The sequence below is a fragment of the Podarcis cretensis genome (assembly GCF_951804945.1).
Source record: "Podarcis cretensis genome assembly, chromosome: 14".
Taxonomy (NCBI): domain Eukaryota; kingdom Metazoa; phylum Chordata; class Lepidosauria; order Squamata; family Lacertidae; genus Podarcis; species Podarcis cretensis.
In genome coordinates, this window is record NC_137183.1 from 37,711,193 (window position 1) to 37,855,371 (window position 144,179).

The window sequence follows — 144,179 nt, forward strand, 5'->3', positions numbered from 1 at the left end:
CCTCACATAAATACTGGCTTGCTAACCTATTTCAAACATGGTTTGTGGTTCAGAGTTGCTGGCTTGATCACAGATCATTGCTGCATTTGAATGCAAGGTTCGATCGTGGTTCAGTGGAAGTGGAAGCCACCTGGGCATTAGGTGTCATGTAATTTAATTTATGGTTTTGATGAACTCATGAACCTATGTAAGTTATATGGTCAAAGTAGGACTTCAATGGTGCCATCCTGTATATGTCTGTTCATTTCAGTGGGACCAACATCTTTGCAGGTATGTATAGGGTTACAGCCTGAGATGGATCTTAAAGACTGCAGTAGCATAGTACGCAGGGCCAAGTTGCTTTCTTTTGTACAAAGATTTCTCCTAACAAGACTTCTCCTGTCAAGCCTTGGTAGCATTTAATAGCACACCCCCACTGCATAGATTAAAGCTTTCAATCATATAATGCATCTGGTTTCAACAACTGAAGAAACATTTGTAGCTATGGAGCTGATTTAATGGCTGCTTCTTCTGCGACCAGGTGAAACAGTGAAGGTGTGTCATAAAGGACAGGAGCAAAAAACTCCAGAAGTTGAGATTTCTAGCTTATGAAATCCCTGTAGAGACGGTGTAGGGTAGGGAACCAGTTTTCTAATGCAGGCTGTATTCTGGCTGATAGTCACACCAGAGCTAAAAGTGTACAGGCTGCCACTTTTTCTTTCTAACACCTTCTTTTCTCTCTACCTCTCTTTTCAAGGGACAGTTCACTCTTGTCAGAGATCTGAACTGATCACTTGCTGAGGGCTTTTCCTCCCCACCATTTCCCCCCATTCTTGCCAGTTTTTTGGTCACTTGCAGAGAGCTTCTTCCCCACCATCAGTCCATCCGTTTTGGCTCTTCCCTCTATTTTACTCCCTTGCTTCTCTCCTCCAGGCTTCCTCCACCTGCATGAAATTAGGCCAAGGGCTGAATGTAATCCTTGAGCTGCAGGGGGGAACCCCTGCTAAATAGCATGGCCATGGATGGTTTTATTTCCTCCTCCTCCTCTTTGTGCATGTGTGTGTGCATGTGTGGGAGCTGCTTAAATTGTTGCCGGGTAGCTAATGAGCCAAACCATGCCAGCCCACACACACTTTCGTTAACAGCACACTAAAATAAGAAAATCCCTGCACAGTTGGCTAATAAACTGGAAAATATGAGGTGCCCTGATGTCCCTCATTGGAATAATGTTAATTGGCTTAGTAGAGCACAGGCTTCTACAGTATTTATTTATTTTGTTGTTGAAATTATGTATTGGGTTCTGTTTAATCACTGGCGGCTTGCTTAGCTTTCAGAATGAACTTCCAGCTTCTAAATTGGTAGCAAAAGTGTTTTTCTATAGGTGTTAATAAGAATTTCCTTTTTTGTTTTATTGCAAGTTGGTTCAGATAGGAATAGAAATATAGGAAGCCGCTGTATACCGAGTCAGACCATTGGTCTGCCGAGCTCAGTATTACCTACTCTGACTGGCAGCAGGGTTTTTGAGCGGGAGTTTCTCCCAACCCTCTCCTTAGTCATCACGGACTGAACCTGGGATTCTCTACCATTGAGCTATGGTCCTTCCTCAGAAACACAACATAAGCAGGAACAGTCCTGCTTAGTATCAGATGCAGTCCTCAGGCTCTTAGCTTGAGGAAATCTGAAAGCTTTATTCAAGTAATCAGAACAAGGTCTCAGCATTAGCTCAAAGTACAGGATACAGGATTCATAAGGCTTCATCAGACCTCTAGGTTGAATGACAAAGCGATAGCCAAGACCTCCTGCTCTACTTTCTAAAGAGAAGGCAGGATCCGTCATTCATGTGGTTCTCATTCCAAGCAAGGAAACTGAGAGTGTTTTCTTATTTTCATATGTGCTGTACGTCCATGATCCAATCTGATTTGGACACTGCCCTAGAATTATTTTTGCAGTGTCTCTTTGCAGTCACTTGTAACAGTTCTGGTTAACTTGTGGCTGGTGAGTTGGTGCTCGTAGAAGTTTCAGGAGCCTTTTATTTACCTCTTCTGTGCTTGAGAGCTTGCTGTTTTTTATGTTTGAAACAAAAGTTTTAACTCAACTGACCTTGGTGCTGATCAGCTTTTGAATACAAAACACTTCACTTTTGTGATTCTGTCTGTGTTGAAGATGATTGCCACTCCTCCAGAATGTTTGTGAAATGTAAGTGTTGTTAATGCAGTTTTGACAATCCCGCCCCTCTTGAGAATATAGTATCCAGTTCCTCAGAGAATCCTTAAGTGCTACTAGCAATGGGCAGGGCATCTAAGGGTGTGTGTGCTTTGAAGTTCTCCAGTTCAGCTTCCTCTGGTCTTTCAAGCTATCACCTAAAAATTCTTATTGCAATTGCAGTTAACTTTATCGTCTAAAAAATATTCTCCCTACCATTCACCATGGATCACTGTGAGGATTACAACATTAATATATTGCTTTAATAATGTTGTAATCGGCAATATATTACAAATAAAACTATCATGTAAAAACTGAACATTATTAACAGTAAATACAAACAGACCTAAAAACAGCAGTGCAGCTAAAATAGTAAGTAAATCAGGTTAGAAGCCATTAGGTGTCTGAGCAAACATAAATGTTTTCACCTAGTTCATAAAAGCCATTAAGTCAGCAGTAGTTGAATGGATGTCAGGAGGGAGTTCCATTGATGAGGTGACACCACCAAAAAGGCCCTATCCCTGGTAAGCACCCACCTCATCTCAGAAGGTGGGGCATTCCTCAGAGGTTTCAATAGCAGACTTACTTAGGAGTAGGTGGGCCTTCAGTTTTGGGATTTTTAAACTGGAACCACCATTTATGAATTATGTCCTCATAAAGGGCATTGTAGTAACCTAACCTGGATGTCATCAGAGCATGGATGACTGTGCCCATATGAGTTCAGGGTACTTCTGTCCCTTGGTTAATGTTGCAAACCTTTCTTGCTCGCTTGAACAGAGCAACCATCACCTCTTCTTAAAACCTGACTATTTCAGTGGGCCTTTTCATGGACTGCCTTAGTGAAAATGTTTGTTGGCGTGTTCTGGAAATTAAACCCAAGGAACTAGGCCATTTGCTCTGGGAATCATGTTCCTTGGGAATATTGGGAACTGTCAGATTAATTCTGCAATTGACTGGACATGACTCTCCACTGAAAGCATCTGCTACCTGATTTTTCCAACTAGGGATGCCTGGGAGATTGAACTTGGGAACTTCTGCGTGTAAAGCAGGTGCTCTACCACTGAGATTTGGTCCTTCTCTGTATTCTCTGAAACATGTGGAGGCAGACTGCTGTTGCTCAGTCAGTAGTGAAGGAAAGGCATTCTGCACATGCAAACGGGTCATTCCACATCAGTTCAATGTGGTTGTAATGGGGTTTGGGGTTGCTTGTGCGTAAGGCGCAAACTGCTCCAAGCTGAGTAGTTTGGTTAAAACTTTCCCCTGGCTGGACAGTCAGTACTCCGTGACTGTCTCAATCACTGGCAGAATCCGTCAGTGGGCATTTCCTGAATTTCTTCCAACATAAAAGTTCCTTGACACCAAGTCGTCGCCTAGCTTCCCTGCGCGGAAGCTTTCTGCGCAGAGTGGGCGTCCCAAGGGGAGGTCCTGTGCTCTCCCCGCTGGTCTCGCTGGAACAGTCCCAGAGCCTTTCCTCCGAAGCTCCCTCAGTCCCCTCTTTCTCCCAGGTGTCACGTCTGTTTCCTTCCCCAGCGGAAGCTCTCCCTCTCTCCTTGCTGCTTCCCTCTCCAGCATCATTGGGGAGCCTTACCACCACCCTTGGCTCCAATGGCAGTTCCCTGACAGTGGTCATGCCACCCACCATCTCGGATTTTGATGAAACTTGGTGTACACCCTTCCCTTATGGTTGAAATAAATTTTACACAGAGCTCACGATATAGCCAATTTTCATAGTTTTAAATACCCCCAAACTGAAAAAAAAGACTGCACTTTTGAAAACAACAACCTGTAATAACCAATATTATTTTAAGATGAACAACTTTGTTTCATTAATTTTTTCTATTACAGCTAAGGATTGTAGGGAGGTTGTACCCAGTAGCCATTTTTTCCCCAAGATGTCCAAAAAACTTAAAATTTTGTTAGAAGACATAGGTAAAGGTAAAGGTACCCCTGCCGGTACGGGCCAGTCGTGACCGACTCTAGGGTTGCGCGTTCATCTCGCTCAAGAGGCCGGGAGCCGGTGCCGTCCGAAGACACTTCCGGGTCACGTGGCCAGCGTGACGAAGCTGCAACTGGCGAGCCAGCACCAGTGCCGCACACGGAAACGCCATTTACCTTCCTGCTATAAAGCGGTACCTATTTATCTACTTGCACTTAGAGGTGCTTTCGAACTGCTAGGTGGGCAGGAGCTGGGACCGAACGACGGGAGCTCACCCCGCCATGGGGATTTGAACCGCCGACCTTACGATCAGCAAGTCCTAGGCACTGAGGTTTTACCCACAGCGCCACCCGCGTCCCTAGAAGACATAAGATACCCATAAATTTTATTCTTTGTTGAGAAAGAGCACGTCTTTGCAATAATTTTCACCATCAAAAACTTTTGATTCCATTGTGCCATCACACTGAAAATTTAGGTTTTCTAAACCTCATTTTTCCACCAAAAAAACTACATTTATACAATTTTTTTTGCATTTATAAAATCTTTTGAGTGCTGGTGTATTTTCCCCTGAAATCCTCATCATGTTATTGAGCTCTCTGTTAAATTTCAAAGAGATCTGATCATTGGTTATGGAGAAAAAAATTAAAATGCACACAAGACTGAGGATCACATGAGGGACAGAAACACAGATTTCACCTAACTTTGAAGTGCTATAAAATTAAAACCATTTGAGATAGAGGGGGGAAATTTAAGGGGGTTTCTTTCAACCGTAAGGGAAAGGTGTACACCATGTTTCATCAAAATCTGAGACGGTGGGTGGCAAAACCCTTGTTTTTTGCATTGATTTGATGTGGAATGACCCAAATGGAAAGTTAGTATGTGTTCCAGGAATTGGAACAGTGATGCAACTGCACTTGGAACATTGTGTAGTATATATTGTAAAGGATATTGCAGAGTTGGAAAAAATTCAGAAAAGGGGAGCCAAAATGATCAAGGGGGTAGAGCATCTCCCCTGTGAGGAAAGGTTACAGCATTTGGGGCTTTTTATTTTAGAGATAAGGTGAGTAAAATATGACATTATAAAGCTGTATAGAATTGTGTATGACATGGAGAACTTGGATAGAGGGAAATTTTTCTCCCTCTCTCATAACTCTAGTATTTGTGGACACCCAACGAAAAAGAATGTTGGAAGATTCAGGTTGGACAAAATAAAGTATTTATTAATTAAAGGGTTGAATTTGTTCCCACAAGATGCAGTCATGGCCAGTAGCTTGGATGGCTTTAAAAGAGGATAAGGCTATGTTCTACCTCCAATGTCGAGGAAGTATGCTTCCGAGTACCAGATGCTGGAAATTGCAGGAGGGGAAAGTGCTGTTTTACTCAGATCCTATTTGCAGGCTTCCCATAGGCTTCGGGGTGGCCAGTGGTCTGATCCAGCAACGTTTTTCTTATTCTCTTATGTTCTTGATTGGCTTTGGTACCGAAAGGGCACACTCAGGGCAAGCCCTTGTGGTGCCTGGTCCCTAAGGTAGAAAAGATGGGTACCCTTGGACAGTAAGGGATTGGGCAAAGTATTTACTTGGCTCATCCTACTGCTTTTGCCTCTGCAAATACAGACTCCCAGCTTTGGCTAACAACTGCCCTGGACAAAGCTGGGTGATTAGGTTTAGGGGCTGAATGCAGCTGCTTTAGACCAGTGGGATGCCCCACCCCCTTGGCATGCATTGTGAAAGGCACACTCGTCTCTCTCTACTTGGGAACATCTCGTCTTGGAGGCTACTGGATAAGCAAACTCTGTGATCTATTTACCTCACAGGTGCTCTTAATCAGTACCGGTGTAGAGAAGAGTCGAATAAGACCTGCCGTACTGCCTGCTTGTTACCGCTTTGATTCGTAATCAGTGATGAGTGTGTGGTAACAGAGACAAAAGGGCTGGCTGCTGCTTCCGCCTTGGTCTGAAGAGGGGACTTCAGTGGCAGCAATCAAGTGTGTTCCTCTTGTGGATGCTCTTTTGGGTCTAGGAAATAAGAAGAGCCCCTTGCATGGATGGGACTGGAGAGCTTCCCTATCTGTCTCCTTTCTCCTAATCTGTTGTAAGTGCTTGTGTGGGGGAAGGAAAGGAGGGAGGAAATGGTTCAGAGAATAGGAAGGAGTAAATTGCTTCATAATAGATCAGTTTATTTGTTCTAGAAATGCTCTTGCAGGCATAATTAACTTTAACACTTGAAACGTAGTAATTATGCGTTAAAACCACAAAAGGAAGCAAAATAGGTGCTTAACTATTTGTTTCTATTAGTTAAATCCCCTATTTGTCTTTTTCCATTGTTGCAGCATTGGGTCTCCCAAATTAGATTAACTCAAGCAGTGATGTATTTAGTTATATGGGGAGGGTTGGTCCTCCCCACACCCTAATGCAGAGATATTCTTTAGATGTGTTTATGTGTCTGTTTTCTGCAGTTCCCATTATTGCTTGTTAAATACTTAGCAAATCTTATTTTTGCCACTTCATGTCTTTGTGTGGCCTCCCCTCTGGTCCCCATGAATTTTGCAAGCCACTGAACCCAATACTTTGAATAATGCTCAGCACTGTTCTAGGTGTTTTTCATCTTCACAGCCCTGTGCAAACAATAAATCAACACAAAAACTGCAGTGAGACAGGCATATAATTACTTAGAACCTATATTACCTGTTGGTTTTCTTTTGGCAGAGGGTAGATTGCGATTAAAACATCACCAGCATGCACACACAGCCCTAGGCTTTTGTTCTCAAGCAGGTACAGGTTCTTTATACTTCAGAAACGATGGGGGAAGCCAATTATTATTGCGGCTTCAGTGTGCAAAGAACTTTATAGTTCTTATCTCTGTGTGTATTCTGTTCAATAGGAAGTTGACTTGTTCCCAATTTATTGATGAGGAATGGGAGCGGAAAGAATGAGTTGGTGTGTAGACGTAATGTGGCTTTTTCTTATACATGGCTAAGGTCTTGGGCTGTGGGGTTGCATGTACCCTTTCCCCCCTGTCTCATCTCTCAACCTTCACAATGGTTAGAATTTCCAGAAAACTTGTTTTTAGTAATACCTAGCACTGATTGTGGTTTGCTGTTACTGGAATTTTTAACCAGCTTCAAAACCTGGTTTTATATCTTGATTAAGTGTAAATATCAGTTAGCACTGATTATAAAGCTGGTAATAAAAGCTGCCAATCTTTAACCATGGTTAAGATTGGTGAGATCTTTCCTATGAGAGGGAGCATGTAAAGGGCAGATTCTACTGAGGGTCTTCAGCAGCTCTGTGACTTGTGAAAGGCCACCTCTGTGGGCCCGTGACTGAGCTTGACCTGTTTTTTCCTGAGCCTAACACAGGAGCCACACTAATTTTCACTTAGTGTGGTTCTGGTCTTCTGCCCAGACCATTTTTAGTTAAAGGCAGTAAATGGTGCATCCAGTCACTCTTCTTTTGCTAGCTAAACATTGTAAATAGGGTTGTTTGCCTTAACCAATTGAATCAGTTATGGGCAATCTCAATACAGTCCACTGTATAGGTGTGTTTGAAAGTATGGAAGAAGTGTGACAATCTTATTGAACAAGATTTATGAGTTAGAAGGAAAACCCAGTAATAAATTTACCATGATTAAGGCTGGCATATTCCGCTCTAGTCCTGGGTTAGGCAAGCAATGTTTAAAGTTTAAAATGTGAAGTTTGCTTCCCTGGTGAATTATACTAGTCTTTGTGTGTCTACACACATCCTTAAAAGTGTAAAGTGTGACTATGGCAAACATGTCCTATAGTACACTTCTCAGGGAAATGAGGTTAGCTGTGACTTCACGTTCCATGGCAAATCTTGGTTTTCTCCAGCTTAATGTGTGAAATGACCTTGGGTATATGTTTTGATTGAGCAAACATTTAATTGTTTCCCTGTTTGCTTCACCACTTTACACAACAGCCAGAGTCAGTGTGGAGCAGTAGGTTAACTGTTGGTTTTGAACTGGGCTCAGATACTACTTCTTCAGTTTTTAAACTTGCTCTCTGTAATCTTGGCCCTGTCTCTCAGCCTAGCCAACCTTGCATTGTGGTTGTGAGGATCAATGGGGGCAAATCCGTGGTTTTGCCACTCTGAGCTCCTTGGGGAAAGGTCAGGATATAAATGTGGGAAGAAATCAATGAGCCAGAAAAGCATAGTGTTTCAGTATCAGTTCTGCAGGCAAGTGGTTTCTCCCACCACCACCACCACTACTTTTTCTTCTCTAGTCTCTCTCTGGGACCTGTAAAACCATGTTGTGAGTCAAAGTAGACCTTAGAAATTTTAAGTTCTTTTGACCTCTGTTTCTTGCCCTTGGAGGCAAGAGTGAGATTCCTCCAGTGAGACTGTATTTTTTATTTAATCATCTCCAACACTTTTGCAGACTTAGTGGTCTATTATAACAAAGTTTGGGAAACCTCTGGACAGTGTAACTCTCACACCTGGAATTTCTGTGCATTATGCTTTTGACTAGGTGAAGCAGATTTCCTGGAGCACATGGCCTGGAAAGTAGTCCTGTATTACTGAACGGTATTTGAGACTTGCAGCTTAGCTGGGTTATCCTGTACCTATTTATAGATCTGTTCTTCCTGAACCCAGCTCTCATCTCTTTGCAGAGCTTTTCTCAGCAATGTTAAAGCAGGCTTCTTGTTCCCCTTCTGTCCTGCAGTACACTCGCATGCTCAGCAATGGATTCATACTTCCTTTTTAAGGGAAAGAAATCCGCAGCAATGCATTTTGTTACTTGCATAGTTGCTGGTCTGGCAGGCAGTGTATTTCTCAGTTAGCCAAATCTGCAGCGCTTCAGTGGGTGCTTATCTTTTATGTACAGCAAGATGGGTGCATTTCTTGGTCTTTCTAGCTCAGGTAAGAGTGCTGAGGGATTTGTGAAAGTGTTGGTTTTGAATTATTTTTGTATGGTATAGCACTAGAAAGGCTTAACCATTGTTTGAGCCACCACCTCTTGCTTGTTGTTGGTGGAAGTTGGGTTTCCACACACTATATCCTTTTTATTATTTTGAGAGTCAGGAGGAAAAACTCATTTTAGTCCCTGGTATATTTTTGTCCATGGTTGCCCTGCCAACCAGTAGGGTACATAAATTTCTTAATGGGGTTCCATGGTGGTGGTGGGGTAGAATATGTGAAGGCAAACTGGTGTATCAGGACTTCTTAAAGTGTTGACCCTATCAGGGGAGGTGTTGGGAGTCAGAATCAAGTGTAGGTCAGCAATAAAAAATACTCTGTCAGTGCAGTTAACTTTTTTTTCCTCAAAGAAAACGAAACAAAACAAAACAGGAATAGTGATCCCAGCAATTCTTCCCCACAGGTCTTGCTCCAATGAGGTGATTGTGAGGACTGAAGTTCCCCAGCTTCCTACCACTCTCTAAGACTCATCCTCCTCCAGAGTCTTTCCTAAGCAGTTGCAAACTTCATCTGCACACAACCAGTCTCTGCTCTTCAATTTTCTTGCTTGTTATAGGAGACCTGGGTGGGGGGAGGAGTTGGTCGCAGCAGAAGGGTGAGACTACCTGGACTCTTCAGCAGCCCGTCTCAACCTGCCTCTTTGCCCCCTCGTCTCCAGTTCCTCTTCAGCCTCAGAGTCTGAACTGCTCCCTGCCACAGCCTCTTCCTGCTCACTAAACCTCTTCTCCCTCTGACCACTCATCATCATCAGCTGGTGCCTCCCACCTCTCCTCTGCATCCAGCCAGTCTATGACTAGAGGTGACATTTGGACATCTCTTCAGGAATCAAAAGACTTGGGTTGGCACTGTCTTCATCTTTTAGTGCCTTGGGACAAAAAGTAATAATTTTGAAACATCAATTCATTATCAGTAGTGCCTTTGTGGGAGAACTCTTTTTCCTCCATGTGGTAACAGGATTCTAAGGGAGTGCTGTAGCTTCCAAGTGCTCATTCACAAAAAAGGGCTAATAATTTTTATCCAGTGTATGGAATAACAAAAAACCCAAGCTCATTGTTCTCTTCCTTTTTGTAATGAAATGTGTAAAATACGTCCTTTCCTGTGCAACAGGAAAAGGAAAAGAGAGTCGTGCTCTCACACTTTGTGTCCTTGTTTGCTTACTATGCTTATATTTAGCCTTTCCTCTAAGAAACTCAAGGTTCTCCTTCCTTGCCCCATTTTATCCTGTTTTTCCTCACAACATTCCTGGTTACTGTTAGCCTCTCTTTAGATTTATTAACTAATTAATTAAAATTTTAAGTTGCTTTTAATTTTGAAAAACAACCCCCACTCAAGTCATATATTGCTATACACATGGAAATGTTGGAAGTGTTGTCATGCTCTGCAGTTTGTGTGGTTGCTTGTTGGCGATCATGCCAGCTGCAGCATGAGAAACAGCCGACAGGCTGTGAAGCTCCTCTTCTATTAAACTTGCTTGCAGTGAGGTTTAATGGAGAGAGGAGAGGTGCTGCACACCAATGGTTTATCAAGCTACTGTATGGAGTACCTCCCCTCTCCATTGAACACGCCTGTGTCAAGGTTTAAAGTAGCAGGGAAGACCCTTTGCACCTCTTGCTTCCTTTAACAGGGGATGGACTTGGGGCATGCTGTGGAAGGACAGTCAATAATAATAATAATAATAATAATTATTATTATTATTATTATTTTTATTTATACCCCGCCCTCCCCAGCCAAGGCCGGGCTCAGAGCGGCTTACAAGCAATAATAAAAACAAGTTACATGATTACAACTTAAAAACAAAATTAAAAATACAACATTAAAATATTGAAACATTAAAATATTAAAATATTAAAATGTAGCCTCATCGCAGGAGGAGAAGGAAAAGAAAAAAGAAAGAGAGGGAGGAAATCAAATTGGCTCCAAGCCAAAGGCCAGGTGGAACAACTCTGTCTTACAGGCCCTGCGGAAAGAAATCAGATCCTGCAGGGCCCTGGTCTCATGAGGCAGAGCGTTCCACCAGACCAGAGCCAGAGCTGAAAAGGCCCTGGCTCTGGTTGAAGCCAATCTAACTTCCTTAGGGCCTGGGACCACTAGGGTGTTGTTATTTATGGACCTTGAGGCTCTCCATGGGGCATACCGGGAGAGGCGGTCCCGTAGGTACGAGGGTCCTAGGCCGTGAAGGGCTTTAAAGGTCAAAAGCAGCACCTTAAATCTGATCCTGTACTCCACCGGGAGCCAGTGCAGCTTGAAAAGCACTGGGTGAATATGCTCCCATGGCAGAGACCCCGTGAGGAGCCTCACTGCAGCATTCTGCACCCACTGGAGTTTCTGGGACAGCTTCAAGGGCAGCCCCGCGTAGAGCGAATTACAGTAGTCAAGCCTGGAGATGACCGTCGCATGGATCACTGTGGCCAGGTCGGGGCGGGAAAGGTAAGGGACCAACTGCTTGATGCGGCGAAGGTGGAAAAATGTCGCCTTGGCTGTTGCTGTAACTTGCGCCTCCATGGAAAGGGAGGCGCCAAGGATTACACCCAAACTCTTAACGGAAGGCAATGGCACTAATTGGGCCCCCGCAAGAGAAGGGAGTTGGTCCCTCATCCCCATGCCATCCCGACCTAGCCATAGGACCTCTGTCTTCGAAGCATTTAGTTTCAATTGGCTCCCACGAAACCATCCAGCCACAGCTTCCAAGCATCTGGTCAGTGTGTTCAGGGCCGAGTCAGTGTGGCCATCCATCAGCAGATGGAGCTGAGTGTCATCAGCATATTGATGACAACCCAGCCAAAGCTCAGGATAATCTGGGCAAGGGGGCGCATAAAGATGTTAAAAAGCATTGGGGAGAGGATTGCGCCCTGCGGCACTCCACACACCAAGGAGTGGCGCGACGACATCAAGAGAGTGGGTGAGTTTTAAGGGGAGGAGATTTGGTCAAGTGTGGGGGAAGCGCAAAGGGGTAGGTAGGCAGGTGGATGAGCAGGGGTGGTAGCCACTAGTAAAAAATATAGTGATGAAATAAGTCGGGAGAATAGAGGTTGAGAGAGCTATAGCTTTATCTGTTGGGTACGCAGGTATTAGATCCAGCGCCCTGGTGGCAAGATGTTGTGACTCATTTCCCAGGCCCATATTTGCCCATGAGCTCCATCTGCTGGCAGTAGAAATGGAAGGAGCAGATATTGCCATGTGCATGCTGGGAGGGAAGTAGCCTGGAGGGTAAAGATTTCTGGCAGCCTCATCGTATTATAAGCTGTTGTGAACAGTAAAGAAAAACAACTTGTTTTTAAATGAAGCCCATTTAATGCACACAATTGTGGTGTCAGCCATCTATCGGACTGGCACTTGTTATATGGACTGAAGAGTGGGAATTACTATATACCAAGTTCCCTTTGGGAACAGCCTTGGCATTGAAAATCTTCCATGTGAGCAGCTTTATATCAACCCCTTTCATTGCAAAGAATCTCTATTGCTTGAACATTTCTCTTATTTATAGCTCATTTCTTACCACAGCTCATTTCTGCCTCTCTCTCCAAATCCTGGTGGGTAACTGAATAAGCCCAACAGTGGCATTTTTTCTTCTCTTCCTCATTTCTTTATTTTTACTGTACTAATTGTTGGCTTGCTCTTTTCCCTTCCAACACAAATCTTGACACTAAAGGTTTTCTCCCCCACCCCCACATAAGAAAAGGCACCTGCCTTTTCTCACATACCTATTTAATCCCTGATGCTGCCCTTATTTTCAGAAAGTTTGACTAACTAAGGTGTGAGTCAGGAAAATGGAAGCAATGTGGGCCTGCTTGAAATACTTACCTATGTGGCTAAGCTAGATGGTTGGTGGCAGTGTTAGACATTAGCCAGGCACCAGGCATGTTTTGCTACTGGTGCGGGTCCAATTGTGAACATGTGGAGAGCTCTGGATGCCTGGTTGGCGACTGACATCTCCATCTGGCAGGCCTCTCCAGCTTTCTTAAGCAGATAATCAGGAGAGCTTATTTATTGCATTTATCTCCAACCTTTTTCCTCCAAGGAGTACATGGTTCACCCCATTCCTCAGTTAATCTCTACAACGACCCTGTGAGGTAGGTTAAGAGGCTGTGACTGACCCAAGGTCACCCAGTGAGCTTCGTGACTCAATAGGTGTTTGAACCCTGATCTCCCAGGTCCTATTCTGACACACTAACCACTACACCACGCTGGCTTCATAGAGTACTTCTGCTGTGGGGCAGCTCTATAAATTACCGTACTTTTCGCTCTATAAGATGCACTAGACCACAAGACGCACCTAGTTTTTGGAGGAGGAAAACAAGAAAAAAAATATTCTGAATCTCAGAAGCCAGAACAGCAAGAGGGATCACTGCGCAGTGAAAGCAGCAATCCCTCTTGCTGTTCTGGCTTCTGGGATAGCTGTGCAGCCTGCATTTGCTCCATGAGACGCACACACATTTCCCCTTTTTGGGAGGGAAAAAGTAAGTCTTATAGAGCAAAAAATACAGTAAGTAGGTAAATAAATATGAGGGAAGCAAAATGTCACTTAGAGAAGGGTCTGAAATATTTTTCTTGAAGCTTGAATTTGTTTTCTTCTGGATTGTTTTATTTGGTAATTTAATGTGTTGTAAGCCACTTGGAGGGACGCAGGTGGCGCTGTGGGTTAAAGCCTCAGCGCCTAGGACTTGCCGATCGAAAGGTCGGCAGTTCGAATCCCTGCGGCGGGGTGCGCTCCCGCTGCTCGGTCCCAGCGCCTGCCAACCTAGCAGTTCGAAAGCACCTCCGGGTGCAAGTAGATAAATAGGGACCGCTTACCAGCGGGAAGGTAAACGGCGTTTCCGTGTGCGGCTCTGGCTCGCCAGAGCAGCGATGTCACGCTGGCCACGTGACCCGGAAGTGTCTCCGGACAACGCTGGCCCCTGGCCTCTTAAGTGAGATGGGCGCACAACCCCAGAGTCTGTCAAGACTGGCCCGTACGGGCAGGGGTACCTTTACCTTTACCTTTAAACCACTTGGAGATTTTTCCTTTAAAATATAAAGCAGTATAGAAATTAACAACAGCAACAAATTTCACTGGAAAAAGATGCCCACACATTCTGTTGCAGCAACCATAACCTCATTTTAAGGTGCCATTTGGCGATTAGCTTATATATCTTGAGTTTCTAACACTGGTTGGTGGCAAACCTGGGTACAGGAATTTGGGCTGCTGCTGCTGCAGCAGCAAAGCAAGTAGTGTGTATGTTGATGCCACCAAATTTCCAAGTGGCCATGGAGGAGTAGTAACACTGAACTTCAGTGGTGACTGCTAGAGGTTTGAGAAGCCACTGAATCTGCTGAAGGTTTTCTGCACTTTTCCAACTCCTTTCAGCTTCCAGCCTGACTCTTAAATACATTTGCAAATTTGAGATGGTTAAAGTGAATCCAGATGTTTTTGTCCTGCCTGATAGCCATGATCCAGCCGAACTGGTCCATACAACTCTTGGAAGGGAAGGAAGGAAGCAGCAGATGGAGTGCACTCTCTTCCATGATGCTGTTGTGCTTCCTTCCATCCATCCATGGTGGGGAAAGGACAGGTCAAACCATTATTTTTTTCAGCATGGTCAAGCTTCAGCTTCCATTTGGGTCTACTCATGAGCAACAAGCTCATCCTGCCTTTAGGGCAGCCTTTCTCAACCTGTAGGTCCCCAGATGTTGTTGAACTACAACTCCCATCACCCCTAGCTAGCAAGGCCAGAGCTCAGGGATGATGGGACTTGAAGTCCAACAACATCTGGGGACCCACAGGTTGAGAACCGCTGCTTTAGGGGAATATGTGCTGCATAGGATGAGTGGTGTAGCAGGCATGAATTAATGAGATTGAGTCTTGCTATATGCATGTGCATTTTACAGCTATATAGAATCACAGAATCATACAGTTGGAAGGTCCACAAGGATTATCTAGTCTAACCCCCTGCAATGCAGGAATCTTTCGCTCAGCTTGGGACTTGAACCCATGGCTCTGAGATTAAGAGTCTCATGCTCTACCAACTTAGCTATCCCTCAGGGCATATGCATGATCACAAGATGTTGGAGAAAGACCATTCTACTCATTATCCATCATATGTGAGACATTTTGTTAGTTCTAAGTGCAGGCCCTTTACTGATTGCAATATTTTTATAAATGCTACCAGAAAATTGGCATTTGGTTCCCCATATTACTTAATACAAGAGCACCAGACCTCCTTATATTTGCATTGGCTACCCCAGTGGTTTTCAAACTTTTTTCTTTCAGGAAACATTTTCCAAATTGTCTTGGTCTGCTGAGGAACCACAGTACATTTACCCCTGAGTGTTTCAGAGGATTCTGGGAGTGGGGTGGATTTTTGTTTCTTTTAGGAAGTGTTTTCCATTCACACTGGCTAGGCTTGCTAAGGGCCATGTGAGTTTCCCCACCATTTCCTTGCTACTGTGCTGTTTTACAGGAAGGTTTGTCTGCTGTTACTGACCTTCCCACTGAGTTTCCCCCGTATACATCTAAGAAATCTCAGGTTTCCCCAGAAAACAGTTTGAAAACCACTGGGCTACCCTGTTTCCACATGCAAACAGAAGAAAGAATGGTTAAATTGGCCAACAGAACTTGGGAATAGGCCCTTTATTTTATGTAGCCACAGTAGCATCTTCGATTCTCTTCTTCTGACTCCTCACACATTTAAGTTTCTATAGGCTGGCTTTCTTTGAATCAGGTGTGTCATGTTGGTAGGCTAGGGTACCACCTCTGTTATTAACAGGCTTTTAGAAATGTCACTTCATTGGTTTAAATCATACCTTACTTCTCTCTCTCTCTCTCTCTCTCTCTCTCTCTCTCTCCTCTCCCTTTCCTCTTGTTTTGTGTTCTTCTTTTTCTTTTTTCAATCAGCACCAGCTTTCCTTTCTCCAGTGTTGGGAACTTTTACGCCAGTCCATGCTGCAACTCCTCACCCTTGCGGGCCGACTGCTCATGCCTCTGGCTTGGACCTAACCTATAAATCTTGGCCCAGCCAGGGTTGAGGGGAGCTATGGGCAGCTCAGCCTCATCGCTGGCCGCCGAGACGGAGTCGGACCATGGTTTCACTGGCCCAACCTACCCAGGGCACCTGGCTGCAAGTTGGTATAGGAGTAGCCACAGTGGCCCTGTATGGGAAAGTGCCCTTATAACACGGCAGCATCAGCACGTGAATCACCGGGCACGAAGGTAAGAGAAAGAGCTTGATCTCATACCTCTCAGCTCGGTTTGAAACCTAGGATTGTATACTTTGGGGTCTGGTAGGCTCTAGCCATAGTCCAGTTGAAGCCACACCAAAATTTCCACTAACTTCATCTTAGCTAGCTTTCAATAATTGCCATAGTTGTATCAACAAGAAGCAAAACCTATCTTTTGTTCATTGACCAATATCCATGATGTCATTCCCCCCCAAAGCAAAAATAAATAAATCCTTTTAACATTGAGATGGTGGGGCAACTGAATTAATAATGTCACACCCTCAACTTGCTGCTTTCACAGACACAAAAACTGCAAGTTGTGTGGAGCGTTTTGACACCTACCCTCCAGTACTGAAGTAGTCATTAGCTGAAATCTTAGTTAAGCCTAGCCTGAAGGGGAATTTATCCACATCAATCAAGTCAATTTTTCAGTTCATGGCCAGGGAACTAATTCTTGCCTCCTAGGTTTCAGATCCCCATTTTCTAACGCAAACAACCCAGACTCCAGCCACTGACCTGAGGGACCCTGGGTTGGAGAACACCTTCTCCAGGTCTAATTTGGATAATGCCACCTGTCATAGCCAAGGCTAACAGAATTTATCTTCAAATTGGAAAGGATACACTTAGAAGGTCCCCATAAACCATTAATATCTAGAAGTGTTGTTTTCATGACAAATGTCCCTGAGAAGGCAGAACTGTGGAGAGTAAACTCTCAAGATTTTACCCCTTGTGAAACCTACTAATCAAACCGCTGGCTAATAATAATTAAAAAATGCTTGTTCACCTCATCACTCCCTCCAGTGAAGGTTTGCCTTCATGGTTAGGGACTTTTTTTTTTAGGTTGAGAGGTATGTCGAAAGCATCTAACAGTGTGCTGCCCGGGGAGCCTTGGCTGTTGAAAGCTGCCGTGTTGTGTGTGCTAAGAATATTGGAGCCTCTGATTAATGCTTGCTTTTTATAGCTTTTCTTCCTGCTTGTTGAATGACTGTGTGTCTTCCTTAGCCTGTATGGAGACTGCCATCTGTTTAAAAACAGCAGCTTGCTTCTGTCCCTGAGTTGCTTGTGTTGAAAAACATTTGCTTTGTGCTGTGTGCCTCATGCCTGTTGCTTGTGGCCTCTTGCCTGTTGGTGCAAACTCCAAGGATTTTGCTGCTTGCATCTTCTCTAGAACAGGCTTGGAGGAGTGTCTGTGGCAAATTACCGGTAATCCCACAGTTTTGCACTTTACAGCTTGGTCTTGAATTTCCTGCCAGTGTTTCAGTGGTTGCAACTCTGGCATGTTTTGTGTCATGTAACCAGCATGTTGGTAATATTAAGAGGAAGTTTTGTATAACTGCTGCTAGTTCCCTATTATGTGCCTTTTGTATTGCTTTCCCTTTTGACTGAGCTTTTAAAACTTCCTGTGATGAAGAGGAAGAAGCAGGACACAGATGAAGTGACAAGTCCTACAGAAATACACTTTTGAATACTGAGAACTGAGGTGGGGATAGCATGGATTTTAGGTTATAGCCAACAGGGTAGCAAACAGCAATAAGTTTTAGCAAGAATCCAGGAGTTTTGTCCTCTGTTTTTACAACCACTTCAGATTCCATGAGTTGCTTCTGCTAGCAATTCCAAATACTGAGTTTTGCGTGCTTAAAAACCTTTGTGCTGACGTAGGGCATTGTGGGACACTTCAGTTTTGATTTGACAGTTGGTGAAAGCTGCCTATAAATGCATCTAAGACTAGTTTACTTGTGGGTGAGGTGTTTAGCACAACTGCTGGGGAGAGAAAAAGCTGCTTTGTCTGAGTATTGTATCAAAGCAGAACTATTGATGTAACATGAATTTTGCATGCTGTAACATGAATTTTGCATGCATCTTACCTGCACAAGTTAAGGCCAACTATCACAGGGAGGTTTAATTGATTCTTAGCCTTCATGGTGGCTTGCTTGTTCATTTATTATGATTTGATCTTGCCCTTCTTTGAAGGAGTTCAGTATCATGGTGGACACAGTGTACAGTACTGTTTCCATAGAGAACCAGTGTGATGGTGTGGCTTGAGTGTCAATATAAGAGCATGGAGACCCAGGTTTAGTTACCAACTCTGCCATAAAGCTCACTGTGTGAATCTGGAATAGTCCATGTCTGAACCTACTTCATACTGTAGCTGAGAAAATCAATAAGTCATGGGGGGGAAATGGTTTCTCTCCTCATTGTTTGAAAATATGACATCTATTTGTTCCTTGTCTTTAGTACTAGTTGGACTACACAAATTCCTTGTGAGGCAGAAAACCGAAGTAAGGAGAAAGACAATAGGCTTTATATTTGCAAGGCTGGAGATCAGTTTTAGGGGGCAATAGGTGCGGAGTCATTAGAAGTCAGTTTGGGCACTATTAGCTTGTAGTTCGAAGTTAAGTACTCATCTTCCAAAGTTAAGTTCCATATTCAGGTGGTAGAATATCATTTTTCAATTGATGGTGTACATGTTTTAAATAAAAATGATAAATAATTGGGTGAGTTCAGTTTGCATTTCAAGGCAGCTGAGATGGTGGTTATGGAGTACTTCTTTATGGCTTGATCAAGATCTACAGTGGTACCTCTGGTTACATACTTAATTCGTTCCGGAGGTCCATTCTTAACCTGAAGCACCAATTTAGCTAATGAGGCCTCCCGCTGCCACCGCACGATTTCTGTTCTCATCCTGAAGCAAAGTTCTTAACCCAAGGTAATATTTCTGGGTTAGCGGAGTCTGTAACCTGAAGTGTATGTAACCTGAAGTGTATGTAACCCGAGGTACCACTGTATAAGCAATGACTCAAGTTTTTAAAAACCAAGCAGAAGCAGTTTTCCTTTCAACTTTTGTTAACCTGGCTTTTGAATTAATACTGTGCAGACAGTCTGAAGTCGGAGATATACTTGGCTATTCCTGTGAATCTCTTATGATTCAGGGCACCCCCAGGAGTTATTCTGCAAGTCTAAAAAAGACGTTTCTAATCATTGTTTTTCCAAGGATTCATTAGACCAGTGTTGTGCAGTGATTTCCTGGCAGAGCTTGATAAGGGAGAAGATATTCTCCATTTTGTGTTTGACTAGGATAATGCAGATGGCCTTTAAACAGTTGGGAGGCACCTTGCTTCAGCACAGAGACTGCACTGGAAGCCAATCATGAGCCAGGGGGCAATAGCTAATTTGCATACTTATTGCTACATCATTTGCATGGATGTGGCATTATCCTTGGCCCCTCTGTTGGGGCACTGTGTTGCTCAGCTGATACGGCTCATCCAAAACATGGACTGAGACTAGAAGTGCTTGCTAAAAGATGTTTTCCTGTAGACAGAATACTGTCTATTTAACTTAGTCTACGGTAGAAGATGCCTCTTATTCATTGCAGTGTTTTCCTGTCACAAGTCTGAGGCACTCTGAGCAGCATATGTGGTGTTATATCTCTCCCCTTTTAGACTTAGGTGGAAATGCCCAAGCTCCACCTTTAAATGGTTTTGTTTGAAATTCTGCATGCAGGCAAAAAGAGGTCTCTTTCAGAAAATAATGTCTTGGAATATGTGGGTGTATATTTAATCCCCTATCTCAAGAACAGACTCTCTCAGTAGGCTGTGGACTCTCCTTCATTGGAGGTTTTTAAGCAGAGGTTGGCAGGCCATCTGTCATGGATGCTTTAGTTGAGATTCCTGCATTGCAGGGCGTTAGAATGGATGACCCTCGGAATTCTTTCTGACTCTACAATTCTACGATTCTATGAAAATGAGGGGATGCCCATACTGAGGGGTTGTGGTGGTCTTAAGTGATGATTTACCACTGGTTCCTGTGAGCTGTAGTACTCCTGCTATGACACCAGGTTGCTTTTGGCTGTCTCTGTTGGCTAGTGGAGTCTTCATGTCAAAGAGAATTGCAAGACTCTTCAAATATTTTCTTGGCTGTTTGCTTTGATACCATTATGAATGTTAAATGTAAACATTGGCGAAGTGGAATCTCTTTAGTGTTCCGACATCTCTTGGTGTGGGGCAGTGATTCCCACATTGTATGCCAAAGTTCATTGGTATGCCATGAGAAGACTGAAGAGCACATGGAACAAACTAAGACATCATGTTGGATGCAGCCACCACTGGGCCCCTCAAGGTGAGGAGCCTCTGTGCAGCACTGGTTTCCCTGATGCAGCCTGTGGGCATGTGAGCATCCCAGATGAATCAGTGTTGCCTGGAAAGCATGGTGCCATGCTGAACCTGACAGACAGGACAAGGGGAGAGGGCAGCATGCCAAGAGAGCAAGTATTATTAGCCAAGCTATTCTGCTATTGCAAGGAAGATTCCTGCCCATTGGTCTGCAGAATCATCAAAGAAGATAGACACTCTGCTTCCACAATACTTCTTTTCTTTTCTTTTCTTTTCTTTTCTTTTCTTTTCTTTTCTTTTCTTTTCTTTTCTTTTCTTTTTGGAGTAAGATATGCCTCCAGTTTTAATTCAGAAAGAACCAAGCACCTGTGCACCAGGTATCAAATTAAGTAGAATAGTCTTCCTGTTGAGTCAGAAGTCGTGCCTTTCTTGTACTCCCATTCTGAAACTGATATGTTCACACATGAAATACTTGAATTGCCTACTGAAAAATCTCATTAAATAGATGTAAAATAAATCATCACCAGAGTCAAACAATGCAATGAACTTGGTCACCTATTGTGTCCTCCCCGTTTTTTAACCTTTAGTAGCCTTAGTCTTAAAACTTCTGGAGCCATAAGAGCCATAAACTGTTAAAAAAAAATGGTTGTTCTCATTCTGCTCTGCCCTATTTTAAAAAGCTCTTCCGTTGGTGAGAGGGACTATTTCCATGTTTTTCATTTCAGCCACCTTAGCTCTGGTACTCTTCATGCATGGCTAAATATCTGGCTTCTATAAAGGTGCTTTGCCTATATCTTAATTCTCTCTGAGCAAATTGTTTTGCACCTTCGTCTGACTTTTAATCTGTTTATTTTAAATAGCATGAAGCCAGGTACATGCTCTAAGTCGGGTAGGGCCCTTGTGGAACCCATCAGGAGTATGTGTTTCCCTCCCTTCCCCTAAAAACTTTGGAGTACTCAAGTGAATCTGCATATGGGCAATGCCAGGCAAGATGTAAGCATGCGCAGGGGGATTTTGCAAATCCCTTGGGATGTGCTGTAATTGCCAAATGGCTTCTGCATCTCCCTGCAAAGAACTGGATGAACCCGGGGGACAGAGAGTGATTTGAATCAAATTTGACATAGTATGTACCCAGGCTGTGCTGAGTAATCCTGCAATTTTTGATGCTCCAAATGAAAAAACAAAAAACAAAACAAGTCTTAGGATCTAGCACTAAGATCACATGGAGCACTGAACAGGTCTAGAAAGTCTCACTTTAGCCCACCATGAACATGTAGTGTAATGTGTCACGCCCTAACAGTGTAACCTTTATCTGTACATTGTAGGAGAAGATAGGCAAACTATTTGTTAGGAAAGTATTTCTGCTGTTATTGTCCTCCTCAACAAGGAGTCTTGGAAAGCTTCTAAGAAATTCCAGCATGCATTTCAATGGAGAATAATACAGTCGTACCTTGGAAACTGAATGGAATCCAGTCCGTTCAACTTCCAAAACGCTCGAAAACCAAAGTGCGGCTTCTGATTTGCTGCAGGAAGCTCCTGCATCCAATCGGAAGCTGCAGAAGCCCCATCAGACGTTCGGCTTCCAAAAATAGTTCACAAACAAGAACGCTCGCTTCCAGGTTTGCGGCATTCAGGAGCCAAAACGTTCAAGAACTAAGGTGTTCGAAAACTAAAGTACGATTGTAATAATAATAATAATAATAGTCAACAAACCATTGCTTTCATCTGTGAATCACAGCAGTGTCAATTACATGGTTGGTTGGCCTCTTGATCAGCAATCTTTACTCTTTAAAGCTGTCAAGTTTCTTTGAAATTGATAAAACTTGGTGGTGGCCCTCAATACTTGAACAAACCTGAGACTTCGAGGCTTCACAGAGTTCCTACACAATAAACTGTTCTTATCTCTCAGTAATCTTCTGAAATAGGTATCTAAAAGTGTGGAAAATGAGATTAAGAGTGGGTACCAGTGTGGTGTAATGTAGAGGTTGGAATGCCACACTATGACCAAGAAAGTTCCAGGTACAAATCCTGGCAGAGCTGTGAAGCTCACTGGGGTCAGTAAATACCTCTTGGTCTCAAGCCAGTCTTCTACACCCTGGTGCTCTCCTGGTGACTTTAGACTACAGCTCCCATCAACCTCAGCCAGAATGGCAAATGGGGCAGGGTGTTGTATTCTATCAGTATCTGGAGGGCATCGGGTTGGAGAAATCTAGTCTCAGCTACCCCACAGGGTTACTATGTTGATAATGTAGAGGAGATGGGATGATGAGAACTATTTATGCTGTCTTGAGCTCCTTAGAAGAAGGTTAAAAATACAATGATCTTCATCTTTCCTGAGGCTTTGTTGGGGCAGCAGTCTGAGGTGGCCTAGGAACCTGGGGCCATGAGGCAGCTCAGTACAAGTCCATGAGCAATCAGGACCAGAAAAAGCAATCCAGGAAGTAGCACCATAGAGCAAGCTGGGAGTCAGGGTCAGAGAGAGATACTAGAACTAAGCAGAACCCTCCAAAAAGGTCTGGTAGGACTGGAATCACTTGCAAGTGTATTGCATAACTATATTTGACATTTGAGCTTATCACATTGTTCCTTGCTGTCAACTTTGGTAAATGCGGCTAATTTTCAGCTTAAATGGACATTTGACAACGTGTTTCTTGTTGCCATGGGTACTCTGTTGCTCAGAGAGCTGGAAAGTGAACCAGGCACATGTGGAAACCCAGTATTTGAGAGATAGCAGTTTGGCCATCCAGTATGCAAGATGTGGGTGTCTGAAGCCAATGAGTGATGCGCTTCTGCTTAATTTTAATCATTGGCTTTAAAAGTTTCCAGTTCTTGAGAATGTGGCTATTTTTAACATAAAGCTGGGGAAGTTTCCTGAAGAGAAAGTGCTAATGATAAGGCTCACAGGGATAGTCAGAGGTAACATGTGTTAGTGACTGATGTAGGCTTGATAGTCTTGGAAAACAGAAAGTTGCAGTTCTGTCCACTGATAGGAGAATATTGTAGGAACTGATACCTTCTGAATTGGCACTGAGCATGTTTACACAGCTTTTATTTAGAGGTACTGCTCCAGTGCATTTGAATTTTCCACCTGCTTTACATATCTAATATAATTCAGGCCTTTCTGTGTGTTTCCTTGATTGCTTCTCTGATGTATGCATGTTTACAAACTGCTGAGTAAGAGAAAAGGTTAGTACTTTGCACTCTGCTTATTAGAGGGGAGAGCTAGAGCATCTGCACGCTATGTTCCTGGGTTGAAGCAAAATCATAGTGTTTGCCTAGGGGTTGGGGTGAGATTTTAGTTGCCAGAGCTATCTCATATCAAGTTGTCTTGAGGGAAATAAGACTAGTCTGAAGTCAGACAGAGCATGACACCCTTTTTGCTCAGGCCAGTGATCCAGAGTGACCTTGAACTTTTATCAGTGACTAAACCTACTGGCTTCCCTATAGTTTCTTCATTTCGTCACTGCTGGGTAGGTGGGTGGCTTGTAGGCTGACTCCCCATCTGACTTTTATCAGTCTTCAGATTCATTATAAGCTTTGAACCCTGAAACTAATCCCCCCCCCCAGCTTCTTTTTTTCTTGGTCCATCCCCTTTGATGCACAGAGGATAACCTGGACTAGGAGACTCCATTCCCCTACTGGTTCTCCCATGTCAGATGTAATGGCTATTTCTGGCTCCTCAGATACAGAAGATTCACTCTGGGGTAGCTCTCTTCATCCCCATGCCATAAGACTCAACGGGTGCAGAGCAAGGCAACAGTACTTAAAGACAGGGATGGGGAACCTGTGGCCCCTGATATTTGGGGCTCCAGCTCCCATCAAACCCAGTTAGCATGGCCAAGGATGATGGAAGTTGTAGTCTAGCAATGTCTGGAGGGCCTCAGATTCCCCATCTGTGCTTTAGCTCTTCAGGTGAAATGCGGTCAACTACTCTGGGCCCAGCTCGGTCCCAGCGCCTGCCAACCTAGCAGTTCGAAAGCACCTCCGGGTGCAAGTAGATAAATAGGGACCGCTTACCAGCGGGAAGGTAAACGGCGTTTCCGTGTGCGGCTCTGGCTCGCCAGAGCAGCGATGTCACGCTGGCCACGTGACCCGGAAGTGTCTCCAGACAGCGCTGGCCCCTGGCCTCTTAAGTGAGATGGGCGCACAACCCCAGAGTCTGTCAAGACTGGCCCGTACGGGCAGGGGTACCTTTACCTTTTACCTTTACTCTGGGCCTATACTACCCCATATATCCCATAACGCAGCCATAGCCCACTTTCATGGGAGGTATACAACAAAAAAGACCTCTTCCTAGGACATTTTCTATGTTCCTTGTTATGTATTCCACAGCACTGTGCCGGGATTATGAGAAGCTGCCATATCTGCATACTATATGGCTTCCAATTTAAGTGCTTTAGCCGCAGTAGACTTCACAATTTCAGCAGCAGTACTTTTATTAGAATATGATTTAGGTAGTGTTAGAAGGAGGCAGCAGTTGTTTTGAGCATCCTTGGAGACAGTGCAGGTTGTCCTGTATTTGAAGGAGCGCCTTAGCTTTCTTTGCTTTTTCTTTCTCTTTGCGAGTAGTGATATGTGTTTCATTGTTGCTCTGTGTGTCTTTTTACAGGCCTCAGAGCTTGTGCATCTTTAATGCTGAAGGCCAAAAGGGACTAAGATATACATGAAGGTCAAGGATTCTGTGCCAAATTCTCATTATAGCTTTTTCCAAGGACTCTTTTTGTAGGTTTTTTAAACAGCACCAGCAGCCTCAGCTTATATAGTGCATTACATCTGCGAAATTCTGCATGGTATGCAAGATGCATAACTGACTTAGTCAGTAATGAAAGCCTAAGTAAAAGGGGCATCTGTTATAGAACTGGCTCTGCCTGTTCAAACTGTTTCTGCAAGCATTCAGACCACACCAAGTTCTTTGGGCATGACCATTTACCACAGGATTAAAGTAAAATTAATTTTCTGTTCTTAAGTCATACAGGCTTGGGTGGCCTGATTGCTCTGAGACTCAAGGAGGTCTCTGACCAAGGTAGTTAATTGGATTGCAAGCACCCTAATTTGGCCCAGTGAAAGATTCCATCTTTTATCTCTTTTGCACCTCGTGTGCTAAAGCAGAAGCAATGTCCCAGTTGGTTTACATAATTATCTCTGTACCCTAATCCAAAAGCTTCACTTGTATAATTTTATGCTTGCAACAACCCTGTTGGTTAGGCTGCAGGCTCATATACACAAATGAGATTCAGAGAGTGTTTTCTCAGGTTCCAGAATGCTTATGCTTGCTGACTTTTCTCACATTATCTGCAGGTAGCTGTAATTTCTCTGTGGAGTTTTGAATCCTATCCAGTAGAGATGATCCTGCTGCTGTTTTCATGACCCCTTATCCCAAGTGTAGGGAACACCCACCCACCCCAGATGTTGCTAAACTGCAACTCCCATCGGCCCCAGCAAGCATGGCCAGGGATGATGAGAGTTGTGTTTCAGCCAAAGATTCCTTGCACCTGCCATGTCCAGGGAGGATGAGGAGGGCTCCAGGTTTTTACTCTTGCCAAGGATGTCTGACTCTCCCCAACTCCAACTTCAGGAAACAGTTACTGCAGGATAACTGATCCTGTATGTAGCACCTGGGGGCTGGTTCACACACTTAACACACGTGGAGGATTGGGGTAGCTGAACTTGTGAGCATAGTCAAAAGGAAGTACTTTTTCACACAATGCATTCCCTTTGCTACCAAAAGAGGCAGCGATATCCCCCAACTTGGGAGGGCTTTAAAAGAGGATTACCTAAATTCATGTAGGATAAGGGTAACAGTGGCTACTAACTCTAATAGCTTTGTTCTGCCTACGTTGTTTGACTCAGTATGCTTCCGAATACCAGTTGTTGTAGCAAGAGTTCCTTTCCTTCTAGTAAGCATGATTGGTCACTACAATCTGTTCCCACCCAACCCATATGTGCCAAGAAGTGCTCTCAGCATGTGAGCTGCCCTCTGTCAACATTCTCCCATCCCTTCCTACTTGGGCTAATCAGAGTGGGGCGTTAGGCAGCAGTGGCTAGTATGCTGGGCATGGCCTAGCAATGAAAGGCTCTGGGAAGTGGGGAGGTTGTGACAGGCTCAGGTGCTCAGCATCTCTCTGCTAAGACTATAGAGTGAGACGGTAAGGAAGAAAGAAAGTGGCTACAATTTGGGAGGCCACAGAAGTGGATTGATAGAGATGGGGAAGTGAAAGCAGCAGTGGGGGATTGTTGCTGCAAAATGAGGAGGGAAGGGGGGGGTCTTCCATGTGATGATTTAGAAATGCTTCGTGATTATTTGACTGGCCAGATTACAAAAATGTTTTGATCCCCTGGTGTCCATCCCCTAGTACTTTCTTAGTGTGTGTCTGCTATGTACTTTGAGGGCATGTCTCCCCTTTACTTTGTGTAAGCAAACTCTTTTTTAGAATAAGGGATAGTAGCCATCCCTTCTTACATTGGATGCTTGACACCATCTGAATTCTGATTAACTTCAGTTAGATTTTAATGGGCAAGTAGCCTCATGCCCCCTTCCTTGGTGCTAATTCATATGCTCCTGATGAACAGAGAAAGCAAGTTGTTGTCAAGCCAAACCCACAGGCAGCGATGCTCTTCCTGTCTTCTTTTAGTGAGAGGTTGATGGGCTCCATGGAGATCGTCTTCAGTCTTGCCTGAGGGCGCGCTTTCCATGCAATGTGGCCTGGGGGTTAGTGGAGACAAATTAGAGAGCTCCTCATTCGCAAAAGCTTTCTGAATCCTCATGCTCTCTGAAGGGAATAAGAGAAGGAAGTGAAAAATGCAGGCAATGATGACACTATAATGCTGCTTACTGTTAGCCTCTTTAGATTTTTATATTCAATTTCCATCAGTTTCCCGTGGGCTAGAAAATGTATTTTGCATTCCTAGGCGCCAGCAGTCCATTTGGCTGGGTGAGTGGGGGGGGGGGCAGCATCATGTTTCTTGGCCGTGGGTGTCTGGGATTTCCCCATCTTTTCCTCCTTTGCATAGACCCTACAATTCCCGCTCCCTGGCTTTCAAGTATAAAATCGCTTTATGGAGAGGTGCCCCAGAGGAGCTAACCCCCCTTTTAAAAATATTGGCAATATCCCATCTGTGTTTTCTATACACAGCCATATGTAACTCGTGTAGCTGGTAGAACTAGGCCAGCTTCAGTGCCTGACTTGTATGCTGCAGTCCCTCTGCCAGCAAAATAAATGCTTCTCATTTAGCTGGCACTGGATCAAGCAACTAAAGAGAAGTCCTTATTAACTACTCTGGAAAAATAAGCCTCTTTCATTTGCATCACAGGCTTTTAGTGTTCCAAGTGAACATAACACACATCCAGATAGCCTCTGCATCCATGCTTAGGGCCCTATTGAAGTCTTTGTAGAGCAGAGAACAAGCTGACAGTTTACCTGGATCCCAAACACCTGCCTGATCCCAAGCAGAGAAGCTGCTGCTCTTCTGTATTGATGTATGGTACAGCTTCTCAGCTGCAGTACTGCGGCTGTCTGGCCATGCTGAGACCTCTGTAGCTCCCACTAGCTAAACCTCCTTATTAGTTGCCACCAGATTGTGCAAGGTGCAATAATTCAGTACAAACAAACACAACATCTGCTCGCAAAACAGTCATAACCTGTGGCTAACAAAATAGGCAATGCAACTTGTCACTGTGCATTGATTGGGAATTTCTGTTGGACTTGTGGAGCTCCCCCCACCCCCAGTTAATAGCTCTCTGCAAGATGCAAAACTGCACTAATAACTGGTTTTTGTATTTGTCTGTAGGGATAGTCAGGACTGAAAGTACATTGATTTGAAGCAAATAATGTTTTCGACATGAAGGGGTATAAAGCAGCCCTGGAACATATAAGGCTTGATTGTTATAAGGCTTAAGGGAGCTGCCTTGGCACTAAGTGGAACTATGGTCAAAGAAGATAGTTTTCCATGTTTCCCTTGACAATAATGTTGGCAAAGTCCATGAATATCTGGTTCAGAATGGTCATGTACACAGCTTGTAATGTTTAGAGGCACTACAGATCAAAGTCTTCCCCCCAAGAAGCTTTTCTCTAGCTCTGAATGTCAAAATGTGATGCTTCAAATGCCCAGTCAGCTTTCGGTCTGAACAGGCTGCTTTGTAGGAGGTGCATGTGCAAAAGTGTGTTCAGTGTGAGAGAATCTTTCATTCAACAGCTAAGCAAATTGTGCAGAAATTGAAAGTGGGTTGTTTGCACAGGTCTGCCTGAGCTGCGATTAGTACCCAAGACATTGACAAAAAGAATTAATGTCATTTTGACGGGTGGTTGAAAATGATAAGACAATACAATAATGTGCAGCAAACGTTATGAGCTGCGAGAGAACTCTCAGAGAAAGGTGGCCTTTTTCAAAAGAGTCATCTGAAAAAGCTCATAAATAATTCTGAGCTGGTTCGAAATTGAGTGAAAGGGGTGGTGGTTTAGCCATTACTGGTCTCCCTGTATGCAAAACGAGGCATAATCTGACTGCTGACAAAGAACCCAGACACACCTAGCCTTTTCTAATAAAAATAACAAATATTAAAAGCAAATATATAAACACAGGCTTAGTGGTTATGGTGATATTTGTGAAACATGTAGGGTTTACCGGTACTTGTCAAAGGCCCCATGTTCAGAGTGAGGAACCTTTTGGTTGCAACCCACAATTCATTTCCTGAGCTGAAACACTTCCACTTGCTCAACATAACTTCGCCCCTCTCTCCTTTCTTTGTGCCTCCCCCCCAAAAAAAAATCTCCTCTGAGGGTTATGCAAACTTCTGGAACAGATTGGGGGGCTGGGTGTGGGAGGAGAGGAAGTTTTGTGTGGGTGGAAGTTGTTCCACCCTCCCACATAGCTCCTGTTGCTATTTTCCTCTCCTGGGGGAAGGGCTGTAACTCATTGGTAGAGCAAATGCAGAAGATCCCAGGTTCAGTCCCTGGCATCTTCATGTAGAGCTGGGAAAGACTCTTGTCTGAGACACTAGAGAGTCACTGTCAGTTGGTATAGACTGTACTAAGCTGGAGGGACTAGTGATCTGACTTGCTTATGAGGCAGCTTCCTATGCTGCTGCTGCTGCTGCCACTTCACCATACCTGGTAACGATTAAAAAAAATCAACACCAATCATGAGTTTAGAATAAGCACATCTGTATGCTGGTGAAGTACATGTGAAACATACAGGCCTGTATATAGAGCTTCTTGGAACAGTGAATCAAATCTGTCTTGTATAATCTTCATTTTACTGCTCTTCATACCCAAGGGCCCAATTTTACTTTAATAACAAGCTCTCCATAATTTATATACTCTCTTCGGCTTTATAAAAATGTGGGCAAAAGAACTAGCACAGAATTTGCATAGTTTAGCCTTAATTTTCATTGTGTGGCCATGATTTTTGATACTGAAGTCATGGTTTACTTCTCATGGGAGTGGGTGCATTTCTTGTGTAGCCAAATGTCTGCCTTGCCTTGAAATCTGTTTGCCTTGGGACTGTCAAGAGGCAAGGACTCCTTTGCATGGGGGAAACAAAATGATTCCCTCAACCCTGAAACTTGAGTTTCCGGGAATGCATTTGGGAATCAGGGGCTCTTGCGCTCCCATATATCTATAGGTATATAGTCAATATAGGCACAGAGTTAAATTTTTTAACATTTTCTAATGGTGGTGTGCCTCGTGATTTTTTTCATGACACAAGTGTGCCTTTGCCCAAAAAAAGGTTGAAAAACACTGGTGTAGTGTATATTACAGTACTTGAGCAGATTATCAAAAACTGCAGAAACCTGCTCCACTGCTATTGATTTATTGGATAGTAATAAAATAAATATGAGTACAAATGTAAAATTTTGTATTGCTGACATTCTTAGGCATAGTTCTGTTCAGATGGACTTTAGGGCTGTAGTAGTGAGAAGAGCAGGCTTCAAAGACTGTAAATCAATGACATGATACCTTGCCAGAGGTAATATCTGTATTTTAAAAGATTGCATTAATAATGTTTCTTGGACTGCAGTGGTAAGGTGCTGGTAAGATCTCATTTGGAGTAAAGCTCCCACCACCTTCACATTTGGGGGGCACCAGCATTGAATAGGGATATTGGAAGCTTTGAAGCAAAGGAGACGTACAAAAATAGTAAAGGTAAAGGGACCCCTGACCATTAGGTCCAGTCGTGGCCGACTCTGGAGTTGCAGCGCTCATCTCGCTTTATTGGCCGAGGGAGCCAGCGTACAGCTTCCAGGTCATGTGGCCAGCATGACTAAGCCGCTTCTGGCGAACCAGAGCAGCGCACGGAAACGCCGTTTACCTTCCCGCCAGAGTGGTACCTGTTTATCTACTTGCACTTTGACGTGCTTTCGAACTGCTAGGTTGGCAGGAGCAGGGACCAAGCAACGGGAGCTCACCCCGTTGCGGGGATTCGAAACAAAGATAGTAGCACAGTCTAAAAGTCACCCATACCAAGCAAAGTATACTACTTTTAGCACACACAAAAATACAGAAGGGAAACGTGTTGATTTTCACATTTTGTTGTTAAAAGGTAAGACGTGAGAGAGCCATTATTTACCCATATCTACTAGAATAGCAACACTGGATTTAAACTGTAGACATGTAGATTTTAAGTTAAACGTTAGGGAAGCCTTTCCAAATATAAAAAGAACCGCCTGTTTATTCATTCTGTTATTGAAGGGATTTCTTTCCCACTCTTCAGCTTTAACAAGCCCTCAAGGTGGCTTATAAGAGCAATAAAAACAAATAAAATAGAATTAATTAAAACAGGCAATAAAAATGCAAATGAGAAGCACCAGCAACCAGGAATTGCAAATGCTATTAAAAACATGGGCAAACTGGATGGACCTATCCTGGTGTCTGAATGATGGCAATGTCAGTACTAGGAGAAATTTCCTAGGGAGGGAATTCTACAACTGGCATGCCATAGCAGAAAAAGCCCTCTCTGCTGCTCTTGCAACTTGTTCCACCTCTTGAGGGAGGTACTTGGAGAAGGACCTCAAATTAAGGTTTTAATTGAGAGACAGCTCCATGTAGGAGAAGGCTGTTCTTAAGGATTTATGGATTTTGTTTATGCTGAAGTTTTGAAAGTGTGGATGGGCAAATATCAAGTCAAGAATGGCTTAGCTATAGGATAGCCCATTTTAAAGTAGCAGCATAGACAAAGGTACCTTGGGGTGGGGGGTGGGGGCTTTTAAGTTCCTAGATATTGTGATTCTTGTCCTTCCTGCTTCCCTGTATGCTGTGTTCACCCGTAGGCTGGCACTTTCCATGATAGGGTAGCAAGGTCACAGTGGATGACAGCACCCATCTGTCTAGCAAAGCTTTAAGTCTTTTGTTGGCTCTCCATCTGTGACCTGTAGGCCTACAGCATCTCATCACTTGGTCTCCCCCGCCCCCCGTTCCAAGCACATGTACTGGCTTGTGCCAAGATTACAAAAGATTTGTTTGCAAGAGGCTGTGCCTGCAACCAGAGTTGTAGCCTGCATTTAATCCTTACCACTACTGTATTGCTGACCTTGTCTGTGTTCTGCACATGGGGAAAGGTTAATTATGTGCTTAATGGCTGTGGTGGGGAAAGAATTAGAGAAAGTTGTGAGTGGTCTAGGCATTCTCCAAAGCACATTTGTTGGAGAATTCATAAACAGCTGCAGAACAGTTCTCCCAGCTGATGGCTGGAGATGCATCTGTCTGAGGAAGGGCATATAAAGTGTGAAGGGAGTTGATAAGAAAGGGAGTCTACTTGTCTGTTATCAAGGGGTTCACCTATTGCCAGAATCATCATACTTCTCAGTGTAGAATGCCAGCTGTCTGGATAATGGGCAGCAAGTGGATGGTTTGTGTCTATAATGCTGCATTATTTGGGGGGAGAACCTTTTGGAGATTTGTGAGCAGTGGGGGGAATTGACTCATCTGCCCATCGTTTGGGCACCTCAAGCTGTCCACACAGCTTGGCCAGAGCAGCATTTGCAATTCTGAACTGAATTTCCTTTTCTCCTTGCTCAGCTTGCAGTTTGAACATCCCTTAACTTAGGCAGTTTTTTTTACATTCTTGTGCTGGCTCTTAAAGTATCTGATAACGATGCTATTCCTGGAGCTGCTGCGAAGGGATATTTTGCTGGCACTGGGGAGGGCATAAGCTGCTACTCAGAGGCTATACATAAGCCTCTCTAAGAAATGAAGGTAGGCAGGAGGAAGGTAAACAAAATAATTTTGTTACATAGTGTTCAAACTGGAGAGAAGAAAACCCCATGAAGAGAGCAATAAAGAGTGCCACTCTGAATAAAATTGTCCTAACCTTGTAGGGCACGGATCGCTATCCAGGTGCCCTAGACTCTGAGCATTTTCTTTCTTTTCTTTCTTTCTTTTTAAAAGTAATTGTTCAGCCCTCTTCAAAAGAAGGTTATGGGACAAAATGTGCAGATATCTTCTAAACAATTTCTTTGAAATCATTGGGGTTTTCCTAGTACTGAGGAATACTCTGTTATTAGACAGCCACAGCCTCTCTGTGTTTGTGTGTGTATAGGAGAGGGATGTGGTGTCTTATCTCCACAACCAGTACCAACAGGACCTAGGTGACTTCCCATGGTAAGATTACCAGGGGTGGTTGCCTCTCTTAATTTTGTGTTCTCCTACACTTCCCAGGACAATCATTTTGTGTTATGCTATGCCCCTTCCATGGTAGCCATCTTGTGACTGATGCCCCCAGCGCACTCTCAAAATTCAAAATGTGCCCACTAGTCTAAAAAGGCCCCTCTTGCAGGACTTTCCTGGAACATCCTGGCTGTTGATTTGCTCCAGAGTCAATCAAAGTGTGTAAACCTATCTTACCTGTTAGGACAACAGTTCATGATGGGTGTTTACATATCTGAACAGAAGTAGCATGGTGGGTGGAAATGGTGTTACAACTTTCTGTTCACATGTTGTGTATTTGAGAGTATTTTAAACAGATTACTCCCTTGATCCAATATGCACATCTCTTCCTCAGTCAGGATGGTTAACATGAAAGACAGCAAATGCAATGTAGTGGTTAGACTAGAGTGTGCAGGCCTTGGTTCAAATCCCCAGTCAGTTATGGAACTTAGGGGGCAACCAGGGGTGGGGGAGAATGGGAGACTACCTTAAGCTCTTTAGAAGAAAGGCAGAATATAAATGTAATAAATAATAAAAATATATGTTCCTTTAACTCATCCCCCTTCGTTCCACAACCATTTGTAATGTGGATTTGAATGGACATTTCTCATTACAGGTGGGAAAATCAGAGGGTTGTGATGGTTGTAGTTACTCTGCATTTTAAAAGCCACTGGCAAAATTGTGTGATCTTGGGTGGGTGGGCCTATCTGCCACATACAGCTTTCACTCTGTCATGATATTGATGCCTGTAGATCATAAACTGATGATCCTAGTGCTGGCTTGGAATGGGCCGGGGGTGGGGGGAGAGTGATCTTAGTTCAAGGGCCTCTAGTTCAAGTAGCTCCTGGCTGACAGACACTGGCTCAGGCTGGTGTTGGAGCCAGAGTCTGGGTTCAGCACCACCGTGGCTTATGCTGCTGGCCTGCTGATTCCTCCTCCTCTGTGTGCCCTGGTCATGACACTACCCAGACATGAATACGCCCAGCCTCTTTGCCATGGCAGAGGCAAGGCAGCTTCCAAAGTGAGAGACAAGTGCGTGCTGAGCTTTGGAGGCTGAAGTGCAGCGGTTGGCTGTACTCTTGAGATGTATGTAGCGGAGGTGTGAGTGATCCAAGCAGACAGCTCTGCTGACCCATTTCCCCCTCTGCTCTTCCTCTTGACTTTATTTACTAGTGCTACAGATTGCAGTGTAGACCCCAGCTGAATAACAATCTAGGCAGCCAGTCACTGGCAAAAAAACCCTTCATTCTTTACAAGCCAGGGCTTACCGCGCTAGGTTTGGCAAATGGATAACTAGATTCTTCAGGGAACCAGACATCTGTACCGGCTGCCTGTTTTGTGGGTGCTTCAACTTGGGAAAGGTCTTGCCTGAACTAGCTCCATCACACCCAGAATTCTAGACTCTTTTCCCAGAAGCCTTCTTCATATGCACATTTGAGCCTGGTTTATATGTTATACTCACCATTTGGAAAGTAGCCACGTGTAAGTCAGGCTCTGAAAGCTGAGGATTCTGTGTTATCCCAGATGCAAGCAAAGAGGACCATAGAGCCATTGATTGCTTTTCTCCATCTGCTGTTTATCTCAGGCTATCCTATCTCTCCCTTAATGACTAATTGCCCCTAGGTGTTGAAGTGGGGCAGAGCAAAGATAATTAGCTGCTTTTTGCCATATTAATCAGAAATATAGGAGTTCCTAATGTGTAATTGCATTTGGTCTGAAACTGGAAAACCTAGAGTGACACATTGCTCAAGTCCTTATTTGTACTTCCTGTCTTAAATTGAACTGGTTTTCCACACTAGCTTTTGCTGCAAAACAGGTTGGATTTTCACTACACAGATGCTGAGATTTGGAATGGCTCCACTTTGTGCCTGTATAGAAGCTCCAATGAGCTTTCAAGCTGCCTCTCTTAATTTTTCTATGTCTAGGAAAGACCCTGGTCCCAAACAGCTTGTCAGTCAGTGTGGACAGTACTGAGCTAAATGGATCAATGGTCTGATTCTGTGCAGGGGAAGGGCTTGGGAGAAGTTACAGCTTGCTTTCTGCTTTATTTGGTTGGCATAAAAGTATTGTGCTACTATTCCTTTCAAACTTTGGGTGCTGCAAGAAGCTGGCTAGCTTATTGTGGCTTGAGTTTTCATAGGGAGGGTTGGAATATATCCAAAACTTCCAGTAGGACATTTGCAAATCAAAGCCCCTTGGCTCAAAGCCACTGTCCGCAGTGCTAAAATATGCTTGGAGGTTGATTCTAGCCCATTGAACACATGGAGGCACTGAAGCAGTTCAGTGTTCTGCTCTTTGAGAACTCTCTTCCCTTAATTGCACTAATAAACCATATGTCAGGGTTGCTTAAAAAATAAATAAATAAGAGAGAGGCTGCTTAGGAAGCTAGGAAACTTCACTGCCTGTGGAAAATGAGCTATCAGAGGAGTTTGGGGGGGCAGTGGGGGAGCAACTTTAAAGCATTCTTTGTGAATTATGGATTTCAGACTTCTGCTCTTCCGCTTGGAGCTGTTCTGAAGTGTGTGAAGGTCTCTGATGCCTCTGTGTTCATGCTAGGAACACAGGATATGAATCTAGGAAAGCTACCATATACTGAGTCAGAGCATTGGTCCATCTAGCTCACTGCTGTCTACACAAAATGGCAGCAGCTCTCCAGAGTTTCTGACCCAGGGGTTTTTCTCAGCCCTTCCTGGAGATGCGGGAGATTGAAGTTCGGACCTTCTGCGGATATGGCAGATGTTGTACCACTGAGCCATGACTCTTTCTTAAGAGACTCCCCCCTGGTATCAGAAGAGTTGGCCCTGGAGAAGCTCAGTCAGTCATTGAAAATGTGCAAATTTTGGGATCAGCAGTGAAATCTGTTCTGGCCATCATTGTCCTCTTATCTCATCAAGAAGAGCCAATGAGATCTTGCTGGACCCAGGAGATATTACCCTTTGCCATTGCTGCTGCCTCTGAGCATTGTGTCATACCGTACAAAGGCAGAGAGAAAAGAACCACAAGAAGCTTGGCAAGGAGATAGGGAAGAGGTGTTCTTTAGCAATATGTATTGCATAGCTTAATAAAAAAAGGAGAAAAAAACACTTTGGAGAAATAGAAACTGTTCAGTTAGATGCTTTGTTGGTATAAGCGTCTAAAATTAGCACGAGAAATTAAAATGCTCTTACAACTGGCCTTCAGCCTTTTTTCAGAATTTTCCAAAAATATTTAGATGCAAAAGTGTGTGTGTGTGTGTGTGTGTGTGTGTGTTTACAGTGGGCAGTGTTAGAAACCTGGTTCACATTCATTTTAGCTAGCAGCACATAAATTGTTTTGTCTTGATTCAAAGTGTGGAAATTGTGATCACCCTAATTGTAATTTGGGTCTGAACTTCATTTGGGTCTGAAATGCCCCAGAGGGTATCAAAGCCAGGTCCAAAGAGGGACAAAAACAGCACGCCAGACTCAGTCTAACAAATCACATTTTAAAAGGCATAGAAAAGGCAATAGTTTGCATGGTGGCTACAGGAACGCATACTTTTAATGACAAATGGTACAGATCTGCAACTAGTATGGGATTAATTGCTTTGCATTACTTCTTTGAATGATTTGGTAGCAGTGAGATGAAATATAAAAGAAACTTGAGCTAAAACAAAAGACATGCTGTTAAGAAAGCTTGCCCTACAGAAGCAGTGAGCAAAGTAACTAGTTGTGTTGCTGACATAGTTGGTGGTTAAATGACCTGACTTCCCCTCAGCGCCTCCCTGTATTCCTCTTGATTCTAAATGCCGAAGACTCAAGATGCTAAATCCACTTCTCTGCACATTGCTTGTTTTTTGTTTTGTTTTAAACCAAGGTTAAAGCATCGTGAAGCTTCTCTGGGAGGTTAAATCTGGCAGTTAAATTATTAAATACAGTGGTACCTTGGGTTAAGAACTTAATTTATTCCGGAGGTCCATTCTTAACCTGAAACTGTTCTTACCCTGAGGTACCACTTTAGCTAATGGGGCCTCCCGCTGCCACCACGCCGTCACCATGCAATTTCTGTTCTCATCCTGAAGCAAAGTTCTTAACCCAAGGTACTATTTCTGGGTTAGCGGAGTCTGTAACCTGAAGCGTCTGTAACCTGAGGTACCACTGTATGCATATGAGGTAAACAAGCGTAGTAATATGTCCTTTAAGAAAAAGTCCTTGGCATCAGAAACTAAAAGCCTGAACTTAGAACTTAACACTTAAACCCTTACAACACTTAAAGGGGTAATTGAATTGGAGTTCTCTAAACATAATACTCTGGTGGGTGAGACCGACCATTCACTAAACAGTGGTGAGATTTCCATATGCCCTGTTTACTTTCATATTTTGCTTTGGGATGTTTAACCTTGTTCCTTTGAGGCTGCTCTGACATGTCCAGCATCTGGCTCCGTTATTTTGTTGGTAGGTTCTTTATGGGTACATCTTTTTTTGGACTTCTGGTCACCTGTGCCACCTTCTTGTCGTTCTTAGAACACGAGGTGAGTTGTATCAGGCTTGTGGCATTGTTGTTGGTTCTTCAGATGTGGCACTGTCAAATTAGGACCTTCTCTCCCTTATTATTAATGCAGGTGCCATTCATGGGACTCTTTGTCAAGGCCATCCTTCTCATTAGTATCCAAGTCCTCTACTTCAGTTGTCTTATCAGCAGGTGCCAGAGTCCTTAACCTAAACAACCTTTGTTGTTGCACTGAAGCTTCCCAGTGTGCAAGGTCAAGCCATATCAAGCCATACTTTGTTCTTGTTTAGCTTTCACAGCTTTTTAGTTCTAAGGTTCAGGAATATAATCTGAGTCTGAAGTCTAAAATATGAATCTGACGGTATCTGAAATATGAATCCAGGGCAGGAATGGGGAGCCTGTAGTCTCTCAGATATTGCAGACTACAGCTGCCATCAGCCCCAGCCAGCATGGCCAGTGATCACAGATGATGGGAATTGTTATTTGAAGGACCACAGGTTTCTTATCTTGGCCTAATGTCTTTATACATGTGAGTCTGGGATCTTAAATATGAACTTTTGACAATCTTAGGACCAAAGTGATAATATAATTTAACAAACATGCAGTGTACTTTATTTTTTTTATTAAAAAAGTATCAAAGTTCAGTTAGGTAAGGAATATATGAGCCCTCTTCCCTGCCTTTATATTCAGGATTATTCACATGCTATCTCATGTTCAGTGTAAGTATATAATGCAATAACTGGAGAGAGGATACTGCATGTTGCAGGGCGTTGCACATTGTTCCCTGCTCACCTCTTTGAAGGCTATACATGCTACATGGATCTCCCATAAGGACTTGCCTTCTGCTCAAATCTGCCTGCCTTATGAAGTTAGGTGAGGACCCTGTATGCTAGAAAAATGGGGTAGACAGTTTTAAAATCCCTGTATAGTTATACACTGTGGGCCTGAAACCTTTGAATGGCAGAATCCGGTTTCCTACGTGTTGATCCTTGGGCAGTAAAAGCTTCCTAGGAACAACCTCATTTGCCTTCTCTCTCGTCTCAGATCCCAGTGCCAACTGTGGCTTGATCTTCCAAATTGTCCCTTTGGAGTGCAGACATTTACTAAATAGCTCTGTGAAGTAACTGAAAGGAGAGAATCATTAAAATAGGTTTGGTTTCCTTCTTGCCTGCCGAGAAATAGTGGCCCACTCCTTTGCAAGTTGCCTGTTACAGCTAGCGCTAAACTAGCCTTAACAATTTTTCCCCCTAGAGAGGGATGCAATTGCAGTCAGATTTAGCCATTTGCCATAGAGAATAACTTTCCCACTGCCTGGTGGGTGGAGGAATGATCTTTCATTTCTGCAGTGTCTGTAACAGCTGCATGTCCCTTCATCCCACCTCCCTCCCACAGGCAAGGCAGAGGCTGTCAGCTGGTTTTAAGCATGGCAACGGGCTGCACTCTGCACTCCTGCTGTTGAAGCAGCTAATTTTGCATGTGCTTGCATTTGCCCTAAGATACTTTCAGGAGCAGGAGGGGGAAAGGGAGGAGGTGGGGAAGGGGAGACTGTGAGGTTAATGGAGAACACTCCAAATAGTCAACTCCCCTCTGAGCTTTTCCAGAGTCTAGAAAACCAGACAGCTGTTTCAGTTATTCTCTCCCCTGACACACAATTCATGCTTGTCCTTGGAAGACTGATGGTGCTCTGGTTTTGGTGGTGTCCTCTGACAAATGGTGTAGGATATAACAAGGGACCGAATCTTATTGTGTACTGTGGCAGTAGATTGGGCATTTTTGTTTGCAGTGCTGTAGCAAAGAGAAGAAGCCAGGATGCTATCTAAGGCCAGGATCTAAGCAGCTATTGTGGAATCTGAACTTTCACTTTCTTTGAACAGCAGACTCGGGCGCCATATCACAAAATCACTCTTGAATCTCTCTTCTGTTTCAAGAAGAGATTTGCTGTGCTGCATCAAAGGACAGCTGTTTGAGAAATGCAATGCCAGAGCCTCCCTAGGCAGTGCAAATAATGCACTCAAAAAGTTTTGAGATACGTTTAGTTGATGGCATTTTTAAAGGGTTGCAATAATTTGTATTTTTTTGGACTGTGTTTCTACTGCCGATAAAATAACCCTTGCAGGTAGCCATAATGAAAACTGAACTATAAAATAACATTTTGCTAGTAGCCTTCCTGTCTCATTAAAAAAAATAATAATCCAAAAGTGACTCTAGATTAATATCTGCATGGAGCAAATGTGAGAAAACTTTCAAGTTCCACAGAATTCATCAGGTTGGATGTTATGCTGGAAACAAAAAGCATGGGGGGAGAAAGTAAAATATCTTGTGGGCTATCTGAAAACGTAGTTTGTAATAATCTTTAAATGGAATGATGGAGCTATTGCATTAGCTAGGATAGGCAATGCTTGAGGTTTTAACTTGCTTTTGCTTACTATCCAGCCCAACTGAATAGTTTTAAAGAATATGAAAGCTTGTGAAGTTCATTGCAACCTTTTCATTGGTTCTTATAATGGTATTGCCCTGTTGTTTCTATGCCTGGTGACACACATGCTCTAGTGGAGGGGGGTGTCTTCTGTGTACCATTCAAATAGTTGTCAGCCTGCCTCCGCCCAGTATGGGAAAGAGCACGGCAGAGGCAAAGGGAGTCTCTCAGTACAAATAAAGCTGTAGAGACTGCCTCTTGCCTGGAGTAACAAGCAACTCTGATCTAAGAAGTACCTCATAATCTGCTGTATTGTTAAGAGCCTATTCTTCTCCTCTGCCCAGAAGTGGAGGACTTCCCCAAACTGGTTTGGGCATACATTTCTCAGCTTAGACAAAATAGGCACGAGCCTTGTGCCCACATGCTGTGTCTTCACACCGCCCCTTCCCCCTCCCTTCTCAGAGCAAGGCAATTCAATACTTCCTGGATTAATTGACCACAGTTTCCGATAGCATTAACAAGGAAACTGGTTACCAGGGCTGGCACAACCAGGTTCTTAAACCACTGTTTAAAAACCTTGCTTGTTCTGAATCTGTGAGCTTGTGAGAGCTTATACTTGTGTAGAGCTGGCGTGCCAGACAGAGATAGAAAATCGGCAAATGGAAGCAGGTGGGTGGCCCTCCTTTTAAAGTTAAGCCCATACAGAATCAAGTAAAAAGTGAGAAGTTAATTAGCATTTCCTCTGCCTTGGGTGTGATAAAGCTTTGTGATGGCCTGTAGGGTAGCTGCGCCCAGCAGGATTCTGTTATTGAAGATCATCTGATGCTGTTCTATTCCCTCAGTTACTGTATGTGCCTTTCTTTTTTTAATGTGCCTCAAAGGCAGACAGGGGCTGTGAATTTCTGTCTCTAGAGTTGAGCAGGTTAAAAAAATGCTCTTAAATTATGGACAGTATTGTGATTGTCATTGAAGCAAGGAATGAGGTTAATGCTAGGGAATCCCTTAGGTTTGCTTTCTTCATGTTCTATTTGTGCATTATGTGTGAATTCTTCCCATCCCATCTTTTTCTATGCCTTGCTCACCTTATGCACCCAGAAAATTTAAATTCTTTTACTTTGATATATTACGCTAATTTACCAAATAAGCACAATTTCTTATTTGGCATAATTTGGCATTTTTGCTATTTTATTCTGCTTCTGCTAGTGCCAGGAGCTGCCAGGAATGTATAGATCTGTCAACTTTAGGGCCAGCAGAGGCTGAAGCTCTCCATATAGCTGTAGTGAGGGAACTGAGAATAGAAGCAAAATTTCCTCCTAAAATGAGAGCTGAGTTGAACATGGGACCTTGTTACTATGAAATTTATGAGGCTCTTCTGGCTGCCAGCTCTCCGTCAGGTCTTAGGCCTTTCCCAGCCCAGATACCCAAGATCATTTTCATTGGAGATGCCAGGGATAGAACCATGGACCTTCTGAATGCAAAGCAGGAGCTTTACTTCTGAGCAATGGCTTTTCCCACTGATGCAGGATGCATCTGTGACTTGGAATCGCATTTCCAGCAGTGCTTCTCCCCATCTCATTCTCTGCCCACCCCAGACTGCAGCCAGGGTGACTCACTTTGTGCAGCAATTTGGCAGCAAATCAGCCAAGGTGGGCACTTGCTGAAATGCTGCAAAGACTTCAATGGCAACTCTGCAAAGCTGTGATCCTTGGCTCTGAATCACTTTGTCTTTGCTTAAAAGTAGACATTTTGTGAAGTATTTTGTGAATCTGCTCAGTTGTTTGGTCTTTCGCCAGTTTTTACTTTGCACCGGGGCAACAGTAATCAAGCTCCTCTTCAGAACTCACCTTTCATGCTGTGATCTCTAAAATGACAGTGTTTGTTAATGGCATAGGCTACCACTTGCCCACTCTATTCAGCATAGCTCACCGATTATCTGTCATCACTAAAGCACTGGGGTGCTGTGATCCAGAAACCTTGTCATGGTATGTGAATGCTGTGGGAGACAAATCCTTGTCCTTTAGGTCCCTGCTTGCAAACTGTTTACTTCCTGCACTTTTGGCCCGGGATTTGTTCCCTCCTAAACTTGATCTAAAGATGAACAGGTACCAGTAGGCAGTCCACTAATTTTGATGGTATAAACAACAGCAGATGTTCTGGTTAGGATGGCCCAGCAGGCTGCTGACAGCATGATGCTGGGCAGTCTCCCAGCAAAGATCACAGCCGTGTATTGCGCATGTGCTGAAGACCACTTTGGACCCTGCCAGATGCCAGTGAGGGTTGCGGAGAAGCAGAAGCTTCACTGCGCATGCATAGCAGACCATGCACCATTGCAGATTTCTTTATATACTTATTCATTCAGTTTATTGCTGAGAACTCCTCGAGCATGGTGGGTGCAGGTATGAGCAGTGAACCTGGAAGGCCATGGTTCAGATCTAGCCTCTGTCATCACCCCCTCCATATGGTCAGGGGGTTGTGCAGAGCTTAGTGATCACAGACTCACTAGAAGGCCTTAGGCAAGGTGCTGTTCTCTTGCACACTCCCATCTGCAAAATGAGGATGCTGATACATAGGAAGCTGTCTTATACCAAGTCAGACTGTTGGGATACCTAACAAAGCCTCCTGCTCCCCAGCTGTGGGAGCCCAGATCCTTCTCCTGCTCGTGTGCCATGGCAAGCAGAGAGTTGGAGGCTCTGTAAAACTGCTTGGCTGAGGCGAGGGCAGCCACACGCTCCTCAGCCAAGCAGTTGAAATAAGAGGAGGAAGGAACAAACTGCACCTGCCCTGGCCAATGCAGCTTGATTCTCACTCTATGCTGGCCTGAGGGGCAGACTGCAATGGGGGTTACACTCAGCGGTACAGTGATACCTCGGGTTACATACGCTTCAGGTTACATACGCTTCAGGTTACAGACTCTGCTAACCCAGAAATAGTACCTCGGGTTAAGAACTTTGCTTCAGGATGAGAACAGAAATCGTGCAGCGGCAGCGGGAGGCCCCATTAGCGAAAGTGGTGCTTCAGGTTAAGAACAGTTTCAGGTTAAGAACGGACCCCCGGAACGAATTAAGTACGTAACCAGAGGTACCACTGTATATTGCTGTGGCTCTGAGTTGCTCTGCATCCAGCTGCTGGCTGCAACTTGTTTCTCCGTTGCTGTGCTGGGTGCTGGAGGGACTCAGGAGCGGTGGCAGTTTCAGTAGCTATATACCGCTGAGTGAAACCACCATTGTGGTCTGCCCCTCATACCAGTCCTGGGCAATATATTGATATATCGCCCAGGCCTATTGGCTGGCAGCAGTTTTCCATGGCCTCACAGAGGGATCTTTCCCAATGTTATCTGGAGATGTCAGGGACTGAATCGGTGGCCCCTTTGCATGGCAAGCATGTTCTCTACAGTTTGTTGTAAGGATGAGTGAGATAGCAAATGTGAAGCACTTTGAACACTTTAAATGCACTGTGTGGATGATAAACACTCTTTTTATCAATCCCTGCCATCCCAAAAGCTTGGGGCAGGTAAGCAAAGATCAAACATCTTATTCAAATTTATCATTTTGTGGGGAGGTGGGGACTCAAAAGTTAAGGGCATGATGAGCACCCCAGGAATTGCTAGGAGACCTTTCTGGATAGGAAAGCATGGGTGAAAACGAGGGTGAGGCAATGGTAACAAGAGACAGCTTTAAAGTATGGACTTGGATCAGAGATAACTCAGTTGGTTAGAGCGTCATGCTGATAAAGCCAGGGTTGCAGGTTTGATCCCCATACGGGTCAGCTGCTTATTCCTACATTGCAGGGGTTGGACTAGATGATCCTCAGGGTTCTTTCCAACTCTATGATTCTATGCTTGAGAGACCAAGCTGGTGGGCTCTTGCTGCAGCATTAGGCTTTAAAGAAACTAGCCTCGGAAAGCTGTGAAAGAACAATCTGAATGTTGGTTGTCAACTGAAAATTGCATGAAAAATACAGCTTTTAATTAACCGGTAAAAAGATACTGCATCTTTGGCAAAAGGCTGATACCACCATATGGAACTCTGTTTTTGATACCATCTTCGTGTTCCATCTCATTCACAAACAGTTGCTGTTTAGAGGGGCAATTCTGAACATAAACATGCTTCCCCCCTGTGCCAGTGATCACTCCATAACTCAGCCTCTACTGTCATAAAAGTCAGGAAGGCACTTAAGCAAGGGTTCAGGATGTAAAGGGCACCCTTGTGATTTCATCCCCTATTTGAGCTCATTTGAAAGGATTTTTCTTTGCTGGAGTTGCACTGTTGAATTTATCTTTTATACTCCATGACTATAAATTCTTCTGTTGAACTTTCCCACATTTCCGCTCCACTCTGGCCAGCAGGTGTATCTCGGCAGTTTTTCACCCTTCACTGTAGCATGTGGCTTTTGCTCCTTGATCTGTCTTGCCAAGTGTTTTTCGTGTCTTACAGGCATGGCCTACATTGGGCTCCCTTTTCTGCTTGTTATCTGTTCTTTGATATTGGATAATTGATGGGAAATGTTTCTGGATGTGCAAGAGTGAGAGATTAAACCACAGCTTGGGGCTGAGGGATCTCCTAGGTTCTTCTCCTGCACAGTAGTTCAGTGACAAGATTTGGGATGATGCCAGAGAGAAAAGGGGCTTTGGAAGAAGCATATAAATGCATGTCAGAGATGTGAGTCTCCTGAACTTGTTTACTCAGTTCAGGCAGCATGTTAGAAATTCTCCAAAGCATGGTATGGAGGACTGAAAGTGTGTGGTGTGTTGACATTCACCCTCTTCCCTCTCATAGACCACAACAGCTTAGTCTGGGAACTTACATAGAAGTGAAGGCTCCACCCCTTCCTGGCTCTCAGTCAGGCCCTGATCCGTGTTTCCATGCACCTAAGTAGCCTCATCAGCCAGGCACTCCAATGGTGTCGCTAAAGTTCTTGCCTGACTTGCTGTCCCTTCTGCTCCTGTGACCCTGTGGGAGACTAAAACTCTTGAGACTTGGCAACCCTAGTATGCCATGAGGACAAGGAGAGAGCTTTAGTTTTGAGAGATTTCACTTTTTACCTCTTTCATGAGATTTGGTGCCTCCAAGTGTGAGATCGGATCCCTAAAGGTAGTTCAAATTGGTGTCCTCCCGAGTTAAACTGAAAACTAGGAAGAAGAGCGAGTAGCCTGTGTTGGCTTAAATGCAGTGCAAAGAGACTGGTGACATCACAATGTAGCCTCCTCCTGGTAGCCTAGCTGAGCTACTGTGCAAAATGACAAGTCCACAAAAGAAACTCAGCTGCTGGCCCTGTAACTTCTGCCTAACAGACACACCATGAAGGGCTATGGTCAAGGGGCTGCGCAGAGCTTAGTGATCCATCGCAGGCTGACCAGAGCTAGCGAGCTGAGAGGTAATGTGGGCACAGCGGGAGAGAAGGCAAAATGGGCTTAGCAACAAATATCAGAAGTCTGCATCAGGAGAAACTGGATTGTGCAATATGTGAATTATGTAGGTCAAGGAATTGGCATTTATTATTTTACATAATTCTGCTCCAAGTAGCCATGGGTAAGGATGAAGAAGCTTTGTCCCCTAAGCTACTAGCAATCTCTTCAGTGCACTTTTGTGTTCCTCCCCATTAGCATAAACTATAGTTTGCTGCAATGTCTGAATCAGCAAGTTGTGTAGCGCTAAACTAGAATCAGAAACCCACCTGATTCTACTAACAATAGTTTGCTAATTTGGGTAGGATTGCTTCTTGCCAAAGGGAAGAAGCACTTGCCACTGGCGAGTTAAATTGTGGTTGACTGATTACATGGAAAGCAAAAAGTCAGTCCAGACAAAAGAACTAACAGCAGGGTTGTAGGACAGGCAACAGCCTTGGTCAAAGTCTCTAAATATAGCCAGGTAATATGGATCCCGATTACAGTTGTGAAGTGGGGAGAAGCCTGAGGAATACAAATTCTGCAGGACTTAGTTGTTTGTTGAAGGCAAAGCAAGGCTGAAATTTCCATTTGAAGGCTCTGCCAAGCCAAGAGGATTTGCCTGGGATGTGTTGTCTATCAGAGAATTCCTGCTTTATACTTTGTTAACAAGAACAATTGATTTTTTTGCACTAGAGCAAAGCGAGACAATGAGGTTTAAGGGCTTTATGTGTTTTGAACTCTGGGGGATTTTGTTGTTGTTGAGAGAGAAGATCTGATCTGGGAAGCAGTGATCTGTAAATCAGCCCAGGTGACTTTGTGTGGGAGATGAATGCATCTCACACCCTTATGCCTAAATGTCTCTACCCTCACCCCAACCCAATCTTTTTAATACTCCCTACATCTTCACCTGAAGTGAGCATGTGCCCAAATAGATCTGAAAAAGACAGCTGAAATTCTTTTGTGAGGAAGCACCTTCATTCTTCACTGTTCTTTAATATCATCCTCAAAAGTGAAAAAGAGGCCCTTTGAAAACATTGGATCTGAAGAACCATGGCCAAAGGGAAGTAGTCACTAGTACTCTTCCTGCAGCCCTGTAACAGGCTCAGTTTTTATTTTAAGTATATAAACGTATTTATATATGCCCTCTTGTAAAAGAATCAGGGTGGCACACAGGAACATAAAAAACCCTTAAAAGCAATATAGACCAATCATTAAAATTATTCAAGAAAATTTTAGACAACTGCATAGGCCTCTTGGCATAAAAAAGTCTTTGAGAGGTTCCTGAAAGAAGGGTTGCACAAGCAGAAAATTCATTTTGGAATTTAAGTTGCGTTTGTCTCTCACAGTGCTCTCTAAGCACAAGGTGTAAAGCAGTTCTGCGCATACAAGGGCACCTTTGGATCCAGCCTATTAAGTCACAGTCCATGTGATCATAAAGTAAATGAATACATATGTTCTGCCTCCGCCCGGGTTTTTTCTTTCCTATTCTAAATTTTCAAAGTCAATTCTGTACTTCTGAGGTACATGAGCTCTTAGTTCCTAAGTTGTTTCTGTTGTTTGTTGCTCATTCCTCCGGGAACAAGGAGGATTTTACTGGGGATTGGTCTTTATTTGAGGATCCATAAATGCGACAGTGGTGATCCATGTGTATTATATTTTATATGTCTGACACTTGTAATTATTTTGTCAGTATAATTTGGTTTGTTCATTTCATTTAATAAAAAACGTTGAAGCTCAAGGGAAAAATGTGAATGCTAGCATTCTAAACAAATTGGCAAGCTGCCCAGAAATACCTCAGCAGCTATAAGTACACTTCCCCGACCCCACATTCAAAATATATTAGGCCCTCCCATTCTCTAGGGCAGCTTCTGAGACAGATTTTTCTTTTTAGTAAGAGTGGCACACTCTGTCATTTTAGTGCATCCTTCTGTTTGTATTCAGGTCCTTGCCCTCACCTGCCCTCAGCACTCAGAAGTTGTTACTAATATTGTGAGCCAGAGATCAGACAGGGATATATTCTAGAGGAATATTTCTCCTTTCTCACTCTCTTCTTGAATTCCTACTGATTCAAGCACTTGGGGAATTTTCAAATCTTCCTTTTGAGAAAGCAAACACAAATGTTCTCCCCCACCTTCCCCTGAATAAATTGTGTGGGTGGAAGTGGGGGGTTGGTGGAAGACACACACACACACACACACACACACACACACACACGTACATTTTAATCAACCCAATAACTCTGTCCTGCCTCTCTTGCAATCCTAAAATTATCTTCATCCTCCTGGCAGCATGTTATCACTGCATTTTCAGACAATTCTCTTGCTTCTTCCAGTTCTGAGGCTTTGTCACCAGCCTGCCAGATTTTGTATCTGCTTTTGCTTTATCACCAAATTGTCCGAGCCAGCTCTGCAAGACCCGTGGACACACAGATTTTGAAGAGGTTCCCCCCAAGGTGGCTTGTTGGTACATGTGACCTTGGCACCATCTAGAATAATCCCATTATGTGTTTTATTGTTAAAATTAGAAAATTAACAGTATAATTGATATAATAATTCAGAAAATCAATAATAATACATACAATATAATACTAATTTAGAAAATTGCTAGAAATCAGTAAGAAGCAAAAGAACAAAATCTATCAGAATGTAATTAATTTTGAAGGACTTATGCTTTTGTAGAAATTCTTAGCTTTTTTTTGCCCCAGCTATGTATTTCATTCCTCACTCCCCATCCCCTGCATGTTGGAGCAGTGTTTTCGCCCCTCCCACATCTGATAACACTGGGATTCTGTGCTTGTACAGAGCTCTTATGCACATCCCCATTCACATCATTGGAAAGAAGAGCTCTATGCCTAGAACTGGCCCTTGCACTGAAGTGAATGGGAGAACTATGAGAGTTTTGAAACTCCCACATCTGCAGCGAACAGTGGAATTGGCTTCCAGTTTGTTTCTGGGCTCAGTTAAAAATTCTGGTTTTGATCTATAAATCCTTAAATGCTCTGGGTCCAGGATATCTCAAAAAGTAGCTTCTTCGATCAGAACCTACCTGAATAATTAAACAATCATTGGAGAGCCTACTCTGTCTCCCCCTGCTTTCAGAGGTGTGGCTGGTGAGCATGATGGGCAGGGTCTTCTCAGTTGTGGCACCAAAGCTATGGAATGTCCCCCTGAGGGAAGTTCACTTGCCCTTTCAGCAGGATATGAAAGCCTTTTTATAGTCATTTCAAACTTTGTATTTTAATGTGCTGAATTGTCTTCAGATTTTTAAACTATTTATTATTTCATTTCATTTCTATCACATCTTTCCTATACATGATCTGCCCCCATTTGATCCTTGCAACAACCCAGTTTTATTTTTAATTTTACTTGTCTTTATTTGTGTTTTTATAAATTCATGTTAGCTGCTTTGATTACCTCTTAGATAGCAAGATAGAAATAATTGGAGATAAAAACCAAATAAACTGTGTACCCTAATTCAAATAGACTAGGGTGAGTAACAATCTCTGTACGGTGCCCTGCTTGGAATCATTTCTTTTCTGGCTTACAGTCAGATTAAAACACAAGTCTCTAGCTTTCATGCTTGTGGAAACAAGTTTTTAAAATATGGTGACAACACAAGGAAGCAATTACAAATAAGCTGAAATTCACAGTAGGTCTCCATTTGTCAATGACTGACTCATATTTTTCACGTTAGTGGCAGACGAGCCTTCTTGAATATAAATGCTATAGAATAAATGTAACGCCCACCAATTGTTTATGATGCCTGCCATGCCATTGAAGATAGTATGCAAATTACATTAATTACATGCATCTGAAATATGCAGATTAGTTGTGGTTGCTGCCTGGTGACATGTTTTCTGACATAGCCGACAGTGCCAAATTAACACCAACCTACTAAATTTTTAGGAATCATCTCAGCAATTAATTTGCTGTCCTCTTATGGTACATATATTACTGCAAAAAGCAAGACTCATTTTGACATTCTGCAGACTCCCCCCCCCCTCCCCCAGTACATTACCTTTTTCTGTTCCTGTACATTTCCTAGCCTGTTGTTTGAATTTGGGAACAATCTTTACCCTTCTTCTTGTCTTTTAAGGTTGGCTTTCAATTTCACAGAATAATCGCTAGAAAGAACAAAAGACCAAAGTTTGGAAGAACCACCCTTCCTCCAAGAAATAGTGCCACCTTCAGAAGTTCTCAGCTGAACCTCTGGATGCCCTTTGGTGTTGAATATTTTTAGTCTTTGGTTTTCTGAGTTCCTGTGCAAGGAAGTGTAACAGGGTGGTCACAGGAAGGCAACGTTTTACTTCTAAAACAAGTTGCTGGAGGCAGGGAGTGGACCATCCAATCTCATCTGAAAGACCTGCTTTAATCCCAGATGCATGTGAGCTGATTGTGAAGGGTGAGGCGAGAGCTTTCTGCACATACTCAGAGATGCTCTCCCTTTTCCCACATGCTTCTGGCACAAAGAGGAAAATCTGTGCCATAGTAACTGGACAGTGCTCAGTATCTTCATGACCTGTGGAATTTGGCTTCCTGAGAATCTTAGCAAATGTCTGGAAGTATAAAGGGTTTGTAAGTAGCTGGCTCTACCTAATCTGAGTCTGCATGTTTTGACTGTTGCTTCCTCTGTTGTATCTGTGGGGCCAGTTCTAATCATCAGCCGACTTGAGCTAAACATGAACTGCTAGTAGCAGCGGTGTAACATGAGAGTGAGATCATGACACCTCTTCCCTTCACTGGGAAATTGCAAATTCCAATTTGCTTTTAAGTCTGCTACCAAGCTAACACGGCTGATTTGGGAAATATGTAAAGTAGTAGTGGTGTTAACTTTGAATGCTCACCTTTGGTAGGACAGTTGCAGGATGAATCCAGAATAACAGAACACTTTTTTAAAAAAAGTCAGGTAATCTGGATTATAAAGGCACCTGCGGTTGCTACATGGCATTAAACTGCAAGCTATAATTTTTGGTTCTTGAGAGGGTTGCCTAGCAGGCCTAGCACTGAGGTGGGGGATAGAGGGAGGGAATAAAATCTCAATCTGGACACCTCATCTGAAATCCAGTTCCTTTTTGTTTGTATGAAGAAAGAGGACAACATATTCTATTGCTCCTGTTTTTGTTCTGTGAATATACCTGTTTCCCTGTTATGTTCCTGTAGGTTAGCTTGTTTATAGATCAGAAATGTTTTTCATAGCTGTGATTTCTAGTATTGACATTTGCTAGGGAGCTTGAGGGGGTATTTATTTATTTAATGTTTTAAAATATATGTCCTGCCCTACTAGGCCTATGCCTTACCCAGGGTGGCTTTCAACAATGTAAACTTCAGAAGCTACAGCAGGAGGAAAATGTGGTCTGCACCATACTTTATTGTATTGCTTTGTAATGCTTAATGTTTCCATACTATGTTTAAGTGTATGAGGTGCTTCACGGGTGCTATCTAGTTGTAATTATTCCAGCGATCATGTGTGGCAGGGGTTCTTAACTTTAGGTCCATGTTCACTTAGAATTTTTTTTTCCAGAGATCACAAATACTATTTTCTTCCTGTTAAATCGACAATTGGCTTTGTGGGAAGGAGAGGCTTGAGAATGGCTTGCTCAGGCCACCCAGTGAGTCGTATGACATAGGCAGGATTCAAACCAGGGACTTCTTGATTTATAGCTCAGTCCCTTAGCCGCTTTGCTACCACTAGCACTCTGTATGGCCTTCTCACTCTAATATTTTAGCTAACTGTTAATAAATTTAATACGGGAAAGACTGGTACAAGTTCGGCATGTCCATTAATTTCAGTGGCTTTACTCTGAGTATGACTAATCTTGGAATCTTGGATACAAGCCAGAATTAGAATCTGGACTTTTGCAAGACTAAGGAAGGGCAGCTTGTTGGGTCATAACTCCAGGGCCATGTCCAAAGCACTGACCCTTGGAGGACACCCCCCCCCAAGCTGCCACCAATACTTCGTTTGTAATGGTGTAAAACAGACTTCCTCAGCCTTACTGGTTGAGACTGGCGGAAGGGCCCCGGATTGGGGAAGGTTGACCTAAAATGTTAGGTTTGAATCACAGGAGCATTTGACGCCTGCTGTACCCTGCCAGCTATGATTGACATTAAGCAGAAATAACTCTAGAGAATCAGGAGGATCCTGTTTTGCTGCTGTCCATGTGAACCCGGCCAAAGCAATGGATCAAGTTGGGGGAGGCTGATTCAGTGGGCTCACCTGATGGTCCTTAGGTCTTCTGCAGTTAGCTGGATGTTTTAGCCACACTTCGGCTTAGGCCCTGATGGAGGAAAGCAAACTGAGACTGTGTCCTAGCATAACCAAGGCAGAGTGGAGTGTGCATCTCGGGACTTCCCCTTGCCCTTCCTTCCTTGCTGCTAGTCAGACATCAGGCAGGGTGCGCATGGCAGGCAGCAATGTCCTTGTAACTAGGACAGCAGCAACCCAGGGCTTGAAAAATAATTGGCCAGCTGGAGACAAGAGGGGAGGGAGAGGAGTCCTGTGGAAGCAGCAGAGTGAGGAGAAGGGCAATGACAACAAGAAGGATGAAATGAATGGAAGAGTGGGAGACTGCATAACCTGATGCCAAGCGCACAACTGGTTCACCCCTTCACCACCGCCCCCTCCAAACAGATCACTGACTGTTGTTCTGGGAACACAATTAATTTCCACTGCTGAGGCTGTTAGTTTGACAAAACACTGAAGTTCAAGTCTGCAGTGGTGGGTGTGGGAAACTCCAGGCGACCTTATGCATCTTGTAGCAGTGTGGCTTTCTCACAAGAACATAGGAACCTGCCTTATACCAAGTCAGACCATTAACTCATCTAGCTCTGTATTGTCTAAGTCAGGTATCTTCAACCTTTCCAGACCCAGGACCCACTTTTAATTCAAACATGCGTTTGGGGACACATTTCTTAATCCTTTACCATATATATGCATGGTGGTAGTTTTCCTGTTGTGGCCCTCCTTGGATCAGGCCGTGAACCCATTGGGGAGTCCTGACCAGTGGTTTAAGCCGACTGACAGCAGGTCTCCGGGTTTCAGACAGGGATTTTCTCCAGTCCTACTTGGAGATACGGGGTATTGAACCTGGGACCTACAGAGTCATAGACCTTCCTCGGTATGCAGAAGGACCCAGTGTTGATTCTTAGCATCACCTGGTAGGCTGGGAAAGACTCAGGCCTTGAAACCCTAGAGAGCTGCTCCCCAAAATCACTCCTCTGCTAATGCTCACGCTGAAGAAGCAGGGCTAAAAACCTGTGAAATGTCATTCTATGGTTACTTTTGCTGGCCGAGAGCCCTTAAAGGGGGGGGGGGTGGAGACAAGGAGATAGAATCAAGGAAGAAAAAGATACTCTTTCCTGTGCCCTCTTGCCTCCTTCAGCTGTTTCCATAGAGGGAAAGGGGTTGGCAAGTTAATGGCCAAGTGGCTCGTCTTAAGGGGCCAAGTCTAGTCTGGAAATTGCCACTTTCTGACCCCCATAAACTGATTTCTAGAGACATACTGTGGAAATTTAAGTGCAGATTTTCTTGGTGGTATATAGAAATGTTGAAAGCTGCCTTCTAGTGAGTCAGACAGCTGGTTTGATTTAGCATTGTCTAGGGACGCGGGTGGCGCTGTGGGTAAAAGCCTCAGCGCCTAGGGCTTGCTGATCGAAAGGTCGGCGGTTCGAATCCCCGCGGCGGGGTGCGCTCCCGCTGCTCGGTCCCAGCGCCTGCCAACCTAGCAGTTCGAAAGCACCCCCGGATGCAAGTAGATAAATAGGGACCGCTTACTGGCGGGAAGGTAAACGGCGTTTCCGTGTGCTGCGCTGGCTCGCCAGATGCAGCTTTGTCATGCTGGCCACGTGACCCGGAAGTGTCTCCGGACAGCGCTGGCCCCCGGCCTCTTGAGTGAGATGGGCGCACCAACCCCAGAGTCTGTCAAGACTGGCCCGTACGGGCAGGGGTACCTTTACCTTTACGTTATGTTGACTGGCAGGGACTCTTCAGGTTTTCAGATGAAGATCTTTCCCACTTCCTCCAGGAAATACTGGGATTTGAACCTGGAAACTTCTTTCCACATGCAGAACAAGTGCTTTACCCCTGAACTACACCCTTTTCCAAAAGAAACAGTAAAGTGAGTGGACAATTCTGAGCCAAGGATTAACTCTTTCACTATCCAAGCCCTTGTCTTGGATATAAATAGTTTGCAATGGATAGTCTGCCCAAGGCAACTTCCCCTCTTCTTTTTAGCACTGAACAAGAAAATGTGAAGTATTATTGAATTTGGGATCCAACAAGCCCAGATATTTACAAATTTGTACTTTGATGCTCTGATGTGTGCTCAGATTTCTGCTGGGCTGGCTTTTAACAATTTGATGCTGGCTGCTAGGCATTTTAAGTACTCTTCGACTGTGGCTACCTTATTTCCTTCTCAGAATGGGGGTAAAGCAAAGCAGGGCAGCACTTGTTTACTTGCCCACTACAAGTATGCCCCTAGAAGTGCATCACTGGTAAAAGTTAGCATACAAGAAAAACTGCTACTGTTGGGTAAGGTAGCAGCCTGCTTACCATGCAAGGTGAGCAGCTGATAACTTGAAAGTGTAGTTGGTTTCTCTTGCTTTGTCCTCTGAATTGGCAAGGCAGAAGTACAGACTTAACCAGGGCAGATTTTGCCATTTGTGTAAGGGAGATTGTGTTTACTGCTTCTTTGCAGGGCAAGGAAGGGCAGATGCTTCCAGTTTGTCCCTCCTTGACCTGGCAAGCTCCTGTGTGTTCCATGAGTGCAAAGAGCTGTGCAGGAATTGCCCTGAAACAAGGGCCTGGCAGGCAAGTGGATCTATCGCATGGCTTGGTAGTTAGAGTACATGCTTTGCATGCAGAAGGCCACCTGATATCAAAGGAACATCTAGTCTGGATCCCATTCTATAAGTTGGGAGTTGCCGACTTTCATAGGGCTGTGGGCATATGTGGATTTTGGGATGAATGCTGTGATCGCCATCCCCTCTGGACGCTTCAGTATAATTAATCAGAGCCTTAGAAAGTGCATAGAACTGAAAGAGGAAGTGAGAAAGTGCTGGTATTTTTTCCAAGGGAAGACCATAAGTATCCTTCACCACCTCATGATCCAAGGGGCTGCTGTGGGGAGGGGCGGTTTCAGAGATATTGGTGGCATTAGGAGAAGAACTCAGGGGCACCCTTGCCCCCATGGGCACGCTGTGGGTGACCCCATGCTGTAAGTAGCAGGAAGCACACTTCCCTCTGCTCCCGTCTTACGATGTCAAGTAATGGTTGCCTTTCTTTCTTGTCTGTTGCAGCCACACCCACTCTTCTGGTTCTATGGCTGCTGTGCGGGAATGGTCCTGCACCCGCTGCACGTTCCTGAACCCCATAGGACAGCGCCAATGCTCCATCTGCGAGGCCCCACGCCAGAAGCCCGACCTCAACCAAATCCTGCGCCTCAGTGTAGAAGAGCAGAAATGGGCCTGCGCCCGCTGCACCTTCCGGAACTTCTTGGGCAAAGAGGCCTGCGAGGTGTGTGGCTTCACCCCTGAGCCTGGGCCCGGGGGCTCCCCGCTACCCATCATCAACGGAGTCCTGCCAAAGCCCACCGCCTTGGTGGAGCCCAAGGGCACCTGCAAGGAGGAACTTCCCAAGGCCGAGAGCCCTGGTGAGGACTCTGGGGGGAAGAGCCCGGAGGAAGTGGGGCTGGAGGATGGCTGGGCCTGCCAGCGCTGCACTCTTCACAACACCCCAATGGCCAACTCGTGCTCGGCCTGTGGAGGCCCCCGCAAGCTCTCGCTGCCCAAGATCCCCCCAGAGGCGCTGGTCGTCCCTGAAGTCATTGCTCCTGCCGGTTTCCACATAGCACCCACCACCCCTCAGCCCAGCGTTGCTACGGACAACCCCGAGAGCCATCCCATTGCCAACCCAGGTGCAGCCACCATTGAGCAAGAGAGCCAGAAGATGCCAAGCTTTAGCCTTTTCTCCCCCGGCCTCCAAAACAACCCCGTTCCCCGCAGCCGCCGAGAGGTGCCCCCCCAGCTGCAGCCACCGGTGCCTGAGACCTCCCAGCCAGCCTCCCCACCAGCACCTGTGCAGAAGGCCATTCGCTTCCAGGAGCTGATGGCGACAAAGCGGCTGAGCGTGCTGGAAGAAGAAATGGAGGTGAGCCCATCGCCCTGGAAGTGCAGCACCTGCTCCCTCCTCAACACCTCGGGAGCTGGCGCTTGCGAGGCCTGTAGCTCCCAGAAGGGAAGTGACACCATTGACTTGACTGGCGATTCTGTGCGCTTCACTCCCTGCGGTCCATCCAGTCCCGACTTCACCACCTGGTCCTGTTCCAAGTGCACGTTGAAGAACCCCACAGCCTCTCAGAAGTGCAAGGCCTGTGGCTCCTCCAAGCTGCATGGCTTCCAGGAACACGGCGCACAGGGAGAGTTGGCTCTCAAATGCCCTGAGTGTGGCTCAGACAAAGGCAGCTGCCCATCCTGCAGCTCTAAGGCCCCCTCGGCCCGCAAAGTGGCTCGCCTCTTCCCCTCACAGCCACCTGTCACCCCAGAAAGGCCCAGCCAGTGGCCTTGCCCGGCTTGCACGCTGCTCAATGAGTTCAAGGCCAAGCACTGTGTCGCCTGCCACACTCCCCAGGGGTACCTGTTGCAGCGCAAGGGCGCCAAGCCACTCAGGCGCCGGGAGAGTATGCACGTGGAGAAGCGGCGGCAGACAGATGAAGGGGAGGCCAAAGCCCTCTGGGAAAACATTGTCTCCTTCTGTCAAGAGGTGAGTTTCTCTTAGTGTCCTCTTGCCTGTCATTACACCATGCAAAAGTTTGTATCCAAAAGAGAAGTCCTTTTTATTTATACAAAGTAAGTTTCCAGACCTCGTTGCTCAGTAGACAGGCAGGAAAAGACATAGGCAGTGCTCTTTGAAATCTTAGAAGTTGGTGCAGAGGAGGACTGGGCAAAACTATTGAGTTTTCAGTGTGTGATCTCCATGTTTTCCATATTTTCGTGTTCTCTGGTAGACCAAGGAGAGTGTTTGAAGATGCTTTGAAAGTTGGTGTAGCAGCCCTGTCTGGTCTTGCTTACTACCTACTGTATTTGCCATTTTTTAATACTTGAGTAGTGATGTATGGAAGTGAGAGCTGGACCATAAAGAAGGCTGATCGCCGAAGAATTGATGCTTTTGAATTATGGTGCTGGAGGAGACTCTTGAGAGTCCCATGGACTGCAAGAAGATCAAACCTCTCCATTCTGAAGGAAATCAGCCCTGAGTGCTCACTGGAAGGACAGATTGTGAAGCTGAGGCTCCAGTACTTTGGCCACCTCATGAGAAGAGAAGACTCCCTGGAGAAGACCCTGATGTTGGGAAAGATGGAGGGCACAAGGAGAAGGGGGCGACAGAGGACGAGATGGTTGGATAGTGTTTTCGAGGTTACCAGCATGAGTCTGACCAAGCTGCGGGGGGCAGTGGAGGACAGGAGTGCCTGGCGTTCTCTGGTCCATGGGGTCACGAAGAGTCGGACACGACTAAACGACTAAACAACAACAACAATACTTGAGCTCCATCAACTAACACTCATTGTTTTTTATTCGTATCTGTTATTGTTATTTAGCTTTCAGTTGCACGTTTCATATTTACAGACTGCATTTGTTGCCTTTGACAAATCTTCTCATGCTTTTAATCTCTCTTGGATGGAGGAGGAAAGGAAGCACATGAAGTTCTTTGTCTCCTTGCTCCTACTTATGAGCTGTTTATTTATTGCATTGATATTCTGCATTTTCCTCCAAGGAACTCAAAAGCGGCATCAAGGTCATCCCATGGGCTCCATTCTGAGTGGGGATTTGAACCTGGGGCCCCTAGTGAGACACTCTCATTAACAGGCATGCAGGCTTTCAATGATCAGTCATCTTTGTGGTGTTCTGGCCCTGAAATAAGCAGCAATACCAAAACACTTTAGGAGAATTGGGTTTAAGTTCTGTCTAGCAACTGATCCATGTTCATACCAGGAATATCCCTCCTTCTGCCCTGAGTCAGTCCACTCAAAGATCCAACCCCTGAGGTGCTCTTTTAAAGAATGCAGTGAAAGGGTGCTCACCCCAAGGAAGAACTTTGGGATTTCACCCTGTATAATTAGCAAGAACAGGTGTCCTCTGGGTCCGCTTGGCAGCCTCAGGAAAAGGCCACTCGCTACGCTCATTAATAACTAATTGTGCGGTGGCTTTAATGATCAAGTGCTGTTTTATTTCTGAGCGGCCTGTGGTGATTGAAGCCACATCAAGCGGGTGCCTGAAATGAAATTTAATCGTGTTAGACTTCTGAGGGAGCAATGCACAGGCACAGCAGGTGGCCTTCATGCAGGGCATCCAAATTTCCAGCCAAGGAATAGAGGAGGCCTTCTCTCCCCCCCCCCCCCCTCTCTCTCTCTCTCTCTCATTGCATTCCCTCAAACCCTGACACACCCATGCACACACACCCACACACACCCCAGCTCCCAATTCTTGCTGAAGCACAAAATCTATTCTCTCTCTTCCCCCAGATTTTATTAATTTATTTAATTAAATTTCTATTCCACCCTTCCTCCCAAAGGAGCTCAGGGCAGCAAACATACAACCAATACAGTAATTAAAACATCTAAGAACAATTCCAGTACAGATGCAGGCTGCGAAAGATACCTACTTCAAAGACTTGTTGGAAGAGGAAGGTCTGTGTAGGTGCTGAGAAGAACAGATCTTCACGTGCTGAAGTGACTTGAGGGATTTGTTCCAATTTTGTGTATTATTGGGGTGAGGGTAGTTGTGGCACAGCTCCTGTGCACTTGCTTCCTTGCATGCAGCAGTGCTAAAATACAGTCTCTCTATATATATTTATTTAAACACAAAAGGAAAAACAGCATGGAGAATATCAGCATGATTTTTTTTTTTTAAAAAAAAAGCATAGCAGATAAAGCTATTTCACGTAGGCCTGGGAAAATAAAAATGTATTGGGGTGGTACCAGATAGACAAAACAATGGATGCCAGATAAGCTTCTTTTGGAAGAGTGTTTTCATACACAAGCTACCGCAACTGAAAACTCTTGTCTAGAAAATTTCAAAGCCATTTACTCCAAGCTCTTTCCTTACAACAGCTCGAGACTGAAAGAGAATGTTTTGCCAAAGGCCATCTAACGAGTTTATGGCAGAGGTGAGGTTCAAACAGGAGGCTTCTGATTCTCAGCTCAGTCTTAGCCACCTGCCCTCAGGCCTAATATGAGTATGAGCCCTTCAGAGGGCACATCTTGTGCTTGCAGCTTATCACTGTAGCATGCACCCAGGAGTTCAAGAATCATGTGCTGTGGGAAACATGTACATGAGAAAGCCCACTCTGAGGCAGTAGACAAGTCTGTACTTTGTCCTGAGTTTGCCTGTCTTCTGCTGTGGAGGACAGATTTCTTTTGAAGCATCAGTATCCAGACTCTGGTGCTAGAAGCCCCAATGGCTGGTCCCCTAAAGGAGTTTGTTGGCTGCCAGGGATTTGCATGACGTGCACCCCGCCAATAGATCCACACTTCTCCCCGACTTAGTCTCAATTCTCCTCTAGCTTGCTAATGTTCTTTCCATGTTTATTTGGGAAATGCCATCCCTTCATCTCTGCTTCTTTCTTGGGAGAGCCTTCAGCATTAATCACATTGTAATTCAGGGACCTCAAGGGAGCATCTGACCCCGGCGCATGCCTTGACAATGGTAGCACAGCGAGCACTGAGAACAGGCTGTTGGGGCAGAAATTTGCTGGGAGGTTTGAAGCTTGAGGGAGCTTCAGTGGCTGCTGCCTGGACACAGCAGCGCAGAGGGGAAGGGAGAGAAGCCAACTGTGCAGTACAGTCCTCCTTTGCACATTTATTTCAAGGCAAGTCTCACTGAATTCAAAATGACTTCCTTCCAAATAAGTGTGTGTAGGATGACGACCTTTCCTCTAACTGGAAGAAATGTATTGCAGGAAGCCTGCAAAGCGAGGAATCATGGATGTTGATCTCCAGTTCTCTTCACAGCAGCTGAAGGGGAACAGAGCAGGTTGTCTGACTCTGAGACATTCTTTTCAATCACTATTTCTGAATAGGGATACGATCAGGGACCTTTGCATTCTGGGACCCGAACAAGCAATTCAGAACTCAGCATCCCAACAATCTCATTCTCCACCCCACCCCCACTTCTAATAAATAAATAAATCAAGTTTCTAGCCCTTATTGTTGGAGACAAGTGCATGAACCATGCTTAGTAAAACCAAAGAAGCCAGACAGGCTGCTAATTTGGCTTTCCCAGTAATCGAGCCATATTTCATAGCTCTGTAGGACACCTTCTCCATTCTTGTGCAAAGCAGAATATTTTGTATAACAGCAAATGTACACAAGTCACATACCTGCATTGCTTGGTACAAAACTGGGTTATATTGAGCTAAAATGTCTTGCCTGCATCACTGCAGAGCTAAGCTTGAAAATATGAAAACGGGGCTATACTGGAGGATTCAAGTATTCAGTCACCTGCCTGGAACTGCCCCAGGTTTAAGTCTCACTGTTTAACGTAAGAAGAGCCCTGCTGTTGGATCAGATCAATGTCCTCTCTACTCCAGATTCCTCTTCCCCGCAGTGGCCAACCAGATGCCAGTAGGAAGTTCACAAACTGGGCATGAAGGTGATAGCCCTCTCCCTCTGCTGCTTCCCAGTAATTGATATTCAGGGCATTCTGCCTTCATAGCAGTTGTTCCTTGGTTTTGCTTACATGTAAAGTGGAGCTATGACAGATTTAAGGGGGAGAAGGGGTTGACTGTACTGGGCTACTTGCCCTGTTACTGAGCATGCCCAGGTGCTTAACTCACTTGCCTGTTTACCTTCGTATTTCATCAGCTGAGGCCCCCATGGGTGCTGATCAAGGAAAGGATGTTGGCAGTTTCATCCCCTTTAGTGAGCAGAGGTATGACTCACTGTATGCCTGCCTCAATGTGCAGGCTAGTCCTCAGATAGTAGGAACTGAGAAAGACATTGACCTGTAACCCTAGAGGAGCCAGACTTCAGCAGTACTGGGCTTGTTGAATAAGGAGCAGCTTTAGCTGTTGTTTAGCCAGCTTTTGTTCTAGCATATGCACAGGAAAGAAAGTTGGAATGAACTGAATTCCCACCAGCACTTTACATTTAAGGCAGTATCGTACCACTTTAAACAGTCATGGCTTCCCCCAAAGAATCCTGGGAACTATAGTTTTAGTGTGCTAAGAGTTGTTAGGAGACCCCTTTTCCTCTCAAAGACCTTCATTTCCTAAAGTGATTTGACAGTCAGTCCTTCTTCTCAGGAAACTGGGCATTGTAGCTTTGAGGGGAATGGGGATCTCCTAACAACCCTCTGCTACAGTTCCCATAATTCTTTGGAGGAAGCTGTGACTGTTTAAAGTGGTATAGTACTGCTCTGAGTCTATGGTGCAGGTGGGACCTGCGTGTCTCTATAGCAAGACTGCCAGCATGTGTCCAACAGTTGCTGCAGCAGCCCCTGCTTTCATGTGGAACTGAATACTGTATCAGTAACAAGGATGCCCTTGGGCTTCTTATATTTTGTATCTGCAGAACAAGGTCAACTTTGTGGATGACAGTTTCCCTCCAGGGCCCAAGTCAGTTGGCTTCCCCGAAGGGGACAGTGTCCAGCAGCGAGTGAAGCAGTGGCTGAGGCCTCATGAAATCAACTGCAGCATCTTCAAGGACCGTTCAGTCAAGTGGTCTGTTTTCCGGACACCTCGGCCCTCTGACATCCTGCAAGGGCTCCTGGGAAATTGCTGGTAAGAATGAAGGGCAATCAGAGTCAACTGTGACTTTTAAGGGGAATTAGATATGTGGGAACCCCGTTGCTAATGGCCATTGTGCACGAGCAGAGAGTGTGGTCTGGACTTAGTAGATCCTGGCACAAGATTCTGGGAGGACACCCCAAGGCCTTTACATTTCTACTTTCAGAGCTTTCCTTCTTTCTGCTGACTACAGAAGTTGGCTGCCCCCTGGTGGCAGGCAAGAAAGATCTGAAAAACCAACCACCTTTCCCCAGCAAGAATAAAGGAGCTTTCCCCCTCAGCAGGGACAACATGCAGACCACTTTAGGGCTAAAAGATGAGCTACAAAGCCAGGACCTCAATGGAAAAGTTTCTCATGAGTGGGACTGTACTTAGCATGTGCACATGTACATCACATTTAAATCTTTTGAGCCCTGTGATTTTTACATGTTATAATGCAAGCAGCATTTTTCACAGTGAGGCGCTCCAAAGGATTATGAGGTCATATTCTAGGACTGTGTTCCCCAGATCACATTGGACTAGAACTCCCATCATCCCTGACCATTGACCATGCTGGCTGTTGGGAGCTGGAGTGCAACATAATCTGGGGGTGCAAGGTTGGATAACACTGTTATAGAGCATGGACAGTATTCATGTGGGCTGCTGGTCGGGCTTGTTGGGCCTTGCAGTACTTTCCTGCATCTGTGCATTACTAGGGAAGACAGGAGTGAAAAGAAAGCCTCTGGGGTCATTCTTGCAGGCCAGTAGCATGGCCTGCATCACAGTTCCACATTCCTCTGTGTAAAATACGAACCATAATAATCTCTGTTGGAGGCTGTCAAGCTTTCAAGCCTTGAGAGAACACTTTCCACATCAGTGTGTCTGTTAAGGAACTCTGCCTGCCTGCCACAAACCCTGACATAGATTCTAGACCATATTATTAAGGTACACGCTCAATTTGCGCAGAATGCTGGCCAAGTCAAGTGAAAATAGGTGCTCCAGAATTGCACCCATCACTCAGCTGCGGCTACACGATGACTGAGCAGGGTTGGTTATAGTAGACAAGCTGTCTTTCGATTAATCTTGTCTGTGTTTGATGATCATCTTGTTGTAATGCTCTTGTTTTATTTTGTTCTGTTGTAATTTGTTGTAAGATGATTTGGAAACCTGAAGATGAATCAGCCAAATAGATTCTCATTGAACTCTAATAAGCTTCTCAGGATTCCCCAGAGGTCTGAAAGCCATTAACAAGTTGTCATATTGCCCTTCATGGTGGAATGATGCTAACCGGATACCAGAAGCAATGGGCTCTGGTTGGAGGGGTACATACTGATTCCTGGGGATGGGCTGCAGCCCATAGATATGGATTAATAAATTGCTTACTAAATTCAAAGGGTGGTATAAGTGAAAGTGGGTCACCTGGTGGACTGCAGCTCCCACCATCCCTCACTTTTGCCCATACTGGAGGACCACAGCTCAGTATCACTGAAAAACCTCAGAATCCAGTAGATGAAACCTCAGAATCCAGTAGAATCAGCTGTTAGGGGAAATACGACTCAAATAAAGATTTTTAAGAGTTGGAAACTTTTCGGTTAGTAGTGCCACGTTATGATTTTTTTTTTTAAAATCAGTTCATTGTGGTCTGCACACACAATTGGTGAAAAATTAGCCTTTAGAGTGGTTATTCCCTATAGCCTATGACTTTATAAATTTTGCAATCATGCATCTCTTTTTATTTAAAAAAACACACTTGTTCAATTAAATGCTATTAAGCCACCTTAAATACAATTTATCACAGAAAGACAGCATATGAGAAATGCTAGAAACATTGGATGGACACTGTTCACTTAGACCAGACTTCCCAAGTTAGGTGCCCTCCTGATTTTGAGGAATGCAAGTCCTTTCATCCCCAACCAGCACAGCTGGTGGCTAGGAATGATGGGAGTTGTAGTCCTACAGATATATTGAGCCACCAAGTTGAGGAAGGCTTTCCTAGGGTATGCTCATTTATCTGTCTTAGTTGTTTACCACCTAGAGAACGTCAAGTTGTTAGGCAATATACAAATACTGTTAATCAATAAACAAACATAAACCTATGAAGCCCTGTTTCTCACACATCCGGCACAGATCAACATTTCGAGGGGTTCAAAAACTTTGTTGGACTACAATTCCCATTATTCTTGGCCACTACCCATGCTGGCTGGGGTTGATGGGAGCTGGAGGATGTCACATAGAGGAGGGAGAAAGGTTGTTTTCTGCTGCTCCAGAGAAGCGGAACGGAGCAATGGTTCCAAACTACAAGAAAGAAGATTCCACCTAAACATTAGGAAGAACTTCCTGACAGTAAGAGCTGTTTGACAGTGGAATTTGCTGCCAAGGAGTGTGGTGGAGTCTCCTTCTTTGGAGGTCTTTAAGCAGATGTTTGACAACCACATGTCAGGAGTGCTCTGATGGTGTTTCCTGCTTGGCAGGGGGTTGGACTCGATGGCCCTTGTGGTCTCTTCCAACTCTATGATTCTATGGAGTCCAGCATTTGGAAGACACATTAGCTACTCCTACCTGTAGAACAAAGAAGACCAGCCACCAGTGCAACTGCTCTTTCCAATATGAACTCAGTGGATCAGTTCAGCAGATCATGTACACACACACACAGACAGAGAGAGAGAGAGAGAGAGTCATGCATCTGATTTTTCTATTTTACTGTATTTTCTTTTGAAATACTCCAACCTACTAATACAAATTCATCTGAAGAATACCTTATTATATTTTTTTTATAATAATTTTTATTAGTTTTCCAATTTTAAAACAAAACAACAGCAACAACATAAAAACGTCAACAAATACAAACAAACACACAAATATAAGTTCTTAACCTCATTTTCATAAACCTCCTTTCTCGGACTTCCCCATACCTCACCCTTTTTGCATCCTTATTTTACAGTTTTTCAGCAACCCTTTTAGCCAATTAAATTTAAATTTATTAAATTTCTCAATTTCACCTTAAGTCATCAAACATTTTCAGCTGTAATTCTGCATCTTCCTTCCCCTTGACATTTTAACACTGATCAATATTGTAACAGTTCTTAAGATAAGCTTTAAACTTCTTCCAGTCTTCCTCCACCGTCTCTTTCTCTTGGTCACGGATTCTGCCAGTCATTTCTGCCAATCCCATAAAGTCAATCACTTTCGTCTGCCATTCTTCCAGTGTGGGGAGTTCTTGTGTCTTCCAATACTTTGCTAGAAGGATCCTTGCTGCTGTAGTGGCGTACATAAAAAAAGTCCTATCCTTCCTTGACACCAATTGGCCAACCATGCCCAAGAGAAATGCCTCTGGTTTCTTGTGAAAAGTACATTTAAGTACCTTCTTAATTTCATTATAAATCATTTCCCAGAATGCTTTAATCTTTGGGCAGGTCCACCAAAGGTGAAAGAAGGTACCTTCAGTTTCATTACATTTCCAACATTTATTATTGGGCAGATGATAAATCTTCGCAAGCTTAACTGGGGTCATGTACCACCTGTAAATCATTTTCATAATATTTTCTCTTAGGGCATTACATGCCGTGAATTTAATACCGGTGGTCCATAACTGTTCCCAGTCAGCAAACATAATGTCATGTCCAATGTCCTGTGCCCATTTAATCATAGCTGATTTAACTGTCTCATCTATTGTATTCCACTTCAGCAACAAATTGTACATTCTTGATACATTCTTAGTACTGGGTTCTAATAGTTCTGTTTCCAATTTCGATTTCTCCACCTGGAGGCCAATTTTCCTATCTTGTTTAAAGAATACCTTATTATAGTTCGGGGGAAGATTTCATTCATCCTAAGTTTATATATATATATATATATGCTGTCTCAGCTTGTCTGCAGTTTCTTTATTTTGTAAGATCAAATTATGTAACTTCCAATCTGAGTATTTTTTAAATAGATCCACTCAAATTTCACTGGTGCATGATCTGCATACAAAATGGAAACATTCTTTATTTCTCTAGAGTCTTTAATAATACCTGGAGAAGTAATAATATAATCCGCCACTGAATATATTTGATTTTTCTTGGAAAAGAAAGTATAATTCTTATCTTGTATGATGAAAATACCTCCAAAAATCATCGAGTGAACGATAGTGCAAGTCAGCTTCTCACTTTGAAGCATAATTAATTGCCCCTCCTGTGCCTTGTAGATTGTTATTATCTGTTGTTAATAATACAAATGTTAAGTACAGTTCTTGCTTCAGATGACACAGGAAGCTACAGTTAACTGAAAGCAGGAGTGAGTGCCATTCAGAAGGAGAGGATGAGAGTGTGTGAGTTCAGGAGGAGACTAGGCACATCTCATGAAACCATAGTCTAGATCAGGCATAGGCAAACTCAGCCCTCCAGAGGTTTTGAGACTACAATTCCCATCATCCCTGACCACTGGCCATGTTAGCTAGAGATTATGGGAGTTGTAGTCCCAAAATATATGGAGGGACGAATTTGCCTATGCCTGGTCTAGAATGATATCTGAATGTGGCCATTGACTTGCTGGTGAGCAGCCTTCCCAGTATTAACTGGCTTCATCTGGCACTTCTTTTTCAGGTTCCTCAGTGCTCTGGCTGTGCTGGCAGAAAGGCCTGAGTTGGTGGAACGGGTCATGATTACACGGACCATGTGTCTGGAGGGAGCCTATCAGGTGCGGCTTTGCAAAGATGGCACCTGGACCACTGTGCTGGTGGATGACATGCTGCCCTGTGATGAGTGTGGCTACCTCCTCTTCTCTCAGGTGGGTGCTGGGATTTGATATGGCCAGCACTAGCCATTACAGCAGAGGAAACCACAGAGGGTGATATGCCAGAGGTTGGGAACAGAATTGTGTGAAAGTGTCTCTTTTATAGCAAACCTAGAGATGCTGTGCTATATGTCCTGTAAAAGACTCTACATGGGGTCTCCAGCTTAGAAGTTCATTTAGATGGGGAACCTACAGCCCTCCAGATGTTGTTTGACAGGGAATGGCTGGGGTTGATGGGAGTTGTAGTCCAACAACATCTGGAGGGCCACAGATTGACCATCTGGTCTAGAACAAGGAGAGGGCTGAATTCATAATGTGGTTTACAAGAGTGAATATGTGCTGGTGGGTGCAGAATTTAGCTTCCTGAGAATTTCAGCTTTAATTTTGTTTTGCTTTTTAAAAAGGTTTCTAGTTCTTATTCTACACAAGAATGCTCAAAAAATATTTGGACTATACACACTGAAATTTCAGGAGCTACAGACAGGACTGAATAAGATTTTAAGGGTTTGAGCGACATGGCTGAAGTCTCCTTACTCTTCCTATGACTTAACAATGTCAGACTATATTATGATTATAACATTGAAAAAGCAGAATAAGTTATGCATTTGCACTCAGTTTGCATAATTTATATAGTTGCAAAATCCACTTTTCCTTGGCATAGATCTTGGATTGCCTGGGCTCAGAGTTTTCATTTAATTACATGCAGAGTACGCACAACTCTAGCCAAGGGTGTTCACCCTTTGTTAACGCTTGTGCTGTAGGCGGATAAGGTCACCCTTAGCCCATCTGTAGCATGCAAATATATTTAAATGCAATTAATGCAGTCTTTTAAAAGAGAAATAATCAATTATGAACTCTGAAGTTGGTCGACAGCCTTGTTTGCAGCCACTGATTTGTGTTCTTCTCCTCCAGGCCCAGAGGAAGCAGCTATGGGTCGCCCTTATTGAGAAGGCCCTGGCCAAACTCCATGGTTCGTACTTTGCCCTCCAGGCAGGGCGCGCTATTGAAGGCCTAGCTACTCTAACCGGCGCCCCCTGCGAGAGCCTGATGCTGCAGGTCAGCTCCACTAACCCTCGCGAGGAGCCCATTGACACTGACCTCATCTGGGCCAAAATGCTGAGTTCTAAGGAGGCTGGGTAAGACGAGGCAGGAGGGAGGGCTTTCCCCTTCAGCTGTGAGGAGCGTAAAGACTGATTTGGCATCTGCGGCCGGTCGGGCCGCATCTAGTCCGAGGGAAAAGTGGAATTTCATTGAGCTTACTGCTGTGGCTCTAGCAAAGATAGAGAGTTAAGGCGGGCCAGTGAGGCCTGTTGCTGTAAAATGCACCCCCTGCCTACCCTCATCCTTAGTAAGCTGGAATGGCAGATAGACTGCAAATCTCAGAGTGCACTGTTCTAGTGAGCTGCCTTGGAGAGGCTGGTGTCATGGGATGCTTTCTGTATTGGTCTAAAATGCCCATGAGCACTCAGAGCTAGGTGCAGCCTGTGCCGTCAGCCCAAGAGGAAAGAGAAGCCCCAAGCTGTTCTGTTCTGTGCTTCTGCTGCATGGACTATTGAATTCTCAGTTGGAGCAGTTGAGTTCCCAGGATTTTTTGGGGGGGAGGCCATGTGCTTTAAATGTATGGTGTGGATGTGACCTAATTCAGAGCCCCTGTTAAAAGATCATACCGTTAAAGCCCCAGCCCAATAGTGTACGAATGTTAGAACTCCTGCCATTCACAGCTTTGTCTGCCTGGGTGCAATATTCTTCTGCATGCAACAGCTGCTGAATATAGGCCGCCTCCCCACTTTGCTCCACCTGCCAAGTGTGCAAGGCTGAGCAATTACTGCAGAGGCAGAGGAGGAGCGTGGCAGGAAGGTGGGTGAGGGTTATGTTGCATGTAGTCATTGCATGGGGAGCAGGAGGCTGGACAACTGAGTGTAAGTGGCTCAAAAGCGGTGTCACGTGCACAGTTGGGAACGGGGCATTCCTGCAAGGAGGCTTTTGCTACCAGCTTTTAGCAGCACTGTAAAGCATCAGCTGCAAGGCATGTTTGCCAAAGTCCCTCCTTACTACTGATATGAAACAAACCATGAATTAACCTAGAAACTCAGGCCCAATCTCATAATTATATTATATTAATCAGAAACTTATGCCTAGATTTCACAAGCAACAGAATCAAGTGGTAAAATAAATTGCCCTACATCAGGCTACAGGTACAGGATCATATTTCTGATTGCTTCTGTATGTAAAGGAAACCTTCTACAAGTAGAAAAATAGCACAGAAAGGAGTGGATTAGAATATTTTAGCCCTGAATGTTGTTTCCTGCCCACCCCCCAAAATAAATTGTTTGCAGGGAGTTTTTCCACAACAAGGGATTGTTAAGAAATGGCTCCCTCTTCCCCTTGCAGTCTGGTACAGTCCACTCTGCCATACCAGGATTGTTGCCATCTCATTTTGCAGTATGTGTAGACCAGTCCTAAAAAGCGCAAGCAATTCCTGCATCTCCAGTCCCTGCATCTTGTGGTGGTAGTGGTCGTACCTCCCTTAGCCTGATGGCAGGCTAGCTTTGTATTTCTGCATGCCATTAACAACCTTTCCAGCTTATGCAAAATGTGGGGTGATACATACCTTAAGATAACTTTAGCTCCCCAGTTATCCTCCCATTGATTCCTGATGCTAAGCCAGGTAGTGTAAACCTTGTGTTTCTCTTCTCTTCTCCCCTCCCCACTCCCTTTTATTTCCCATCCTTCAGCTTTCTGATGGGTGCATCCTGTGGAGGGGGCAACATGAAGGTGGATGATGCAGCCTATGAAAGCATGGGCCTTCGTCCACGGCATGCGTATTCCATATTGGACGTCCGAGATGTGCAAGGGTGCAGGTAAAAATGGCCCAGAAAAGATTGCTGGCTCTTGGCTAATTAGGCAGGCTGCTTGTTTGGTTTAAAGCAGGTGTGCAGGAACCTTTGTTCTTCCAGATGTTGCTTAACTAAAACACGTATCATCCCCAGAAAGCATGGCCAGTGTCGAGGAATGATGGGAGTTGTAGTTTAGCAATATCTGGAAGGTTCACCACATCTGATTTAAAATGTTGACTCGTGGATTGTTGTTCACTTCAACTATCTGCCCATAACATCACTGTAAGATACACTAAGGAAAGATGCAGGTATGAGAACTAAAGAATATTGCAGATCTCTTTCCCGGAAAAGAGCCGGGAGTTTAATGTAGGGTAAGATACTATTACCACAGCTTCCCCAAGATACTGCATCATTGTTTGTTGATCAATTCTGCAATTTCGATTTTATCCCACTGTAGCCAATTTGTGACTCTTGCAAAGACCAGAACATTTTCTCAGTAAAAATAGCATGGCAAAGCAGAGTGCTTAGGGTGTGTTGAGATTGGTACTTCAGTGTTCCTACCTAGCTCTTTGCCTGCCTCCCCAGGGTGAAATCATTTTGAGAGGTAGGCAAAGAGGTGAAAGGGCCTCAGAATTTCCAGATTGCAAAGTGTGTTTTCTTACTCCATCTTGGCAACTGTAATGAGACATAGCACGGTCTGCTGGACCTTTGTGTCTGGCCGAGAGTGAGAGAGATGAGCATGGGCAGGAAATGTTTGAAGGAAGCATTGGAGATTGGTGTTAAAACTGGTTCTGGGTTTATAAAGTTCGAAACAGACCACTTCCCTGGGCCCATCAAGCCTTGGGGAATGAGCACCTCTCCCAATATGTGCTCATCCCACCTTCTGTCTCAAAGAGGAAGCTCTGCCTCAGGAACCACCATCCATCTATGCCTGACATACTGACTAGACCTCAAAGCAGGGACAGGTTTTTTTTCACTCTTCTGCTGACCTGTGTGTGTTTGTGTGTCAGTTAAAAGGTTGGTTTTTTACATCACTTCTTAATCAAAGAGAAGCCCAAAGCTGTGTTGGGTGATCTCTCTTCTTCCCAAAAGGATGGTGTCAAAGCCTACCCTTCGTTATCTTCAGGAAATGTAATCTAACAAGGTTTGCAAACTTAGTAGGTTGATTTGTTAGATTCATCCATTTAAAAATTCTGGGTTGGTTGAGCAGGTTCTCAATTAATCGGGCAGGCAAAAAACAAATTAGAAGTTCTTATTATAGATGCAGATGGCATTTGTATTTGTTTTAAAGCGAGAATGGCTTTTCTAGGATGATGCCTCTTACAGCACATGTATGCATAATCTAAAAATGAAGTCCACTACTATAATGTACTATAAAGTCCACTAGATGTTTTGACACACATTCAGATTCGATTGATTGATCATTGATTCATCAACTGAAACTAAAATAATTAACTCATTCTAAATTCTTTTAGTCTGGTTCCACCCTTCATAAAAACCGTTTATATCCCTGCATACTTTGAGCAATTTAACTTCCTGATTTATCTGATTCTGTTGTTCTAGAAGAAATGTCTCTGTTGTTGCTATTTACGAATGTTGCTCTGTTGTAAGCCCTCTTTAGGGTTTCTTTTTTTAAGAGCAGGCAGAGTAGAATTTCATAACCTAAATAAAGAAGCTCAGTTCTGTCTTGCTGCTTCTTTCAGACTCCTGCGACTCCGTAACCCCTGGGGCCGCTTCTCCTGGAATGGTAGCTGGTCTGACGAATGGCCTCACTGGCCGGCACACTTGCGCCATGAGCTGATGCCCCACGGGAGCAGTGAAGGGGTCTTCTGGATGGAGTACAGTGACTTCATCAGGTACTGCCAAATTTGCACAGACTGTCCTGTGTCTCTGGGTCCTTGCTCTGCTGCCTTTAGAAGCTTGGATTTGGCTGGAATGTGACCTCCTGGTTCTGATGCAGATCTAAGGCACAGACACATGTACTGCTGACTTACCATGCTTTGCTGTGTATAAGCAGAGTGCTCATATGCACTGCTCATTCACCCCCTTTTTGCTCCTTCCCTGGTGCGAATGGAACAAACCAACCTGTTCCTTCTGAACCAGGGTTTGTGGTTTGCTTCTCCCTAACAAGTCAGGATGGCTAGCCAATTTTAAGCCATGGTTTACGGTTAGCTTGCTGATCATGGCTTGTTAGGGAGAAACAAGAACTGCTGCTCCTCTCCATTTAAAAAACAACACAGCACCTAATGGTAAAATATCATTGGTGCTCTGAATCCCCTGTCCTTCTCATGAGTTGTTAGTTTGAATTTGCTTCCAGTTCTTTGGGGGCTGTGCATTCTCCCTCTATTGTGATGGAGCTCACAGAAGACTAAAAGGTAAAGGGACTCCTGACCATTAGGTCCAATCGTGGCCGACTCTGGGGTTGCGGCGCTCATCTCGCTTTATTGGCCGAGGGAGCCGGCATAAAGCTTCCGGGTCATCTGGCCAGCATGACTAAGCCGCTTCTGGCAAACCAGAGCAGTGCATGGAAATGCCGTTTACCTTCCCGCCTATTTATCTACTTACACTTTGACGTGCTTTCGAACTGCTAGGTTGGCAGGAGCAGGGACCGAGCAACGGGAGCTCACCCCGTCGCAGGGATTTGAACCGCCCACCTTCTGATCGGCAAGTCCTAGGCTCTGTGGTTTAACCCACAGCGCCACCTGCGTCCCACAGAAAACTAGAATATTTTAAAAGTGTGAGACCAGAATCAGGCATGCCAAGCCATTTAATGTGGGCCTCAAGCTCCCTGCAAAATTTGCAACTATGGCGCTGAATGTGGGAACCCCTGAGTGCTTCATTGCAAGCAGGTGGGAGTACTCTGGGAACAGGAAGAATCACTCCTTCCAGTTTTCCAGAGTGCTCTTGACCTGTTAGCAGGAGTGGCATGCAAGAGAACAAAGAAGGAATTTTGCAGTGTCAAGAAGGCCGTTGCAAAGTATGTTACTGCACATTCCTGGAAGGAAAGGAGAATCTTTCAGTTCATGGGAGAAAAATCCTCCATCCATCCTCCATCCATCCTCCAGCTGATTGGCACTTATTGGTTGAGGAGCAGATTGGAGCTTTGTCTGTGCTGGGTATGAGAGTCGCACTACCCCCTTTTGCATCCTGCCTTTGGTCCTCAGGTCAGAAAAGGTTTGCCACCCTAGTGTAGAGGGAAGAGAAAGATGGACAGCAACACAGCTGTCTCTTCCACAAAAAGGTGGTCCTCCTTCCGCCACCCCCAAGAAACTGCCATTACCAATGAAGATTTTACAGGGGTGCCTTGATTGCTGTCTAAAAGAGACTCGTCTGATCTTGGCTACAGCTGCTTCTGGGGTTGACAACTGCTTGTTCCCTTGCCCAGGTATTTCGACTCAGTGGACATCTGCAAACTCCATTCAGACTGGCATGAGGTTCGTGTGCAGGGCACCTTTCCCAACAAAGCCAGTGGACCCATTACTGTCACCTCACTGACTGTGCTGGAGCGTGCAACTTTGGAGTTCGCCCTTTTCCAGGAAGGCAGCAGGTGAGGTCGCAGATCACACTCATCAGCTACTGAACAAAGATTCAAGGCTCTTGCACACTGTTTACATCACCCTAGTTACTCTAGAACTAGCATTGCATCTTGGCAATTGTCACTTGTGCATTGACCCCTCTTGTTTAGTCCCATCTCCAGTTCCAGCTCAACTGTGCTATTGAGCTGACACATGGCATGATGGTGGTGGCACTGCTATCCTCTCTCAACATAAAAGCCATTTCCTGCCATTCGTCCTGTTCTAACATGACTAAGGAACAGAATGAAGGTTGCAGCTATCTAGACGGGATAACTGTGGCTACACAGATAGGGGCATTATTGTTTCTCAGTGGGAAAGGTTTAGCCCCTGCCGTAATGATTGGCCCTGAGAACATCCCTTTCCTTCTATATCAGTGAAAGGCTGCCACTTAATACTTATCAGGAAGGTAAAGCACTGCTGAGAAAATCTGGTCCTCAAGCCATGACACTGGCCCTCATTGATAGGTGTGTGTTTATATATGTATAGACATGCACTGCCTCTCGCCCCTGTGAGTCCTTACAATAGACAAGTCCTCTTCTCTCATCTTCCTATCCCTCATAGTGACCGGCATTTTTTTAGTCATTAGTTTCTGTGGTTTTCAGACTCAGAACCCACTTTTAACTGCTACAAACTTCACCACAGGACCCAGTAATGGGATGTTGGGTTTTTTTTAACATGCTCATCTGCCTGCTTTTTTCTCTAGGGTGGCCAGATGTGTAGCAGAAAGCAGGACTCTTGTACCTAGGGAGCATAGGAAGCTGCCTCTTACAAAGTTTACACCATTGATCCATCTAGCTTAGTGCTGTCTACACTGACTGGCAGCAGCCCTCCAGGGTTTCAGGCCGGGCTCTGGCTGTACCTCTGAATAGTTGTGCAGCAGATGCAGCTTGTTGCCCAGGGCGTCATTGGAGAAGCTAGGCTTTCACCAGCTATTAAAGGAGCAGAAGGGCTACCCTCCTTTTGCCTCGGATCCTTCTCTCTCTGCCACTAGATGACCCTTGGGGTCCCTTCCAAATCTACAATTCTATGTTTCTCTGAAGACAGAAACTCTAAACCAGGCACAGGCAAACTCCGGCCCTCCAGATGTTTGGGACTACAATTCCCATCATCCCTGACCACTGGTCCTGTTAGCTAGGGATGATGGGAATTGTAGGAGGGCCGGTTTGCCTATGCCTGCTCAAAACAAAGAAACGATGGAAATGGTGGTGAGGCCACTGCTGCAAGCCACTATTACCATTGGAGAACCTTGATTTATTTTGACATATTATTTGATATTACCAGCTGAAGAAGGCATTTACTCCGAAACAGGGCCCTGTCCTGGTCACCACTACTGAGTCGTACATCTAATTCATACTCCGGATACTTCTTTTTGGCCCTATTTGATTCTTTATTCTGACTTTATAGAACATGGACTCTTTTTGACTGCCATTGAAACTTGTATAAAACAATTGTTGTGTACTGGCATTTTATGTACCATTATACTATATCACTGCATATTTGAAACTACATTATTTCTGCACTTAAACACTGTGTTTAAATTTACTATTATTTAAAACTGTCACACATATACGTTGTATTCAAATTTACTATTAGTTTAAAACTGTTATTCTTAGCAGAATATACACGTTTTTCTTTTCAACTCTCGAGTAGGAATTATTCCTTGTATTGAAACCTTTGGCCAGAGCTCTTGGTATATCCTTTTCAGTGTACTATTACCAAGACAGCAGTCTGGCAAGACCCATATTTTTGCCCCCCACCCCATATTGTTTGTGTTATCCTCTTTGGTGGAAGAGAGTGGGTACAGCGGCTTGTGCAGTGACTTCCGACTCCACTGCACTTCACAGGAATGTAGGGAACTCCTTTACACCAGGAGTCTAGCAATTGGCCCATCCAGTTCAATGTGGTCTACAGCAACTGGCTGCAGTTTCCCACAGACTGATTCCCAGCCCCACCAGAGACTGGACCTGGCACTTCCTGCATGCTTTCCCACTGAGCCATGGCCCCTTCCCTCCTTCCCTTGGCAGGCGCTCAGACACAGTGGACAGCCACTTGCTGGACCTTTGCATCATGGTCTTCCGAGCCACCTTCATCAATGGCAGCAAGCTCAGCCTGGGCCGCCTGATGGCGCACAGCAAGCGGGCAGTCAAGAAGTTTGTCAACTGTGATGTCATGCTGGAGCCGGGCGAGTATGCTGTGGTGTGCTGTGCCTTCAACCACTGGACTACCCCAGTGACAGGCACCTCCTCAAGCCAAGGTAAGGGTTGCGTGGCAGGGTCTACTTCTGACTCTTCTAGGGCAGTGGGGCTGCCAATTCCCACAATAGGGTTGCCTGCTGAGAGCTTGGGAGGTGTTTAAAAAAGTGGGGGGGGGGGTCACTGTTTGAAGAAAAAGCCACCTGTGTTTTCAGAACAGCTTCAAGCAACGAAGGAGCCTGTGATCCTCCATAATTTGCTGGAACCGAAACTCCCTTCATTCTTGGCCATTGGCCATCCTGGTTGGGACGGATGAGAGCTGGGAGTCCCATTTGGGGAAGGTTCCCTTCCCCAGCCTTAATTCTCAGTTGAAATTTGCCTTCATTGCTTAAACATTGGCTTCTTTCAGATTGCAGTCCTAACCCCAGTCACCTAGGAGAAAGCCCCATTGAACTCAGTAGGACTTCCTTCTGAGTAGACAACACCAACAATATATGTAGTGATTTGAAGCTTGTCGTCCAAGTTCTCTGAATGCCCCTGTGTGTAGGAGGCGGGGACCGGTTTATTTTACACTTGAGACGGCAGGGGCTTCTCTAGATGGCCTTTTATGTACTTTTCTGCTTTTTACTATTGCACAGTTCTGTACTTCCTTTCAAGAACGCAGGCCTTGGCTTGTGTTGGAGACTAAGTACCAGGCCTGTATTGCAACCAGGAAGGCAGTTCATGTTCCTAAGCTGGCCTCTGGAAATGCTTGAGTGAGGGAAAGGCCACATGGCAGGATGGGTAGGGTTGCTTGGAGGTGGAGACTCCCTTGTGGACAGGGAGCCCTGCACCCTGATGCTGCCTCACTTGCTTATTTCGACCTCTCCCAGTTTCCAGCCCTACTACTGGCAGTGCATGCCCAGCTGCTGACATCTCCAGCTACATCCTGGCCATCTACAGCTCCCGCTTGGTGATGGTGGAACAGATTGAGGCTCAGTCCACCACACTGGCAGATGCCATCATTCTTCTCACCGAGAACAAGGGCGAACGGCATGAGGTACGTGCAGGCACCAGCCCCACCCGGCTGCTTCAGAGAGTCTGTTCTTTCCTGCTTCTCACTATCAGCATATTGGCTACCATCAGAGGGCAGTGAGGGATGGAGGGCTGGACAACAACTCCCAGCAACATCTAGAAGGCTGGTATCTGTTCTGACAGGCAGCAGCTCTCCAGGGTTTGCAGCAGATATTTTGCCCACCCCAGCTGCCTGAGAGCCTTCCTACTGGGAAAACAGTGGCCGTCGTGCTTAAACATTTATGGACCGCTTTAAAGTGTTCAAACTTGCTTCACACGCACTATCTCAGTACTGTAGATGTAAGAGCTGGGGAACCTTTTTTCAACCTGTGGGCCACATTATTTTCTGAGCAATCTCCCAAGGGCCGCATGCCAGTGGTGGGCGGGTCAGAGTAAATAGTGGGTGGAGCAGCAAATGCAAATTGTCCCCGGTACTCTCACACCCCTCTCTATCCTCCCTCCAGAAAAGCAAGAGGTGTTACCAGACTCCAAGGCAAAACACTTGGGGTGCAAAGCAGGCTCAGGTGACGGTGGCTTGTTTAAGACCACCCACAGAGTCCATAGCAGATGTGAGGTTAGAGTTCCTTAATTCCTAGCTTACTAAGCTACATAAAATCCTACAGCTTTCTGCAGGCAGGTGTCCTGCTGTTAGTTGGATGGGTGGGTTTTGTATGTGGATGTTCTCTCTGGAAAGCAGCCAAGCACCTGCAGCTGTGCATGCACTCCTGGGAATGTGCATCTTCCCAAAGAGTTGGAGTGAGCCTGGGCCCTGAGTGTTGGAGGTTGGGACTCTGTATTGCCATGCGGGGGTGAGGTGGAAGTGGGCAAAATTCCCTGGTCTGGGGCCGAGACTGACTGGCTGGCTGGTTTGCTTCCACAGGGGCGCGAGGGGATGACTTGCTACTACCTGACACATGGCTGGGCAGGTCTCATTGTGGTGGTGGAGAACCGGCACCCTAAATCCTACCTGCACGTCCAGTGCGACTGCACAGACAGCTTCAACGTTGTGTCGACACGAGGCAGCCTCAAAACGCAGGACAGTGTGCCCCCTCTGCACAGGTGAGAGGGAGCTAGCGGGGGCTGAGAGAACTAGATTTAATTTCCCGTTGGTGTGCTTAAGTTGTAGAATTGCCACGTGTGGGGAGAATGAAGCAGCTTGCCACCTTGTAGAATGTAAGGAGGAAGGCCACCCTCTCTCAACTGACAAGTCCAGGTGCCTTCACTGTTTTTCAACCTTCAGTTTTGAGAAGTTCAAGGGGCAGCACTGGGAGGGAGAAGTAGATCCCACTGAAACCACTGCTAAAATGGAGACTCCGCCCCATCCTGATTTGGACAGTAATTACAATAGAAACCACTTCCCCTTTCTGAAGCAAGGCACACCCACACCATCCTTCACCTGATGGTCAATAGGAGCATGCCTTCGTCCATCTCGCCTTAAGTTCCCAATTGGTCCTTTGATGATTTATTAAATTTGTATACAGTGGTACCTTGGGTTACAGACGCTTCAGGTTACAGACACTTCAGGTTACAGACTCCGCTAACCCAGAAATAGTACCTCTAGTTAAGAACTTTGCTTCAGGATAAGAACAGAAATCATGTTCTGGTGGTGCGGCAGTAGCTGGAGGCCCCAGTAGCTAAAGTGGTGCTTCAGATTAAGAACAGTTTCAGGTTAAGAACGGACCTCCGGAACAAATTAAGTACTTAACCCAAGGTACCACTATACTGCCCTTCATCCATAGATATAAAAAACACAAAATACACAATAAAAATAAGAACAAAAACAATGGATGGATGATATTACTTGTAGGCTGGATGGACATTGCCTGTCCCAAATGACTGTAGGCCAGATGGTGAGCCCTGGTGGGCCGCATTTGACTTGTGTGCTGGAAGTTTCGCACTTCTGCTCTTCACCTGGTTAAGAGATCTGGAATGTAAAGTCTGCACCAGGCCAGAATTGATCCCAGAGAGTGTTTGTGTATTGGAAGCCTTTGGGAAATCTGAGACCTTCCTGCGTGATGAAAGAGCTACTTGGAAAGCCAGGGGGCTGTTGCCCAATTAGAATTGTATTCCTATCATTGCTCTTGGGTCTTCCTTTGTGGCTGTAGACTCGCGGGGAGCACTATTTTCTTCTCTCTTTCACTGACCTGTCTATCTCCTTTCTTTTTGTTTTCTTCCAGGCAGGTTCTAGTGATTCTGTCCCAGCTGGAAGGCAACGCTGGTTTCTCCATCACCCACCGCCTGGCACATCGCAAAGCCACCCAGGCCTTTCTGAATGACTGGATGTCGACCAAGGGGACGCACAATCCGCTGCTGACGCCCGAGGTGGCGGGGCTACATGGGCCCCGGCCGCTATGACAAATGGCCCCACCCTCCCTGCCGCTCTTCTGCTTCTGCCTTTTTTCTGGCCCCACTTGTCTCAGGCGTTGCCCGAGCCGCCATTACTGAGCCATCGGGATTGAGAAGGATGGACAGACAGACAGACAGACAGACTGGGTGTCTCAAGCCAAGCGCCTTTCCTCCCATCCCCTGGGGTCAGGCAGGGAGCTGCTCAGGTTCCCCCTCCCTTGAAATCCTCTCTCCCGCCCCTCCCCACCTGCCTCCCCACAGATGATGCACTTTATCCAGAGCTGCTGTCAAGTTAGGAGAGCAAGGGAATGTCACAGCCCTGGAGAGGGACGTGTCCCAGCCCCAGGTGCAGGCAGTGCTCAGATGCTCCCAGGCGCCAGGTCCTGGGACTCGACCCTTCCCACAGCCGCCAAAAATCCTAAGGCTGCTGCAACAATAATATACCTCTGGCCAATGTGTCTGTCTGTGTGTGTGCCTCACCCCACTGTTAAAAATGTCAGCTGGCTGCTGCAATGGGGTCGGGTGGGGTCTGGGATGAGGGGTATGTAGGCCCATCCTGTCTCTGTCTCTCTCATGTCTGGAACTGTCATTGGCAGATGGAGGGGTGATGACTTGTAAGATGGACTTCATCTCCCTTCCAGCACTGGGTTGGCTAGGTGGTGAAGTTTTGTTTTGTTTTGCAGACTGGGTTGCCGGAGGGGTACAAAAAAATGGCAGAGCCATTGTGCTGTTAACTGCAAACTAGCTAAATCTGTGTTAAACTACTCCCCTAGCGTGGGCACCATTTTTCTGCAGGACGAGTGGCAGGCTAGACTCAACGTGCAAGCTGTCTTGCAAAACATATGGTGGGAGTGCTGGCTATGAAAATGTTATTCTTACTGTTTTGTATTTTTCTGCAAGATTGATTTAAGCACGAGCCGTGGAACCTGCTGCCAAATTTATGTGGTGTTTGGGATAAGAGTCTCTGCCTGCCTTCTGTGCTTCTCTTCCTGCCCCCGTGCCCCTCAGAAAGACTGGCACCACAGTCTTGTGTGGAGGAGCAAGTGTAGTAACAAAGCCTAGAGAAGCACATTTTTCCAAGCAGGCTTCAAGCCATTTGACCCACCCACATGGGTATTGCAGGAGATGTTGCCCCTGGGGCTTAAGTTTAGCATCATGGCATTTTTGATCTGTACAGGGGCTTGTCTGTATATATATATATTGCTGGGGACACTTGGTGTGGGGAGGAGTGGGGCTTGGGGACATGGGTGTAGGCTGCAAGGAAGTGATTGGGAGTCTGCAAGGAAGGCACACAGCTGCCTGGGTGTTTGAGAAGGGCTTGGAAGTTCATTCACACTTGTGGTCCCTGCAGCTCACATGATACAGAGGAGCAGGGTTGCTCCCAGTTTCCCTTCCTGGCAGTCTGCAGTCCAAAGGAAGAATAGCCAGGGGTCAGCAGCTGTGGTGGAGGAGAACAATGAACCCTTTACCGACTGACCTCCCCTTGTGCCTTCTGGCGCGTCCAATTTGGCGCTGATTTGAAAGCTACCCGAAAACCTTTCATGTACAGCTCGGTCAATTTAGCACTTTTGGTCTCCACCAGTTCTGCTTTGCAGTCAGATGCTTAGCCTCCAGAAAAGTGAGTTTAGAAATGCACCAGTGGGAATTTCTGCACTCCTTCCCCACCCAAGGGGCCTTATCCTGGGAAGGAATCTGGAGTATGTTGTGCCTCTGGACCCTCCGTAAGGGAGAGGTTGGTCTCTGCCGTCACCCTTAAAGAAGATTCTGGATGGATCGCCAGTAGTACACATGCTCACCATCACTCACTTGGGACAAATGCATAGTTGGGGTTGATAAGACATGGCTTTTGCCCTTCAGGGGACCCAGAGTGGGGCGGAGCTTGATGGAGATCTGTGGAGTTGGCTCTCGGTAACAGGGTATCAGGGACAGGGTTTCTAGTCCACCTTGTGGGCTCAGGCACAGGGTAGCAGGGATGGTGTCTTCCTGCCAACTTCATTGGTTCGGGCACAGGGTGGGAGGACGGCGTCCCAGAAAGCTGTGGGGGCTCATCACCAGCAGTGTCTTCCTCATTATGTTGCTCTATAAAATGAGTCCAATCCCTGCGTTAGGAAAGGGCCGGTACAAGCAGTCAGTCAGGAGCGTAGTTCATTTGTACTCCCGCCCACCCCTGTCTGCACATGTTGACGTGTGGAGCATGTGAGGGTGAGTGGGAAAGCGGGATGCTGGGACAGGATTTGGGATATAAAAATGCCCACCTGGGGACATTGTGGATAATGTACATGCCAGTGGTTGTCAGCCCCAGCACCACTGGCCTCTCCTGCTACAGGGAGCTCTTGGGCTCGTTGCAGCTTCAAGCAAAAAAAGTAGGGAACATGAATGACACTCCACCACCATTGACTGCTCAAAGGTGGAACGTTGCCATGTATGGGGCACAACCAGTGCCAGGCAAGTCAGAGAGCGCACAGAGATAATAACTTGGGGAACCACAAAAATGCCCCTCTGCACCATGGCCTTGCTCTGCAAATGGCAGCTTTCAGCTGGGAAATGGAAATTAAGTTGTGTGTTGTCCTGGATGCATCTGTGGCTCTGGTTTAGAGTAGCTCTCAACCCTTGCTTGTTTGCAGAGCCCAATCTTCCCCGCTTCCCTCAAAGATGAAGGGGTGCAGTGGTGACGGAACCAGTGAGAGGAAGCATGTGTTCCTCCCCTCCTCTCAAGCCATGTTTTTTTTTGCCTTCCAAGAAGGGTTGCCATCTCCTCCTCCCCTTCTTGTGGCCGATCTCTAGCAGGCAGAAATCACAGCAGGTGTGAGCCTTTATCGAAGCACACAGATGCAGGGACCAGGAAACAGTTCACCAATTTCTGCCTGCTTCATGGCTGCGGAAGATGTGGGGAGCCCTGCCATAAGAAGGTGGAAGCCCGACTTTCAAGGAGGTTATAAGATTTGCACTAATTCCTCCTACAGGGCCTTCTGAGGAACGTAGTTTGCTGGAGTATAGGAGCCACAATGACATGGCTGTAGGGTGTGTCAGTAATATCACATGAATCCTTTCCGGAAGCCTCTTCCTGCAGAGGGTTGAATTCCTAAGCTCTAGGGCTCAGGCACTCTCCGTAATCGGAATACAGTGGTACTTTGGGTTAAGAACTTAATTCATTCCGTTGGTCTGTTCTTAACCTGAAACTGTTCTTAACCTGAGGTACCACTTTAGCTAATGGGGCCTCCTGCTGCCCCCGTGTGATTTTTGTTCTCGTCCTGAAGCAAAGTTCTTAACCCGAGGTACTATTTCTGGGTTAGCAGAGTCTGTAACCTGAAGCGTCTGTAACCTGGAGTGTCTGTAACCCGAGGTACCACTGTATATGGATTTCTACAGTTCATTGCAGTGTGCTGTGAGGAGAGGGCGATGAATGCAAGCTATTGTGTTGCAGCCCCACCCTTTTGAAGCAGCTGTCTCATAGGGCATATCTTCACTACAGAGTTAAACTGGTTTAATACCCCTTTCCTCTTTCCAGGGAGCATTGGGGAGGGATTGCTTAACTATTGCTGGCATCCGTCTGTCTCGAGAGACGATGGAGTGCGATTTCCTTGGGGTTCTTTGAAAGACGCCATTAGGGTTTAAGCGAGTATAAAGCCAATGTGTTGGTAACGCAGATGCACCCTTGCTGTCTCAGGAGGCAGGTGTAGCTGGGCTTTTTGTACCCGGGAGCATGGCCAAGCTGGTGTTGGGGAGCTCAGAAAGGCAGGGTTTGGCCAAGTTGAGGGCTAAAGTGGCATTGCAAGGACCTTTGGGGGACAGGGTAGCAGTGCCATCATTTTATCATGCCAGTACATTACCTTTCCATTCCTACTCCCCTGTGTCCCGTTCCACCTAATCAAGTAGCAATGAACAGAAAGTTGATTTTTCTCCCCCTTTCCTTTGACCAGTCAGTCTCCCCCACCATCTCCACTATCAATCAGTGTCACTCTGCGTCTCCTTCCTCCTTTCCCAGCTCAGTCATCTCAGGCCAGGGAGTGGCTGAACATGTAGTTCCTCTGTATTTTGTTTTTACCCCTGTCCAAAATGTCTCCTTTCCTTTTTTTCTCTCTTTCAATGTTCTTCTTTTGTGTGTGTGTGTGTGTGCGTGTTTTTCTGTTCACTCTCCGAGCTGTGAATAGTTTTTAACCATGTAAATATTGTCCAGCTCTTAAGAAAACATAGGATATTTTATCAATTGTAAATCAAATCTGTAATCAGTCCCTGTATAATACGAATTATCCCATGGGTGGTTTTCAAACTCAGGTTCCAAAGGACCAAATAAAAAAATTTTGTTTTTTAATTGTCTGCCTTGCTTGGTATGATAGCAGCACTGGAGGGGAGGGTGTGGTGTCCTTCACATCTGCCCCTGGACATAATTCAAGAGTTGATGAAAACTTGGCATTGGGTGCTGTCCAGACACTTTCTGGGCAGGGAAGGGAGAAAGAAGGTTGTTGCAGTCCACCAAGTCATGGAAACATAGAAATATAGGAAGCTCTTTTATATCACACCAAACCATAGTTCCTCTTGTTGCAGGGACGTGGGTGGCACTGTGGTCTAAACCACTGAGCCCTTGGGCTTACCAATCGGAAGGTTGGCAGTTCGAATCCCCGTGACGGGGTGAGCTCCCATTGCTCTGTCCCAGCTCCTGCCAACCTAGCAGTTCAAAAGCACACCAGTGCAAGTAGATAACCCACAATGCCACCCGCATTGGTGTCCCTTAATTTGCTTTGAGACTAACGTGTCCTATCAGCAGCTGGCATGAAACAGTTATCCCACCCCAGCCCATTGAGGAACATGATATAGCCCTTGAATGAATTATACAGAAACGGGAATTCAACAACTTTGGGGTGGCCAGGAAGAGTGCTTTTGTGCCTGTCTTGCTCTTTCCAACTTGGCACGTAGGCTGGTACAGTTACAAAGGTGCTGAGTATTCTGTTGATCTTAAAGGTTGTGATAGAAAGGCAGACCTTGAAAGTGTGTAGCGGTCCAACTATTGTGAAGGAAGATGCATAAAGTGGGACACGAGGTTGAAGATTTTTGCAAAATCGAGGAGGCCAGGAGTTACAACTGCAGCTGCCCACAGTAACACATTTTTTATTTTTTTGAGATGCAGGCATGCATATAGATCAACAGAAGGTGGCAGCATTAGCCAAAAGAAAGATATATGTGATCCATTCCCAAGCCTAGTCAGAAGAGGGAGCTGTTAGCTTTGAGATCAGAAGAATGCATTGTGGTGGTAGCGGACGAGGAGGGGCCGAGGGTTAGGGGAACTACAAGCTATTTTAGCCATCTGAGTTCTAGCTGGCTTAGATGGTAAACTATATTATAATTCCCATCTTCTGCCTCCTTACAGACTCCATGAATGTTAGAAGAGTTTTGTTGGGATCAGACCGAAGGTCCGTCTAGTCCAGAGATTCCTGATTACTTCATGTGCTTGTGAGCACTAAGGCTATTAATTCTGAGGAGTCCCTGGGAGAACCTTCTGTAGCTCTGTGTCCCTTTGAAAACTGAGTGCAACTGCATGTGATTGAAGTTGACTCTCTTGCACCCAATGTGCTCCTCTTGAACTGAGTCAACTTTCTATGTTTTTAAACTAGATTTTCTTTTAGTCATTTGAAGTCTGCCTTTTAAAATATATATTTCCCATGCTTTTACATGCTTAGCAAATTCTAGTTTGATTAAATATGTAGGGAGCTGTGTGTGCACCACAATTTCCACAGAAGTGCAGAATTTGGGTATTTGTACCCAAATCAAGTTTTCTGAGAATTTCCATTCAGAAGAAAGCAAGCCCTTACTGCTGCAATGATAAGCTTAAATACATCTGGGTTGTTCTTGCAGAACCATGATAATTATGCAACCAAGCTAAAATGGCAGACTATATTATGCAAATGTATTTAATTTGTGCAATTTACATGGGTTGCAAACTCTACTTCTATTTCATGCAGAATCTGGAATAACTAGATGGCCAATTTCATTTTTTAATGCTTTTTTTTGTTTTAACAATTTACACACATTACACACTATGGTCTTCAGCCGGTGGGTGAAGAAGACTAACTGTCAGGTCATGATGACCTGATCTAAGGTGGGTCACAAAAGCAGCATTACCACAGTATGCAACTATATGGTAAAAATTAAGAAATGCAATGTTGGGTTTCCACTTCAAGGAGTCAAGTTCAAAGCAGCTCTGCATTGACACATTTTGTTCTCCTGCCTTCACAAAGGACTCAGTCCCTGTCTGAAGACATTGGGCATTATCCAGTCCAAAAAGGAGGTGGTTGTTTTATTTTATGTTAGCCTCAGCGCCTAGGGCTTGCCGATCGAAAGGTCGGCGGTTCGAAGCCCTGCGGCGGGGTGCGCTCCCGCTGCTCGGTCCCAGCGCCTGCCAACCTAGCAGTTCGAAAGCACCTCCGGGTGCAAGTAGATAAATAGGGACCGCTTACCAGCGGGAAGGTAAACGGCGTTTCCGTGTGCGGCTCTGGCTCGCCAGAGCAGCGATGTCACGCTGGCCACGTGACCCGGAAGTGTCTCCGGACAGCGCTGGCCCCTGGCCTCTTAAGTGAGATGGGCGCACAACCCCAGAGTCTGTCAAGACTGGCCCGTACGGGCAGGGGTACCTTTACCTTTACCTTATACTAACAATTCAACAAAAGGTGGGCACTTTTAACTCTAAAAATGGGGAGGGGGGTGAATGAGGTACAAAAACGTCAACCTGAGAAGATCCGAAGGCTTAAAACACCTTCCATGCATAGAAAGGCAATGTCATTTTGGATTTTTCAGCCTAGGAAAAAAGCGTTTAAGAGTGGGATTCTTAAATTATGCTTGTATAAGGTGGAGAAAATGTTGGAACTCCAATGAAAGTGATTAGCACACAGTTCTGGGCAGACAAAATGTGGTTTCCAGTGAAATAACTGAATCTAAGAGCAAACTTCAATGGACCTGCTTTGGGCAGGATGAGCACTGGACACCACCCTAAGTATGTATTTGCCCAGCATGTGCTAACAAATGGAAAAGAGGCCCATTGCCCTTGTGCCTGGCTTGTGGGCTTCCCAGAGGCATCAGATGAACCACTGCAAAAAAGATGGACCCCTGTTCCTTACCCAGCAGAGCTCCTCTTAGGTTCTTCAGCATATATTTAACCCTCGAATTGTTTTATCGTGGCACGATCCAGCCCACCACATTTGCAGAGATCAGAGCTTTCACAAGCAAGCGCCCATTTTCTCAGAATCTGCTATCAGCTAGGTGAATTTTCTCTGCAGGGAGGCACTGCAATGCTGGTAAAGGGAGCTGGGTGAATCGGCTGCTTCCCGTTCCGCGTCTTGATTCCCCTTGCGTGGTGCACACAGCCCAAGATGGCCCAGGGTGTCCTTGGTTTGGAGGCAACAGCAGGCCAGTGAAAAACAGCCCTGGGACTCAGTGCTCCAGCACGTTTGCCAGCCTGTCAATCAAATCCCAGTTGCACCTTTGCAGGCTATCTGGTGCTAAGTGTTGTGTGCATGGAAGAGACGAACCTCAGCTGCCCTTGCCTATCTCCACCAAGCCTCCATCTTAATACTGGAAGGGATGAGGAGAGCTACTTTACAGAGCACATTCCTTTGTCTGAAGGGCTATCCAGTCCAAGTCTGGTTTAGAGCCAAAGAACTAGAAGAAAAGAGACCTCTAAGGGCCTTGAAGTTGTCCACCTGCCATTAGCAGCACATGGACCGCAGACTGAGCAGGAACACCCACATCACCTGGCCACAGTCTTTGCCACTAGGGTGAGAGGTAATTCCTATTTAAGTTACATTTCTTATTTCTAAACGTGTCTGTCTGTATGCCTCATACTCAGCATTGCTCAGGAATTCTGCAAACCAAAAGTAACCAGTGCCGTTCTGAAATCGGTGGTTAAAATCAGTGCAGTTTTGAAAGGTTCGGTTCGCCATTTTGATTCAGAATGGTATCGAAATGTAGTGCAGATGCCCCCCCCCCTAAATAAAGTAAATCAATAAAAATACTTAATTAACTGAGGTTTTGCCCCCTGCAAAATGAATCCTGACAACACCCATGCCTCTTGTGTCTTTGATTTTTTTTTATAAAAAAAATGCTTTACATTTGTTTTCATGTTTTCATGCATGTGTTAATTTTGTGAGCCACCCTGGGAATTGAAAAGTTTTTCTTCTTTAAAAATCCCACTAATGAGCAAGTGTGGGGGGGGGGGAGGGCAATGCCTTTAAAGATCCACCAGACTACCATCCTCCCCAAATCAAGCACCTTTTGCATTCTTGTCACATTTCAGTAGGGGAAGGATTTGAGCATATGTGTTGAGCTCCCCAGAGAATCTGCTGAGAGATTTGAAAAGTGCTGAACTTTGGAGTCCAGTTCATTTTGTTGTTTCTTTAAGCACTTTGTAAAAGGTTCCCATTCTTCTTTAAAGTCACAGTTGTCCTTATCACGTAGTTTGTGTGTCAATTTTGCCAATTCCGCCTAGTCCATCAGTTTCTCTTACCACAGTTCTTGGATCAGGATTTCTTCGTTCTTCCATCCTTGTGCTATTAAGACTCTTGCTGCCGTTGTCACGTACATGAAAACGTTTTTCAATTTCCTTGGCAGGTCTTTTCTTGAAATCCCTAACAAAAATGCTTCAGGTTTTTTTTTACAAATGTTAATTGGAACATTTTCTTCAACTCATTGTATATCATTTCCCTTTTAAAAAAAAAATTTTACTACAATCTCCCCACATATGATAAAAAGTCCCTTCTTTTTCCTTACATTTCCAACATATATTTGGTTTTGAATAAACATACACAAACTTTTTATTGGTAATATATAGATAGATAAATTAAGGATCTTTACAATTTTATAATATGCAGAGAATGACATGTGCTGAAAAACCAGAGAGAGGAACTGATGGAAGTCTGGGGGTGGGGGAGGTTTTTTTATTTTGGGGGGAGGGGAGGAAAAAATGGGGGGGAGGAATGAGGATGATGTGTTTTGATAAATTGTTATGTTGAAATTCCTAATTAAAGAAGAAAAGAAAAGTGCTGAACTTTGGTTAGATCGCACCCCTCACCGTGTCCTGTTGGTGGCTGGGAGCACTGAGCCACGGGCTTGGGGAGTGGGTTCTCCATTTGCTAGGGAGTTACCAAAGCTCCAGCTCCCTCCCAGCTGAGTTTTCCGGCTGAGCAGAGGCAGCAGCCCGCTCGCCCATGCTGGGCCTAGTCTGCCTGCCTTGCCTGGGGTGGACACCTAGAGAGACCAGCTCGGTGAGACAGAAGGAGAGGATTTCTGCCTGTCTTAGAGCAACTTGTAATAGATTTTCTGGGCAAAACAGCTTTGCGTTCAGGAGGCCTTGTCAGAAGCCATCAGCCTCAGCCGCAGAGGAACAGATGGAGAGTTAATTTGGGGGGGGGGGACTTGGGAAATGGGAGGGGGAAGCCCTCTTCAAATTGAGTCTTTATCAGCAAAAGGAGTGACTCTCCTTTTCCTCCTTGTTTCATGTGTTGTTCTGTTACAGAAGTGAAATATCCCTAGCTAAGAGATGAGGCCAGAAATTTGGTAGCTTCCATGTTCTCGTGGTTTAGCAGCTGCCTCTTTGCTTACTGTCTTATAAGGGGGGTGGAGAGAAATTCGATTAAGTTCGCCTTTAAAGGCAAATCAACCAAAAGTGCACTTTCTGAAAAAATATGCGAACTGAAACACAGCTATCATTTGAAATTTTGCACTTCTCTCAATTTTGCTGTGCAGTTCGCCAGCCACATAATGTATACAAAAAATGCATCTGTTCAGGTAAAGTGTGTCTATAAATGCATGAGTTAGCAAAAATAACTTAAAAATGCATTGTTAGGCAAAACTGCATTGCAAAAATGACCATGTTAGGAGAGATTAGAATGCTGATGAATTTTCATGAGGCTTAGAAAAATATGTTGTGGCAAAGAGGAGAATTGAACTTACAAATAGAAAAATGAAAACCATAATTAACAGTCGTCCATTCCTAGCAGCAACCTTAAGAGCTGTAAAAGCCCGTAAAAGACGTCTTAAACCAGGTGCCATAAATCATACAGAGTGGGCACCAGGCTAGCCTCTCTAGGGAGAGCATTCTATGACTGGAGCCACCACCGAAAAGACCCTCACCCTGGTAACCACGTGTTGCACCTCTTTTGGTAAAGGACCTACATAAAAACTTCAAAAGATGCTCTCCAGGACCGGCTACAGGTGAGAAGAAAAGGGATCTTTCATATAAACCAACCCCTGAGCTATTTGAGGCTTTAAATAGGGATAGGGAACATTTTTTCAGTCCAAGGGCCACATTCCCTTCTGGGCAACCTTCTGAGGGCCACATACAAGTGGTGAGTGGGGCTAGAGGCAAAAGTGGGAGGAGCAAATAATGTAAATGTTGCCTTTGTACAGTTCACTAGTTTATGCGCACAGTCACCCCCGCCCTCTCCATCCAGGCAAGAAGAGAGCTTTATCTGAGTTCCAGGATTCATTCCAGCCAGGCAAAAGCACTCAAGGAAGGTGGAAAGCAGGGACAGTGAGGGGTGTGGCCTGGAGAGAATTCCAAGGGCCAGACAGAGGGACCTGTTGGCCCCTCAACCTGAAGTTCCCCATCCCTGGCCAGTGGTACCCAAAGCAGCTGAGAGCTCTAAAAGAACCAACTTCTTCATCTGGTGCTTAAGTGTCAGGAGCCAGAGTCAGCAATAAAACAACAAAGTACCTGGTGTCGGTGATGTTAACTCTCTGGTCAATGAAACAAAATAGCTCAGACCTAGTGGTCTCAGCAACCCTTCCCAGTAGTCTTGCGCCAATGAGGCAGTTGTGAGGACCGAAGGCCCTTACCTTTTATTTTTATTTGTTTATTATTATTCTTCATTGGTCGCTGTAGCTTGCCCTAGGCAACCCAAAGAGTGACTTACAACCAAAGAAACAAACCTGCCCCCTCCCACAGATACATCAAAACAAAAGGGGGAAAGAGAAATACATTAGAAACATCCCTTCCCTCGCAGCTTAAGACCCCATCATCTTGTCTCCCATTGCTCCACCCTCTTCATTTTTATTTCTCCTTTAAAGTGTTTTTTTTTTGGCAACAGAGACTTTTAAGTCACTTTATTTGTGCGAACCTAAAGTTCCAAGACACGCATGAATCCCTACTGTGAAATCCCGACACTCTTGGAGGCACCATTAGAGAGGTGCTGACTTAAGAACATATCCAGAGTCCTGCTGGATCAGGCCAGTGGCCCATCTAGTCCAGCATCCTGTTCTCACAATGACCAACCAGGTGCCTGAGGGAAGCCCACAAGCAGGATTCGAACCCAAGAGCCCTCTCCCTCCTGTGATTCCCAGCCAGTGATATCCAGAGACATATGGCCTCTGAGAGTGATGGCGGAGCATAGTATTCGTGGTTAGCAGCCACTGTTAGCCTCATGAATTAGTCCAATTCTCCTTTAAAGCCTCCACACACACACACACACACACACACACACACACACACACACACCCCTCAGCACCATTTTGAGGCTTGTCTCCCCTTTCTGCCTTCCTCCCGAATGTTTATTGCTCCTCCTGAGAACTTGTGATTCCCCTTTTTCTACAAATTCATGAGCTAATGGCTTTCTACTCCCTCCCTCTTCCTGACTCCCCCCTTGGCAAGCAACCACTGGTCAGCCATTGGAGGCTGCTGGTTGCAGGATGGGTCATCTGAGAACACGCCATCTCCCCGCCTGCCCTCCCCCCTCTTCCCACTTTGCTGTGTTGTTGAACGGTAGCCATGGCTGGGGAGCTTGTACCGTTTACCCCATTAACGAAAAGCACCGGGGGGGGGTGTTGGAGAGCTTGGCGGACATCGCAGGCCCTCTCTGCTTCCTCGCTCGGCCTGCCTAATCTGCTTTGACTAAAATGGGAGCTGCTGGTGAATATTTGATGGCTCCCAACGGGCAGATAGAACATATTGTGCATTTTACAGCACAAATCTCCGCCTAGAGACACGGCGCTGAGGCTGCGAGAGAACCAGGCAGACATTTTCTCTGAGGGAGGTGGGCAGGGAAGGAGTTGTTGGAGGGGGGGGAGGAAGGAAGGAAGGAAGGATTTTGCGATGATGAAGAAGAAGATGAAGAAGAGTTTGGATTTGATATCCCGCTTTATCACTACCCGAAGGAGTCTCAAAGCGGCTAACACTCTCCTTTTCCTTCCTCCCCCACAACAAACACTCTGTGAGGTGAGTGGGGCTGAGAGACTTCAAAGAAGTGTGACTGGCCCAAGGTCACCCAGCAGCTGCATGTGGAGGAGCGGAGATGCGAACCCGGTTCACCAGATTATGAGTCTACTGCTCTTAACCACTACACCACACCAATTTGTCCCTCACAGACAGCATGGAACCTAGTCCCTTTCCATTATTCCATGAAGCTGAATGCTCAGAGAATAAGGACAGATAAAATAAAGTTCTTAATGCAGTGTATAGTTAAGCTGTGGAACTCCCTCCCACAAGAGACATTGATGGCCACCAACTTGGATGGCTTTAAAAGAGGGCTGGGCAAGTTCATGGAGGAGAAGACTAGCAATGGCTACTAGCCAGGGGTGAATAAAATATTGGGGAGGCCCAAATAAGCCTGCCCTGCACAAGACGCAGTGTGCACACACCATTTGAATGGCAATGCTCATCAACATGGGTTTGGGCAGCCCCTCAAAAATTTTATTGGGTCTGCTAAAGGGACCTTGGCCCCTAGGAGTTAGAGCCAGCGTGATGTAGTGGTTGAGAGCAGTGGACTCGTAATCTGGTGAACCGGGTTCGCGTCTCCGCTCCTCTAAATGCAGCTGCTGGGTGACCCTGGGCCAGCCACACTTCTTTGAAGTCTCTCAGCCCCACTCACCTCACAGAGTGTTTGTTGTGGGGGAGGAAGGGAAAGGAGAATGTTAGCCACTTTGAGGCTCCTCAGGGTAGTGATAAAGCGGGATATCAAATCCAAACTCCTCCTCCTCCTCCTCCTCCTCCTCCTCCTCCTCCTCCTCCTCCTTCTTCTTCCTATGCTACTAGCCATGAAGGCTTTGCTCTGCCTTCGTGAGTGGAGGCAGTGACATGGCTGAATGCCCGTTGCTGGGAACTGCAAGAGGGGAGAGTGTTGTTGTGCGGGGCTCCTGTCTGCAGACATCTCCCCAGTTCTCCCCAGTGCAGATGGAATCCTTTAGAAAGGGCACCTAAGGCCCCAGCAGTCACAAGGATGTCACTGCAGTTCATCCCCATAAATTAAGCAATGACACACTACAAGCAGTGGAATAATAAGAGCCTGCTGGATCCAGCATCTTGTTCTCTCAGTGGCCAACCAGAAACTGGCAAGCAGGATTCACGGACAGGAGCCTTCTGCCCTCCTGAGGTTTCCATCAAATGGTATTCAGAAGCACTACTGCCTCCAGCTATGGAGCAATAGCCATCATGTCTAGTAGTCCCATCTTCTTTTCATTTTCATTTTCATTTTCATTTTCTTTTCTTTTCGCTTTTAATTCCCATACCGCCTTCCTATATTACACAAGGCAGTTTGCAGGAACAAAATGTACAGCAAAGAGCACACACATTATAATAATCTGATCCAAACAAAAAGTCATAATAAAGCATTAACTTTAAAATGAAATGATTCATATCAAATAAGGTAATATTCAACAATCCATTAGAATTTAATGGCACACAGTAAAATTAACTCTCAAAACATCAGCAAATAATAATTAAACAGAAATTATTCATTCTTAACTATTACAATAAATCATGACTAAACTATGATCAATAAAAATAATGGCAAGTCACACTAGATAAAATACCACAATACATACAAAACCATGTGAAAGGATCAACTGGAGAAAAACAATTTATAAAACTTGTTTTTAATCCCTAAACTCCTCTTCTCCCTTCCCAGCTGCTTTTGCTGTTCTCTTTTAAAATTGGTGGCCATCACTGCCTCTTGTGGGGTTGAGTTCCATAGGTTAACTACGCACTATCTTTTGTCTGTCCTGAATCATCCAACATTCAGCTTCATTGCTTCACGAGTTCTAGTGCTATGAGAGGGGGAGAAAAGCTTTTTACACTGCTTGGACTTGTTGGACCCCAACTCCCATCAGCCCCAGTTCTCACGGCCCACAGCCAGGGGTGATGGGAGCTGTAGTCTGGCAACAGCTGGAGGCCCACAGGTTCCCTGTTCCTGAAGTTGAAAAGGCAGCCTCTCCGCAAAGAGGCGCATGGCTACCCAGCTGACCTGCACCCGATTACAAGGCCTGGCAAGTTTCGCAAGCCTCCCCAGCCCACCTTTCCCCGGGTGTTGTCATGTGGCTTTGTGGAGTAAGCAGAGTGCTTTGCCTGGGGCCCGCCCGGTGTTCGGTGGTTGCAGCACCATGCCCTTGTCAATAATGCAGATGGCGGCTAATGGGCCTTCGGGGTATGTGCTTCTGAGAGCAACACTGCCAAGCTGCTCCTGTTAAGTTTGGAAATCCTTCCTAACATTTTCCTCTGAAGTCTGCCTTTCTGAAGCTTTAAAGCCAACACTTTTCACCATGTTCTCTAGGGACTAGCTGTGCTGTGGGTCTTTTCCTCTTCTTTCTGGCATCTCATTAAAAGTTTCCCAATGGTCCACATCCCCCTATTTTTAATTTTGTTGGTTGGTTGGTTGGTAGGGTTTCATGCACCCCAGTTGCTGAGTGGGGTTCAGTTTCTTTGGAATGAAGGTCACTGGAAACAGTGGTGTCTTTAGGATATGTGGATTTATTTACACTTATATACAACCTGAGCATAAGGTGGAAGGGCTCACAGCATTCATGCTCCAACAGATCTTACTTCCAAATTACGTTTTTATGGGGTTTCCCATGCCATAGTTTTGGGTTCAGCACAGAGCAAGACAAGCCTCTGTGTCTCCAGCCTCCAGAATCCACACAAAACTCAAACACACACCCAGGCCCACTCACCCTGTTGCTCTCCATCCTAGAATGATATGGCATTCGGCCAGGGAAGGTGGGAAAAGGCCCACATATTTGTCTCTATGCCAACAGGGCAGCCACTTTGGACATGTAAATGGTGGTACTTAATTGGCCAGCTAAGGCCATTACCTTAAAAAAAGAAACTGGTTTGGCTGGTTCAGCAGATTTATTCTAATAGATTCTAGCCTTGCAGATACACATCACGAGTTAGGAAGGGACCCACAGGTATCATGTAGACTGACCACCTCCAAAACTTGTAACACTGTTTTCCAAAGAAGCAAACAACAAAACTGAACAAGACACAACAAAACAAAACAAAACAAAACAAAACGAGGATGCACAATCCCTCTCTTCCTCTCCTTTTACAATGTATGCTACTCCACACAATACTCCACACAGCTGTGTTTACAAAATATATGGCTGGGAACCAAATAGAGTAAAATGCATTGGGATCAACTAATTTCCTTAAAAGTCTATTATTCTATGTCTATTATTCTATGTCAGAGGCAAAATAGAGTGTCTAGAATCCTGAGTAAGAAGCACTCTCCCACTGCAACATTTTATTGCAGCTCCCTGACATGCCTGGCCTATGCCAGGTTGGACATGTATAAAATCTTGGCAGGTGTTGCCCAGGAAAGGATGCAAGGGGCCAGACAAGCTGGTCTAGTCTCAGCCTGGGAGGGGTAGCCTTTTCCTGTCTTGCTAACATGCTCTCCTTCCAAAGCCAGCTCTGTATCCACAGCCCTCTAATGGAGTTTCCAGCCTCCAAGGGCTGCTGCCGGCTGTGTGTCTAATGGATCCCTGTCTGCAAAGATGCTCGAGGGGCAATCTGTCTCTCCTGGCTGGGATCTGGAGTGTTGGGTTCAACCAGGTACAAAACTTTGCTATCAGTGCTGGGAGTTCTTTAGATATTTCCCAGATGCAAGAACACAAGGGAACAGATGGAACAACCACCGGATATGGAAAAAGGACAGAGCGTCCTGTTATATACATGTTGTATATAATAGTGATGTATGGAAGTGAGAACTGGACCATAAAGAAGGCTGATCGCCGAAGAATTGATGCTTTTGAATTATGGTGCTGGAGGAGACTCTTGAGAGTCCCATGGACTGCAAGAAGATCAAACCTATCTATTCTGAAGGAAATCAGCCCTGAGTGCTCGCTGGAAGGACAGATCCTGAAGCTGAGGCTCCAGTACTTCGGCTACCTCATGAGAAGAGACCCTGGAAAAGACCCTGATGTTGGGAAAGATGGAGGGCACAAGGAGAAGGGGACGACAGAGGACAAGAAGGTTGGACAGTGTTCTCGAAGCCACTAACATGAATTTGACCAAACTGTGGGAAGCAGTGGAAGACAGAAGTGCCTGGTGTGCTCTGGTCCATGACTAAACGACTAAACAACAACAACAACAACAACATTAATTAAAATAATAAGCTAATTTAAAACCATAGTTTAATATACTGGCTTACTCTGAAGTGATTGACCATGGTTTCCTGGTTTGGGAAAGCTGGGACATTGGGGCTAATGCAAGACTTCCCAGTTTGCTGTAGATTTTCACGAAAGGAGGAACAAATTGGCTTATTAAGTCCAGATATTGATTGTCCAACATTAGGGTTGCCATATGTCAAAAAGTGAAAATTTGCACACACAAAACCAGCTTTTTTTTTTTTTTTGGCAAAGTTATATGCTTTGCCTTCAGGAGTTAAAATGATAAAATCATAGAATCATGCACAGACTTGTAGAGTTGGAAGGAGGGGTCAACTCTACAAGGGTCATCCAGTTCAGCCCCCTGCAATGCAAGAATCTTTCAACCATTGTGGGACTCAAACCCTGGGACCCAGACTTCAAATCTGGATCACAGAATTGTAGATCTGCAAGGTATTCCAATGGTCATCTAGGAACCACAGCTGAGGAATCCCTGACAGATGGGCACCCAACCTCTGTTTAAGAACCTCTAGTGAAGAAGAGTCCAAGGCAATCCATCTCACTGCAGAACAGTTCTTACTTCATGCAGACATCACTTCCCGATGAGAGTGGGAGGGTAAATTTTTCATTTTAATTTTCTGCAGTTATATTGTCTTCTAATCTATTAACCCAATGCAAGTTAATTTTTAAATGTGTGGTATGAATGTGGCCCAAGTCAAAGCTGAGTGGAGGAATGGATTTTAGCAGTGGAAGTCGCAGGGGACGACAATGACGACCCTGCTTTGATGTGGATGTGGGGTATCAGAGGTAGGGTGCTGTTGCAGGCTTCCTCAAACTTGGCCCTCCAGATGTTTTTAGCCTACAACTCCCATGACCCCTAGCTAGCAGGACCGGTGGCCAGGGATGATGGGAATTGTAGTCTTAAAACATCTGGAGGCCTGAGTTTGAGGAAACCTGTGTTAAGGGCAGAAGGGTGGGGAAAAGGCATTGTTGGCCACTCTGGGGCGCTTGACAAGCCTCGCTAGAGAAGGGAGTTCTGTACCACAGAGACAAAACGACAAAGGTCCTGCTAATCCAGGGAACTCACCGAATGACCTTGGGCCCAGTCCCTGTTTCTCAAGCCCTAACCTACCTCACAGGGTTGTTGTGAAGATAAAACAGTGCAGGCAGGGGAAGAGCCCTGTTCGCCACTCCGAGCACCTTGGAAGAAAAGAGAGATATCAATGCAATAAACAAATAGAATCCTCTGTAATGGGAACAAGTATCAACCGACAGCATAAAGGCGAGGAGGCTCTGTAGTGCTGGTTCCTTTGTGGCTCTCCTGAACAGCTGCAGATGGACGAGAGTCCCTCTAAAGGCCAGAAACCTCTGAAACTCTCTGAGCTACTCTGCTCGCAAAGGGAGCTGGGCAGCTCGTCCTGTTTGATCCCTCCTTTTTTTCAAAGGCCGCCAGGAGAGGAGATGAATGTGGGGCTCCGTCCCTAGCTAAGTGGGGACAGTTGGCAGCGCTGCAGCTGCGCAGCCAAGGCTGTCAAGAGCCGGGCTATCGAATCTGAAAGCAATTAAAGACATCAGCAGCGCTCGCTCCAGGCAGGCTCCAGGCTGCAGGGAAACTGCCACAACGCATCACGAGCTGGTGGATGCTGTCCCCAGGACCCGGAGGCAGCCGGTGTGCTCTCTGCCTCCCACCTGCCTGGCAGGGACGGCTGGGCCTTCCCCAGCAAATCCCCCTTCGCGGCTGGATAAGCGGTCTCCAAAACGGTCTGTCAGAACAATGTTCTGCGGCCTGGCAAAGGCTGGGCTTAGGAGCTCACCAGACAGGGAGAGAGGCCTTCTGGCTGTCCACTCTCTGGGGTCCAGGCCAACAGAGGAGCAGACTCTGGATGCTTGTGGGTTTGGCCCCTCTGTCTGTCCATAGCCCTCTAAGAAATGCTCCATTTGTTCCCCTAGTTGGAAGCTGATGGTATTTAAAGCCTAGGAAGTTGGAGCTGATCCATATTGTCAAGTGTGTTTTCTCCCCCCCACCATTGCTCAAGTGGCGGGAGGTTCCAGGGGAAATCTTTTATGGTAGGAAGAGGGAACCTATGACCTCCTGGTGTGGTTGGACTCTCCCACTAAGACACTGGCCATGCTAGCTGGGAACAGGTAGAATCATAGAACTGAAGAGTTGGAAGGGACCCCAAGGGTCATTGAGTTCAACTCCCTGCGATGCAGGAATTTTTGACCCAATGTGGGGCTCAAACCCACAACCCTGGTGTTAAAAGATTGAGAGCCTTATGCTCTGCCAACTGCATCCCGACAACGTATGGAGAGCTGCAGGTTCCCCGTCCATGTTGGACAAGTTCAACTTTGTAATGAGCAGAAAGTACTGGAGATTTAGCGTGGTTCTTATTTCATATGCAGGTTGAGCAGGAGGGACCGGGCAGATTGTGCAAGTTGGTAATGCAGCAGAAAGCCACAGTCGTGTCTACGGAATCTGCCCCAGCCTCTTGGCTGCCTGCCAGCTGTAAAACCTCAGACTTCTGTTGCCTTTACTGCCTGTCCCAATTTGAATTATGGTGCTGGAGGAGACTCTTGAGAGTCCCATGGACTGCAAGAAGATCACACCTATCCATTCTTCAGGAAATCAGCCCTGAGTGCTTACTGGAAGGACAGATCCTGAAGCTGAGGCTCCAATACTTCATGAGAAGAGAAGACTTCATTGGAGCTGAGGCTCCAATACCTCATGAGAAGAGAAGACTTCCTGGAAAAGACCCTGATGTTGGGAAAGATGGAGGGCGCAAGGAGAAGGGGACAACAGAGGACGAGATGGTTGGACAGTGTTCTCGAAGCTACCAGCATGAGTTTGACCAAACTGCGGGAGGCAGTGGAAGACAGGAGGGCCTGGCGTGCTCTGGTCCATGGGGTCACGAAGAGTCGGACACGACTAAATGACTAAACAACAACAAGTAACTTGTATCCTAGACCTGGTGTCCTCTTGACTAGAGTGGGGGGGTTTTTTGGCAGTATATTCTGCAATATGATTATAGTGGTGGGTCCTCAGCATTATTTGTTGTTCTGTTATGTTTCCCCAGTGGAGGGACACTCCCGCAGCATAGCATGACAGAAGGGGCTCAGGGCCTGACTCATAGAATACCCTCTCCTGGGCCCCACCCCCCAAACTTCAGGGGGTGGAAGAACTTCCAAGAAGAACCATGTCCATCTTCCTGTTAATTCAGAGAAGAATGGAGACAAGACCAGAATTAGGTGATTGCCTGACGTTGGCTCGGGTTCCCAGCGTTCTCGCCTACCAGTCTCAATGGCCAAAAGCCACCACTGAATTAACAGGAAGATGGACATGGTTTTCCTTTTGCTGTTTCTAAAAAAGAAAATTCTCACTTCTGGGATCCTTCTCTTTTGCTCCACATTCCCTCTGTAATCCTCTGAGCTCCCAGCATCCCTTGGGGTTTAGCAGTCCCAGCGCTGCCAAGTGTAGGGTGATCTTGTAATTCCTTGAAGTCCTGTAAACAGAGGCTTCTTCATAGATACTGTAACTTTCCTTGTGAGAACCATGCTTTCATGCCAAAAGCAAAGACTTTTAAACTTGACTGCCAGCTATTTCTCTTGCTGGGCTTGCTTTCGTCTTCCTCCCTAGTTTCTCCCCCTCCACCCTCCCACTTCTGGGCCTGGCAACTTCACTGGCAGAAGCAAAATACACCTCCAGATGTTTTGAACTAAGACTCCCATCAGCACAACCATGCTGGCAAGGGCTGGTGGTAGTTACAGTGCATAACATCTGGAGGACACCTGGTTGGCAATGGCTGCCCTAGGATGCTTCCCCTCATATGCTGCCCGAACAGGGAGCTGTCATTTAAACCCCAAAGATGTCAGATGTAGGGCCAACTCACCCACACTGATTATCCTCACAGTCCTAGCAGGTTCCTTGTGACATAGGGTGGCATTCAGCTAAGTTTTACTCAGAGTAAAATTAATTAGCATGGCTGTTAGGTCCATCAATTTTAATAGGTCTACTTTGAGCAAAAATTAGGTGAATACTGTACCAAGCTCTCCTCCCCCTGCCCCACTCCTCCTATGTGGCAATAAAAACATGTGGAGATGAATTCAACAGGACACTAAGTTTATTCTTCCATCACTGCAATTTCCAGGGGTGCACAGGGGAGGGGAAGCCCCATTTCACAGGACTTCCACTGGTGGGGTTTGTTAGGCGAACCCCACCTTTAATTTTAATCATCCGTTACATTTAAACAACAGCAGCAATCCCATGTCCTTCTCCCTACCAGTTTTACCCTCACGAAAACCCTGGGCAGTGGGAGAGAGAGAGAGAGAGAGAGAGAGAGAGAGAGAGATTCATGGTAGATCAAAGATTTGAACCTGGGTCTCGACTGAGCCCTCTGTCTGCTGTGGTACTCAGTGGTGAGGTTAAGGAAGTTTCGACTCTGGACTGGCTGTAGCTTGTTGGAATAGCATCCGAAGGTCCCTGGTTCAATCCCTGCTCTCTCCAGGCTGGGCTGGGAGAGACTACCTGCCTGAACTCATGGAGAAGGTTCCAAATTCAACCCACAGCATCTCCAGGTAGGACTCAGAATGTCCCTTCCTGAAATCTGGGACAGCAGCTGCCAGTCCGTGTGGGAAATGCTGAGCTAAATGGAACAATGGTCTCAGTCCGAGTCTCTATAAAGCAGCTTCCTATGGCTGGTGGGGGAAACCCCTTGCTTCACACTACAGTGGTACTTTGGGTTAAGTACTTAATTCGTTCCGGAGGTCCATTCTTAACCTGAAACTGTTCTTAACCTGAAGCACCACTTTAGCTAATGGGGCCTTCCTGCTGCTGCCGCGCCGCCGGAGCACAATTTCTGTTCTCATCCTGAAGGTTCTTAACCCGAGGTACTATTTCTGGGTTAGCGGAGTCTGTAACCTGAAGCGTATGTAACCTGAAGCATCTGTAACCCCAGGTACCACTGTATTTTCTTACATTAGATGGCAACATGTATTGCTTCCCTCTGTGGTGAGCTACCCTGGCTGCATTCTGGGGTGCTCCTGTTCAACTTCCTGAGCTGGGCTCTGACTGTCTGCCTTAAAGTCCTACCCAGTTGGTTCTGCTGATGCTACACTAGCCCAGTGGAACTTTCGGAGGGCAATTCTATTTAACTCTGCTTGTTCAGCCACTGCTGGCATGAATCCACCAGAGGAATTTAAGCAAGGAGCAGGTAATAGAGATGCCGCTGTGCCTTTCACACTCACGTAATGGAATATCCTCCGCAGGGGGCCCTGTCCTTCCTTCGGAAGCATATCCTGCCCGGTTCCCTAATTGTTACAGCTGTACAGTGACAAATGTCTCTCCCCTCCTTCCAGTCCCTCTAGGAAGATTAACCTGCGGGTCCTTCCTGGAGAAGCCTCAGCTGCCTGACCTGCTATTTGCCCGCCGTGAGTTTGCTCCATGGACAGAACCAACCCCCCTGTCAAATTAGTGAGTCAGAAGACGTAAGAGAGACCACCGCTGCTAATTTGTACATTAACTGGTTCTGACAGAAATATTTCACAAGTGAAAAAACAGAGAAGGAGCCTCAAGTAACTGTTCAGCATCCATACCGCCGACTTCTGCTTAACTGTTTCATGCAGGCTGGACTCAAGGGAGGCAGGAAGGGAACGTTCCCCGCTCTCCTCCACTCACCCACTTGCCACCACCCCAATTCATAGACTTGTAGAGTTAGAAGGGACCCTGAGTGTCATCTAGTCCAACTCCCTGCGATGCAGGGATCTCAACTAAAGCATCCATGACAGATGGCCATCCACCCTCTGCTTAGAAACCTTCAAGGAAGGAGAGACCACCACCTTCCAAAGAAGACCACTCCACTGTCAAACAGCTCTTACCCTCAGAAAGTTCTTCCTGATGGAGTTGCCTTTCTTCTAACTTGAAGCCATTGATTCGAGTCTCAGCTTCCAGAGCAGGAGAAAACAAGCTTGTTCCCTTTTCCATCATATATTTGAAGATGGCTATCTTTCCCAGGATCAACATACCCAACTCCTTCAACCATTCCTCATAAGGCTTGGTTATCCCTGGGTTTTCCTATGCTAGTGGGGCACATGTAATGCCACCCAAGAGCCCAGGTACAGAAATCCTTTTAGAGCAATGCAACGTTGGGTGAGTTTTAGTGGTGAAATAGTGTGGAGAGGGAATGCTTAACCCTTCTCTCCCATCTGCTGCTACACCTCCTCCACACTACTTCTGTTTTCTGAGGGTTCGAGGTTTATGTGGGTTCTAATGCTCTGAGATGCAATATTTGGGAAGGGTCTAGAAAGTTTGTTGGCAAGGCCAGAATCTGGAACATAGGGTGCCTGACCGTTGGTCTATCCAGCTCTGTATGGTCTATCTTGAATGGTGGTGGCTCTCCAGGGGTTTCAGAAAAGAGTATGGTTAACTTAGAACTAGGGTAGCCAATGTTGTTGTAGGGTTACGGGTCCCATTAGCCAGAATTGTCAGTGTTGAGGTATGATGGGAGTTGTAGTCCAGGAATATCTTGAGTGGATGGCATCATCTACCCTGACTCAGGATAACCACCTTTAGGACCTCACTGTATGGGGAAAATAAGTACCTGCGATGTTATTTACTGGTTAAATATCACTGCTGCAATCTGGATAAATAATGAGTCTGAATTGAATCGTTCCAGTGCCACTTTTTGTTTGATTTGTTTTTGCATAATGAATCAGTCGTTTAGTTGAATGCACCCATCAGAACCATTTTCAGGCACATGCTTGTGATATCTGAAAAGTGACAGTCCAATGGCCAGTGTCCAACCAAGTAAACTCAGCCCTGGAGTGAAAACTCTGATCAGAACCATAAGAACCCACAATGCGGACCTGAGGCACAAGTCTGGTTGGACAGATGGGCACTGCCTTGTGCCCTGAAGGTCAACAGATTTTGGCTATTAGACCATGGAAAAGGGGGAGGCGAATCTGTAGCTTAGGGACATTGACTGAAAACAACAGGATCCGGACTTACAACCAACTGCACATCCATTGATTTGTACAGGCTCACAGGAACACAGACTTTGAGAAAGTTGCTGGTGTCGTTGAGACAAAAGGAGGAGAGAAGCATCGTTGAGACAAAAGGAGGAGAGAAGCATCTGCACTAGATACAGAGAGAAATTGGTTGGGTCAGGTGTGAAGAACATCAAATCCAGGGATTGAATACAGGGCCCTGCCCACCCCCACCCCCCGCTCAGTGGCATAGTGTGGGGAGGGCCACAGAGGCAGTTGCCCTAGGCACGGAATTGCTAAACATGCAAAATTTCAACACCTGGGTCTGCCTCAATACAGCTGCGCACTTACATAGCTGGGCTCCGTTGGAAACAGCTGCTCCATGTGAACTAGGAAATGACCTCTCCAGTCCAGACAACGGAACGACTTTTCTTATCTCTGCAGCTATAGTCTCCTGGGTGATGTGGACGCCGTTTGGTAGTTGAATGCACCTGCGTACTCCGTCCCTTTCCCTCCACGCAGCCCTGGGGACTGGCAACCCATGCTACACCACTGCCCCAGTGCGCTCTATATCTATCATCTATCTATCTATATCTATCTATCTATCTATCTATCTATCTATCTATCTATCTCACCCATGGGATTCCCTTGCCCTTGGGACTCTCTACAGCCAAGCCATCTCTTCCCAGACCTCACCCCTCACCAGCCCTGCTCGAGTGTTTTTTCCTCTCTGGAATGTGCCCTTGAACTCTGGTAATGCCTCTTGTTTGCCTGGAGGGCAGAGAGGGGTGTGTGTAACATTTACATTCATTGCTCCACCCACTTTTGTCTTTGACTCCACCCACCACTGGCATGTGATTGCGGCCCCCCCGGGGGGGCAGCTCAGAAGGGAACTTGAGATGAAAAAGGTTTTCCGCCTGGGCACACAAACCAACAGGGACCAAGGCCAAGAGTGACGATATGAATCCTGTTGAATCTGCCTCTTCAGCATTTTTAAACATCAGACATAGAAGCGAAGCAAGGAGCTGTGTGACGATGGAAGGAAGAGAGGATTGGTTAAGCAAGAAGTTGGGTGAGGGTCACAAGCATGCCTACTGCTAAAATCTGTAAAAATGTAATTTGAACTGAAAATTGCTCTTGCAGAATTTGCAAACCCTCTTTCCAAAATTGTGGTTGCTCTTGGTGTACAGTCTCACAATATTTCCCTTTGTACTGAATCATCTCCTATCATCTCATCGAATCCCTCAGTATCAGGTGTAACCTAAGTTGAAACAGACATGTATATAAGAATAGTGAGTTTACTCTGCTTTGCAACTAAAACTACAAAGCCTATGATGCAGTGTGAGTTTCAACAAAATATATTTGTACACACATGGAACCCACAAGCAAAATTAAAAATGGACTGGTGGAAGTATAGCCCAAAATATCTGGAGTTTTTCAAATGAAGCAAACAACTGACATTTTTTTGAAGGAAGGCATTAGCCAAAACTAAAATAAGCAGATGAATTTCCACAGAAATCTGTTGCTCAGCATTCAGAAAGAAAAATTTGTAATGGGATTTCCTCCACAGCTTTTGCACAACTAGTATGGAAGTACAAGCAGCCTTGCACCCAGTGTTGTTTGGCAATTCAAAGAAATAATAATAATAAACAGTGCAATTTTGAAAGCAGCATCCTGCCATCTTGATTCAAAATGGCCTCCAACTGTATCCAAACATAGATGATCTCAGCAACCATCGTGCAAAATTTAGTTAAAATATATTAAGAAGTGTCCGAACGCAAAGTGAACAGACAAACCACATCCCAAAATATTTAGTAGTTAAGTACCACAGATCAGTTTGTAGTGACAAAAGATTAGGGGCATCTGTTTCTCTATGGAACTCACTGCCACAGAAGGCAGTGTTGGCCACCAACTTGGATGGCCATAAAAGATTAGTAAAATCCATGGAAAGGAAGACTATTGATAGCTACTAGCCACAGTGGCTACGTCAGAGGCAGTGAACCTCTGTATACCAGTTGCTGGAATCACATGTCCTGCTTACAGGGTTCCCATTGAGCCATCTGGTTGTTCCAGATGCTGGCCTAGATGGGCCATTGACCTGATCCAGCAAGCTCTTCTTTTGTACATTCTACGCAAGGTGCATACAAAGGTCCGTATAGTTAAAGCTATGGTTTTCGCAGTAGTTATGTATGGAAGTGAGAGCTGGACCACAAAGAAGACTGATGCTTTTTGAATTGATGCTTTTGAATTATGGTGCTGGAGGAGACTTTTGAGAGTCCCATGGACTGCAAGAAGATCAAACCTCTCCATTCTGAAGGAAATCAGCCCTGAGTGCTCACTGGAAGGACAGATCGTGAAGCTGAGGCTCCAATACTTTGGTCACCTCATGAGAAGAGAAGACTCCCTGGAAAAGACCCTGGTGTTGGGAAAGATGGAGGGCACAAGGAGAAGGGGACGACAGAGGACGAGATGGTTGGACAGTGTTCTCAAAGCTACTAACATGAGTTTGACCAAACTGTAGGAGGCAGTGGAAGACAGAAGTGCCTGGCGTGCTCTGGTCCATGGGGTCACAAAGAGTCGGACACGACTAAACAACTAAACAACAACGCAAGGTGCATTGTTGGTGAATCTTATCTCTCCCACACCCAAAATAACTTCATATAGGATCTGGATATGCACCTGGCAAAAAGAAACCCTTTGAACAAGGCCAGCCTTGACAGTTCTTCTCCCAAAGCCAATTCACAGCTCCTCCTAGTGTTTCCACGGGGTCTATCAAGCAAATCATTCTCTCTTTGCTGAATGCCCATCGTTTACCTGCAACTCAGTCAACAAGACAGGCTAGGGCAAGCCAGGTTCGTGATGTTTAGCCAATACTTTTCAAAGCATCCTAAGAAGAAGGGAGTCGACGTCTTTCAAGAGCAGCCTGTATGATGGAGGAGGAGGAGGACTGAGCTGTTGGGATCTGGCACCCCCCATCTCTCTGCCTTGTTCGATTCCCTTTTATCCAGCACTGCAGGGTTTCCCAGGCTCCCTACAGGGGAGGCACCGGGAGACCAGTGGAGCCAAGAACGAGAAAAAAGGGAGATGTTTAGCCAGAGGTTGGCCCTTCTTCTGAGTAACAGGAAAGCATGTGCATGTAGGGTGACCTTGGGTTGGTGTTTGCTCTTTGTTTAGAAGAGTCACTATGGAGCCTGCTCACATAAACCAGATTTCAATTCTTCTTCTTCTTCTTTTTTTTTTTTTGCTTGCCTACCTTAGACATAAAAGGGACGCAGGTGGCGCTGTGGGTTAAAGCCTAGGACTTGCCGATCGAAAGGTCGGCGGTTCGAATCCCTGCGGCGGGGTGCGTTCCCGCTGCTCGGTCCCAGCGCCTGCCAACCTAGCAGTTCGAAAGCACCTCCGGGTGCAAGTAGATAAATAGGGACCGCTTACCAGCGGGAAGGTAAACGGCGTTTCCGTGTGCGACTCTGGCTCGCCAGAGCAGCGATGTCACGCTGGCCACGTGACCCGGAAGTGTCTCCGGACAGTGCTGGCCCCTGGCCTCTGGAGGACGTTCCAGTGACGGCCCCTGTTCTGTGTTCCTATGATCACATGTCAAAGGTGGGGTTTGCTGTCTTAGTGTGTGTAATCCAAACCTTGCGAGTAAGCCCCACTGAATTAAATAGGACTTAACATCTGAGTAAGGGACGCAGGTGGCGCTGTGGGTTAAAGCCTCAGTGCCTAGGACTTGCCGATCGAAAGGTCGGCGGTTCGAATCCCTGCGGCGGGGTGCGCTCCCGCTGCTCGGTCCCAGCGCCTGCCAACCTAGCAGTTCGAAAGCACCTCCGGGTGCAAGTAGATAAATAGGGACCGCTTACCAGCGGGAAGGTAAACGGCGTTTCCGTGTGCGGCTCTGGCTCTGGCTCTGGCTCTGGCCAGAGCAGCGATGTCACGCTGGCCACGTGACCCGGAAGTGTCTCCGGACAGCGCTGGCCCCTGGCCTCTTAAGTGAGATGGGCGCACAACCCCAGAGTCTGTCAAGACTGGCCCGTATGGGCAGGGGTACCTTTACCTTTTTTACCTTAGACATATTGTTTTCCTCCTCCTTTGACAAATGCATAGGGCTGCGTTTTGTTGGGTTCGGTGCTCTGTTAAGACAGAAGCCCTGGAATGGTTCTGCAGCACTGTTGAAGTTCAGCAGAGGCTGGTCCATTAGGCCACACGCGGAACTTCCCCACCCCTGAACGCTGAGACTCTGTGATCCTTGGCTAATTCCCCTTGGTAGCTGAAACACAGGGCAACATCCGTGTTAGACATCACAACTCTGCATCCGGAATTTTGAAATTCTGTATGGTATAGTGGTTAAGAGTGGTAGACTCGTAATCTGGTGAACTGGGTTCACGTCTCCGCTCCTCTACATGCAGCTGCTGGGTGACCTTGGGCTAGTCACACTTCTCTGAGGTCTCTCAGCCTCACTCACCTCACAGAGTGTTTGTTGTGGGGGAGGAAGGGAAAGGAGAATGTTAGCCGCTTTGAGACTCCTTTGGGTAGTGATAAAGCGGGATATCAAATCCAAACTACTACTACTACTACTATTCTTCTTCTTCTTCTTCTTCTTCTTCTTCTTCTTCTTCTTCTTCTTCTTCTTCTTCTTCTTTTTCTTCTTTGTGGTGATACATATGCACATGAGGGTTTGCATGTAACATGGGACCAGACACAGGTGAAGTATTGGTAAATCTGGCCCTGGTAAATTGCTGTATCACCTTTCTCTCTCTCTTTGGCTTTTGGGATACTCTGTTAAAGTTCTGTTAGTATGATTTGCTAGAGCTGCTACATTCTTTGGGGTTCAGCTCTGACCTCAGGGTCTCTAGCTGGAATGGGAGAGAAATTCAGCTTGGTGCACATTTTGGCGTAAACCTACCTAATTTGTACTTCTGGAAACAATAGGTTAACTGAAATAAAGCTAACCTTCAAAATTTGAAATTTTCTGGATTTTTGCAATGCAGTTCTCCCACCAAACAGTGCATTAAAATGTGTATATTAGGGGAACCTGTGTATAAGAATGCAGACATTCAAGAAAATTACAGGCAAAGTGCAAAATATGAGCAAAAAATGCTCGTATAAAAACGTGCACATTGGGGAAAATTGCACACAAAAATGTGCTAAAACGAATTTTCACAGTGCCCTCAAAAAGAAATTCACACTATATGGAAATGTGAAGAACTGCATTTAAGATGGGAGAACTTGAGAGAAACCAAAACTGCCACGTTCGTCTGTCCCTAGTCTTTGGAAGTTAAATTATAGGGAAAGGGGGAAATCATGGTTCCTGGTCTCTCTTGTGCATGGAAGCATAAATGCAAGCACATTGGCAGTAATGCGTTCCAAGTGCTGGAGTATATTTTGCTGATAGTGTGTTGCAATTGTTTTATTCATTTGTTCATTAAAAACACACTGAAGAACAACCACCCTTTTATTTACTTTTTTGATCTTTCAAGTAGAGGAATGCCACACACACAGCAGGCAGGGTAGAATCTCAAGGACCATGTAGTCATGTGCATATAGGGAGGGAAGCTGACTTGGGCACCGATTTGCTGTGTGAGAAACAGGAACATGAGAGAAAACTGTGGCCTGCTTTTCAAGGCTGCTGTAAGCATCACATGGAGAGAATGCACCTGGAAGGCTTTCTTCGAGTCTTACAGGTGCAAAGTAAGAATATCCTAAGGATGCGGCCGCAGCGGCGCTTTCAGGACAGGTGCCGGTGCTCAGCAGCTCTCACTTGAGCTCAGCGAAAGGAAGACCCCCCAGAGAATGGCACGATTCACGGCGCAGGCGATTCTGTGGAGAAGGCGACGGCCACGCCACTCAGGCAGTGCAAATCAACTGTGACAAGCCCCACAGAGGTTGAGCCCGGCGGGTGCAGAAAAAGACAAGTTTGTTTCCTTCCTCTCACCATATGGTCCCTTTCATCTGTGTGCTGTGATCATTATTACAAACCACTTGGCCGCTTCGGGATTGGCAGGCAGGCAGGCAGACTGGCTGGCTGGCTGCAGCAGCAGCGGCATCCCCCGTTCTGCAAGGGGGGAAAGAGCAGGCCAGGCTGCAGCAGCATTGATGCTTCCAGGTTATTGGGGAGGCAGGACATCTGAGCAAGATGCCTCAGGTGAGCCCTCCTCCTCCTCTCTGCTTCCAGTTCCCTTGCCCTGTCCCTCTGTAACTGATCAGGCTCTGGGAAAGGGCTGTGGCTCAGCAGTACAGCGCCTGCTTAGCATGCAGAAGGTCCCAGGTTCAATTTCCGGCCTCTCCAGGTAGGGCTGGGAAAAGAGCTCTCTGAAGCCTCAGAGAGTTGCTGCCAATCACTGCAGACAAGGTGGGAGGGAGACCTCAGGCCTGGGGACCAGTTGCTGCCCTTGGAACTCTCCCTAGGCCACGCCTCCCTCTGCCCAGGCCACACCCCTCACTGGCTCTGCTTTGTACCTGGAGCATTTTTGCCTGGCTGGAATATGTCCTTGCACTGGGATCATGTCAAATAGAGAAGGGTGTGTTAATGAGTGCAGAAATCAGCCTGTTGTACAAAGTGTCAGGTGTGCATGCAGGAGCCAGGCCCTGTGACCAATAGGACTCTGCAGGACTGGGGCCTTCCTAACTTTGTTCTGGAGAGGCAAGGCGCGGCCGCACAGGTGAGGCCAATTGGTAACTCACGGCACTTGGTACCATGAGCTGGAAAGGGATATAAGGTCAGCATTTCCCTTCAGCTCTTGGCCACAGCAACACACTTCTTGCCTTGCTTGTTTTCTGATCCTTGAACATCGGCTTCTTGATCCTTGGACCCTTGACTTCTTGACTCCTTGCTTCTTGATCCTCGGACCCTTGACTTCTTGACTCCTTGCTTCTTGATCCTCGGACCCTTGACTTCTTGCTTCCTGACCCTCAGACTCTTGGCTTCCTGACTCCTGGCTTCAGGACCCCTGTTCCTGCTCCCACCCCGCCATCTTGCCCCTAGTCCTGATGTCCCCTGCTGGGACTTCGATCACCTGTGAACTGGACCGTGACACAAAGGTGGCATTTGCCATCAGGTGGAAGTTGACCCAGTTTCAACTCTGGCCCCACCCACCACTGTCGTGTGGCCCTCAGAAGGTTGTTCAAGAGGGAATGTGGCCCTCGGGCTGAAAAAGATGATACTGAGCAAGATGAACCAATGGTCTGGCTCAGTATAAGGCAACTTCCTACAGTATGTCCCACCCAGAGGGATCCAGAGGGAATAATAGAATTAGAGAGGTGGAAAGAACCATGAGGATCATCAATCTCATCCTCTTGCAATATGTAACTGATCAAACCTGCAACCTTGGCCTAATCAGCACCATGCTCTAACCAACTGAGCTATCCAGGCTGAACATACAATACAAGTTCAGGACACTCCACTATCTCACTTTTGGCATGCTTGGTGTACAGGCAGTGTAGCTTCCAGGCTTTAAAACAAAATTCCTTGGTGCGCAGGGATGGCTCCAAGTTTGAGGGGTCCCTCAGAAAAGCATAAACCAGAGCTGCCTTTTAAAATTTCCCATAATTCCCTGGAATAACACCATGTTGGTTAGGTCGCAATAAATTTAAAATGGCAGCTTGCCTATCTAGGTGCTCAAAGGAGCCTGAGGCTGGCAGGTGCTGATGTCAAGTTATTGATAGATTTAAGGAAATACTTGAATGAGTTAATTGGATGCTTGCTTTCTCCAAATCACAGGTTGAGCTTTTTGCAAAGTTATTTGTAACTGCAGTGTGCATAAGATTGGAGAAATTTTGATTTAATGTTTTGAGTTTTGAGTTATTTGTGTCATATTGGTCTATGGCTGTTATAAATCTTTGATAAACTGGATTTGAAGCAGCTTTTAAGTTGCTTTTAATAAATATTTCCTGAGCATTGTAATAGATGCTGGGAGTTTGCCTGCGGTGGTTTCAACTGCTGCTTTAGTTTTGTTGTTATGTTTTGAGATAGTATTTATTTTAAAGTTGTGGGGGTTTTGTCACCACCTTAAGCTTTGTGAACCACAATTTTAAATCGTTTGCTTCAATACACAATAGTTAAGCATAACTAGAGTTTATCAGGGTTTGGACATAAAGCATAACTGCAGTTAGTTGACAGTCACATCCACACGTTATGTTTTAAACACGTTTAAAATACATGGCTTCTGCATAAGAGACCTTTACTAAATTAATACAACTGAAACAACCTAGAAGAGACAAAGGAAAGTTTGTTGTCGAAAACGTAATTTAGGAACCACAATGGTGTGATTGGAAGTCATACCCGAATTAGTGGTGTTTGAATCCAGATTTTTTCTGGTAACATGTATCGATTTTTGACTATTTTTGTTAACTGTTTTGTTTTGTTTTTAAAATCAATAAAGATATACACACACACATATGGTGTCTTGCCAAAAATTCCAAGAACTGTAGTTTATCCCTCACAGGGTGACAGTTCCCAGCACCCTTAACAAACTACAGTTCCTTGGATTCTTGGCAGGAAGCCATGTGCTTTAACTGTATGGTGCTGATGTAACAAAAAATAGATGAGAAGATTTCAAAACTCCTTCTCATACCCGTACTGGAGAAAGAGGGGGCTGCTGTTTAAACTGTGGTGTTGTGAACAAATCTTGGATTCATCACTACTCCCCACTCCTCCAGCATGGCTACGAGGAGATTTTAAGTGTCTGTGTCTCTTTTTGGTCACACCATCAGGGCCGAATTTAGCTTTGATGAGACCCTAAGCTACTGAAGGTAATGGGGCCCTTTATATGTCCAGCTGCCTTTTGTCAACAACGAATTGTCACTGCTTTTTGTATTAAATATATTCTATATGATAATTTATGGACCTAATAGGTATCTAAAGCCATTTTCTTTGTTTTTTATCTTATATTTTGGAAAAGTACATCCAGTTTTTTCCCCTTTAAATTTTTAGGGGCCCCCAGGAGAGTGGGGCCCTAAGCTATAGCTTGTTTAGCTTATACGTAAATCTGGCACTGCACACGCACACCATATAGTTTATTGCGACATCTGAATGCAGCCCAGCTAGGTTATTCTGCAACCCATGTCTTTGTTTTCCCACTCGGCCAGTCTTGGCTTCGACCCAATCCCGCTTGATGTCAGAGCAGCAGGGCACCATAAGACTTCAACACACTGAAACATGAACAGGGATGTGGTGAGCTGGCGGGGTGTGTGTGTGTTTCCTTCCTGAACGATGCTTCTTCTCCCCAGATTGCAGCAGCATCCCTTGGAGACGTTGCCAGTGTCTTGTCAGTGACCTGCGCTCTGATTGGTCCCGCTTAGCCAGTGGAGTGAATCACTGACTCCTTAAACTGGTTCTGCGGCTAAGGACTTAATCGAGTCACCGCGCCGGGCCTTGGATGCTGATGTGATGTGACAGCAGCCCCACACACCTCCCCGAACGCAGCCGCTCGGGGCAATGGCCGGCTTGCTTCTCCAACATCCCGGAGAGAGTGATGAGGAGGCAGCTTGTTGATGCATGGAGCTCTATCCGGCTTCGAGGCATCCTCCACCCAGGGATGGAAAGGGGGACCTGGGCGACAGGCCTCCGTCTCCTCCGCCCCACCTGTGCAAGATGCTGGGAGGGAAGGAGAGGCACAGGCTGGTGGTGACAGTGGAGATGGAGTCCTCAGCTGGTGCCGAGGTGACCTTTTGATGTCACTGGGAAGCAGTTTAATGCTTGTCAATGGAATGGAAAACTGTCTGCTTGGCCCCTCAGCCTCCCTCCTTCCCTGTCTTGGTTGAAGGCCTCACTTTAATGGCATTAATGAAAATGACAAGCTGGCAAGGGATGGTATTTGGGATTATTAGTGAGAATGCTAATGGCAGAACCCTCCCCATTAACTCTTCGGGGGCCTGGGTGCTTGCCTGGAAATGGGAGCATGTGGCTGAGGGAGGGAGTGGTGGTTTGGGGGGGTGGCATCCCACAAATAGTGAAAGATTCAGAACAAACAAAAGGATGGACTTATTTGCATGGCAATTTATTGAACTCTGGGATCCATTCCCACAAGAGGCAGTGGTGGCCACCAATATGGATGGCTTTAAAAGAGGATTGGGCAAATTCATATAAATAGCCATATTCTGCCTCCACTATCAGAGGCCATATTTGCGGGTTGCTGGGGAATGCTGGTGGGGTGAGTGCTTTTGTGCTCAGGTCCTCCTCGCTGGCTTCCTATGGGTATCTGTTTTTTGGACTACAAATCCCATCGGCCCCAGCTGGCATGGCTAGAGGGCAGCAGGTTGGGGAAGGCCGAGCTAGACCTAGAAGCTTGACTTTTTGCTGTCACCACCAGATAAGTGAGGAAACCTTGTGCCCTCTGGTTGTTGCTGGACTACAAATCCCATCAGCCCCAGCCCAGCATAGCCGGTGGTCAGGGATGATGGGAGGTGTAGTCCAGGAGCATCTGGAGGTTTCTCACTTTTGAGATGAGCCGTCAAGTACTTGCACTGGTGCACTTTGCCCAGGTCTCTTGCCAACCTGAAGCTGGCATTTCTCACCCTAATATTATGGAAGTGTTTGGATTTCCACTGAACGCACCTGGAGGCTGCCCCCTGATTGAAGCGGCAAAGGAAACAAAGGTATCTGGTTGGCCACTCTGAGAACAGGATCCTGGACTAGGTGGACCACTGGCCTGATCTAACTGGCTCTTATGTTCTTATGCAGTGCTTTTTTTGGGGGGGTGTACTTTTTAAAATAAAAATGAGGTGCCAGTACTGTACTCATATATTGATAAAAGTACTGCAGGTGGCAGCCCAAAATCGCTGCCCTGGGCTGCAGGGGGAAAGAGATATTCCAGTACTCTGTACAGATGAATAGTGACACAAAAAAGCCATGTTCTTACATATGTTCTTATATCATTTATAGTGATTGTAGTAATTTAGAGACAATTCCTTGCAAAAAAATATTGGGATGGAAGATTAGAGATGATCCCTGGAGGATGATGTGAGGGGCTGAAGGTTGGCTGGCTGGAGAAGCTCCACCATGTTAACTCTGGTCTCTAGATGCTGAATCCAAACTTACCACATGGTGCCAGAAGTAGAGGCCATGAGGCTTCTGAAGTAGTGTGTAGCTTTCATCCACTGCAGCCTAGTCTCAATTAAGCAGCAGAACCACCAGTTTCTACCTCACAAAGGTAATTATGGAATATATATATTTTTGCAATGTCTATCCAAGCTTGCAAATTATCTCCCAAGGCTTCCTAAATCCTCAACTGGGAAAGGAGGAGATGAGCCTCCATTTGTTCCTCATGGCACCACACAAGCCATCTAGGCCTGGCCCTCATTACTGTTCTGTCCTTCTCTCCATCATGTTATTTCCTCCATCACCTCCTCCCCACACAAACACACGCACAACCCACAAACCGCTTTTCTCCATGACTGGCTAGGTGGACTCATCATTAGAAGGTTTCCCTGGCCGCTTGTCAAGGTCGTACCGGCCAGAAAGTCGCCTCAGGCTCTCAAATAACAAACAAGTCACAGAAGATTTCTTGAGCTTTCACTGCCTTAATTAGAGTGTGGCATTGTTTTTAGGGACGCGGTGACTGTCCTGTTGACTGCACAGAAGGCGGAGGCAACTTAGTTAGAAATCACTCTTCAAAGCACCCAATTAAAGCCGAAACGTGTAGGTGAGTAGCCAGGAAGAGGTGCAAAGGGTGGGGGTGGTGTGCATCCCTCCCAGACAAAGCCTAGGCTCAGTGACAAAGCCAGCCTTGGAGTTAAACTGAAAAGGAAGACTTCACTTCATTGCAAGACAGGCTTCACTAACCTGGTGCCCTCCAGGTGTTTTAGGACTACAACTCCCATCAGCCCAGGCTAATGCTGGGAGTTGTAGTCCAAAACACCTGGAAGGCACCAGGTGGGCAACAGCTATTCTAAGGTACCTCCTCATTCCCTCTAGACTTTCTATCTCATTGCCCACCTGTCAGTAACCTGACATCGCAAGGAAATCAGGTGGAGCATTTTTCTTGGCCCCCGGGGTTGAAAGTCAAACCATACGGGCACAGGTGAAGCATATGGCCAAAGGAACCAGACTTTGCAGGGACTGACAATAATCTGATTGCCATCTCTTGCAAAGCTCTGTGCCAGCACCAAAAACCAGCCAATTAATGGTAACTGCAAACCCCACTTTTGGCAAGGAGCCTAATAGCATGTAAGGCTTTACCTGTAGTAACACAGCCATGACATTTATGTTCTACTCGGCTGTCAGAGACAGCATGCCTCTGAATTCCAGTGGCTGGGAGAGTGCCATTGCAGTCAAGTCCTGCTTGCTGGCTTCTCAAAAGCATTTTCGTTGGTCACTGTGATAACAAGATAACTAGGTTGCTCTTAGGCTGCAGGTTCTTCCTATGATTAGTGGACATGGCTTGGTTCTTGGCCAATGGGGAAGCCAGCCATGCTTCATTAGGCCCATGGGCCAGAGCTTCCCCAGAGCTCTAATGTAAGTCATTATGGAATAGTGGTTAGAGTGTTGAAGTAGAACCTCGGAGACCAGGGTTCAAACCCCTACTAAGCCGTGAAGCATACTGGGTGGCCTTGGACCAGTCACTGCCTCTCAACCTATTCCAGTACGTTTCCGAGCACAATTCAAAGTGTTGGTGCTGACCTTTAAAACCCTAAACGGCCTCAGCCCAGTACATCTGAAGGAGCATCTCCACCCCCATCGTTCAGTCCGGACACTGAGATCCAGCCTCCAAGGGCCTTCTGGCAGTTCCCTCACTGCGAGAAGTGAGGTTACAGGGAACAAGGCAGAGGGCCTTCTCGGTAGTGTCACCCACCCTGTGGAGCACCCCCCTTCAGATGTCAAGGCAATAAACAACTATCTGACTTTTAGAAGACATCTGAAGGCAACCCTGTTTAGGGAAGTTTTTAATGTTTGATGTTTTATCGTGTTTTTAATATTGTGTTGGAAGCCATCCAGAGTGGCTGGGGAAACCCAGCTAGAAGGGCGGGGTATAAATTATTATTATTATTATTATTATTATTATTATTATTATTATTATTATTCCACCTCACAGGGTTGTTGTGAGGATAAAATGGGGAGAAGGCAAACTGTGTATGCCACCTTGAGCTGCTTGGAGGAAATTTGGAACAGAAATTCAATAAATAAATATTATTATTAGCATCTCAGAGACTAGCAATTTTTAATGGCATAAGCACTTGTGGATTAGCATCCACTTGATCAGTGATCACTGGGGACCAAAATTGTTTTGTTTTGAAGAAGCCTCTCTTCCTTCTCTCCTCCTCTCATATGCAGCTGATTTGGCCATCATGGCCGCCTCCCAAAAGTTTTGAGAAACCAACTTGCTCTTTCACTTTGCAACCTGGGCAAACTCTGCTTGCCCTCTGCGTACAGTCCTAGCTGTCACTGTCATGTCCAGGTCCAATTCTGTGCTGGTGTGGGATTGTGCACTTGGGCAAATGCTTGGTGTTTACAGCCGGTGACAGCACAAAATGCCTGCAGCAAGGTTTTAGGGAATCTCACAAATAACCAATTGTTTCGTTCAAGCCGCCCACAAGGTGTCTGCATGGCTGCAGGGTTCAGAAATGGACACTTAAGATTTCTGCTTATCTGCTGTCTTCCTCTCAATTGTTCATCATTGCCAACGATAACACGGCTGTGAGTATTGTGCCGGCTGCTTGTAGTAACTATAATGTGCAGCTAAGGAAGCAGGACACGGGCAAACTGAGGGTGCAAATAGAAGACCACAATAAGAATATGCAGAGAAGTGGTAGAGCATCTGCTATGCATGCGGAAGGCCCCAGTGCCACTCCCAGTCATGGGAACATAGAAAGCTGCCTTGGATCAAGTCAGACCACTGGTCCATCTAGCTTGGTGTTGTCTACACTGACTGGTAGCGACTCAGACAGGAGTCTCTCCTAGTCACTGTGGGAAATTGCAGTCAAATATAACTATGCAAGACTGCTAGTTAGTGCATGAAGGGGTTAAGACAACAGAGTTAGATTCCTAGACTCAGCTAGGTCATGCCCCCTCTTCTCCAATGAGAAAGGAAGTGAAGCCTTCAAGGATTCACATAAAGTTATGGCCCCAGAGGGAATTGATCCCAGAATGTGAGAGTCTTTTATAGAATTTTTCAAGTTTTTTGAAGGCATTTTGAAACATGATACAAATCACAAGACTTATCCAGAAGAAGAGTTTTTGTTTCTATTGTTTCCTTTGTTCTTCCTCTACTACTCCAGCACAAGGCAAAAGGTTTTTCATTTTTCTTTTGAGAGATTTTTTTGGTGATTTTTTCCATTTTTATTTTTGCCAGCATTTTTGTTCTTTTTGAAAATTTTCCCCCATTTTCTGTTTTTAAATGAATTGCCAGAATTCCATTGCTAATGAAAGCCCCAGATTGCTTAGCCTCATCCAAAGCAATTTCATTCAGTGGGAAATGAGATAGGAAGCCAGATTAAGGGTCAGAGGAATTTTTGACTGTGTCCGGGAAGCAAAACCCACAGAGGATGCAGGGTTAAGAAGGAGATTGCAAAAAGGCAGAATGATCTAGAAGTGTCTATTATCCTGGACAGTATTTCAGATACTCAAACGGTTCACACTAACAAATGTCATACAGCTGCTGAGATGCTTGAGAATTTACAAAAGGCTTATGGATGCAAAAGCAAACATTTTTGTTGAGCTTGGATGAAAGAGCTGTTCAAATTAAAGCTGGAGTCCAAGAAAGACTGTAACAGTCATGTGACAGTTCCTGGCCATTGTTGAGAAGCTAGAACTTGCAGATTTCAAATTGGATGATGAATTGAAGTTATTTCCTGGGGTCACTAGGATCTAAATTTGAGATGTTTGCCACCCTCATGGATGACAAGCCAAGTTTAATACTAATTGGTGTAATTGGTAACTTGAGAAAGGAGTGTGTAGAGAGAACAGCAATCTATCTAGCCAGGAATGCAAAACCCAGTGACTCAAACTACGTGTCCCAGTCTCAAAGGGGAGCCAAGGCTCCACCCAAAAGAATTTCAGATGCAACAAAGAGGGATACATATCCAAATTTTGTGAGGTCTCACCTTTTGAGCAACCATCAAAATAAGGCGAGCAGAGATAGAGAAAGCAATTTTCTTTTGGAAGAGAAGAATCTAACTGTAAACAGTTGTGATTCATAATCAAACAAATAGTTGATTGATTCTGCATGTTCATCCTGTGAGTAATGATGAAGATTTCTTTGGAGGCATTGACAATATTGACCCATCTGTGGATGGCAATATTCAAATTGCAAATGGCCAAACCATAAAAACACATGGTACAGGTTCAGGAGCCTTAAACTGCAAGCTAAGCAATTAAGTGGGAGAGAATCATGTGCAGCAGGTCCTCTGTGTCCCACAATTGAATTGCAACATGCTGAGTGCATACACCTTGGACAGAAAAGATTTCCTTGTACAATTTGGAAATGGTAAATACCATGTAACCCAAGATGGCAGACTGTATGCAGAAGCACATTTGATGAATGGTGTCTATGAGACTAATCTTTCAGAACTCCAGACTGCAAATGTGGCACACACAGGCCAGAAGGATGAAGCAGATGCAGAACTCTGGCAAAGAAGGCTTGAGAACCTGCAAGGTAAGGAGCTTGCAAAAGGGTTGAAGGTAATCCAGAATGTATCAACCACAACAAAGAGCATAAGTTGCATCATGGAGAAGAGTGTCAAGAGTCTTTCCTTCCATGTGCTCAACAGAGAAGCACCAGAGTGCTAGATTTTGTGTGCATTGATGTGTGTGGTCCCTCTCTAGCGAAAAATAAATACATTCTGTTTTTTCTAGATGATTTTCCAAGATGCGTTGTGTGTCTTCTAAAGGAGGAAAGTGAAACAGTGGAGATGTTCAGGAGATATTTGGTAAGCAACAAATTTCTGAGGAAACCTGCTGCTCTAGTCAGCAAAAATGGAGGTGAGTTTTCTTCAAGCCATATGAGAACCCTCCTGGAAGAGGAAGAGACAACATATGTAGGAGTGCCAGCCTCACCCCACAACAGAACTCAATCACTCAGAGAAAATTTAGGTCTGTTATGGAGATGACTAGGTGCAGGCTGAATGACTCAGGACTTCCCAAATGCATGTGGGGAGATGCAGCAGCCACGGCAGTATATCTCCAGAACAGACTGCCAACCAAGGGAGCTACATGCACAACTTTTGAGCTTTAGCATGGAAGAGTACCTAGCACGTTTCACATACGTGTTTTGCTTGTTGCCGTATTGTGCATGGTAGTTTTGCTTTTGCCTATGTACCCAAGGTGAATAGGCACAGATTGGACTCCAGAGTGGAGTAGACAGTTATGATTGGATATGGTATTGGAGGCAAAGGTTACAAAGTGATGAACTTGAATACGTGAAAGGTCAGCACAAGACATGCAGTTCATTTTGATGAGCACGGGGAAGCTGACAAGAGAGTAACTTTTCTGAGGAGTCAGAGAAAGAAACACAAGCCCTCGTGTACTCGCCTGAATTGACGTATAACAGTCCAAATCTGCTTTCTACTGTCACACCACCTAGCATAGATGATGAACAGGGAGGAGAAGCAGGAGAGTAGATTCCAAGTAGCAGCACAGAGGAGGAGACTGGTGGTGAGATGACTGCACTGCAGGGAGATTAGGAAGCTGATGCAGCTCCAGAGCCAGAGGTCAGACACACATCGAGACCCAACAAAGACAGTCCAGCTCTGCAAATGTCCTACATTGCAAGGTCAGTGCAACTCCTAGACCAGGCATAGGCAAACTCAGCCCTCCAAATATTTTGGGACTCCCATCATCCCTAGCTAACAGGACCAGTGGTCAGGGGTGATGGGAGTTGTAATCCCAAAACATCTGGAGGGCCGAGTTTGCATATGCCTGTCCTAGAACCTTTCACCTGGGAAAAGATTGATGCCACCTGCTGAAGCTCATCTATGGAAGGATGCTGCCCAGGAGGAGATTGGAGCACTGCACCAGAACAAGACCTGGACCTTCACCAAACAACTGGAAGCATGTGAGTCTTCAAGGTAAAGTCAGGGATTAGTGACTTTCTAAGGAGTGAAGATGAGTCTAAACTCTTGCCTGACAACAACTGGTACAGGTAAGCTATAGGAAACACTTGTACCTGACCATAACTGTCAGACTGGACATTGGCAAAGCAGTGGGAATCCTGAGTGCACACACTGGATTGCTGTGAAAAGAGTTGTCAGATACCTGAAGGGAACAATGGTCTGTAAACTTAAACTGGCAGCTGGCAGCAATTGAAAACTACTGAGCTCCATGGATGCTGATTGCGCTGCAGACCTAAGGAGCAAAAGTCAACAGGGGGGTTCCTCTTTATGTCTGGAAATGGTCCTATTTCCTGAACCAGTTATAAACAAAGATGTATAGTTTTGTCTTTCACAGAATCAGAGTACATCATTGCAACTAAGGCACGCAGAGAACTGCTCTGGATTGACCAAATAACTATGGACTTTGGGTTGTTTTGGAAAAAATCTCTGACTGATGGAAGACAACCAAAGCTGTTTGAAACTATCTCAGAGCAAGAAGTTCCACACAAGAACCAAACACATTGGGAGAAGTGCCACTATGTACATGATATGATACAAGATGGACTTGCTGAATTGGTGTATTGCCAAACCAAAGAGATGACTACTGACATTCTCACCAAACCTCTACCAGAGACAGTTCTGAGAACCTTCAAGTCAAGATGGGACTCTGAGTGGTTTATTAAATTGTACATTAAATTGTTATATTTATCTGAGAAGGGGTTTGTGGGGAAATTGCAGTCAAACATAACTATGCATAAGTGCTAGTTGGTGCATGAAGGAGTTAAGACAACAGAGCTAGATTCCTAGACTCCACTAGGTCACACCCTCTCTTCTCTGATGAGTGAGGAAGTGAAGCTTTCTCTTCCTGTTCCCTCCATATGTAACTGATCAAGAAAGACGTGCCTAGGCAAACTGCAAGCTACCCCTAAGCTACTAATTGCTTTGATGTGTGCAGAACGTATGGTTGCCACGTGTATTATTGATTGGACCAGAAATGTCAGTGAAATTCTCCTGAGCCTGACCTGGAGAACTACTTTGGGAGCTTGTAAAACCTGCCAAAAAACAAGAGACAAGCCTTGCAGTTCTTCTCCAACTTGGACCACAAATTTCATTACATGAGCTTAGGGATGGGTGAATTTGTCGATTTGGTTGACTCTCTATTCCTCATTTTCCCAGTCTTAAGGTCAATTCTCCACATTTCCACTTCTGCTGGCAGTTTTTAACAACAACAACAACAACAACAACAACAACAACAACAACAACAATGTGTGTACATGCACATTAAAATAGGCTTTAAAATAATGTAATAAAGGACTTTGCTTGCAATGCTGGATTTCTTTTTCAGTAACCAGTTCCCTGCAGAAGAAAACAACTCCACAGAGAGGCAATGATTTCTTGCTTACCCTCTTTGAGCAGCACTATATCAATATGAATAACTGTGTAAGACTTGTCAAAACAGATGGACTATCTACTTCCCTAAACCAGAGATACCCAATTCAATGCCCTCCAGAAGCTGGTAAACTACAATTCCCATAATCCCAGCCAGTGTGGCCAATGGTCAGAGATGATGGAAGTCCACCAACATCTGGAGGACGTTCCAGTTACGGCCCCTGTTCTGTGTTCCTATGATAACATGTCAGTGGTGGGGTTTGCTGTCTTAGGGTGTGTAATCCAAACCTTGCGAGTAAGCCCCACTGAATTAAATAGGACTTAACATCTGAGCAGATGTGGTTGGGTTTGCACTGCTAGATGCTTTTTAATTGTCATGAACAAAAGACAATGGATGAGCATAAGCACTTTTTCCTGGAGCATAAGCAGGAAGGGTGAATCTTTTCCAGCATTATGGGATGCCCCTAAGCAATCAGTTTCAAGAGTGATATTGCTTAATTGCAGAAAGTTCACTGCACTTGCTTCTGTTGGGTCTTGTCACTCAGAAAACAGAATGTTAGTGACAGCCAGGAAGCAGAGACAAAATAATGTTGAACCGTATCATAATGTTCCCATAGAAATCTGCGATGTACACATCCATATTTAGAAAGTGCAGGATACACTTCTGCCCACTGTAAACCCCCCACCCCACCCCAAACAATTAATTTACACTTGTTTTTATTTGTTTGATTGCTTGTGACATTTCTATACTGCTTGTTACCAAGTCCTCTGGGTGGTTTACAAAACAGTAGCAACTGGTAAAATGCAATCAAAAGTAAAGCAATATCAATATAATACTGAAAACCACTTTGGGATCGGCAGAAAGCAAGATGAAATCAGCACAGTGGCATAAAATAAAATATAAAAGCCAGCCTTAAAAAAAAAAAAAAGCAAAGGGGGAAATGCTATGTGCCAAAGAAATAAAATGCATTACAAATTGAAAAACCTGAAAGAATAAAACAGTCTTCACAACATACCAAAAGGAATACAACGTGGGCACCTAAATAGCCGTTTAGAGAGGCTGTTCCAAAACTTTGCTCTTCCTTTGATATTTGTATTGTTACACCAGATTTCCATAAGCTTGGTGTTTCTATGTGGCAGGGGTGATGGGTGAAGAGGGAAAACGTGGCTTATTCTAAAATGTTTTTATTTATTGCATATTGTATGTCAAAATAAAAGTGCTTATTTTTAAATCAGAGTTATTGAATGAGATCCATCAGCAACTGAATGGCAGCCAAGTCTGGAATTACGTGGCCAAGCCTAGGTTGGAGGTATGATTTTAGGGTTCTGGGATTCATAAAACCCATCTCCATCTCAACCTGCCTCTCTTCCTCCGCAGCTGCCCTCAGCTTTGAAAAGTTACTTAGGAGTACTCTGGGAATTCCCTCAGAGTTCTCTGACTGCCAAACCACGCTGGGAATTGTTGCTCTGGGAGGGGAATAGGGATTTCCTAACAACTCTCAGGACCCATAACAAACTACAGCTCTCAGAATTCTTTGGGGGAGAAAGCCATCGCTGTTTAAAGCGGTATCATGGAGGTTTAAGGGCATGGTGAGAATGTGGCCTATGTTTGATATCTGTAGGCTGCATGTGACTAGCTGGAAATTCCCCACTGATTTTACCGATGGGAAATCAGTCCAAACTCTTTTCCACTGATTCTACCAATGGGAAAGTTAGTCAAAATGTTCCCTGCTTGCTCCCACTCTTTCCTATCTCCCACTTTGGTCCCATCTTGCCCCCGCCTCCCTCAACACACAAACACACACACTCCCCATCCCAGTGGCAAGAGGAGATTGTCAGAGTTGGGAATGCTGATTGGGCCTGACAGCTTTGCTCTTTTTCTCACGACCCGTAGGTTTAACTGTGAGCGAAGGGTTTAGCCCACACAGATATAATTATCCACTGAACAGCTCAAAAACTCCCCCCGCCATTGCCCTCCCCTTTCCCCGCTTCCACCCGCAGGAGATTGCTTTCCACTCAACAGCTGTTCCATGTCATATTGAGTCACTCTAACAATGCAGACGCAGGCCGCGTACCTCTCGATCAGGCTAGCACTCTGTGGCGCACAAGCACAGCAGGAGCCCGGCTTTAGCCAGAGCCGTGTGGGTGTGTACGTGGGGAAAGCCAATGCCTTGGGTACCTGTTTGCCTCTTCCCCTCCCTAAGAGTAGCTTTGCGCATTTCCCCCCTACGATGGAAGAAGTAGCTCAGTGGTGGAGCACCTGGTTCGCCTGCAGGAAGTTTATTCCCTGAGAGCCAGTGTGGTGCGGTGTTTCGTCTTTAGAGTGTTGCGCTAGAACCCGGGAGATCAGGGTTCAAGTCCCTACTCATCAAATTAATCATCAAATTAATGCAAGATGGACGGAAGATAAAAAAGTAGGAATAAATGAAAAGAAATCCAAATTTCAAATAGAAATAATTGAAAGCAAAATTAAGTTACTATCTAAAATGTATGACATATTATTGGAATGGGACACTAAAGATGAGGAAGTTAAGGATGTTATGATAAAATGGGCGATGGACCTGGGATATAATATAGAATATGAAAAATGGTCAAAATTATGGAATAATGGGATAAAATTTACGGCAAGTGTGGCAATTAGAGAAAATTTAGAAAAGATGATATATAGGTGGTATATAACGCCAGTAAAATTAGGAAAGATGTACAAAACAGGAAACAAGGCCTGCTGGAAATGTAGAATAAAAGAGGGTAACTTCCTTCATATGTGGTGGACATGTGAGGAAGTGAAGAAATTTTGGGACTTAATTTATAATGAGTTAAAAAAAATATTTAAATACACCTTTCCTAAAAGACCAGAAGCCTTTCTATTAGGAATTATTGGGGATGAAATCAGAAAAGAAGACAAAACCTTGTTTCAATATTCGACAGCAGCGGCCAGAATACTAATTGCACAAAATTGGAAAAGTACAAATATTCCAACGGTGAGGGAGTGGCAATCTAAATTATTTGAATTTGTTGAATTAGCAAAAATGACACAAAAAATTAGAAACCAAAAAAATACAAAGTTTATTGGCGACTGCAATAAATTTATGGTATATATAGAAGGAAATCATAGAAACTTAACAACTATAGCAGGTCTGTTATAAATCTTACGATGTACAATCCAGTAACAATACCAGCTGCAGAAAACGGAGTTTTTTAATTAAGAAAACCAAATCCAGCAGGGAAGGAAGTCAGCTTGTATGTTCGAAATGGTTTTTGTCATGCATATCTGTTTTTCTGTCTTTTTTGTTTTGTCTTTTCTTTATTTTTGGTGCCTTTTTAATTTTTCCGTTCTCTATGTATCTTTGTTGGTTGTAAAGGAAATTCAATAAAAAAGAACTTTTTTTTTTTAAAAAAAGGCTAGCACTCTGTGGCGCACAAGCACAGCAGGAGCCCGGCTTTAGCCAGAGCCGTGTGGGTGTGTACGTGGGGAAAGCCAATGCCTTGGGTACCTGTTTGCCTCTTCCCCTCCCCAAGAGTAGCTTTGCGCATTTCCCCCCTACGGTGGAAGAAGTAGCTCAGTGGTGGAGCACCTGGTTCGCCTGCAGGAAGTTTATTCCCTGAGAGCCGGTGTGGTGCGGTGTTTCGTCTTTAGAGTGTTGCGCTAGAACCCGGGAGATCAGGGTTCAAGTCCCTACTCAGCCATGGAGCTCCCTGTGTGATCCTGGGCCAGTCATTGCCTCTCAGCCTGACCTACTTCAGAGAGTTGCTGTGGGGTGTAAAATGGAGAGAGAACCAGGAACGCCACCTTAAGCTCCTTGGAGGAAAGCTGGGATATAAAAGTAATATACCAATCAAGGCACCTTACAGGACACCTGAAAGACTTGATGGGGTAACTTGCATGAAAGCACTTGCGGTACACGGGACGCAGGTGGCATTGTGGGTTAAACCACAGAGCCTAGGACTTGCCGATCAGAAGGTCAGCGGTTCGAATCCCCGCGACGGGGTGAGCTCCCGTTGCTCGCTCCCTGCTGCTGCCAACCTAGCAGTTCAAAAGCTCGTCAAAGTGCAAGTAGATAAATAGGTACCACTCCGGCGGGAAGGTATTTCCGTGCGCTGCTCTGGTTCGCCAGAAGCGGCTTAGTCATGCTGGCCACATGACCTGGAAGCTGTACGCCAGCTCCCCCGGCCAATAAAGCGAGATGAGCACCGCAACCCCAGAGTCGGCCATGACTGGACCTAATGGTCAGGGGTCCCTTTACCTTTACCTTTACTTGCGGTACATTCTATATGCCGTAAATCAGGGGTGCCTAACCTTTGACCTTCCAGATGTTGCTGGATTCTAGCTCCCATCATTGCTAACCACGCTAGCTAGGGCTGATGGGAGTCCAGCAATATCTCTTGGCCAAAGGTTCCCCATCACCAATATAAATGCTGGGTACCATTATTATTATTATCACTGACTTGCTGAGCAGCCTTAGGCAAGTCACCTGCTCTCTTTCAGTTCAAAAGATAACATTGATAGCCCACCTTGCTGGGAAAGCAAATGCCATAAATATTGCAAGGTCATTTTCACATTAAAGCAGTATAAAGGCAAGTACTATCATTTACTACACGTGCATTAAAAAGATCTTGAAGGGACCCAGAGGGTTATCTAATCTACCCCCTGCAATGCAGGAATCTTGCCCACATCTATCCCTGGGTGGGCTTGAACTACCAACCTACAGCCAAACTCACTGACCCCTTGAGCCACCTGAGGGTCATTGCACCTCCGGATGTGCCTCTTTTCATTTAGCCAGCCCAGTGCTTGGAACGAACTACTTGGGTTTAGCAAAGCTCGCTGAATTACAATAGTTCAAAATCCCCGAACTACATCTGACAGCAGCTCCCTTAGCTGTAAAGTGAACTCCACATGAATTAAGTTTGGGGTAGAACTGAACTTTTTGGTGGAATGGCCATATAATACAGTGGCAAGAACATCTGCCCTGCATGCAGAAGGTCTCAAGGTTCAATCCCTGGCAACTACATGTAGGACTGGGAGAGAACCCAGCCTGAGACCCTGGAGAGCTGCTGCCAGTCAGTGTAGACAACACTGAGCTAGATGGACCAGTGGCCTGACTCAGTGCAAGGGAGCTTCGTGTGACTTCAGATTCAGATTCATTCTATTCCATGTGTTTTTTACTTGCTAGACTCCTTGGGTCTTTAAATTCAAAGATCATAGTTGTTCAGAAAGAATAAATCGAACAACGCTTGTCTGGGGAAAGGACCAGCACTCCCCCCCCCGGGGGGGTACGCAGGGGTACACATACCCCTAAACATTTTGTGAATCTTTGTACTTTTGTCCATTTACTGTATTTATTTCCCCCGATTGAACTATAAAATGGTGGTTTTCTTGAGTCAAAATGAGAGTACCCCTAAACATATTTTTTTTAAGAAAAAAGGCACTGGAAAGGACAACATGAACTGAAATTAGTTCCTTTCCCAACATCTTGAACTGAAACTAATTCCGTTTTTAAAATTAACTTTCCAGGCTCTGAGCTGGGCATCTGGTTTTGTTCAGCAAACAAGCAGTTAAATGAAGGAAAGGCAGGAGGGAGGGAGAACACCTTCCAGTGTCCTGGCCTGTCCCCCCTACTCTGTCCTCCTTACTCCAGTGCACCCACCTGAGGGCTCGCTTGTCTGTTCAGTGCAAGAGCCCCCCCTCCATTTTCCTTTATAGAGCCAGGCTGCCTTCAGGAATCGTTATCGACAAATGTAAAGGAAGAAAACCTCGACTCCTTCTGATTTGTTTGTTTTCATTAATGTTGGATCTGGGAAATTTCCATTCCTCAATGATGCCCTTACCTGTGAATTAAGGCCATTCCAACTGGCCCAGAACTAAGTTGAGGATGGATGGAGACATGTGGACTTCAACTACCCTTTCTCCACTAGGGACAGGCGCTATGAATTTTCAGGTCCGTGATCCAGTTAAATAACTGCCCTGCTTCTCTCTTCCTTTTTCCTTTCCATATGCCTTGTGCTGGCAGAGCCTTCTTTTAAGAGAGGTGATGGGAACCGTTTGTGTGTCAATCTCTCTCCTTCTAATGGCTTTCATTTATACCTTGTTCTCACACATTTGGTTGCCCATCTGACCTAGACTTCTAGGTGCCGTGCAATTTTGTCAATACAAACGAAACAACAAATCAAATAATAATAAAATACCAAATATGGTAAAAGATGCAAGGAAATGCAAGCATGTTTTTAAAAAAGGGCTAAAATAGCCCCATTGGAGTAAAATAAATAAATAAATGAGTGTTCAACATAGGAAGCTGCCTTCTGCAAAGTCAGACCATTTGTCTGGCTACATCAGTATTTTTAAGAATAAATTTTATTTGGAAATAACATGTAACAGAGCATCCGTTAACAACCATTGCTAGTAATACACATATAAAACTTTTTAAGATATATCACCCATCATAATAAATTAGTTATATATGTTATTACAAAACTATTATATATAACTATCTAACACATAAATAAAAATTAAAAGGTTAAGAATAAAATAGGTCTTACTTAATGTACCTCAGTTGACTACTGTAAGAAAGACATATATTCATAATCTAAATTATCTTCCTTAAAATTTGTAATACTATAATATGCAACTTCCAGCTCTCAAATACTTTTGCAAATGTCATCACTGCACTTCAGAGTTACTATACCCAATGGTCCCCACAATTTCGTGAACTTTCCACATTCTGGCACACCCAGCCCTCTAATGCCCTTGCAGAAAAACCAACACATCCCTCAGAGCAGTCTGCCTTGAGTCTCATCCTGGTCTTGATCGCTGCCTTATGTTGTGACGCCCACCTGCGGCCTCTGAACTTATATCTACTCCTGGGGTCTTCAACCCTCTGTTGCTGCCTTGAAACTTGGTAATTACTCTGACTCCACCTCTCCCTCTGGCGCTTTGATCCTCATTTGCCTGATCTGGTGCTTGACCTCCCAGGCCATCGTGAACATGTCTATTGTCCACCTGCTTTTCTTTTGCCTGCACTTGAACTTGGACCCAGCTCCAGCCCGTCTTTCAGCTAGCTAAAGGCCTGACACTGGGGGGCAAAAGTAAACGAGTTCTCTTGCCTTCATGTCCTGTTTTTTGAAGGCATCTCGTTGGCCAGTATATGGAAAAGGATGGTCTGATCCAACAAAGTTCTTTGGCTGTTCTTATTTTATTCAGTGTGTAGACTGCCCAGTCCCAAGGGCTTGGAGCAAGCATGAATCTCAAAACTCAAAGCACCTTAGTTTAGGGGTAGCACACCTGCTTTGCATGCAGAAGGTCCCAGGCTCACTCCCCAGCATCTCCAGGTATGGCTGGAGGAGATTCCCCGCCTGAAACCTCGGGCAGCTGCAGGGTAGCAGTTCCCAAACTTTGTTTCCCTCCTAATTGTATTTTATTGTACTACAATTTGAATTCCATGGAATTAGAACAGTAATACATTAAGATACCATATAGCAAATAAAATAAGCAAAAGCAAAAAAAAACCCATTTAAAATCAATATGCATATTTAATGTGATGGATGGGCCGTCTCCCATCTTGAACCACAAATCCACAGAGAGGCCGCAGGCCACCCGAATGAAGCTCCAGGACCACTGGTGGTCTGCAGATCACAGAACTCCTGGGGCAGACAATACTATGCTAGATGGACTAAAGATCTGACTTGGTAGAAGGCAGGTTCCTGTGTTCCCACCTTTACCCCTGGACCTTGAAAGCTGATTTGAATAAATTGGTCTTTTGCTTCTTCTGGAAGGTACCTAGAATTTCCAGGGCAGAGCTGGGGAACCTCCAGACCTCCAGATGTTGTTGGACTCCAACTGCCATCAACCCTCAGCCAGCATGGCCAATGGCAAGAGAATTATGGGTCTTGTAGTCCTGCAACATCTGGAGGGCCACAGGTTCCCCATCCCTATTTCTGAGGAAAGTAATTCCAGAACAGTGGGGTAGTAGCCCATAGTTTCCACACAGTGCTCATGGCACACATGGGAGGCTTAAGAGTTTAAGGATCATGGTGGGATATAGGGGCAGAGGTAATCACTTAGTTATGGTGGGCTCAAGCTATTTAGGACTTTGTAGGCTATGCCCAGCACTTTGAATTGAGCCCAGAAGGCAGCTAGGGCCCTGTTGCCTTGTCTTCCAAGGGTTCTATGCCTATCAGAAGGCAGACTTCAAGTTGGGTATCTACTCTAGGGCATCTTCCTTCAAAACTGAAGCTGTTTACGTCCAAAGATGGACTCTCTAATGGACAGGGAACACATGGCTTCAGCCTTCAGTGTGTCCAAGTTGACCTTATATCCAAAAAGAAAATGATATATACCAGGGGAAGAAATCAAGAGTGGAGTAGACAGCAGTGCTAAGAAAGGACCAACATTCCTTACCCATGCCCTTTTATTTGATGTGGTAGAAATCAATGGAAACCATTCAAACTATCTCTATTGACCTACTTTCCCTTGCAGTCCAGTCCTGTATCCTTCCTTTCAGTCTTCAGAAGGTCCTTTCCCTCACCTGATTCTCAAAAGCCTGGTAGATCAACCTCAATTCCTTAACTGAGTTGTGTCTACTAGATGGACTTTAGTTGGACGTAGGTCATCATCTGCCCATCTGCTCCTATGGTAGGAATCAATTTTGGGGTACCTTGTCCTCCAAGTCCAGCTTGCTAACTACCATGGTCCATTCATCAGCCCTCACCTTCTGCCCCATCCTTCCCCAATGCTTCCTGTTTTTGTCTGCCTCTATCTCGTTCTCTCATTCCCGGGCTGTGTAACAGTTTCCTCGGGAGTGCTCAGCTAGCTGACACATTTGCCACAGATGGATGGTGCGTGCAGAGACAGCTGTCACTCCCGATTTACAGCGGCCTGCGTGACAGCGGGGCTGATGAGTCCTGAAAGGCCTTCTCGCGGAGCACATGCACTATGACATTCTCTGAGATGAGCCCTACAGACACCTCTCAGTGGACCTGAGGAGAAACTGGCATGCTCACCGTTTTGCCGTTCCACCTCCCTCCCACCCACCCCCTCCCCGAAGCAGCCTCCAGGCTTGTTGAAAGCATGAGCGTGGCGGTGTGTGCTGCTTGCACACATACATGCACAAGGCAGATACAAGCCAGGCCCTCCATGCCACCACTGGCTCAGTATGGCAGGTGCTGGGATTGTGGTCAGAGATGGTGGTGTTTCCGACAGTGACTGAGGTATAGCTGGTCATTTGTCCTTGAAAACGAAGAGCACCCATTTCTCAGGAGACCACGTTCGACAGCCATGCAATGTCCTTCATACCCTCCTTGTAAATAGAGTGTTTCCCTCTGTACAGGATGGTTGTGTCATACAGAAGCACTCATTCTTCAGAGCTCTATAGACACACATTGTACAGGTCTTTCTGCAGCTGTCTATGCTTGTGTGTAACTTTTAATACAAGCCCCCCTGCAACACAACGGAGGAGCTGATAGTTCTAGCTCTTAATTTCCATTGTTATTACACCTGAGGAGCTTCTGTAGGCCATGCACTCCTTGGAGAAGGGTCGTAGCACAGTGGCAGAGCACCTGATGTCCCCTAGTTCAGTCCTCAGCATCTCCAAGTAATGCTTGGAAGAATGTCCTCTGCCTAAAACTCTGGCCAGTCACTGCCAGTCACTGTCAACAGTCCTGAGCTATATAGACCCATGGTCTGGTTCAGTATATAGCAGCTTCCAATGACATACAGAAGCCCCCATACCCAGTGCTTCGTGAGATTGAAAGAGTTCCCCTCCATGCCCCTGAAAGAAGTCTATGTTGGCTTGTGGGGGGGGGGGGACACACCCAAATGGTCCATTTGTCCAAAATGAAGCTCAAGTCAAATGACTTGGTTTCTTGAAGGTCTAGAGAATGCCCATGCCTTTTAAAAACCTCCATGCATCCTTGTTGTTTTACATGGAAACCATCCACAACTGAGGGAAATGCGTGGACCCTCTCGTTAAAAACAGCAACTAAAAACCTGCCATCTATTATCGAGCATCTCTGAGCATTGTCTTTGTGCCCTGCCTTCAAAGCGGCACATGGCCAGTTGGTTTGGAAATAGAATGCATGACTACATAAAAAGCCAACTGTAACAAAACGTTGAGGTGTAGACTGTTCCTATTTAGTGCTCCAGTGAATCAACCAGTCCCTCCTCCAGGAAGCTCCAGTTCCACCTCAACTCACTCCTGGTGAAAGGAGACAGCATTTGGTGCCTCCTCGGTCGTCATTGCCTTGTTTTAGGAGGTTCTCCCTTCCAAGTGGGTTCCCCCTATTTCTTTATTTCAACTTGTGCAAAACTGGAGGTGGATAAAAATGTACACACGAGTGATAAGAGTGTGCAGAAATGCACTATATTAGGGGGAAATGTGCTTTGCAAAAATGTACATTAGGGGAAATTGCATATGGAAGGTGCATATTAAGAGAAATTAGCAGCAAAATGCTGAAGAATTTTCATTTTCCCTTTAAAAAAAGCCTCCCAGTGTAAATGTTGAAGAACTGATATGAAGATTGGAAAAGTGTGTTAGTGGTGGCTCATCTTTATTGGGCCAAGGGCTACAACACTGACCCACTGTCAACTCTCCAGGGGTTTCATGGGAAAGTGGGCGTCAAGTTGGGGAAGTAGGCGTGGCCAAAGTAGAATATTAATACCTTATATTTTCTTTCTAGCTGAAGTCAGTTTCCTTCCTTCAGCCCCCTCCCCGCAAACTCACTCAGTTTGTATTTTCTTCTAATTTTTCAAGTTTTTAAAATTTGATTATTTATATTTTTTCTTTCCAAGTCAGCTGGTTTGTGTACCTTTTTGTATGTGAGGCTTGTGGAAAGGGTAAGCAAGACTAAGTTGGGGCAGTTTAGGCCGCAATGACCAGTCTTGCTTACAAATGTTAAAACTGGGGGTGAGGGTAGGAACCTGTGTCCTTCCAGATGTTCTTGGACTACAACTCCCATCCTCCTTGACCATTCTGGATGGGGTTGATGGGATCTGGAGTCTAATGATATCTCAAGGGCCACAGGTTTGCCCTTCCTGTGTTTTAAAGAACAAGGCTCACAAGATTCCAGAAAGTATTTGGGACGTGAGTTCTACAGTGGTACCTCGGGTTAAGAACTTAATTTGTTCCGAAGGTCCGTTCTTAACCTGAAACTGTTCTTAACCTGAGGTACCACTTTAGCTAATGGGGCCTCCTGCTGCCACCGCACTGCCAGTACACAATTTCTGTTCTTATCCTGAAGCAAAGTTCTTAACCCGAGGTACTATTTCTGGGTTAGTGGAGTTTGTTCCGCTAACCGGAGTTTGAAGCGTCTGTAACCTGAGGTACCACTGTATTCTGATTTTACCCCTTGTATGATTACGGTTGTGTGAGGGGAGAGTGGAATTGCTCTTCTTGGCCACACCTTGCCATGACCTTCTTTTTATTTATTATTACTTTTATACCCCACCTTTACTCCAAGCTGGTATATATGGTTCTCCCCTCAATTTTTTCTCCTCACAAAAACCCTGTGTGGTAGGCTAGGCTGACAAATATTAAGTTGCCCAAGCTTACACAGTGAGTTCCATGGCTGAGTGGGGATTTGAACCCTGGTCTCCCAGAGTCTAGTGCTCTACACTGTTGCATGGGTAATGCCCAGTGCTTTTTTTCTGGGGGGGGGATGCAGGGGTACACATACCCCTAAACATTTTGTGAATCTAAGTTTGACCTCATTGAGGGGCAGCATTTCAATATGAGTAGGAAAATGAGAGTACCCCTAAACATTTTTTAGGGGGGGGGAAAGCACTGGTAATGGTCTACTAGAAGTTTGTTGTTGTTTAGTCATTTAGTCGTGTCCGACTCTTTGTGACCCCAAGGACCAGAGCACGCCAGGCACTTCTGTCTTCCACTGCCTCCCACAGTTTGATCAAACTCATGCTGGTAGCTTTGAGAACACTGTCCAACCATCTCATCCTCTGTCATCCCCTTCTCCTTGTGCCCTCAATCCTTCCCAACATCAGGGTCTTTTCCAGGGAGTCTTCTCTTCTCATGAGGTGGCCAAAATATTGGAGCCTCAGCTTCACAATCTGTCCTTCCAGTGAGCACTCAGGGCTAATTTCCTTAAGAATGGATAGGTTTTATCTTCTTGCAGTCCGTGGGACTCTCAAGAGTCTCCTCCAGCACCATAATTCAAAAGCATCAATTCTTCGGCGATCAGCCTTCTTTATGGTCCAGCTTTCACTTCCATACATCAACTGCTATAAGTAGGGAAGGGGAAATCTTTCAGGTTCTCTCAATGTCTTATTTTTCATTCTCAAGTTCAGTGCTCCATATTTCCACTTCAGTTTGGGGGTGAAAAAGTCCCCATAAAAATTTGTCAGCTTTTAACTACAAATTCCCCCTAATGTATGCTATTTGTATGCCTAATTTTGCATTATATGTGAGCTTTCATGTGATATAAAAGCTACTTCCAAAAAGCTAATGGAATATAGCACATGTTTAATGCTCTTTTCTGTGTTCTTTGATTCCAGAAAAAAAAAATCTGTTTTGAACCCCATTAACCAAAAAACTTGTGGGAGTAAAGTGCCAAAATCTCAGGCAGTACATATGCTTACAGTTCTTTCCTGCCATTTCCAAGGGGACAAAATAACACATTGGGGGAAAGGGTGGAGGAATAGCAACACTGTCCAAAGAGGTTTATAACTGTGCAACATCCATCGGTATGCATGACATTTAGCATGACATACCAAGAGATCATTCAAAAAGCCACAGTTCCATAGCACACCAGATATTACAAGGTGAAAAGAACATTAGAAAATAGGACAGGAGCATTATCAGGAAAATTAACAATTTCCTCTATATTTGAATGTACCCCAAGCTCCCTATGGTTCTGTGAACTGCAGAACCACAGAGAGCAAGGGGTTAACATGAAAGAACTTCTATGCATGTACAAAACAACCTGTGGAACCCGGGTACCTGAAAGAGAAATCTCCACTCCACATCTGAGTTCTTGCTCAAAGTGCCTTCACTGATCTAGGAGCAGGGTCTTCCTGGTTGTGGGGGCGACACTGTGGAATACCCCTCCCCAGGAACAGACATATATGGACTCAGGCGCCAAACTATATCTTGTCTCTTCCTTTGGATTAAGTGGAGTCTTCGATTCTTGTTCATTCTCCTTGTTCTCTTTTTCTCTAAAGTGCAGGTATATTGATGGGCTTTACTGTTTTTGTGTGGATGAATCCCAAGCCAGAATTAAGATTGCCGGAAGAAATATCAACAACCTCAGATACGCAGACGACACAACCTTGATGGCAGAAAGTGAGGAGGAATTAAAGAACCTTTTAATGAGGGTGAAAGAGGAGAGCGCAAAATATGGTCTGAAGCTCAACATCAAAAAACCTAAGATCATGGCCACTGGTCCCATCACCTCCTGGCAAATAGAAGGGGAAGAAATGGAGGCAGTGAGAGATTGTACTTTCTTGGGCTCCATGATCACTGCAGATGGTGACAGCAGCCAAGAAATTAAAAGACATCTGCTTCTTGGAAGAAAAGCAATGACAAACCTAGACAGCTTCTTAAAAAGCAGAGACATCACCTTGCCATCGAAGGTCCGTAAAGTTATAGCTATGGTTTTCCCAGTAGTGATGTGTGGAAGTGAGAGCTGGACCATCAAGAAGGCTGATCGCTGAAGAATTGATGCTTTTGAATTATGGTGCTGGAGGAGACTCTTGAGAGTCCCACGGACTGCAAGAAGATCAAACCTCTCCATTCTTAGGGAAATCAGCCCTGAGTGCTCACTGGAAGGACAGATCCTGAAGCTGAGGCTCCAATACTTTGGCCACCTCATGAGAAGAGAAGACTCCCTGGAAAAGACCCCGATGTTGGGAAAGATTGAGGGCACAAGGAGAAGGGGACGACAGAGGACGAGATGGTTGGACAGTGTTCTCAAAGATACCAGCATGAGTTTGACCAAACTGTGGGAGGCAGTGGAAGACAGGAGTGCCTGGCATGCTCTGGTCCGTGGGGTCACAGGAGTCAGACATGACTAAACAACAACTGTTTTTGTGTTACTTTATGCTGCTTTGCCCATGGGGGCAGGTGGGGCAGAAAGCAAAGACTCCACCAGTAAGTGGAGCCAGACCAATGACAGGTAGCATCAACTAAAGCTAGTCCTGTCCCTGTCCGTCTCCTCTTCCCTGCTGAGTTCTACAAGAACAGTGGTGAGACTAAGGAGCAGGGGCAGGAAGTGAACAGGCAGTGCCATCCCCTGGCACTGAAAGCATAGAAGCAAGGAGGCAGGCAGGCGGGACACTGGGTGGGACTGGCATGGAGAAAGTGGACCATGTTTTTCTGGCTGTCTCCTCATAACCCTAGAACTCATGGACAGCCAACGAGGTTGCAAGTTGGGAGATTCAGGACAAATGAAAGGAAGCCCTTCTGCACATGGCACATGGTTAATCTATGGTACTCACTCCCACAGGGGACATCGATGGCCACCAAGTTTGATGGCTTTAAAAGAGGATGAAACAAATTCATGGAGCATAAGCCTATCAATGGCTACTGGCCATAATGATTAGGCTCACCCTCCAGGAGGGGTTGGGACCAGCTTGCAGTCTTCCTTTTGAGGTATCTGGGTGGCCAATCTGAGAGCAGGATGCTGGAGGAGATGGACCATTGGCCTATTGCAGCAGGTCTCTTCTTATAGTCTTATGTGACATCGCCCCCCCTCCACTTTTTGCCTTCCTCAATTTTTAAAGTGTAATCAGCTTGAGGGCAGAGGCCCCATCTTTTTGTTTATGAAGTGCTGACTATCGATGGCCCTGCTGGAGAAGAGACTGGCAGACCATTAGTGACTAGTGAACTGTTTCCCAACTCCATATTTAACCAAGCAAACAATGAATGCAATGTGCTTATAAATTGCGGGTGCCACTGTGGGTTAAACCACAGAGCCTAGGACTTGCCGATCAGAAGGTCGGCGGTTCGAATCCCCGTGATGGGGTGAGCTCCCGTTGCTCGGTCCCTGCTGCTGCCAACCTAGCAGTTCGAAAGCTCGTCAAAGTGCAAGTAGATAAATAGGTACCGCTCCAGTGGGAAGGTAAATGGCATTTCCGTGTGCTGCTCTGGTTCACCAGAAGTGGCTTAGTCATGCTGGCCACATGACCCGGAAGCTGTACGCCGGCTCCCTCGGCCAGTAAAGCGAGATGAGCGCTGCAACCCCAGAGTTGGCCACGGCTGGACCTAATGGTCAGGGGTCCCTTTACCTTTACCCTTACCTTTACAGTTATACAACATTCTACCTCTCTCCCCCAGCACTTTGAATCTAGGTGACGTTGGAACAGCCACAGGCTTTCAGCCTAACCTACCTCACAGGGTTGTTGTGAAGGTAAAATGGAGAGTGGGAATTATGTACGTCATCATAAGCTCCTTGGAGGAAAGGTGGGACATAAATATTATTATTATTATTATTATTATTATTATTATTATTATTATTATTATTATTATTATTATTTACGGGGGGTGTGTGTGTGTGATTTCATTGCTTGTTGAAAAAGTTTTGTGATTTTATTTTATTTCAAGAAAAGAATCCACCTTCCCAATTCTAAAGTTGGCAACCCAGTGCATTGAACAATAACTTCCCATTGATCTCTCCAACACCCCTCCCTACAGGTCACTGACACACGTTGAAATTCTGGGTCTGATATGTTAAGGAATGTGCAGTGATCACTTAAACAGAGGCTGCTTCCAGGCCACGCGTTTATTGAGTGGGCATCCTGATCTGTTTTCAAGGAGGTGAGATGAGTTGCATCGACAGCATTTGTTTTCCAGTGTATTGCCCTCTCATTTTCCTTATCAAAAAAGTGCGGGGGGGGCAGGAGGGGGGAGGTTTGGAGAAGCAGTGTTGTTGCAAAGAGCACCAGGTAAACTTCAGGGTTGCAACTTGGATGACCAGGATGTGACTGAATACCACCCTAAAAGTGTGGCAATCTGTAAGCGCCCATATACTAACTTGCCTATTCTGCTGGGGTGGGTGCGTACATAAATACATAGGCAGGCTGGCTGGCAGGCAGGAAGAGCAAGAGTTGAAGATTCAGCATGCAGAATACACGTGTGAGAATATATCTGAAGGAATCGAGATATTATTTCTTTCACTTTACGAGGGAGCAGAGAGTGTGGACCGGTTTGTTTTCTTTGAAAACTGTGCGTGAATAATACTGGGATGAATGGAATCTAGATCTGATTCCTTCTGCTTTCCAAGGGAGGAGGTTTGTGTTTGCAAAGTGCGTGTGTGTGTTTGCGTCTACCATCCACACGCCAAACCGACCCTCAAATCCCACGGAGGCAGAGAGCCCAGTGAAGGTGGATCAAGGCAGACTTCCCTCCACATCCTCCAGGCCTCCAGTGCGACTTGAAAGACTCTGCCAGGAGCCACAGATACAAAAAGAAGCGAATCCAAAACTTTGGGTCAGGCGGGGATTTTTCTCTTGTGGGGTTTGTGCTGGGAAATTTTCTCCACCTCTCCCATGATTAAAGATTCCCTCCTCTCCTCCCCCCCCCCACGTCTTTTCTCTCTCTCTCTCTCTCTCTCTCCCCCCCCCCCCCCCCGTTTTCTTCCTTCCTTCTTTCTTTCTTTCTCCCTCCCTCCCTCCCCTTTCCCATTTTTGCCATACGAATAGCTGGGAGCTGCCAGGCATGTGACAAAATCTTCCTTATAGGGGCAGGAGTAAACTAAGGCCGTGTGATGGACGCCCTAAGGCCAGACTTGCAGACAATATATACCTACCGCACAATCTCAAACGCTTCTCATTTTCACAGAGAGAACATCAGGCAGAGCACAGAGGGAGAGGGGGAGAGAGGCAGCAGAGACAGAAGGTCCTGCTTCAAGGTAAGACACTTTGTGCTGGTCCCCCCCCCCCCCCTTAAGAAGGAGGTTCCAGGAGGGCTGGAATGGAAGGCAACTTTTAGGAGCAAGTGAGGCAGCAAGTGTACAGTATTTTAAGTTCCTAATTCTACCTGGGTGGGTTTTCTGGGGAAATCTCTCTTCTGGAAAAGTGTGTGGGAACAGATTTTGGAACAATACTGGCCCTCTGCAGAAGTGAGATGAATGGATTTCGCAGAAAGCATAAATTCAAAAACTTCCCTCCACCTCCCGTACCTTTTATGTAGTTTCTTAAGTTCTCGTGGCATTACAGAAAAATGTGGGAAATGCAAACAAACAGATTGAACTTTGGGCTCCTTCCTGGCACATCCTCTGGGCAGAGCTTTTCCTGAATGTGCAAAATGTGATTCCTCTTCTTGTGCATTAAGTAGCCTGCTTAAGAAACCTGATTGTCAGTCCCTATGAGATTCCCACCTTTCGAGGCAACTCCATTGTCAGGGCTATTGATCACATCAAAATACTTTTTTTTTTATAAAAAAAATCACTTTTGCTCAGTATGGAATTTTCTGATTCGAGCACCTTTCTCTCTTTAAAAGCTTATTACTAGAGGTATTTGTTTGGGTGAAACTAAAAACTACTGAATTTGCCTGGTTGAGTCATTCTGAGAGCATTCTGCTTATTGCCAGACTTGATGCCCAAGTTGTTGGATGGTTTGCTTTGGCATCTGCTGCTTCGAGTTTCTGACTTTGGTTAGACTGCAAACTTAGCTTAAATGTGGCTTCTTCACTCCCCCACCCCCCCCTTTTAAAAACAGTATTCTCACAGATCCAGAATTGAAAGACTTATTTAGAATACGGATCGTTTTAGGTCCCTGGGTTGCGGTTGTGAAAAGTCAGCAGGATTCCACTATGCACAGGACTGCAACTTTGGTCTTTAACTGCAGTTATTCCGGAGAGGATGCTTTCCTAGTCTGCTGTGTGTATAGGCTAAAAATCTACATGCAATTAGAATTATAGAATTTTAGAGTTGGAATGGAACTTGGAGGTCATCTCACACAACCAACTAACTGTTCAGTATTGAACCTTGGAAATATGGCATCTCATCCATCTTCTGGGAGTGGAAAGCTACTTTAAACTGAGTCAAACTATCGGTCCAGCTGTCTCAGTGTTGTCTGCACTGACTGGCAGTGGCTCTCCAGGGTTTCAAACAGGGGTGTCAGCCAGCCTTACCTGGAGATGATGCCAGGGATTGAACCTGGGACCTTCAAAGCAGATACTCTGGCACGAAACTGCAGCCCATCCCTAAATCCCTCCAGCTTAAATCCCTCCAGTGATGGAGAATCTGCTGCCCCTGCAAGGCAAAGCAACCCCTCTTGGGAGGTTTCTCCTAACATTTAACTGGAATCGGCTTCCTTATTTGCATTCAGCATACACATATAGTCCTTCAGAGGCCAAAAAATTGTGCCTAGTAAGCCACAGGTGATATTCCAAGGCAGTTTGGGCAGCTTAGTCAACCTCTGCAGCAGCTGCTACAGAGAACACCCTTCCTGGAATTGCTGGCCCACTTAATGCTAAGCCAAACCAAGTCTTAGTGGGAAAAGGGGAAACACACACATTCCCGGACCAAATATCACAGCTGCCGTGCTTTCCCTTCACCCCCAGTTGCTTCTGCACTACTCAGGGCTAAGCCATGGTTTGACTTAGTGTTGTATCCCAACCTGGGCTTTTGGTTTGTCTGGACTGAAACTTCAACCTCCATGGATGCTCCCCATGCTGGAACCAAGGGGACTTGGAAGGTAAAGGGAGGCAGTGGCTGTTACGGAATTGGAAGGGGGCTGTGTTTTGAAGGTCCCTGGAGTTGGTGAGCCCCACTCGCAGTTTCAGCATGTTGATGGATGACTTCTGGGGGACCCCTGTGTTTTGGTGGGAACTGAGGGAGAAAGAGGCAGAAACTGTTGGGTTTTGATCAGGAGGGGTCACAGCGCCAGTGCTTTGGGTGCCCCCCAGAAAGAAAACACTGTATAGCACCTTCTTTGCATGCAGAAAGTTTAATCTCTGGCATTAGGTAGGGATGGGAATGTGACTTCCATGAAACCCTGGAGAGCTGCTACCTGTCTGTGCCAACAACACTGAGCTAGATGGAGCAGCTGTCTGACTTTGGTATAGGGCAGCTTCCTTTGTTAGCAAAGGACCACAGCTCAGTGGCAGAGCCTCTGCCTTGCATGGGGAAGGTGCCCGGTTCAATTCCCCTGCATCTCCAGGTGAGACACAGAATGATGTGCCTTACATGAAACCCCAAAGAGCTGCTGCCAGGCAGTGTGGACAATACTGATGCAGATGAACCCGGTGCAAGGCAGCTTTCTTTGTGCTTGTGGGTATAGGTTTTGCAGAAAGGGAGAAGTTCAGGATGACTACGAGGTGACCTTTACAAAGGGATTGCAAGCAATGTGCAGGGCTGGCTGTTTGACTCTGATTTCAGATAAAGATTTTGAGATGTCAGTTTCAGCTCAGGGAAGAAATTGGGTTTTATATATTTAAAAAAGGAAGATAAATAAGATAAACGATTCAAATAAACAGACCGAGTCTTCTCCTATCACAAAAAATGCATGCTAAATCTGCAGTAATATCTTAGACATACGCTTTGTTGCTAGTGGCCAATGTACAAGTTCTAGAGATCGCCTTTATATATCATTTAGGTGTATACCCAGGATGTCTGAAGTGTGTTTGCTTTCTCCCATGGCTCAGTGGGAATTGTGTAGCCCCTGACAGGGAGATGGAAGCTTTTCAATTTGTGCAGGGACATCACTGCTGCACCCCCTGAGGAATTTCAGCTAAGTCAAATAAGTTGCCAAATGGCGTGAATATGAGCAGAAACAGGGCCTGTTTACTAATCAAGTGGGTTGGGAAGACATAGAGCCAGACGAGGATCACTGTTAGCCCATGATACAACCCACTAGCCTCTGTCACTGAATGGAACCTCCATGTGCAAATGAAGTCTACCACAGAATGCCAGTTTCTTGAGGACAACAGCTAGGGAGGACTGTTGATGCTGCCACCATGCCCTGCTTGTGGGCTTCTCAGAGAGGCTTCTGATTGGCTACTGTGGGAGCAGGATGCTGAACGGGCCTTTGCTCCAACCCAGCAGGTGTTCACCTTGCTCCCGTCCTCTTGTCAGGAGAAACATCATGAATCCAGCAAAGCTCTAGTAAAGCAATTTTGCTCCCCCTTTCTCTGCTTCTTCAGCCTGGGAGACACATCCTGAATTCTGGAGCCCTGCCGCACAAAGGCCACTTAACCTTTCTCCTTCTGCAGCGTTTCCCTGCAACCTGTCGCTTTTTCGCTGCTGTTTTACACCCACACAAACCCCTGGTTTGATTTTTGTCTATAAGCACAGGAGGGAATCGCACCGTAAACAGTTCTCTCACGGCGATGGACCGTGTGATGGGTATGGCAAAATCTCTGGGAATCCCTGATTTTACAGGAAAACGAAGCGTCGGCACGATAGCCCATCAATGAACCTGCCGTGGTGCCACCTTCAGTTTCGGTTATTTGAGGAATGTCAATTTAAGAAATTTAATTAAGCAAGCAGCTTGGTTTTTAGACCCAGGGGAAAGGCAGCATGTTTGGGGTAAAGGAAAGAAGCACTAGTAAGAACTCTTGATGGATTTTGGGGAGACAATGTCCTCTTTTGGCGCTTCTCCCATCTGCTTGGTGTGCAGTTGCTTCCTGCTTGCCGAAACCAGCCTTTTGCCGTTTCTGTTGCCGCTGTTCAGTGTTTCAGAGTGCTGGCAATGTGTCCCAAGTTGCTGTACAAATAGAAGTCGTATCCAAATCCAGTTTAGACAGGCAAGTTTGCAAAGGAGATGCTGTACCACTGAGCTGCAGCCCTCCCTTCGAAGTGATTGCAAAGACCTAGCTAGATTAGTGAGAAGGCAGGTGAGAGGTGCAATGGCATTATTAGGATGGCAGGTGGAATATTATTCCGTGTACCAGAAGCATTTGAAACATTAGTTTAGGGCTGTGTTTGCCCACCAGATATCACAAAGATACTTGTTGAGACTGGTATTGTCTGCTGCTGTTTTTTGTTTTTTTTTAAAGCTGTAATCACCACCAGAGTCCAGTTGCAGCATTAAATGCTTATAATCCGTAGTTCCACGAAACGATCTACGAACGTCTCCCATTTTCAGTGGCAGCATGTCCTGCTTAGAATCCACGGCAATCTTAAGTGCTCTAGGAATATTTGGGTCCCAGGGAATCTAGATCTGTTCTGGTGACAAGTGGCCCGATGTATAATCACACATCACATCAGTGCTCTTAGCAGCGTAACCTTTTCTACGAAACCATTTGAACCTACCTGGGCGTGGAGAGATTAAAACACTTAGCGTATGCAGGCACAAGCGATCAAGCAGCTTAAAACAAAACAAAATGGGACAATACAAGGGCATCTACCATCTTATGAACCTAAACAAAACCTCCCTTAGCATTTTCATAAAGGAATATGTCTATGCATAGCTTGTTCTTTCCAGTAGCTCAGAGTTCAGGTTGTTGTTGCTTATTTATTTGTGGTGAGGTGCAAGTAAGAGGAACACACCACTGTTTCTTACTCACAAACCCTTTGCTCTGTTCAGAGATGATGCATCCAGGAATGTTGCTAATAATTACAATTTAAATACTGCTGCATCCATGTAGATGGAGCCTTACGGAATTTCACAGGTTAAAAAAAAATATAGGTCTCTGCTCTCCAGGAGCTTGCAGTCTAAAACAGTGTGGAATGCAAGGGAGGGAGAAAGAGACAAAGGGAGGGAGGCGAGAGAGTGGGCAAGGGCAGTTTCATGCGCACAACGCTTGATTCCAGTTGGGAAAGGGGGAGAAATTTGTTTCAGTTCACATTTATAGGTGAATCTACCTAATTCGCATTTTCCAAAGCAACATGCAAACCGAAACGAGATTCACCCTTATCAGAATTTTGCAATGCAGTTCTTCAGCCAAGTATTGTGCTCAAAAATGCATATACTAAGTAAAGTGCGCATAAAAATGCATATGCTAGTGGAAAATAACCTAGGTAAATTATTATTATTATTATTAATTTCTAACCCACCTTTTCCCCTGATGAGACTTAACGTGTTTAAAGATAAAAATAAGAGCTGCAAAAAATAAAGAAAAATCTATTATTGAAAAACAATTAAGCATGTAAACAATTAAACATTGATAGAATCAAAACATTATATATATATATATCCTCCACAGAGAGGTTTTGGGAAAACAAGAGAGAGAAGTGTGGATAACAAGAATTGTAGTCCAAAACATCTGGAGGGCAGCTTGTTCGCAAAGACTGCCCTACAATCCTCGTACTTTGCATACAGTATCTATGAGATATGTATTCCATATTTTAGATTTTCTTCTCGTGGCCTCTTGCAGTAAAAATTACTCATCCTTTGTTTAATGGGAGAGGTGCTGAATTTATGGGACGTGTAGAAGCAAACTTTGAGCCAGTGTGTTATTAACAAAGCAAAACAAAAGCACATCTAGCCCTTCTAATGAGCAGCTAATTAATTTGAAATAAAAGGCTTATTTGGTTCTGTTGATTACCGACTCCATTACCGTCAACTGGTATCACACCTTCAAACCGCGAACCCAGTGACCCCTTCCTAGTGAAAGCGGAGCTAAAAGGGGGGCGCTGTGAAACATGGAAAATATTGTAGGCTGAGGTTTGTACAACTGAAAAACAGTGACTCTTAAGGTCCTTGGTCCCAGCAGCCCTGTGAAATATGGGCATGCTCTGTGGATATAGGGAGTCACAGAAAGTTGAATGTCAGCTGGAAAAGAAAAACAGAAAACCGAAGGACAGGTGGAGAATGATTTCCATGACAACTTATAAGCAGTGCCTTTTATTTTCTTCTTAAAAATGTATGGGGGTACTCTCATTTTGACTCAGGAAAATCACCATTTTATAGTTCAAATTGGGAAAAATAAATACAGCAAATGGACAAAAGTACAAAGATTCACAAAATGTTTAGGGGTATGTGTACCCCTGCGTACCCCCAGGAAAAAAGCACTGTTTATAAGTATCCTGAAACACGTAGTTGTCTGAAATCCGGATTAAGAGCACTACTCCTAATGTGCAGCCATCAGATTGGGACTGCAGCGCTGAGAGAGCGCGGTACTTAACCCTCCCCCCTGCCGTGCCATTTCCCAGATGAAAACCCGCCCTCTCCTGCCCCAAACTTCTCTGCAGGGCAAAACAAAGAGGGGATCCATTTTCACCCCTCTCCCAATCCCAACCCCTCCTTCATAGTTGCAAGTAGCAGTAAGATAGTTCAAATCTGCAGGAAATCCTGTCTGCGAGAAATCCTGGCTGTGACCCATATCACCTTGACAGGGGCTGATCCTAGCGCTAAGAATTGCTGCTCTTTCTCAGTGAGCTGCTAAGGTGGAACTTGGCCGTTCCACTATTCTGGTGATATTGTGCTGTTCTTTCTCCTTCTCTCCCTTTTTGGCATATTCACCTTGCGGCATGACATCCATAGCAGTGGGCTGTGATGGTGCAGCTGCTGGGAGTGCAGAAGGGGAAGGCCCAATTCAGCCAACTGACCATTTGGAGATAGCAGAGAATCTTGAGCGATCCTTAATATATATATTTTTATTTTAAAAAAAACCCAATTATTTATTTATCACTGGGTGCTTAATTCATTTGAAGCACGAATTCTCGCTGCTCCCCAGGAAATGCCGAAAAGCAAAAACAGAAGAAGTATGGGTTTCTCCAGATGACCTGTTTTGTGGAGCATTCCTCCTCATTTGACTATGTGTGCTCTTTATAAAGCATTCATCCTGCAGCCATCCAGATTTGCTTGTGTGGTGGTTAGCTGTCTTTCTGTTAATTGTTCGTTCATCCCACACTCTTCAGTGCATCATCCCCGCCATCATTCTCCAGCAACAAACCTCACTGTGAGGATTTATTTGAAGCGCATTTGTTGTGTTAGTCTTGTATTAAATAGCAACAGAGCGTTTTAATCCACTTCAGCTGCTCCAGACTGGATTTCCAGGATGCGACTATATCCTCGTCACAAAATGCAGGCAATCTGAGCACTTATTCTGTTTTGGATCACAAGTATAGATTGGAATTATCTAGTTAGGGGAGGTGGGGAATGTGGCTTAAAAGGAAGGCGGCGGCAAAAGATTTCCAGCGGGTGGAGCAAAGATGAGGAAAGGTTGCAGCATCTGGGACCTCCTTAGTTTAGAGAAAAGGCAAATCAGAGGCGCCAGGCTAGAAGTTTATAAAATGATGCGTAACATGGAAATAGGGGATGCAGTGGAACCTCAGGTTACGTACTGTCCTCCTTAAGAATGATTTGGGTAATGAACTCTGCTAACCTGGAAGTAGGTCTCCTGGTAGTGAACTTTGCCCCGGGATGGGAGCAGAAGTCGCGCAGCAGCGGCAGCAGGCCCCATTAGCGAAAGCACACCTCAGGTTAAGAACGGTTTTGGGTTAAGAACGAACCTTCGGAATGAATTCAGTTCATAACCAGAGGTACCACTGTGGAGGAAAGTTTTTCCCTCCCTCTCTCATAACACTGGAACTCATGGACATGCAAAAGGAAGGGCTTCTTCACGTGACATGTAGATAAACTATGCAACTCCCTCCTTCACCACCAACTTGGATGGCTTTGAAAGAGGATTGGACAAATTCATGGAGGTAAAGGCTATCCATGGCTTAGCCCAGTGATAGCTAAGCTCTGCCTCCATAGTTGGAGGAAATGCTTCTGAATTCCAGTTGTTGGAAGCCACA

At 45.4% G+C, this 144,179-nt stretch overlaps 1 protein-coding gene across 2 annotated transcripts; it reads left to right on the top strand.

The window, feature by feature from the left end:
* Positions 1-16,051: 16,051 nt before the first annotated feature.
* CAPN15 (calpain 15) lies at positions 16,052-78,260 on the top strand. 2 transcript variants are annotated; one of them, XM_079952348.1, is made up of 12 exons: positions 16,052-16,242; positions 54,566-56,027; positions 60,835-61,043; positions 65,612-65,795; positions 66,714-66,937; positions 68,537-68,662; positions 70,342-70,494; positions 72,024-72,185; positions 74,238-74,467; positions 75,278-75,444; positions 76,339-76,517; positions 77,636-78,260. In XM_079952348.1, exons 1-12 carry the CDS (start codon positions 16,067-16,069, stop codon positions 77,811-77,813), a joined length of 3,450 nt encoding a protein of 1,149 aa, XP_079808474.1. In that variant the 5' UTR covers positions 16,052-16,066; the 3' UTR covers positions 77,814-78,260. The 2 variants fall into 2 exon arrangements, with proteins under 2 accessions (XP_079808474.1, XP_079808475.1); XM_079952349.1 differs by lacking the exon at positions 16,052-16,242 and adding an exon at positions 45,110-45,256.
* The last annotated feature ends 65,919 nt before the right edge of the window (positions 78,261-144,179 follow it).

Excerpts from the sequence above, each read along its gene's own strand:
- CAPN15 (XM_079952348.1), top strand. The coding sequence starts at position 16,067 with ATGGGCAGCTCAGCCTCATCGCTGGCCGCCGAGACGGAGTCGGACCAT. Across the intron at positions 16,243-54,565 it reads GTGAATCACCGGGCACGAAG|CCACACCCACTCTTCTGGTT; the intron begins GTAAGAGAAAGA and ends TGTCTGTTGCAG. Across the intron at positions 66,938-68,536 it reads CTGAGTTCTAAGGAGGCTGG|CTTTCTGATGGGTGCATCCT; the intron begins GTAAGACGAGGC and ends CCCATCCTTCAG.